This window comes from Marmota flaviventris, chromosome 16, assembly GCF_047511675.1.
Source record: "Marmota flaviventris isolate mMarFla1 chromosome 16, mMarFla1.hap1, whole genome shotgun sequence".
Taxonomy (NCBI): Eukaryota; Metazoa; Chordata; class Mammalia; order Rodentia; family Sciuridae; genus Marmota; species Marmota flaviventris.
Genome location: NC_092513.1, coordinates 59,572,161 through 59,708,561, shown reverse-complemented (window position 1 = coordinate 59,708,561; position 136,401 = coordinate 59,572,161). Strand labels below are relative to the sequence as shown.

Here is a 136,401-nt window from a genome sequence, read left to right as displayed (position 1 = left end):
TTTTCATCTGGTTTTTTTAAATTATGTAAGTTTTTTAAGTTAAAAAAACTGGTGACATATTTATACATTTTTGTGCAAAAAAAATGAATGGCAATAGATTTTTTTTAAAAATCTTATTATTTACTTCTGTGTGAAAAAGTCTGTATAATATTTCCCTTAAATATGCACTATTTTACTTTTGAGTTCTTTTTACTGAATTAATATAAAATGTATAAGCCCTGGATTTGCTACAGAGTGAAAAGTTATTTTATTTTTTAATTTTGGAAATTCTGTAGAAATCAGAACTCTTAACCATGTTTTGAACTAAAAAGGGGCAGTGGGAAAGGGAGAAGAGTGGGATTGTCCAGCATGCTTTTATATATATATATATATATATATATATATATATATATATATATATATATATATATATATTTCAGAAACTTTCTAAAATGTAAAAGCTGTACATTTATGGGAAGTTCAGAATTTCTTTTGTTTTCTTTTTTCCTTGAAGCATTTTGTCATGAGCTTCTTTCATATATAGCAAACAATTTGAAAGAATACAAAAATATGTGAATTCATTTAAAAAAAAAAAAACTATAGTATAGAGCTGGTACAGTGCACTAAAAGACTTTGATAAAAAAGAAACAATAATATAAGGCCTTCATTTTAAATGCCATTCATATATAACTTGTAGATTAGAGCTATATAATTTTACACACTTTTTTAGAGGAATAAATTTTTGAATTACTAAAAAAAGATTTAGGAGATAAATACATGGTTAGGTCAGAGATAGACATGCAAATTATGTTGGAGTATCATAAGCATAACAGAGAAATTAAGGTGCAAAACTAGGTAGAGTTATTAGGGAGATATAGTGACTGACTAATTTTAAATAAGCAAATGGAAAAATTGAGCTTTTTATAGTTAAAATAGGGATGACTCTGAGCGAAAAATTTGGAAATGGGGTAAGATCAAGATTGCAAATTTTGGTCTATTTGGTGGTAAGAAGGCAACTACAGAGGAAGTTTTATGTTAGAGACAAAATTTTGAAAATTGTGCTATGAAGGGGAATACAGAGGAAAGTGCTATAGTAGAGACAAAAATAGAATGTGGAGATATACAATTAATTCTTTTATATTTTTGGTACCAGGGATTGAACTCAGCAGACTCAACCACTGAGCCATATAACCAGCCCTATTTTGTATTTTATTTAGAGGCACTGAATTGTAATTTATCTAAAGGCACTAAGTTGCTTATGGCTTTGCCATTGCTGATGCTGGCTTTGAACTCACAATTCTCCTGCCTTAGTGTCCTGAGCCACTGGGATTACAGGCATAAGCCACCACACTTGGCAAGAATTAATTCTAAAGAAATAAATTCTACAATGAGAGGTTGGGGGAAAGCAAAGGAAACAGAAAAATAGATAAAGAACAATTAGTGCAGCCAGTAGACCAAGTGACCATGAGTGAGGATTCAGATTCATCATGTCCTCTACCAGAATGGCAAGGCCTCACACCAAAATAACAGTTCCACCTCTAGAAATAATACTAATGAAAACAGAGAAAAATCTGTGTCCCATTTTTTTTCATTTTCCAACTCTGTGCTCACCATAATTCCTAACACAGTCTAGAAGTTTTAAGTATAAGAATATTATATTGTGACTGCATAGAACATGGATTCTGGATTTTGCTTTTATTACTAAAGAGTCACAATGTGCCTTGAAAATAAATAAGAAGTAACACTATTTTTTTGCAGAAACACCTTTTGCTCAAACCTAGTTCATCTGCCAGTCTAACTCAAGTACCTACATTATCTACTAGCTAGGAAAGATCAAACCATAATATATCACCTAAAAAGAAAACTAAAATGTTTTCCCTCCTGTCCCATTGACTTGTTTCTCTTTTTACAAAGTTTCCATATTAAGAATACATTTCCCATTGAATCTCTCTATTGAGGATATCTACAGGCATGGGCAGTGGGGAAAGTGCTGGAAAAGGTACATTAAGATCCTTTTATGCAAAAGTATTTAAAAATACTAATACTCTGCCATGCCAGGGGTCTCATAGTTTGTGATGTAATTTCTGATAAGCATAATGAATAATTTTACTGTCATTAATGAGATACTGTGCTGGAAAAGATGTTAGAAGACTTGGATTGAAATTGCAGATATAATCCAACACTATTTAGGTGACCTTAATAATTTACTCAGATCCTTTGAACTTCAACTAAGACAAGATAAAACAGAATCTAACCCTATGACCTCTGATTTGAGAGTTGGCTTTGATACCTGACTCTCTCAACTGCAAGATCTTTGGGACTCAGTGTTCTCATCGATATATCCATGTACAAGTTTTTTAACTGCTCTTTATTTTTGTTGTTCAAGTAAGGCTTTAATTGTACCTAAAGGACTACAGGAACATGATCACTTTTATTTGGAAATGCCTTCACCTCACTGCTTAGCACTCCCCAGCTTGAGATCCTGGTACTGTGAACAGTCATACCTCACCCCCTAGGAAGAATTAGTGCCTACATCAGTCAAGAGTGAAGATAAAAAATGAGAACAATGTTTTTCTGGGCACAACAGCGGATGGCTTAGCAATGCCTTGAGTTACAATGGCAAAAAATAAGGGCCATGATAGTGTTTTAGTTGCTGGCATTCACAGGATGGTGCACATGTTCTCTTGGAGAAAGATACCACATTCATTCAGCACTGAGGGACTATTCCAGGGTCACTTTCATCCCTTTGCAGTGTTATGGAATTATTCATGGTCCTATGACTCCAACTTCTTCTTTTTCATGCTCCCATTTTATCTGCCATCTCAACCCTTACCTGGGACAGAGAGATCCTGATAAGACACCAGAGCCCTCATTATTGCCTCATAAATCTCACATAAAACACACTGAGCCCCTCCCCACTTATAAACCAGGTGAGAAGGAAGTTCAACATCATCATTGTTATATGATAGCAAGTGGGGAGGATCTAAGTGCCACCTGGAAGAATAAAGAGAAGGTGGTAGAGTCAAAGGTAGAGAAGGAAGTTTCAGGCCAAAGGAATAGCATGGGCAAAGGCCAAAAGGGACATTAGAGTTGGGTGGAGAGTGTCTCAGGCTGGTTCTGAGCAGGAGAGAGGTGGGGAGCTAGTGTGCTCTGATGCTGAAGAGAATTTGAAGCTCCTCCAGAGTAGATCTCTTCTGAACAAGACACCTCCAAGTATATGTGATAGCCCCATTGGTTGACCTAGTACCTCAAAACTTATGTCACTAAGGGCCAAGCAGGAGTGCCCAGAAAACATCTGAAGAAGCACCACCATCTTTAGTATATCTATGTCTTTGTGCAGAGTGCAGACTTGTGATGATTCTTGGTGGAGGTCTTTACTTTACTATTGGCATGACAGCTTCATGCAGTGCTGTGTGGGTTCAAAGCTGAGGATCTGAAGTCCTGGAGGCTAGAATCATGAGAAGCCAGTCCAGCCCAGTAATAAAGAAGGTCAGGAAGGGACAAGACACAAGGTTGGATTCTGTGTGGTGGAATTCTGGGCACTCCTTGGCTCTTGGGTCTCTCATCTGTTACAGGGACACATAAGACTAGGGTTTATCCTTAAATATTAACTATTAAAGGCAATTATATGAATAAATATCTGAACTAATAATCTGAATAAGTAGACCATAATAAAATAAGTAAGTGGGGAGGATCTAAGTGCCACCTGGAAGAATAAACAGAAGGGGGTAGAGTCAAAGGTAGAGAAGGAAGTTTCAGAACAGAGTATATATAGTACAATTAATGAAAAATTATTTTAAATCCCATAAGTTCAAATCTAGTTACAAGTAATAACTAGAATAAAAATATTCTAGGAGAAAGGTATCACTTAACATGAAACTACTGGAGCAGAAATACATTTAATGTATCAAATAACTGAAAGGACCTGTTTTATCAGAATGCCTCTAAAAGCCTTTACACTGTATAAGGAAAATTCATTTTTTAAGTGTACAAAGATGGATGAATTATTGAAAGTCCAGCAAAGCCTCTTCAACTTCTTTCCTATTGACACTCTTTTTCCTAAATAGAGTATGTTCTGTATAATATCAGAAGCTTAAAATCCATCTATTACCATCTATTAGATAATGAGATTAAGGGTTTTCCTTAAGACAAAAGATTATTCCAAAATATTAGATATATTTTTGGAAATGAGTTATTCCTCTCGTAATTTTTATGGGTATTGTACCTCTGTTTGACATGTTTTATTGGATATTTCCTGGAGTTGAGTCATCCTTGTGTATCCAGGAAGATTTCAAAAACAAGCTCTTCATAGTAAAGAAGCATAATAAGCAACTGCCTCCTATCAATTTGGAAGAATGGCAATAAAAACATGCTGAAGTCAAACTGATTGATGACTAGGGGAAAGAACATAGGGTTGCATCTTCAGGAAGTGGCTTCCATCATAGAGGGCCTCAAAATGTTTGACCATTAAACTTGTGTGAAGGGGATCTCTTGGCCAATTTGGTCTGGTTCATCCTGCAAGTGCTCAAATGTGGAAAATATGATGTAATTGAAGGAATGATTATGGTCAATGAAGATTGAGAGTCATGATGTGTTGTGATGAGCCATCTGAATCAAGTTCTCTATAAATAAAATAAATTGGGCATGAAAAAACTAAAATTCATCTTTTAGGAGAAATCATCTTGTTGTGTGATCATCAAATACCATGAAGGAAGGCTCAAATTTAAGCTAGAAAAACTCATAAAGACTAAGGAAACCCAGGCGGAAGCCCCAAGTGAAAGGCTGAATGAAGCTTCTATGGATGAATGGCTGAGAAGAAAATAAAATTTTGCAAGGTGGGAAGCCTAAATTTTGTTTACTTGTGGGAATCTGTGTACACCAACAATATGATTGGGGGAAAAAAAAAAAAAAAACTTCATATACTGCTTTAGACCTCAAAATAATGCTGCAGATTTTTTAAGTTTGGCAAAGGCCCTAGATTCAACTCATTCTTAATTATGAATGTATCAACATTTCAATAAAAACAAAGCTACTCTCAACACAAATTGGAATTTATGTATGTGTCAGTGCTAACACCAGACTATGTATACTTTTCTCTGCAACATAGCGCAACTTTACTTTCACCTTTTGCAACACATAAAAAATTAGAGCACAAATGACAACCAGACATTACAGTTAAGATAATTAATAGAATATTCTGACCAACTTACTTAACAAATTTTTCCCCTTATTTAGAGTGAGATGGTGCACTTAATGATTTTCTTGCATTGGGTCAGACACTAGTGGCATAGAGGATAGGGAACTTTCAGGGAACTACTCATGCTGAAATATTATGATTATTCAATAATCTGAATGCATGACTCTCTCTTCACTTGCCCTGGCCAGAACATGTTTTCTCTCTGCCAAACTGAAATATGCAATTGTAACCATATAGATGATGATAGTCAAGGCCCTCCTAGAGAATGTGGCCATTACAGAAACAGCTGCCCTCCTGACTATATATAGAAGCTGGACAAAGCTTAAATGGTTCAGCTTGGATTATTTTATTTTATTTATTTTTTTGTCCTTGGCTTAGGTGCCTCATGAGCCAAAGGGTGTGGGAGGGATTACTACATATGGACAGGAATCTATGGGAAGTTGTTATTTTCACCTAATGGAAAACTGGTGAATCTACTTGCCAACTTTATTAAAATTATCATAGTAGGAAGGCAATTCAAATAAAACAAGGCTTGTCCAAGTAGTGACTAAGGCATCCCAATTCCCTAATGTGATGAGCAGAAAGTGCATTTTACTGGGTGAAAGTGAGTAACATGAATCCTAACTCCAAATCAATTATTTATATAATGTTTAACAAACTGTTTTTACTCTATAAATCTCAGTATTTCACTCTGAAAATAGGGGGTAATTATAATTATTATTTATGCATAAATCATTTATAAGCACACTTAGTGGCTGGTGCAGAATATACATTTAGTTTAATTAGTACTGCCTTTTATTATTTTAACTCATATATATGTAGTTATTCCTTCCCTGGGTAATAAAGTAATGAGGACATTTTGAATGTGGTATGCATGCCAGAGGGCACACCTAATAAAAAAACCCTATAACATATAGATATCTGCATCTGATTTCCCATAACATTGTTTTGGTGGACACAATCAATTAGAAATTTGGTCGTGAATATTACAAACATTTTGCATATTAGATGAAACTTATCTACATTTTGTTTAACATAGTAAAATTATACACAATTTGGAATTTTTGTTTGTTTTTGTAGTGCTGAGCATTGGACCTAGGTCCTCATACATGTTAAGGTCTTGCTCTACCACTTTGCTAAGCCCCCAACAATAAATAGTTGATGAATCAGGAAATAGTAATGGGTGTTTTATATTCCTAGCACTTTTCTATATAAGTAAGAGTAGCTTTTCTACATAGTTGAGAGTCATTGTGGTTAAATAATATAAATGATAAAAAGTGTTTAGAAAAATTTATTTTGTATTCTACTAGCTTTTGAACAAATATTTATCTTCATGAGTTTGAAAAATAGATATGTTTGAACAATAAAGCACTTAATAAACAGGAAATAGTAGATAAGTGTTAGAAACATGCAAAATTACACAAGAATACTTTGAATAGTCTCTCATTTATCAACAATACACATCAATTTACATTATAATTTAATGCTGTTTCATTAAACACCATGCTTTTTAGAAAAATCACAAAGTTACAAGGGTAAACTCCCAGTGAGGAATAGGTCTGGTGATGTGCCCTAATTAACTATTTTTTAAAATCAGCACACTAAAAATAAGGAAATGGAAAAACATCCTGCCTGGTTTTCAATTAGTGTATTTTGCTCCTTGCCATTTGTACCAAATTTTCTTATTTTGCATAAACCTTGGATTTTCCCTTGCCAAGTATCTTTTTTTATATACTGTTTTAAATTAAATGTTTATCTTCTCTTGTTAGTGATACAACAAGTGTTCAGTAGCTGAATTTACTCATAGCTATTCTAAACAAAGTTGTAAATGATTGTGGAAATGCATTTTAATTCCTCTAGCATTTTCATTAGGTTGGGCATTTAATCAAATTGAAAATCAAAGAATAAACCTGCCTCAAGTGAGGAAAGATCATTTTTATTGCACAAGTATTACCCCTGTTTTAGTCAGGTTTTTTGCTGCTGACTTAAAGACTCATCCAGAACAACTGGAGGAAAAATTTATTTAAGGGCTCACAGTTTCAGAGGTCTTAGTCCACAGAAGCCTGGCTCTATTCCTCCAGGCTCAAGGTGAGGCAAAACATCATGGAAGAAGAGTATGGTAGAGAGAAGCAGCTCACATAATCAGGAAGCAGAGAGAGGTCTCTATTTGCCAGATAAAAATATATTCTCTAAACCTACACCCCAATTTCAGGCTCCTCCAACCACACCTTACCACTTCAGTTACCACTCAGCTAATTCCTATAAGGGGATTAATTCACTAATTTGGTTAAGACTCTTGTAACCCAATTATTTCTCCTCTGAACCTCCTTGCATTGTCTCACACATAAGCTTTTGGGGGAGACCTTACAGGCAAATTATAACAACCTCTTTTCCTGTCATCTTCTCTGGCTAATATAAAATCATGTACTGATATATGTAAATGAGGATTTATAATATTGCAATGCATGCTAATGGTAACTACTTTCTTAGTTTGGAGATCAACCAACATTTACTTCCTTTTCCCTGACTATACTTTTGACAGATATTTGTCATTTAGTAGGCAAACATTTAGATGGGAAACTCTCATTAATTGGCATCATATTTTATGTTTTACATTCTGTTTGACATAATAAACATTTTACCCTCTTGTTCTAAAATCAGCACAGGGAAATGTCAAATACAGCAACATCTTTTCATAGTTTAAAACTGCCCCTGTCATTATCATGTAGGTTACATACATGAGACCTTGAGTGTGTATGGCTATGGAATTCTTTCAAGATATTTTTAAGAAGCACTGTTGGATAACACTGCTTATAAAAACCTAAGAATTTTAATTATTAGAAAATACATGGATACCACAATTGTAACTGAATGATGGCCAGAAAGCACTGTGATTTTGTTTTCCAATCATGGCCACTCATGGAGAGTTTTGGAAGTGTGGTCATTCTATCTTTGGAAGGTATGAGACTCTAGAAACTGTGCCTTATCAGGCTATGGTTTCTAGACTTACCCAAGTCTGTAAAAAGATGTGCCTTAATAAATTACCTCAGTGCCAAATGATTTATTTCTTTCTCCATTATGTAGCAGTGTCTGTATCACCTTAAAATGTCCTGCCAATATAACTCTTTCCTTTGCTGGCTGATCTGTTGACAGGAAGATCTCAAGTAATTATATTTTAGTCAGAACATTGAGGTTTGAGAGTCTTCTAATGAAAGCATACCTACTCCAGGGACCTAGAAAATCTATACCTACAGAAATTAAAGTTGTCTGGAAGGAAAGCATTTTTCCTTAAATGAACTGGTAATAATGAAGCCAGAATTAGATAGGCAGTCAGTATAGATAGGTAAATCAAGTCAGGTTGGATCAAGGAAGCCAATTTTGAGTCCAGTAAGATGGAGAGTGGCCCCTGAGGGATTGAAATGTTAATTTCTTCAGAGCCTTTCCTCCACCCTTATCAAGAACCTGTCCCTGCTCCAACCTGTTGCTAAGGCAACCTGTTCCAGGAATTGCTGCTCCCTACAGGGTGCTAAAAAGTTGTTAATGTGTCCCAGGCTGTACCATACTGCCCTTCCCCCTTCTGCCCACCTTTTTCCCACATTTGGGCCATCCCACTGAGCATTCCTGGGCCTAGGCACTTATGCAGGAAGGAGAAAGATAAGGGGAAGAGGACAGAAGAACAAAGGAAGCCAAGGACACATAAAAAGGTCAGAACTCCTTGCTTTTTGCAATAACAGAATACCAGCTATGGCCCCCTTCTTCCTCCTGGGAGAAATTTATGTTACCCCTTATTCAAGTACTAGTTGCCTAATCAGAATGTCACAAATTTTTCTGGAACAACCCTATTGACAGATATGCTGGAGGTACAAAATCCATGGTGTCAGAAATATTGCCCCCTTGACATGAATCAAGGCAGTGGGCCCAAACCACACTAACAGAGATTATATTTGTCATAACCACCTAGCTCAATGAAAAATTACTGTTCAGTTAATAAATGTTCTAGATGAAGCAGTAGAGATGATAAATGTCCTTAAATTTTTAACATGAGAAATTTCAAATGTGGTAGGAATGTAGATTGGGGAATGACATTGATAGCTAAATGGTAAATGATAGCTTTTTTTTTAAGAGAGAGGGAGAGAGAATTTTTAATATTTATTTTTTAGTTTTTGGCAGACACAACATCTTTGTATGTGGTGCTGAGGATTGAACCCGGGCCGCACGCATGCCAGGCGAGCGTGCTACCGCTTGAGCCACATCCCCAGCCCTAAATGATAGCTTTTTGATCTGATGAAAGTGTTCTAAATTTTATTGAGATGAAGAAAATGTCCATGAATTTACTGCATAGACTGCAAAGTAAATAAAAACTTTAGAATTCTTATATTTGAGGGGTGAATGAGAATGTCTTTCTAAATTTTTTTGGTAATTACCTGAAGCCAAAATAGTAAGATGTTAGCAGGCCACACCTCACCTGCTTGGCACAGCCTGACCAAGATCCCAGGAAACAGGAAACTCTGAGCAATCCTGCCCAGTGCACACAGACCAGAGGATATTGCAATTCTGATTTTCAATAAAGGTCCAGCTACTGAATGGCATGCACAAGAAGCCAATTCCTGGGGTCACCATCAGAAATCACAGTATTTCATTAATGAGTGGAGTGGATCTTGCTGTGGTGTCAGATGAAGTTTCTTTCCCTGAATGACTAGCCTTGTCCTTTCATCAAGCTGCCTACTCGGGAAGGTCTTGGCCATTTGTAAACCTGTCCACTCTCAACATTTAGCATCTTTCACAGAATCAGAAAGAAGATTTAAGAAAAATACCATCCCCAGGCTTACTTCTACAAAACAGGTTAATGGTACAGAGGGTGAAAGACTCAAAAATAGCTCTCCTTCAAAATGAAAAAGAAAGGTCCAATGATCTTAAGAGTTACTTCATTAAAAATTATGCCCCTGTCTTCAATGGCCATGGCTGCCATAAAGACCTCACAGTCACTTGGAGACTTTTGTTTCCACAGCAGGTCTATCCAGGATGACTCCACCCTGCAGTCCCTCTGGATGACTCTATGCTTAAAGGACCTTCAGTAATTCTCAATCTAATGTGTGAGGAGCCCCTCCCCTGCCTGTGCCTAAGCAAAAATTCTCTGGGTATATGGAAGGACACTGTGCATGCTTGAGCCTACTTTTTGAATTCAAATAAACTTACTTCCCCAAATTCTGTTTTAAAATTTTCTTTACTTTTTATTAGTTTTATTGATTTTATTTTTTATAATACATGACAGCAGAATGCATTACAATTCTTATTACACATATAGAGTACAATTTTTCATATTTTTGTATATAGAGTATGTTCATGCCAATTCATGCCTTTATAAATGTACTTTTGTTTTATTTTGTTTGCATTGCAATTCTTATTACACCTATATACCACAATTTTTCATATCTCTATTTATATATAAAGTATGTTTACACCCAATTTGAGTCTTCATACATATACTTTGGATAATGATGTCCATCATATTCCAGTGCCCTTGCTAATACCCTGTCCCCTCCCTTTCCCTTCCACCCCTCTTCCCTGTCTAGAATTTATCTAATCCTCCCATGCTCCCCTTCCCTACCCCACAATGAGTCAGCCGCCTTATATCAGAGAAAACATTTGGCATTTGTTTTTTTCAAATTGACTAACTTCACTTAGCATTATCTTCTCCAATGCCGTCCATTTAACTTAACTCAAAATGGATCAAGGACCTTGGAATTAGAGACTCTGCATCTAATAGAATAAAAAGTAGGCCCTAATCTTTATCATGTGGGATTAGGTCCCAACTTCCTTGGTAAGACTCCTATAGCAAAATAATTAAAACCAAGAATCAATAAATGGGATGGAATCAAACTAAAAAAGTTTCTTCTCAGCAAAAGAAACAATCTGTGAGGTGAACAGAGAGCCTACAAACTAGGAGCAAATTTTTACACCTCACACATCAGGTCTAGAGCACTAATCTCTGGAATATATAAAGAACTTGAAAAGCTAAGCACCAAAAAAATAAAAAATAAAAAAAAAATAACCCAATCAACAAATGGGCCAAGGACCTGAACAGACACTTCTCAGAAAAGGATATACAATCATTCAACAAATATAGTAAAAAATGATCATCATCTCTAGATATCAGAGAAATGCAAATCAAAACTACTACTCTAAGATCTCATCTTACTCCAGTCAGAATGGCAGTTATAATGAAGACAAACAACAATAAGTGTTGGAGAGCATGTGGGAAAAAAGTTACACTCATACATTGCTGGTGGGATTGAAAATTGTTACAGCCAATATAGAAAGCAGTACGGAGATTCATTGGAAATCTGGGAATGGACCCACCATTTGACCTAGCTATCTCTCTCCTTGGACTATACCCAAAGGACTTAAAAACAGCATACTAGGGACACAGCCACATCAATATTTATAGCAGCACAATTCACAATAGCTAAACTTAGAGCTAGATGCCCTTCAGTGGGTGAATGGATAAAAAAATGTGGCATATATACACATGGAATTTTACTCTTTCCATACACCCCAAACCCTCCCCTTTCCTTCCTTTTTCTGAGAAACAGCAAGAACTATTCTGAGTGAGAAGGACCCTTTGGCCCTTAGGGTGCAATTTCACCAAGACCCCATATGAAGGGAAGCCAACCCAGAGGACACACAACCCACCAACCCTAGTGTCCTCAGTGTCTTCTGCTTCTTCTTGTTGTCTGATGACTTACACTTCCTTTTCTGAGGCTGTGGGGTCCCAAACAGCTCCAGAGCCAGATCTTGCACTCCATAGATCTGGAGGGTAGATACAGAATGGGGCATGTTTTCCACATGACTAAATATCCAGCTCACTCTTTGGATTGGCAACTGGAGGGGGGTGGAATTTGAGGAGTTCCATGCAAATTCCATGACTTTGGGATAGTCCCAGGGTGGTAGATGGTGCTGGAGTGAGATGGGGACTAAAGCCTCCTCTAGACACCAGGGCCTGGTGTGCTTGATGTCCTGAGAAGAGAGTTTCTGTGTGAGGTTTCTGGCCATGGGACAGTGCACAGGGAAGGAGGCAGTGCTGGGATGCTAGGAGCAAGTCAAGGCTTTGGAGGTCATTGTCTCCAATGCATGCACTGGATGTCTCACATGACCCCCCAGTAGGAGTAGGTGTTTTGGCTCCCACTACACATTAGTTCCCCAGATTTACAGAGGAGGATCTGATGTTCTGGGGAGGATAGGTAGACTGGATGGCTCCCAATGAGAGAGATCCATGACAATTCAGAAGGATACTAGTATCCTTTGGTCCCAGCAACTCTGTAGCCCTGCCCTGCTTCAAGTCCCAAGAAGCCTGATAAGTCACCTCTTTGGGCCAGATCTCCATGCTGATCACCTGATCAGTGCAATGGTTATGTTTGTGTTTACCTTGGCAGGCAGCTGCCTTGAAAGCTCTTGAGTTCTGATGTGACATACCATAACCTTGAGGTATATGCACCCCTCTTACTTCCCTCCAGGGCAGGAAGTGTTTCTTTACCAGCTGCAAGAGGAGATGAGCACTGGCTCACTCTTCGTTATGCATGACAAGGGCCACAGGGACTCAGGAAATGTATATTTGAATAGGATTTGGGAACTAGAGGTGTCACCCATCTTGGTCTCAGAGAGACAGACTGAGGCTATGTTGGCCACTCTCCTGGCCTTCTATTCAGCTTGATAACCTGAGCTCATCCCTGACTCTCTTGTCCCCTTCCTTTTTGTCATCACCTACATCTTCTATCCTGGAGCAGTCTCACTCAAGAAGCCAAGTATCACAGGCAGAATAGGGATAGATAATGACCCTTTCCTCATCTACTTATGATCTCTTGCCCCTTTGTTCACCCATGGCTACTCACTTTCCTGTCTACTTGTGTCCCTTTTTCTCCTACTCTATCAGATACTCCTCTCTGCCTTATCTACTTGATCTCCTTCCCCAAATCCTAGTAAAACTGGTGCTTCTACCTCTGTAGTTCTAGTTGGTGACCAACTCTCCCTTCTCTACCTTTTCTTTTTCCCCTGGTGTTCCTGGTGTCTCTGCACTTGTTTATCAGGTGTCTCTTCATCTTTTAAATGACTGGTGTACCTCTAGACCCTGGTGTACTGGGAGACCCCCTTTCTCATCTCTACTTGGTCAGGAGTGAGTCCTTTCTCCTGCTTTAGCACTTTTGTTAGGTCCAAGATATTCATGTATAGTTTGGAGGAAAGTAATTCTTCTAGGAATTGGGAGTGAATCGTGGTCTCCACCTGGGAAGACAAAGAAGAGAGTGTGAGTGACCTTGGGTGGAAAAGATCCCAAGTCAGCAAGTCTTCTAGGAGAACAGGAAGCTTTGTCCACAAAGTAGGGTTTTTAAATATTATCAACAGCTATACACACATACACATACATGTACACACACAAAAACACACACACACACAATATTGAGAATATAAAGTATGAAGCTTATTTCCGCAGGTCCTGAAAACTTGAAGACACCAAGATTCTAGGCCCAGCATATCTTAGAAACAAATTCCTCATCAATGTAACTCAGGAGATTGGATCTGTGTATAAATCATCCCCTTCTGCCTGTTGCTCCAGTTCTTCCTCTCTCAAGTTTCTAGCAGGCTCTCCTGGGACAGGTGGGAGAGCTTCAACAAGGCAAAATTACTACACCTGAATATCTTATTAATGATGTCCATGTATTCTTGTATGTCTTTAGGTGGGATTTCCTTGGACACCATTGTCTTGGGCACCTTGAGTTTGGTTGCTAATAAACCAGGACCCTTGGGCAGATCTTTCTGGAGAGGAACACTAAGACAAGGAGAACCAGAACAGTGCATGGATGGAGGATCCAGCTTCATCTTAAACACTTGGAAGAAGGCAGAGTTCAAAGGATCTAACCTATTCTGCAATGCACCAAGACAACCTGATCTGAGGAACCAAGGGAGGTGACAGTGCACCAGATGGAACATCTAGGATAGTCACATGGGAGGATATTTGGAGCAACTGATAATCCATCTCTCTGCCCAGGACTTAAATTACTGGCAGATGGTGCATTAGTATTCAGCCAAGCAATGAGAGAAAAGAGCTGTGTACAAGGCCCAGTTATTACAGAGTTCAAAACACAGGGTGGCTGGGACCTCAGATGCTAGGGGGCAGTTGTGCTTGCAAGACAAAATCCCATACTAAAGGAAAAGTTTTTATTTGGGACAAAAACCTTTTTTGACCCCCTTTGCTACCATCATGAGTTCCTGTGGGAATGAGAAAATTCTGCCTGAGTGTTGGACAGCCTCAGGGACCGGGGGCCTTGGAAGAACCAGCCTTGAAGGTACAGGAGGATGCAAGCACTGGAAAACTTCTGACATCTGCATCCTTGAATCCTTCATCTCCTCTGCAGTCTTAAACTCCACATACCTAGGTGGGGTTTGGGTAAGAAAGGCACAGGCCAAGCTGAGAAGCAGGTCAGGTATACCAGGCTGGTGCTAGTCCCATATCAGGCAGGATATGGTGACAGTGATGTGGACCTGTGTCCTGGAGTGAGCTGGGTCAGTCCCAGGAAAGAGCTGCTCCCAAGGGCAAACCACAATTCTGGGGACACAGTATTTCACCTAACATCTTAAGGGAATCAGATCTGAGGGACCCAGGCAGGGCCCCTAGCTCAAGCTTATTCCAGGTCTCTCCTGTCCCTTCCAAGAACCACATAGATTAGGTAAGTGCCAGAACCTGGTCAGAGATGTTATTTATATCAGGGAAAACCAGGGGTCCTGACCCAATTCAAGGATACTGAGGCTAGGACCATGAGCTTTGGAAGGATAATGTGGGAGACAAAGGCACAAGACGGGTCATGTGAAAGAGTAAGCTAATCTGAGAACACTGGGTTGCTTCCAATGAGGGCTGGTTCTTTATATTCTTGTTAGAATTGCAGAGATTACATAGAGAAAATTTTTTACAGTAAATACAGTAAAGACCAGGCACATGTCCTTGGGGCATCTGAGGTGCTAGATTCCCCTGACCAAGCACTCCCCACTGCCACCCTCTTCTGGAATATCATGTTGAAGTAGTGGCTATTTTCTTGATTTATGACCACTCTTTTCTGTAAAGAGGTGCCAGTTCCCAGGCAGGTGGCCTGAATGAGGCTAATGCAACTTTTCCTTTCTGCAGAGCCAAGAAAGCAGAGGGAGACCTTGTTACTGGGCTGGTTACTCCTCTCTATCCTGACCCTGAACCTCAAGGCAGAGTTGGAATCAGGAGTATGGAGGCTGTAGTGCTGGGATTATTGCAAAGAGAATGCCCTGTCAACCAGCTAGAGGGAACCGCTATTTAGAGAGCTAGATGCCTTGAAGCCAACACATAGGTGTGTGATAGACTGTACCAAACCCTGCTGTGCAAACCATGATCCTCCAACACTTGGGTCTGGGCCCTGAAACCTGACCCACTTCTGCAGTCTTGTAGAAGATCATCTGATCAAAGTTGCTTTTGTGCTGCCATTCCTGCAAACTCTTCCACATGGCCTCTTCCATGGTTGTAGTGGGCTTCAGTTATCCACTGCGCCATTATCAATCAGACCTATGTTTTAAGATGAAATGTCTAGAGTAGGAACCAACATATGGAGCAAGACAGCCAACTCCAAATCCTGACCCACATTAACCCATGAACCTGCTCTGACCTTGGGTCCTCTGTGTAATGGTGATGATGATTAAAAATAAAGATTGCTGCACATACAAGGCAGTGATGGCAACTGTCATTAGGCACATTTTATGCATGGGTGTGAGATAATATGGCGTTGAATGTAGCTCTCTCAGCTTGTCCCACATCCTTCAGAAACTTTCTAAGTTTCCTTACATTCTAGCCTCCTTTTTCATCCCACAGTTTTCCTCTTTTCAGAGCTCCAAGAAGAGTTCTGGGTCTTTGTGTTGAATACTCCCCCAAGGAAGCAGGAATGTGTTCACACATCCAAAGTCTCAGAAAGTTGCCGGTGAACTAGGATTTTGAAATGCTGCTAGTTCTGGAAGTTCTCACAAATACTCTGAGGTCTGCTAAAATGATCTGATAGGGATGAAGCCTGGAAGGTGAGCAGTCCACCCTCCCTAGACACTCCATGTAGCCACTGGTGGGCATTCATTGGGAAGATGATGGAGGCTATTTGGGCCAGTTGTGGTTGTGCTGGAGGGTGAAGACCCAGGGCCCAGCAGCTCCCATGGTACTGGGCCCACTCACTGGCTAAGGCAGGTGCAATGGATCTCAGGCCAGAAGGTGCCATGAGAAATGAAGTCGGATGCTCCACGTCCACTTCTGGGTTGAATTGGTGTGAGTAGAGGAGGCACAGCTGCTCTGCTCCAGGAGAAGAGTGCCTTTGCACCCTCCCTTCAGTCACTGTATTGTTTCATTTGAAAGAGGTGGTGACTTCCATTTTGCTGACTTCATTTCATGAGCAGCACTCTGCCCTGTCAGGACAAAACCTGCTCTCCCCTCCCCCCAGGACACACCTCTGGTTTTACTTTATTACACTTTCACTGCTGTCAGAGAAATCAGTTTGTAGTTTTCTGCTAGAAGCTCATGTTCTGTTGATGTTATTTAAAAATTAGCTTTGGATTTTGTTGACTTTTTTGATATTGATTTAAAAAAACTTCATTGATTTTTGTTCTAATTTTTATATCTTTTCCTGATTTATTTAGGCTCTTTCTCTATTTTCCTAAAATGGATCCTTAAATTATTGATGTTACAGCTTTCTTCTTTGAATATATTCATCCTGTGCTAAAATCTTTCTTCTAAGTACTGCTTTCTCTACATCCTTTGTTGGCTGGCTCCATTTCTTGGATCTGAGGTGAGGCAGAATAGCATGGTAGAGGGCTTAGTGAAGAAGGGCTGTTCAATTCAGGGCATCCAGGAAGCAAAGAAAGAGAGGGAGAGTATGGGCTGTGGAGAAGATAAATTTCAGGCCAAGTTTCAAGTGACCTCCCATTAGGTCTCACCTTCTAGAAGTCCATTCAGCTATCAATGGATTAATCCCTTGATGAGGTCAGAGCACTCATGATCCAGTTACTGCCTAAAAACTCCACCTCTGAACCTTGATGCACAGGGGACCATGCTCTCAGCACATGAGCCCTGTGGGGAGCATTCCAGATTCCAACCATAACACTAATACAATCCTTTCTCCTTTCAATGAATATTAACTGAACTTGTGTCTTAGATCTAATTTTTATTACATTATTAACATTGTTTTGAGAAGAGAACTTATATATATTTATGGGGTGCCATGTGATTTTATACACACACACATACACACACAAAATGTAGGTTGATTCAAAAGTCAAGCTTATTAATATTATCTATCTATTTCATTGCTCATCTATTATGTTTTTGTGGTGAAACATTTTAAACTTACATTTAGTTAATTTTAAATATATAATAAGGGGTCTCATTTTATTCTTCTGCATATGCTATCCATTTTCTCAACACCATTTGTTAAAAATGGCTGTCTTTTCTCCAATGTATGTTTTTGACATCTTGTCAAGGATTAGATGATTCTACATGTGTGGATTTATCTCAGTGTCTGTTTTGAGCTCAGTATCTGATACCAATCATTTTGCTCTTTACTTCTTTGAGTTAAATTTGTAAATCTAAATTTAAAAATGAAACTCTAAGACATTTATAAAATAACATGAGAAAATATCTAGGTAGCCTTGCATTTTACAGTAGCTTTTTAATTCAATATCAACTTATAATCTGTGTAAGAAAATACTGGTAAATTGAGACTTTGATAAAATTTAAAACTTTTAAGAACCCATGAGACTCAGGTAGTAGGAATGCATGAGTCCAGGAGTTTAAGAAAAGCCTGGCAACAAAATGAGATCCCATCATAAATAATGCATGAATCAATCAATGAATCAATAACTTATGGTCTGAAAAAGAAAAAAAGATAATGAAGAAACAAACCACAGACTGTGAGTAGATATTTGTAAAACAAATAGCTCATTTTTTGGTCATGTATAATTTTATTTCCTATGAATTGTTTGCAGTTTATTGTGATTTTGCATTTAAAACATAGTGAATCCTTCACTACCTGTCACCAAAGCAGTTCTTTTTCTCCTCCCAGATCCCCTGTGGAGTGTAGGCGAACTGCTTTTCAGCAGGCCCCTGTGGGCAGCAAATATTCCCAGAGGTGGAGAACCTTCAAGATACAGGGATAAGAACTGGGTTCTACACTTGATGGCTCCCACATTGTCTCATTGGCACCAGAGCACTGCCCTCAAGGGGGACAATAAGTCCATTTCAGAATGAGTAGAGACAGGAATCCTAAATAAGTCCACATAGACTAAACCCAGGCCTCAACTTCAACATGGCAAATCTCCACTTTTAACACTCCACCAATTGTACCATGCTGGGCTCAGTCCTGAGAAGGATCCCATCTGTATCAGGGCTGTCCTTCCCTGCTTGGTTCCTAAGGACAGGGGACTCAGTGCCTAAAAAAACAGCAGCCTCTACTGCCCATGCTGAGTTTCAGGTAAGCTGCCTTCCCCCAGGGACAGCCCTTATCCACATGATGCCCCAGCCTCTCATGGCAATGACCCACCTCTTGAGCCTTCCCATGACAAACCCCATTTCTTGCCTCTTTCTTTGGAAGGGGACTCTGGGTGCTCATCTCTTGGAGGGTTTCTGGCCTTTGGTCTCCAATCTACAATGTCATGGACATTGGGTCCTTGGATTTGGAGGCACCTAGGGAGGGTGACTATGAACAGACTGCTGGCCCTGGGGGTGACAGTCTGTCCAGGACCAGAGTCCAAGGATGCCTCATCCCAGCATCTAATTCTCAGCCACTTGGTGAGAGGAAGTCAAGGACACTCCTGGGCATGCATGGACTGAGGCTTGAGAGGAGGACCTGCCAGTGCTGCATAAGTCACCCTGCCAGGACTCAATGGTGAAGTCATACTTTGAAAAGTTAAAAAAAAGGCAAGAACCAGCAAACAGGAGGCTGAGTAACAGCTGGGCTGAGTCACAGCAGGCAGAGACCTCTGGCACATGGTCAGTGGCTGGGTATAGGTTACCGAAAGGTGGGAAAAGGGGAAATGGGTCCACCTGCCATGCTCCCTTGGACTTCTGGATGCAGCTGGCAGACCATCCAGAGAATGTAGGCTCTTCTGGTCTGGTGTTACAGGTCTACATACCTTGGGCTGCATGGAAGCTGATCAGAACCTAGATTCATAGTGCAGCTTGGCAATAAGTAGCCCTGAGTGACCTGGGCAAGTGCCTCAGGATTTCTTAGCACCAGTTTGCTGTCTGTTTAAGGCAATAGGGGCTGGTCCTACTGTGGTGTGCTGGTTACAGAAGGCTGAGAGCCCAGGACTCCAAGTCCAGCACATTAGGACTGAGTACATGCTATCCTGCCATGTTCTCTGTCACCAAGGAGAAGCCCTCATGGCCTGAGTGAGTATTACTCTAGAGCAGGGACTCTGGGGGTGCACATGGGGCCTTCTTTCCAGCCTCAGACCCTCCCAACCAAAACAAGGCTTTGGTGACTGGGCTGTTTCCTTGATGACACTCTACACCTCTCTTTCCTTGGGGCCCAATATCTCTGAGGGGTTCTGGGTCCAGTGGACTGGCTTTGCAGGCAGGCAAAGCAGGCAGGATCTCATATTTCAGTCAGCTTCCTGCCCAGCATCCTGGCCATACCTTTTACCATGTGGTTCTTGCTGCAACCTAGGAGACTGAGGAAAGCTGACAAAGGGTCTTTCTCTGCATGGGGACCTCAATGACCACCACTTCAAGCTCTGTAGGAGCCTCAGCCTCTGGGTGCAGGGTGGAGGCTCTTCCTGCACACCCTGAGGGGAGTCTAGTAGGGTTGCTGGGGTCCTGTCACTTCCTGGTCAGAGGACCCTGCAGACGGCAAGCATGTGTGTGCTGATGAAGCCCCTATCCTTCTGAGCTCAGGGATCAGGAAATTAAAGCACCTGAAGACACCAACACTTTCTTTCAGGTCCTGAAGAACTGAGAGGGAAGGGACATGCCTAAGACCACTGGACCAGGCATGACAGGGGCATGCCAGTCCTGTCCTGCAGGGTCCTGCACCCTCTCTGAGGCTGGGCCCAAGCTACCTGTGTCTAGGATCTGGCTTCTGGGCCCCACCCCAACCTTGGAGCCCATGTGATCCCAGCACTCTCCCTCAGATGTGGTCCCTGCTCCCCCAGCTAACAGGTGTCTGCCTCTTCAACCCCATTCTCCCTGCAAGAAAGGGTTCCTATGGCATCCCTTCCCTCTTACACACTTAGCTCACTGGCAGTCATCTGCCCCAAGATGGTAGCAGCAGATGCCTCGTTGTACAGCAGTGCCTGACATGCAGTTGGCCCAGCATCTGCAGTAGATGTGACTGTAAGCCAGGACAAGGGCCAGGGGCAGAGCCCCCCAAAACATTCTGTTGGGACAGAAGCACCTTGTCCAGGGTGAGGCTGGAAAAGTCATAACACCCAGATGGCCCAACAGGGCTGGAATAATGGTGCTGGTGGACCTGGAGTCAGAGCTGTCTTGGCAGTAGCCCTTCACTCCAGCTGCCTGGAGGGAGTTGATGGGGGCCCCTCTCTAGCAGGCTGTGCCCTTGAGGGATAAGACTCTGCCCCTGCTTGACTCCCTGGGAAAAGCCCACACTGCTGGGGTGCTAGTTCCAGGCCCCAGATCTACCCCTGCCAAGAAGGAGCAGGTGAATGCCTTAGTCATACCCCATGAGACTGCCACTTCACAGAGAGCAAGCTCAGGCGAATGGAAGGGCATCCTGAGCTTTCTAGTTTCCCAGAGGTTCAGAAGCTCAGCTGGAGCCAAGGGCAAGCCCCACCCCCAGCACTTCCCCTAGACAGCCTGAGCATCCTAGCCTTTCATGTCCTGGATCCCATTTCCATCTCCTCTGACTTCCTATCACTGCAGGGGCAGATGGTCATACTAGGTCAGGGGACCATGATCCTACACCTCCTGGGAGGTGGTGGCCATAAATCTCAAACCCACTGGTCACCTAGGATGTACGTGGCCAGTTGGTGAAGAAGCTGCTTTCCAGGCAGCAAGCTCCAGACCTGCATGGGGAGGAAAGGCTGCTTAGGACCCTGAGACCCTGAATTTTGTCTCAGCTCTGCCTTCTCCAGTCCCAGGAGTAGGGCTTTTTGGTGGTTAATCCTCAGCTGGGCACTGGGGAGGGACCACAGAATGGAGTGGGGGCCTGGTGGGGAAAGCACTGGTGAGTAGCAATACCATAATCACTGATATGGGGCCAGGCCACCCCCAATAAAAACAGAAGACTCTGGTCTAGAACTCTCAGGACTTTGGTTCAATATGACATAGAACATCTTTGTTGCAGAAAGAACTAGAACATTTTAGGGCCTTATTTTCTGGGCTGCTGAGCCTCTGGTGCATATATGGTCACTGGCTCAGCATTGCTTTGGTGTGAAATGAAGGGAGATGATGGGGCCTGCTGTCAGCTGAGCTCTTGCTACAAGTTAGGCTGCCTGGGCCAGGATGGCCAACCCAGTTCCTTAGGACTTCATCAACTGAGGCCCAGGAGTCTTCTGAGACCCAGAACCCACTGCCAAGCCTGCAGCCTGCCCATGTTCCCCTTCCTTCCTTCCTTACCCCTGCAATGCTGCATGCAGACACACACAGTACCCTCAGGCTGCCCTCTGCTCCCTAGCATCTTACATTTGTTCTGCTTCAGCAGGGATCTAATGAGGACATGCCTCACTCTCTCAATTAGCAGCTTCCTTGGACCAGTGGATCCATGTGGAGGTACCATATGTCAGTGTTATGAATAGACATAAGGCTGGGGGGCTGGGAATTGGTAGCTCTCAATCACTTGCTGAATAGACAAGGGTGGGGTTATCTACTGCACCAGAGGGGGTGCTGGAGCTCCACCACGGGCAAAGCCATGGATAGGGTATGTGAGGGTGGTCACTGGTCCTCATCTGGGGGACATGTCCCAGGCACCCAGAACACATGAGTGTTTCTGGCCAGAGAGGCAAGAGCTGAGTCTGGCACTTGATCTCTGCCCACCTGCCTGAACATCTGTCCTTCCTCAGCACTGCCATGTCCCCGATTATTCCCCTCTTTCAGCCACGACTCATTTGGGCAGGTGACAAAGAAATGAATGAGGTAGCAGATACCAGAGTGCATGCCCAGCATTCCTAGCTCCAGTAAAGGGAACAGTGAGGCCCTGCCCTCCTTCTTGGCCCTGTTTGAGGCTGAATCCAATTGTTGCTCTAATTGATTGGCTCTCTCTCCCTATGAGCATGATGGATCCTGCCTGGCATTTTCCCAAGTAACTTGTCCTGGAGATCTCATTATATGCCAAGTGGGTCACCTAAGCTTTTAGCATTTGTGTCCCAGAAATGAGATTGGCAAGTTAATAATGTGGCCCTAAACACACTTTTCCCTGCTGGCATTGGAAAAGAATTACCAGGAGATGGGACAGGGTGCTAGTGGGAGGAGACAGTGCCTTACTAGGCCTTCGGAATAAAGCTTCATGAGTCCCTGGAGCTTCTACACTTCTGTAAAAAGCCTCAGCCTCAATTTCCCCACCTGGTGTTTTTTTCTCTTGCAACAGAGCTTTGATTTTACACTGAGAAACCCCATCTCCATGGGTGGGTGGAGGCTGGCTCTGACCCTTGCTCGGGACACCCCAAGCCACAGTGACATGCTCAGGGAAAGGCCTGTGACAGGCTGGGCCAATCAAGGCTCACTACCTGTGGCTTCAGCTGGAGACATTCAGCTAGAGAATCCCCATGCATGGGGTCACTAGATGCAGGAAGGAGGAAATCTGGAGTTTCTGCTGAACCCCCATGGGTCAGGGATGGTGAAGAGCCAGGAGGCTGGTAAGCCCTGGAGTGACTCACCCTGGAGTCACCACACAGAACTCACTTTTGCTTCAGGTAGTTTCTGTCACACGTGACCTGGAGTTCTGATCATACACAAGATGACTTGGCTTGTACACCTGCACATTCTTGCTCCAGGATTCACCCACATGAGAGACTGTGAGGAATCTCCAGGGAGGATGACAACCTGGTCAAAAGATAGGCCTGGAGCAAGTGTGCTTGAGGATGGCTCCACTCTGTGCTCAGGGGTCTGCTGCTCATGCTGGGAGACATGGACAGGGGAAGCTAACAGAAGCTGATAAGCAGTGAAGGTGGAGGAGGTTGACCAGCACCTTGCAGTCCAGGCAGACAGCCCAGCCCAGTGGTGCCATTGTTTGGACTTTGAGTGTCACTGAGAGGCCCATGTGTTAGGCTTGGTCCCCAGCCCATGGCCCTATCCAGAGGTAGTGGAACCTGTAGAGAGTGGGCCTAGTAGGAGTCCTAGGTTGATAGGAGTGTGCTCTTTAGGGAAGCGTGGGCCCCTGGTCTCTTCCTGTTTTCTTCCTGCCTGCCGTGAGGTGAGCAGCTTCATTCCTGCCATGATGTGCTGCCCTGCCACAGGCCCAAAAGTAACAGGACCAGGTGACCATGAACTAAAACCTCTGGAAACATGAATGCCCTCTTTTTAAGGTAATTGTCTCACTTATTTTACCACAGTAACAGAAATCTTGGTAGCTCAGGTGGTCTCAAACCACCTAAAACTGTGGGCCCAGAGGAGGAGCCAGCAGGTGCTCTAGGCAGCTGGGTTTTCAACATGCAACCATGCAGTTCATATCCAGGCTGTTGACAGAAATCTGAATTAATGTGTCCATGTGCTTTAGGAACTCATTAAATTAACAAAAACAGCTCCACTTTCAGGCCTTTCTTCTGGAAGATCAGGGCTGGGATGCTGGCTGAGGCAGGGCAGGGTGGGCTGGTACTCCTGCCACTCAGGATAAAACCAGAGAGCTGTCCAAAATATAGGGCTGTGTGGGATGTGGGAAGGAGGGGATTCCACCCAGAAGCTGATGGGAGAACTTACCAGGCTGGAGCAGAAGGAAGTTCTTGCTGGTGCAGCAGGTGTGAAGGTGACCAAGACATGAGAGTGCCTAAAGACAAATGGCTCTGTTGTTACTTATCTTTTGCTGTGTAAAGAGTTATCCCAAAACAAAGGTTTACTATTGAACAGTTTTGGGGGGGACAGAAATCTGGAAGCAGAATGGTGGAGAACTCTTTCTCTGCATGTCATGGGGATTCTTGCAGCTAAGAGGATGGCTGGGGCAGAGTCCTCCCAAGTCTTGATGGGGGCTGAAAGACCACTTCCAAAACAGTATCCTAACATGGCTAATGGCAGGATGCTTACAATTCTAGCCAAGTGGACCCATTCACAGAGTGGCTCATGATGGGGCAGGGGACCTCCCTCAAAGCAAATGACAAGAGGAAGAGAAGAAGTCAGAGAGGAAGAGGGGAGAGACAGAAAAAGGGAGAGGTAGCTAAAGACAGGGAGAAAGAAAGAGGGAGAGAAAGAAAGGAATAAAATAAAAGAAGAGAGGGAGAGCAAAGCAGAGAGGAAGAGGAAAGGTGAAGAGAGAGAAAGAGAGAGGGAGAAATGGAGACAGAGAGAAAATGGGAGAGAGAGATACAGAGGAGAGAGACAGGAAGAGAAAAAGATGGAGAGAGATAGGAAGAGAGAGAGAGAAAGAGAGAGAGAGAGAGAGAGAGAGAGAGAGAGAGAGAGAGAGAGAGAGAATATGACTACCACCAAGACAAGAGATACAGTGTGCTGTGTAACCTAAACCTGGGACCAGGGAGAGAGCCATGGCTTCTGCCATCCTCTGTTGGTCATACAGATCCACCCTGTGCCATGCAGCAGGACAGGGGCAGAAGTTCCTGGAGGGCAAATCACTGGGCCATCTTGGAGGCTCCAGGAAAAAATAAGTGCATAGGTGGCCTGATATTTTCAGTACAAGAAGATTCATAATCCATGGCAGGGTTTGGGGATAAATAAGTAAAGAAAACATAGAGAATATCTCCCCAAACTGAGGCAATTATTAAGTAAAAAAGCCAAAGAAGTTGTACAGAGATTAATTACAACATATTACTCAGCAGTGACCAATGTATGCAAAGAAACATGCCCTACACACTGAATCCTGATTCATGAGGAGGGGAGGAATCAAGAAGACTGTGCTGTGTGTGTGCACACATGTGTGTGCATCTGGCCTCTGTGAGAGAACAAATTTTGACTCTTCACAGTGGGATGTTAATGGGTAATTTCTAAATCTGAAAATAAAAGGGAAAAGCAGAAGCAGCTTTGCTATTGAGAAGTAAATATTAAAAGAACCAGTCTAAATACCAGGAGAAGGATGGAGAATGTAGGGAGCTACAGAAGAGGAGATGGGTTCCATCCCAAGCACTACAGAACTATCTGATCATCCAAACTGTGCACATTTATGACTTTGTTTAGAACAAAATACAAATGAAATTTTAATCACCAAAAACAAAACCCAAAGCACCCAACTGCCTTCCATGCAGCTCCCTGCAGCCTGGGTAGGAGCCCAGACAGTTAGGTCTCTTCCTGGGTCTAGGCCCCACAATGTCCTCTTTCCCTTCCTGCAGGTGTCCTTGGTCTTTATGCTCTTTCCTGTCCCTCAGATTCTTCCCCAGGCCTGCCACTAACAAGGCTTCCCTCTTCAAGGTGTGCAGGAGTCTAAGAAAGGGAGGGAGCCAGCTAGGCAAGCAGGACGTCACTACCAGCCCACACTGGCCTCTGGTTTCATAAGCTGAGGGGCTTGGTCCCCTTGCTGGGAGGCAGGGAGCAGGCTGTGCCATCCTTCCACACTCCTCACCCACCACCCACCTGCCACTTACCCACATGCGAGTGCAGCCACCTCTGCTGTCATTAGTAATTAACAAAACTCCACCAGGTGCCTGGCCAGTGGAGTGCAGTGGGAACCACTGGGCTGCTTGGGTTGCTGCTGGGGCAGGTGGGCCACGCCAGTGAGCTCCCATCCCACACAGGCCCCTGGTGGTGCCCCAAGACCTTCATGAGGGATTAGAGACAGCTTTCTTGGGCAAGAGAGGTGTGTCTGCAGCTGGGGCACTGTGCCTGGAGGGGAAAGTGCAGACACCCCTTCTTGCCCCCCAAACACACAGCTTATTTTGGAGACACTGATCCTAGCATCCCTCTGATGGGGAAAGAGGCACACAGAGGTGAAGTAACTTATCCCAGCACACAGAGCAAAAATCTGAATTAGAACCTGCACACAGCTGTTCCCATCAGGACACAGAGCTCCAGGCAAAGCCCTTCAGACCCTCTTATGAGGAGGCAGGAGAGCAACTCCCTGGGGACCTGTGCTAGGGATCTAAGAGGCAGATTGGCTCCCCTGCAGCCTGAGCTGGCTCTGAGGCCCTGAAGGGTTGGCTCCAGGAGGCCCATGGCTCTAGTGAGATGTTGAGGAAGAGGCCAAGTGGCCCAGCTTGACCCCCTCAAGCAGCCCAGTGTCTGGGGGTGGGGGGTTGGACTGAAGCTGATCTTGGACAGAACATGCAGGTCATTCCAGCCCTGGCTGGAGTTCCTGAGGTCATAGGAGAGCCCTGAGGGGTTCTAGGTGAAATCCAGGAGCCAGCCAATCAACTGCTGGAAGCCACTCCCTCCCAGTTCCTAGGCAGGTTGGGGGCTCTGAAGAAGCACAGAGGCCAGCAGGTGAATTGGAAAGTCTGTTTGGATCTGACTTGAATTAATAAGAGGTTCAATAATAATCCTAGCCCCTACAACTCTGGTCCACTTAGCTCATGGTGGCCTATAAGGCTCTTTGTAGGAAAAAGTTAAGACCCTTGAGTGCTGCTTCCACAGTCCCAGGGGAAGGGTCTGCCCTACAGTCCCCACCTGTGGTCTGATAGCTAGACAGCCAACACCTTTGGCCTCCATGGGCCCTGCTTCTCCAAATAATCTTCCACACTGTTGGTCACCATGTATCAGACATGAGACAACCCTTAGATTCTTCCCCTTCTGGAGTCTTTTCAGTCCCAGGGAAGGTGGGACAGAAATTGTTCCCATCTGATGTCTGAGTTGTGCCCAGTTTATTAGAGAGAAGTGGTCACATCTCAGCCACTATTCTCAGCTTCAACCCTGTGCTTCTAATTTCCCTGACCCATGCTCCTGATAAAGGTCTGTCCAAATTTGGAAGAAGTTAGGAGGCCAGCTGTTGGAGCCAGCTGAAAGCTTTCCAGTCTGGGCTTCCACGGGAGTGCCAGGGAGTATAGTGTGTGTGTGTGTGTAAAGTTTGTGTGGGGTGTAGTGGGAAGCTGGCCAGGGCTGGGGCACTCTGGCAGGGGTCTTGGGCAAAAGCTCAGGCCCACCTCAGCAGGTGGGTGGAATGAGGTAGCAGCTTTCCCATGAGTACCTGGGGGAAGACAGACAGGAATCTGGACACTGCTAGTGTCTTTTGCAACTAGTTGCCCTCTGTTCAGGTCCCCTGGAGCCCCTATACCTCCCCACCTGGCTCTGCCCCCTCTGCTGTCAACTTAGGTTCCCTCTTTCCTTAAGGGACAGGCAAATGTTTCCCATCCTCAGTGGAAAGGGGTCCTCAAAGGTGTGTCTACCCCTGGACTTGGGTGAGAGTTCCACCTTTTTCTGGCTCTCTGTGTGTTCAGTGCCTACCCAAGCCTGTGGCAGTAATGTGTCCCCTGGAGATCCTTGCTCAGGTCTGCCTGGGGAAGTGACATTTTAGAAGGACAGTTCTGGGTGCTTCCACTATGGTCCTGTTCCCTTCACACCCTTGACAGCATTCCACTGGGTGGCTTGGCTAAAAGGCTGGCCCATGAACAGGTGCTCAGTGCACAGGTGCAAGCCCTCTGCCCACCTTCTTTTTCCTGGGCCCAGCCTGGGACTACACTCCTGCTCATCCGCACTTCACTTACTGGGGATTTTCTGCATGTCCAAGAAACTTCATATGTATTTGCACTGAGGATGCACTAATGTCTGCCAAACCTGATGAGGAAAACAGGTTCTAAGTGAGAACTGGTGGTCAGCTTTCTCAGAGGCTACTGTAGACCCACCCCAAGGGGGTCCTAAACACTCAATGAATACTGCCTTGCATGAGGGGCCTGGCAGCTGGGTTGCATCTAGTCAGGATATGTTGGGCTGTCCCTTGGGCTCAGCAGGAAGCCATCATGCCCAGCATGTGGCAGAGTCTCTTTCCCTGCTGCCTTTTTGTTTGGTCCACAGCCCAGCTGCACTAGGGTAATATGACAGATTGCTGAGAGACCCAAGGAATTATGCACATATGGCATGTAAGATATTGGTGTACTTTTTATTTTGGTACCAGGGATTGGACACAGGAGTTTTTCACCACTGAACCAGATCCCCAGACATTTCATATATTTTATTTAGAGATAGGGCCTCGCTAAGTTGCTGAGGCAGGCTTTAAACTCACAATTCTCCTGCTTCAGCCCCCTGAGCTGCTGGGATCACAGGTGTGAGCCACCATACCCAGTGACATTGGTGTATTTAAAACTGTTCATGGAGAAAGCCCAGGGTAGCAAGTTGGACAGGCAGTGCCCCCTCCCCCTGCCCCAGTATACCTCCTGCAAATCTTTCTTTTTTTATACCTTGTCCAATGGCAGCTGGAAAACAAGAGGAAATTTTCATCTCCATGGTGCCCCCAACACAGGCCAGTCATCCAGGGAGAGGGGTTTACTTGTCAGGCCACAGCAGTGACATCATTAGAGTCCTTCATCTGCTTTGATTCTTTCATGACCAGCATCCAAAAAAGCAGCTGTCCTAGGTTGTGTGCAAAAAAAAAAAAAAAAAAAAAAGCATCTCCTTCTGATAATTCTGGTCTGCCCTATATACCCTGTGTGAGAGTCAGTGTCCCTCAGGATGGCATTTACCTGGACATTCTTGTCTTGGATTAATGTGACTTGGGAATAGACTGGGGCACTTCAGGGACATGGTTTTTCACTGTCCTCCATTTCTTTAAAGATGAAACACCTCCGTCCTCTCTCCATTGTTGACTACCTTCTTCCATCTTGATCTGGAACTGAGAAAATGGGCCCCAGAGGATCTGCAGCCACCTACTCTCTGCCAACTCCACTCTGGGAGCCTGGAGTCTGGGGGGCAAACTGCTACATTAAGGACTGGGAATGAGGCAGGTCACAGGTGGGCCATCCATTGTGCCCTTCTTCTCAGTTTCCACTTCAAGCTCAGGCAATGAGAGGAAGTGGCCAGCTAGGCAGGGAACAAGTTGCCTTCCCACAGTGGAGATGGGGCTTGAGGCTGTTACTCTGGGTGAGGGTGGCAGGAGTGTCCCTAGCTCTCTGGCAGTGGGCACGGGGTCTCACTTGGCTTCCTGTTTGGCATCCTCTGAACCCCTGGCAGCCCATGCCTTGGCCTCATTCCAGGCTGAGGACAGACTCATGAGTACTGAAGCATGGCCACACCAGTGTGAACCCCCTCTGTGGCTCACTATGGCTGGTGGGGCACCAGTTAAAAATGAATCCTCAAAGAAAAGACAGAGCAGGTGGAGGCAGGTTTATATTCAAAGAATGGACTAAGCAGGAGAGCTGTGATATTCACACAGCTTTGGTTCCATTGTACACATGAACATAAATTCTCTTCACATTCTCTAGGAGGGCAATTGCAGACACTTTCTGGTCTGGAACTGGCCCTGGGAAGGTCTGTCCTATTGGGGCACTGTGGCCACATCCACAGTCAGTGCTGGATAGAATAGGCTGCCACTGGCCATACTAGGTGTTCCAATGGGCATGTCCAGGATCCTCCTCCATGTTCTGATGGGCCTCTACCTGTGGTTTGGTGGGTGAGGTCTTCATAGCTACTTTCCTGAGGGTGGAGTGGGAAGTCAGGAGACCAAGTGCTCACAGTACTCTGTTCTCTCCAAACTGCTTGGCTGTGCTTTTCCTGTGAACCTCCAAGCCTGTCCTGGGGCCTCTGCTGTGGTCCTTAGTGGTCTACAGGCTCTCCCAGGCCTCTTTTGGGTCATGCCTTAGGACTCTGTGCATTCTGGTTCCTGGTAATGACATGGAGAAAGGGCTACCATAAAATGCCAGAGCCAGCCCAGAAGACACCGTGTGGTCATTGGAAGGCCTGAGGATACGTCTGGCCAGAGCTTGTCAGGCCCACCCTGCACTTAGTTTGGCAGCTCCAACTGTGAAGCTGGGCAGTCCCAGTGGCCTGTCTCTCAGTTCTTAAAGCAGCTTAATAAGGCTTAGGGACAGTCACCAGGAAATGAAGACAGAAGGGAAATAATCACAGAGGATGCACAGCTCTTGAATGACTTGTGCTGTCCAGGCCTAAGTACCACACCAGCATGGACCCCCACTGTGGCCCACTATGGCTGGTGGGGCACAAGTTAAAAATGAACCCTGAAGGAAAAGACAGAGCAGGTGGAGGCAGGTTTATATTCAAAAGGGTGGAATGGGCAGAAAAGCTGTGGTGTTCACACAGCTTCTTTCAGGGAGTAAGAAGTGCCAGAAATAGGGCCTGGAAGCCAGGCTGTCACTGCAGCCTGTGCTGCTGTAGCCTGCACTGCTGCTTATTAACATACTGGGCCTGAATTTCTTTAACTATACAATCCAGTACCTGCCTGGTGGTGAGGCTGCCATTGGGCTTTGCTAGCCCATCTACAGTCCTTACAACAGGACTGTGTTGTGACACCTGGGACCAGAACTACTGTGCTGCCTCACGGATGAGGAAAAGAGGGCCAAGCTGCATGTGATATAGCTAGTTGTTAAGAGCTACCAGAGGCCATGTCATTTCTGTGAAACCCAAGGCAGAGTCCCTTGAACGTAAAGTGGACCATGAGGAGCTGGGATAACCCTGCAAGGAGACAAGCTTTGGATCAGTTATTTCAAGAGAGTTCCCAAAAAGCCAGGAGTCTGTCTCACTCTCCTCCCCCTTTAGAGACCTCTCCTGTGTTCCTGGCCAGTTCATAGCCACAACACTGCAGCAGAAATAGGCTGGCCACTGAAAGCATCTACCTGTGAGCAGCCTGAGCCTCCCCTAGTGCTCACCTCTCCTGCACTTGTGCAGATGGCCTGAAGTGACCCAGAGTCCTGCAAATGTGTTCTCAAGAGCAGATGTCACCCTGAAGGAGACAGAGCTTGGTAAGATGTGATGGCGATTCTGAGCCAGACTCTGGACACACCTTTCCTGACCAACAGTCTGCAATACACTTACACCTCAGGCCCAGCTTTCCAGATATTAGGAACAGCAGCCACTGGTGTGTGGGTGACAAAGATGCCAAGAACCTCAGTGTTGAGGCTCTGAAACAGATGAAGAGGGTCCTAGGGTTCTCCCTATATGAGCAGCTCCCCCCAGACTTCTTCAGACTTCACTCAAGTCTCTTTTGGGGACTCCCAGTAGAGCTAGTCTGTCATTCAAACTGTGACTCCTGCCATTTATAGAAAGTTCAGCAAGGATATAAGAGTGAAAGAGTGCTTGTGTGTCACAAGTGGAGACGGGGAAAGACCCTGGTGAGAAGGGATATGGAACAGGGCACAGTCCCAACTGGGACCCTGGCCTCAAGAAGCCCCCATGATCCTGGCTCTGATGGGTTTAGCTTAGCTTTGGGGCCACATGACTCATGGACAGCAGCAGCTAATCCTCAAATGGATTCTGCTTCACTGGGGAAGTAGGTGAGGTGGGCAGTGAATGTCTGACAGGTGGCAGCCCAGGGTGAGAGGAATACTTGCACCTGACACTGGCAATGAAGCATTATCTATGACCAGGTGTCCACTAAGCAGTAGGAGGGAGACTCAACTTCAAGACCATCTCTCACATTATCTAGGAGGGCTGAGAGGCCAATGGGCCCAGAAAGAAAATGCCAGGCCTGCAGGACCCATACCCATCCCAGCAAGTACAGGGACATGGGCTTCTGGATGCAAGGGGCTTTTCTCTGATTTGTGAGTTCAGGACTTGGTGGGCTCTTCTTCAGCTCAAGGCACATGACCCTGTCTATTTCTAGGTGGACAAAGTACTTTTCATGTGGCTGACACCTCAGCTGCAAGAACAGGGGCCACTCATTGGTAAGCTGAGAAGAGGACAGAGACCTGCCCAGCAGGTCTGGGATGGCAAAATCCAGAGTTCTGGGGCTGAGGGCCTCTGAGAGAATCTCCTGGATTTTTTCTCATTAGGCCACTGCAAAAGAATGGAAGAGAAAAGGCCTCTTGGGGATGGGGACGTACTCAGGTTAGACAGCCCATGAGCCTAAGACTTCAGCAACACCCTGGATGGGAGAGAGCGAGGCTTTTGCTGGTGGACACTCTCAAGCCCACTCATCCACCCCCTCTTTGCAAAGCTGCCCAGGAACACAGCCATTGTGGTATTCAGGCTGCTGTTGCCACCTAGAGGTCATTCTGCACACCTGCAATCAGGCCCAGGCAGGGCTGAAGCCCACTTTCAAAAGAATGTGCTTGGTGGTTGCCTCCATCCACTCAGTACAGGCAACAAGCCCAGAAGTTGTGAGATCAGAATTAGCAGAAAGAGAGGGGAGGCTTCTGGTCCCTCTGCCCCACCTCTCAGCAGTCTCCAAGGCTGTGCTGAGGAAGGCAGGTACAGACCATATCCCCAACTCCTGCCAAAGGCCCAAGGGCCTGGTAGTACACAGGGAGCTGCTGCCCAAAAAGACAGATCTGAAAGCCCTGAACACTGGCTTCTGAGTCCCTGCAGTGAGGTCTGCCATATGAAAGCTTAAGATACAAACTGGCTCCTGTTTGCTTTATACACCCCCCACCCCCCATCATCTGGCTGAGCTGCCTGATCAAACTCCTACCTGAGCCAGGGCTTTTGCAAATGCTATTCCTGAGCCAGATAACTTCTTGATCATGGCTTCCCTTAGATTTTCACCTTATGGCTTCTGTGGAAAACATACTGGCATGTGACTGGCATCCCCTCATCATAACTGAATGTGAAAGTGAGCTGTGGGCATCATGTGCTCAGCTGCAGGCTGAGTTCCTCTCAGCTAAGCCAACTGGCTCATTAGAGTGACCTCTGAGCACCAGTTTAGGTGCTGAGTACCTTGTATAGCCACACCCTGGAGTTCCTGATGCCATAAGTCTTCCTCAGTGCTCTCCCCCAGTGTTCCTGCATGGGTCCTCAGCAAAGACATGCTCCTTCTGAGCTCCTGATTGGGGACTGGTGGAGCACCCTGCCATCAGAGATAACATCAAATGATCCTCCAGAAAACCTGGTACCCGGTGCAGGAGGTTGAAGTAAAGGAGAAGCTGAGTGTCGGGCACAGTGGCTTCTGAAGTACAAGCAAGGAATTCTCAGTATAGAATTCCTGAGAACTCTGCATCCTCCTGTCTACCCTCCTGCCTCTAGGGACCAATATGTACACACCAGGTTCCCCAGCAAGGGGCCCATGGGCTTGTCCTCAGCCCAGGGCCATCTCGTCCTCAAACCACTGCTCTTTGACCCCAACTGAGCTGACGAATGGTGAGAAGTTTAGGAGAATGTGCCCACAGAGATGTAAAGAAGCTTGGTGCTAAGGCTGTGTCTCTTCAGGGCCTTTAGCATGAAAGGTAGGTCAGAGAAATATGGGACACATGGCCTTGGGTCCAGGCCAGCCACAGGGGCTAAAGGCTCTGATGAGGTCCTGAGTGTAAGAGGAAACTCTTGGACTCCTGGCCCTTAGGCTCCTTCCCAGTGCCTGTCCCCAGGCACAGTGGGCATGTGCTGACATCAGAGGGTCTGAAGTGCATGTGTACGAGTGCATGCACTGCCTCTGACCTCGCAGAGTAGGGTGAAGGTCCAAGCCAGTCACCATTCCCAAGATAGTGCTGGAGCCTCCTGAGAGAAAGAAAGCATCTCCTTCAGTCCACAGAAGCTGAATCTAGAAAATGGGTAGAAAACTTTAAAAAAAACTTCTTTCCTTGGTGAAGGGCTGATGTGAGCCTCTTTCTCTTAAAAACCTAGTTACAAGCCAGGAAAGGGAAGGGCTATATCTTGGATGGATACTGTACCCAAGCAAAGCCATCTGCTGAGACAGCCTTGAGTGTGTCTAAGGCCTGACCTTAAAACAGGATTTGAGATGGGCAGCAGCTCATCTGGGAACACAGCACTGGTAAGTAGAGGAGTGGGCTAGGGCACACGGGGCCACCCTGGCAACAGGCTATGGCCAGCACTGAGCTTTTACCTTCCTTCTGCTTCCTCTCCTACTAGGAAATTGGGCATGTGTGGGTCACCTCCATACTTTCCTTTGGAAGGGAGAAGGTGAGCCCAGAGTGTATCACATTGGCCTGGGTAGAGTCTGGACCTCTGCACCCTCCACTGATGTTAATGGAGTGAGTGCTCCACACAGGCTCCTGAGCTGGAGGAAAGGACAGATGGGGTCTCAGCTCTTGGAATTTGGTGTCCAATGGAAGAGCCAAAGTGTTAATGTCATCTTCCCAGTTCAGTTTGCAGGGCCAGAGAAGGGAGATGCAGGAGTGAGAAAGCATGTGGATGTAGTCACATAGGCAGGAGCAGCAGTCCAAAGCACAGGCAGCACCATGAGTAGGGTCTGGAGGCTGAGCTAGGCGAGTGCACAAGGGGGATAGGCAGCTGGGATGGCATGGGGGTGACTGGAGAACAAAATCTACAGTAACCTATGTGAGTGTGGCAGCAACACAGAGATGGAGATGGAAGAGCTAATCATAGCAGAGGGAGGAGTCCAGGAGCCCAAGGGGTTGTAAGCTACAGGCTGGGATGCACTACCCAGGGCCTCATGGAGGGAGGCACCCAGAGAACACCAGGTGTGCTTTACTCCAGGCCAGGATCTAGGCCCACAGAGGTATGCAGAAGGTAGCTGACCAATCCTTCCCATCCCCAGGGCCACCCCAAAGCTTGGCAGTTGGCAGAGGAGGGTGAACTGGTGAAGTGGGGTTGGCCAGCAGTAAGCCATGCAGCCTGCAGATGGGCACAATATGAGGGATTAACAGAATCTCACCATCTGCAGACCTTCAGAGCACTCAGGGCCCAGACTCCAAGACCCTCTGTGCCCTGACTTCATTGGTGAGGTTGGTGCAGAGGAAGCCTTCTTCCTTTATAGGCCCAGTAGCCTAATTAGCATGCTCACAACACTTCACCCTCTTCTTCCTTTCATTTTCTGGCAAGTTTCTTTTTCCTCTCCCCTTTGCTGCTGCCCTCAGGCCTATGTATATGTCCCCATGGCCTGGGTTTCCATGCCCAGGAGCAGCCTGCTGCTCTCAAGACTAGCATCCAGGTCAACATGAGTTAACCCTTTGGCTTTGGGGCCATGGGGTCCAAGGGCAGTGGCCATGATGACCATCAACCTCAGCACCCTCCTGGACCTAGGTCTATTCATCCACAGTCCTGATTATGGAAAGAGGCCATTCTGTCCACTTCATGGATGGTAGTGAGGGTAGGGCTCTCTGAGTTCAGGCCCTGTGACTTTTCACAGTGGCCAGGTTGGTACTGGACCATGGTCCTGGAGATGGGCCAGTGTAGGGTGTTGTGGAGAAGAGGAGGGTAGGCAGTGAAGGTGGGGTAAAAAGGGGTGCTCTTCTCTGGGTGGGGGATCTGTCCTGTGTCTCATGGCCTGATGGTGAAAATGAGTCCAGAATGGAGCCATCAACGTCCTGCTGGCAGCAGATGCTCTTGCCATGGGGTTGGAAGTGCCCTTTCTGGTCCTTCCCAGCACCCACCCTGACCTCTTTTGGGAGCAAGATTACCTTGATGGTAGAGCATCAAATTTCCACACACAAGGAGGACCTTCAGAGCCACATGGGGAGTCACAGTCAGCTAAGCTGATCCTCACTCCTCAGTATGGGCTGTCCTTGGGGCAGCACAAAGAGGAACTGCCACAGGGGTCCAGGTTTTTAGAAAATTATCTTCTTGGGTATTGGTATTGGCTATTGGTATTGGTCTTGGTATTGGCTCTGGGTATTGGTGGCTCACAGGAGCCTCCCCCTTTGACCAGGCTGAACAGAGGGGCCACTTTACTGCCCTGAGATGAGGCATCTGCCTGGGGCATGAGGCCTGGCTTCTATAGCCATTGCACCAAATCCAACAGGAAGGGCAACTCTTGGAAGGCCATGAGGCTAACCATTCATCTCTCTTCATACACCACCTGCCACCAGGCATGCAGGCCAGCAGGCACCTGAGGCCACCTGCTTCCTGCCTCCATTTTCTCTGCCCTGTTGCTCACTGCCAAAAACAAACCTCCCATCTCTACCCCACCCATGGCCTCCTTCTCTGCCTTACCCATGGGTAGGACATGCAAGGTAAAAGATTTGAAAGAAGTGACAAGATAACCTTCCCCAAAAACGGTGGTAGGGATTGAGTTCAAAGGTGAGTTCTCAGTTCAAAGGTGCCCACCTGGGACCTGGTGTGTGTGAGGATCCCCAACTCCTTTTCCCAGGAGCTGTTCTAAGGGTGGTGGTTAGCCTCACCCCTGCTTTCCCCTTCCCTCCTGGCCTTCTTGTAAGTCAATGCTGACTTCTCCACCACTTGCATGGGCTGCTGGAGGCTCAAAGACAAGGCACTGGAAGGCACTAGCATGAAGGCAGCATCATGTGGACATTGGGAGAGATGAGGAAAGCTGGGTCTCCTGGAGGCTGTGACAATGAGGTTACCACACTGACTTTATGAAAAGACCTCTAATCATCTAATAAGTTGGGCATGCCCTCAGAGCTAGGAAATCTGAGAGAATAGGGGTTTGCAGGGACAGGATAACTTAGAGACACAGAGGGAGGAGGGGAGTGCACCCTGGTGTGCAGCTGCAAGGACAGAAGATGAACTGACTCTGAAGACTTTTCACATGATGATAGGAGGTGTGGGTGTGGAGGACAGAGGGCTCAGATGGACCAGGCTTTCTGGAATGACTGGGAACAACCCAGAAAGCTTTTAAAGTTCAGCTCCTTTTCTTAGGCTTCTCTGGCAAAGAGACTGTTTCAAACCCAAAAGACCCTACCCCACAGTGGAAGAGGGTGGCTGGTTATAACCTGGTAGAACATATAGGTCAACCTCTGCTCTAGAGCATATAGGTAAACCTCTGCCTACAGCACATGAGTGCGGGGCTATTAACTCTCTTTTAATTCGTCTCCCTGGCCTGAGCTACTTTGCAGCCTGGTCTGTTCATTTCCCCCAGGGGGCACAGTGACATCTGTAATAGGCTCATCTTATGTCATGGGCATGGCAAATGAGAGGGGGCTTTCCTTTCTTGCTCTCTGGTTTTTGGAGCTTGTGTGAAGAAATTCTAATTAAGCAGCAACCATCATCCTATGGGGACACAGGATGCCCCTTGGGTCCCTGTGGAAAGTCATCTGTATGCTTCAGCAGTCCAGCCTGCTTGGCTTCACTAAGAATCAGTTTCTCTGGTCTACCATTAGAGTGGGCCCTCCCCACTTTGGATAATTTACAGCTAAGTTTCTTACCAATTTACTGATGAAAAGGCCAAGAGACAAGTAAGCCCTCCAGGCTAACAGAGGAATCAGTTCTTCTAGGTGTGTTCAGTTGACAATCCAGCCTCCAAAGGGTAGTAGAAATTGTGATTTAGGAGCGATCACCAAGAGATCTGGAGTATTCAATAATAAAAATGGGGGTGTTGGAGGTGGATGGTTCTAGAGAATGTGTATGTAGCAGGACTCTTGGACTTCCAGCCTCCAGAACTGAGAAAAATAATTTTTTGTTGTTTATAAGGCACTTGGTCTGAGAATTTCTGCTATAGCAGCTCAAATGGACCAAGACAAGGGTGCAGGGGGCCACTCCTGGACTTTTGGGGTGAGGGGGCTCACTGAAAGAAGCAAATCTACACTACGTCTTAAGAGAGAATTGGGAGCTAGCCAGGTGAAGACTAGTCCAGGAGTGGAAATGTGCCTGAAAAGGCCAGGTGGCCAGGCACAGCACTGTGTGTGAGGGAGGCAAAGCCAACCTGAGAGGGCTATGGGTGTGGGGAATAGGGTGTGGGAAGGATAGTAGTGGTGGGAGCCCAGCCTACAGGGTCATATCAAACAGAGGACAGATCACAAAGGGCTTCAAGCCACTGTCAATAAGTGTTTACTTGATTTACCTTGAGGTTACAGGAAGGACACTGAAGTCCAGTTAAGAGGACTTAAGGTGACGTGATCCCACTTTTTTTTTTAAGGAAATCACTCCTAGCCTTGGGTATCAAGGAGTAAGATTTGGGGTGGGGAGCCCATGGCCATTTGCCTTAGTAACCTACAGAGGCAGAGATGGCAGAACAGACAGGGAAGGGGGTAAGGGGAGGCAGACAGGAGGGCAGATTCCAGCAAGATTTAAGAAGCTGAGAATATGAAGATGACATCAGACAAGATGTGAGGGGAAGGGAGGAATTCAAGAAGGGACTGAGATTTGCAGCTTAGGCAGGTCTGAGTGTGTGCTGCCTGGCACTGAGGTGAGCACCCAAAGCTGACAACCATACTTGGAGGTAAAGACCATGAGTTGGTCATTAACAGTCACAGAATTCCCTTAATCTTTTATCTTTTCATTTTTTCCCCTTTCAAACACGTCTAACCTGTTAATGAAATTCTATGAAAGGTGGGCTGCAAATGTGGCTTAGTAGTAGAGTACTTGCCTGGCAATATGCCAGGTCCTGAGTTCGGACCCCAGTACCAAAAAGGAGAAAAGGAAACAAATAAATCTATATACCATTAAGCTCTGAGAAACCTCCACATTTTTTAAATATTGTCTTTAGGTCTTATTTTATTTATTTACTTATTTACTGCTGTGTTTTCTAAGCTGCTCTCACACTCCTGGACTCAAGCCATCTTCCTGCCTCAGTCTCCTGAGGAGCTGGGACTGTAGGTGTGTACTGCCACCCCTGGTTAGATCATATTTTAAAGCAACAGCACATATAAATCCAGCTGTGGCAACACAGGCTGCCCTTTCTGGTCAAGTTCCCCCTTGGCTCCCAGGTAATCACATTCCTAAGCTTCTCTGAGGTTTTCTGTGCCTGTGTAAACACCCTGCAGATCACTGGCATTAACCACTGTATGGCAGCACACATGAAAACTCAGATACCTGTTTCCAATAATGGGTATTTAATGTGTATTTGGGTTTTCACAATTCTGAAAGTGATTTTCAGTGCTGTACTAATATTCTAGCATATGTTTGCTTCAGTAAAAACAGGAAGTTGGGCTGGGGAATGCTGGCATGAATGAAGCTCTGAGTTCCACCTAAGCACCACAAAATAAATCAAAGTGTCTCCAGGACATTTATTTAGAAATGCACATCTCCAGCAATGCAGGATAGTGAATTTAATGATTTAATGGCTGTTTCTGAGAGTTTTTGGTCAGGTATAATATTGAAGCCAGAATTAGACACTCAGATAGGCAAGGGTCAATCCAGAGAATGGAGGTATTGAAATGTTAATTCCTTCAGAACACTTCCTCCACCCTTATCAACATAACCTTCCCTGTACCACCTGTTGCTAAGATAATCAGTCCTAGGGATGATCCCTCCCTATAGGGAGTTTTAATTAAGCCTTCTTCCTGCCTAAATCACTCTGCTTTGGCTCCTCCAGCCCATCTGCATCTCACCTTTTGGCCATCCATCTCCTGAGCCTTGTCACTTACACAGGAAGGAGAGAGATAAGGGAGAAGAGAGCTGGAGGAAGGAAGCCTAGGACATATAAAAAGGCAGAACACCCTCACTTCTTGTGATACCAGGATACTGGCTATGGCCCCCTTTGTCCCTCCTGGGAGAAGTCTATGTTATCCCTTTTTAAATAAACCCTGCTTTGTACACTTGCCTCTGCATGTTTCTCTAATGTTCAAACTTCAACATTTGAGGAAACAGAACTTGTCACTGGTAACCTGTGATATCAATGTTAGTACAGATGTTCCTATAGGAAGTAGTCCACTGGGCATTATATAAGTAAAGACTGTTCCCTATTTCTACTTTGCTGAGGTTATATTTTTTCTAAATCATACATTTTGTCAAATGTTCTCTATACCTATTGAAATTCTCATTTAGAGCTTATTGTTTAGCTTATATAACTGATGATATTTATAGATATTTTTGAGCTATCCTTGAATTCCCAGAATTTAGCATACTTAGAAATAATGTGTGTTAATTATCCTGATAAATTTGATTTGCTAATTAACAAACAAACTCAGCAATGGGCAAAAGACTTAGCCCTTTCTTCAAAGATACATAAATACCCAAAAAGCACAAGAAAAGGTGCTCAACATAACTAGCTATTATGGCAATGCACACTCTGAGGACCAGGTTAGTAGCTCAGTGGTAGATCACTTGCCTAGCATGTGTGAAGCACTGGGTTCTATCCTCAATACCACATTAAAATTAAGAAATAAATAAAAGTATTCTAAAAAAGCTAAATGTTCATTATTTAAAAAAACAAAACAAAACAAAATTCTGAATCAGGCAAGGTGGCACATACCCAGCAACAAAGAAGGCTGAGGCAGGAGAATCACATGTTCAAGGCCAGTCTCAGCAACTTAGCCAAATCCTGACTCAAAATTTAAAAAGGGTCCGAAATGTAGCTCAGTGGTGGAGCACCCCTGGATTCAATCTCCAGCACCTACACCCCCAAAAAAAGAGAGAGAGAGAAATTTAATAAATTGATACAGTGAGTCACCTTCTAGGTATATATCCAAAAGAATTAAAGCAGATCTCAAATGTTGATGAACACCAAAGTTCACAGCAATCATAACAGCCAGAAGATGCAGAAGGTGGAAGCAGCCTGAGTGTCCGTTAACAGATGAGTGGACAGACTCAGTATCCACCCATATAGTAGCATTCATTATTTAGCTATAGGAAAGTTGAATGGTGACACATGTCACCATATAGATGAACCTTGAAAACATCATGCTAGGTGACACAAGCCAGATAAATGCTGAGCTATTCCACTCATGTGAGGTACCTGAGGCAGTCAGAGTGACAGAAAGTAGAGCAGGGATCTCCAGGGGCTGGGGTGGAGCTGGGGAGTCCTTGTTGGGTGGGAAGGTGAGGACACTCTGGAGCAGGATCTGGTGGCTGTGTAACACCACTATGCTCGAAGCCACTGACCATACATTTAAAAGTGGTTACATGGTGCATTTGGTGTAATGTGTATTTTAGCACATTTTTTTAAAAAGCAGCAGTGGCCCAGTGGTGGGGTGGTAGTTGGGAACATTAGGGATAGGAGAGAAGGGAAAGCCAGTTCCCTGTGACTTGAAGAAAATATGAATGAGCCACAAGAATTGGTCTCCCCAGCATCGTTCTCTGCAGCTGGCCTACCTGCCTAACAGCTACCTCTGTGTGCAATGTCTAACCCTCCTGTCAGAGCTGACAAGAAGACTCAGATACCCATCACATGCTGGATATTTTCAGCTTTTACCAATACCCAAGGTGTATAGGCTAACTGTAGGAGGCAGCTGTGAAGTGGCCGCCTGCAGGAGGTTTGGCTGGCATTCCCAGGCATCCCTCAGCTTCCAGCCAGAGAAGAGAAACTTGTAGCAAAGATCAATGCACGACAGCACCCTTCCCAGGCATCAGGTAGCCAATGAATGGCCCTGGGGCTTCTCTGTAGCTGGAAGGGACACACAGAGCAGAGGCCAGTGTACAGCACAGACTTTAAGTTTGTAAACTAACTGGGTACCATCTGTGGCTGTGATTATTTGCACAGGGATCTGACTAGAAGAAAGTGATCCAGAAACCCATGAAGTTTTTGAAGTCATTTCATTGGGGAAAAAGTCTCACACCATCTATAAACATCCACATGCTGGCTCTCAGGACCAGAAGAGCCATCTGTCAGCTAGCAGGCTACGTGACCACCGGAGACCACACTGGACCTGGATGAGTGGCCAGTACATCCCCAGAGGTCTGAGGGTGCTGCATGGGACAGTAAAACTTGGAGAGAATTGTGTCCAGGCCATGTGGGAAGGTGGTCAAGGATGCCTCTGGGACAGGAGTCTCTTGTGTTTCTCCTTTGCTAGCAGAGTAATAAAACTTGTTTTTCCTTTTTCTCAAGGGAAAAATAAAACCCTCTATGATTCATGGTACATAAGCACACTCTGCAAACAGTTTCTCGCTGCCTTTCAACTAGATGAGGCCAAGGGACTTCGAGCCATGAAATATGAGCTGGTCTGTGTGTGTGTGTGTGTGTGTGTGTGTGTGTCATGTGTGTGTGCACAAAAGTGTGCTCGCTGGGCAGTGTTTAAAAGGCATTGTGTGCAGGAGCTGAGGTAAGGCTCAGTGGCAGGAAGCCAGCCTAGCATACATCAGGCCCTTGGTTCCATCCCTGGCATTGCCACTCCCTTCTTTTTCTCTCCAGTCTATGATAGCAAGAACAGTCTTCAAAGACCAGCAGCTGGAAGGTGGATGTCAAGCAGGACAGAGGGGCAAGTGGGAAGCAATATGGGCACCTGGCTCCTTGGAGCTGTGAGCAAGCCCTGGCCTGCACAGGCCATCCTGCACAAGGCCTCTGACATTTTGGTCAAGTTTTATGCCCATCTCTTTCTGTGTACCTGTCTGCATTTCAAAGGCTACATACTATAATTGCCTTTCTCAGACACCCGGACAGTGGGCATTTTGGAGGGCAATGGCATTCCACCCATGGGATGAGATCATGAAACAATTACACTAGCCCAGGTCATGGGGTGAAAGAGGTGGGAATCTTGTTGTGCTGAGTGACCATTGTTACTGGTTAGCCTGGCTACAGAGATGGTGGCTTTCTCTGAGGGGCACAGGTTGTGCTATCATTGGCTTTATCTGGTGTTGGGAGCAGAGGCTCAGTGGTTTTCTGTTTCCATGGTCCCATGGATAGCATGTATTTTGATGTCCCAGCTCCAGTGGCATTCTCTTGCACCACTGTCATCCTGTCGAGTATGGTGGTGACTTTGCCCCCAAGGGCTAGGCTACTGGCTTGCTCTAGGTCATCCTGGAGGTGGGTGGAGCCTAATCCTTCAGCTCTTGCAAAGCATCTGCAAGCAAGTTCCTGAAGAAGTCCCTTTCTGTACAGTCATTTCTATCCCTAAGTAATATGTCCTGACTCAGCTATCAGGGAGGGCAAATTCTTGAACTGAGCTTATCTATGCAATGGCCAGCTGATGAGCCACATTCCCCCATGGGACTGGATGAGGGCCCAGCACTGACCTGCAGGTGAGGGCAGAGTAGGCTCCCAAGCTCTGCATTCCACCAAGAGAAGTGCCCAGTGCTCACATTGTCTAGTGAAAGACGTACTTGGTCACCAGCTGACACAGCTCAGGAATCTGGCTCTAGGTCCCCAGAAGCATGTGCTCCACAAAGAGTGAAATGGAGAAAACCTGATTCCACTGGATTCTGTCAAAAGAGGGTGTTATACACTCAGCTCCAACAGAGGACTCTGAGGCAGGAGGAGGGGATGAGAAGGCGGGTGTGAGGCAGCACAGGAGGATAAGCTGACAGGAAAGGTTATCCACCAGCCCTGTCCTCAGCACTCCCCCAGCTCTCCATGCAGGAAGGACTTGGAGTCTCACTTTGCTACCTCAGCATGCGAGGTACTGCCACTGTGCCAACTCTCTCATAATCCTGCACACGGTGAGTTCCTCTTGATCCTCATGGCCCAGCACAGATTGGGACCCTCCCCAACCCTGAAGGCCTGCCCCTCTGCTTGTCCTCCTGCCCCTGTCTGTTATCATGGCTCCCTGCCACCAAAGTGATTCTCAAAGTGCAGCTTAATAATCTACCTGTCTTTCTGTGGCCCTGGGGCACCATGGCCTCCCTGCATGTGGTTTTTCTGTTTCTCCAGCACCTAACAAGATGCCTGGCACTTGACATGGTTCATCAAGGGCAGAGTGAGTGCACAAAAAGCCCCTCCCATGGCAGGAGCACCTGCTTACCCTCCTGCCAACTGTACCAGGACCTGGATTCCACTGATGAGCACAGGCCAAGCATGCCAGGGTGAGCCGGGCTCTGGGTCTCACCTGACCTTTTCTGGGACTGCTCTGGCTGTGCTCCTGCTGTCTTGAAAGTACCAATCTGAGCAGACAAGCTCCAGTGGTATGAACAGCTTCTTTCCCAGCTGCATCCAGGCCTGGGGACTTGGCTTTAGGGTGTCTCTTGTCTCTTGTCAGAATTTCAGCACAAGTCATTGCAGCAAACACATCTAGTGTCTGAGAAGAGCAGAGCAATCATGTGACCCCACAGGGCCCCTGCTTCTCCACCCACCTGCTTCATTGGCTGTGCTGCCCTTAGGCCAGAGCTACTGGCAGGGGCAGTGTGTCCTTGCATTCTAGGTTCTTAACCTGCTCCTTTGGGTCTTGGGATACAGGAAGCACTAGCCAGCTGTTCCCAAAATCTTTCAGCTATGCTGACTCACATGCCCCTGAAGGGTCTTTTCTTGTGCTCCTGCAGACAGACCAGGGCCTGGGCCTCCCTCCCAACTCACTGCCAACCATGTTATGCTTTTGTGCATCTTCAGTGAGGCTCTGCAGAACCTGCAGGTGGATGGTCACAATTCTGGAGAATTTGTGCAGCCAGGTCCTGAAATGCTGATAGGCAAGGTGCAGCCACAGCAAGCAGAACCCATCCTCAGGCCTCCCTGAGGCTGCTCATAGCTCACAGACAAAGGACCACAGGACCGTCTGCAGAAATTTGGGTTTTGAAAATTTTTCAATACGTATTTTTAAATCATAAAAATATGTTTTCCTATGGGAAATCAGAAGTATTCAAAAATAATGAGAAAGAAAATTACAAGCCAGACTTCCTATCTCCTGACTTGCTTTTCAGTACAGCCTCTAGCCATTTTCCTAGCTGTGTCTTTCCTCAGAATCATCCTCAAATCAGAATCACTCTGTTCCTGATTTTTTTCCACTCAGGATTAGATTATGAGAATACCTCTATCACTCATTTTCTGTGAAAATATTGTTTTCAATGGTTGCAAACAACTATTTTAAAATTGTCCTACTTTAATATGTCCCTCCTTCATTTATTTGGACACTTAAATTGTTTCTAATTCTTCTTGATCAGAAACAAAGCTGGAAAGCCTTGCTGTGAGCACCTGCCTGGACTTGGCTGATACTCACAGTGTGGTGAGCAGCTGCAGGAAGCAGGCTTTCCAACCACCATGCCATGTGACCACTGCTCAGTACCTGCCCAGGAAGACTGTAAGCCTGCCCTTCTTTTAGAAAACTCAGTTTTGCCAGATGAGCAGGCACAACTGGCATCTGAAGACTGTTTATCTTCTCTTAACTGACTGGTGGGGCTGAGCATGTGAGCAAAGCCTTCTAGAAGCCTGCACAACTATGCCCTGTACAGCTGACTAGTAACTTCTACCCATTTTCAAAATAAGATATATTCTGCTCAGTCCCTGAAACACCTTGCTAACATTTCATTATGCTGGCTAGAGTATGTTCTCTCACATTCTTTATCTTCTTTTTCTGTGCTGCATATGACTGCCAGGCAGCTGAGTTTCCACCTCAGGCTTGGCTGCAGCTCTTCAGTCAGCCTTGTCTAGCATGTCTGAGGCTTTTGGTTTCCTCCCCAGCTCCAGAAACAAAAAGTGTCCACCATTCCACTGAGTTTCACTTATTATTTTTACCTTAAGAGGTTAGCTACATATGTATCTTAATTTTGTCAAGAGAAACTCAACAATTTCAAGAGAGTGTTATAAGGAACCTGGAGAGCTTCTTAATGTACTAGTATGCCCCATTTCTGGAGGCCTTTGGGAGAGACAAGGACTGGTCATGTGTTCTGAGCTGCTCAGGGGACATTCTGAGCCTAGCATCCTGCATGCTGTTCTCCCACACAGCAGCATTAGCTCTCAGAAGCTGAGCTCCCATGTTTGCCCCCAGTTCATACCATGCAATTTCCACACATGATCTTGAGTAGGTACCTGCCTTTAGCTCCTCCCAGGTAGACACTCTCATAGTCAAGAGCAGGAAGTCCCTCAAATAGCACTGAACCAGCTCCTGCTGTAGATCCCTAGGGAGCTGTGCAAGAAACATGCCCAGGGTAGTCTGCAGGAAGATTTCTACTGACTTATCTGACTGTCCTTCAGGGAGAAAGTCAGAATCGATTGAGACAATTAAAGCCACAAGCTAAGAAAAGCTTGCTCCCTAGGAAGGAGCCACAAGCTAGTGTAGCACCTGGGGTGACTCAGAGACAAAGTGATATTGGCTGCCTTATGGGACTAGAGAGTGGTGGATGTATAAACTAGGGGACACAGAAAGGAAAGCAGGATCAACATTCAATTTAGGCCACACTATCCCCAACAGGAAAAAACATCTGAGGGAGTCTGAGTTTTGTGCTGTATGTCTGTTTGCTGTAATGGGGCCTCAATAACCCTGGGTTCCCAGGAAATCTGGACCAAGTTGGCTGCTCATCAGGGCTGGGGTCAAAGACTATACCAATCACAGAGATTTGCTTTCCAGCAGATGGGGAGTTTGCTCCCAGCTGCACACTCTGCTGGGCCAGCAGGGTTCTGTAAGGCATTGTTCCAGGTGAAGAAACACCCTCTCAACAGGAAACAGACTGCTACACATTGGTTTAGGACAAGCAGCAGAATACAGACCCAAGAAAGCAAGTTCACTTTGAATATATGGTTCTCTAAGTAAATTTTGAAAAGATGCTTTCACATGTATGTGAAAGATGACTTCCAAAAACACAGCACTGTCACTGGCTTTTCTGGAATGACCATGGTCAAACTCAGCCCCCAGCATGTGAGAGCAGCGCACACACTCACTAGCTTGTGTGACTCAGGAGAGACCAATGGCTTAGCATGGAAGAAGGGGACACACTCTTTTCATTGTTAGTATTTGCTGAGAAAGCTTAAAGGGGACTTTTCCTGGGTCTGAGCCTCAGGATTGGAATGCTCAACTTGCAGCAGGTAGCAAGCCCTGTCCCTGATGGAACATGCTCCAGTTGACCATACTGCTGGTCAGTGCACCATTAAATCACCTCACAGGCTCCCTTCATGGTGTGACTTAAAGGCTTCTGACCTCCTGGAGACTTTCACTCCTTCAGCAGAAATTTCCGAATGAAGGCAGGACATGAACTTGAGCCTATTCCACATGCAAAGTGTAAAAACTACAAGTCCCAGAATTTACTATGTGCTAGCTGCTGTCTGCCCGCTAATGGTCAGGCAGTGTCTTTGTGGGTAAAGTCTGCATCAGGCCAATCTTGAGCAATGCTCACTTTTTACATCTGTGATATACTGGGCCTTGACCCAGAGCTCTTCCAGAAGGGGACACTGAAGGGGACACTGTTACAAGCACCCTCAGGAAGGCTCATATGGTTCTGCACCATGATGGTAAACATCTCACTCTTGGATCTGCATTTAGGTGAAGTGAACAAGAGGTGAAGGTGCTGTGGGCCAGGGCTGGCACCATGGTAGAGTGCTTTCTTGGCATGTGCAAGGCCTGGGTTCCATCCCCTACAACACATAAAAATAAAACAAGACTGCACAGACAGTTGCTGTCTCCTTTTATGGCCAGGGCTCCTGCTGAAAAAGAACTGGAGGGCTACCTCATAACCCCTGTTTACAGACAGAATGAAAGCAGGCCGTCTATGCAGGGCCTAGAAGGGGCCCAAATCCTCAGGCAGAACCAGGTCTCTAGGGCCTGCACCTTTCTCTCTCCTGCATCTTATTGGCCTACCTTCCAGAATTGAAGTCCTTGCAATCTGAACAGAAAGCTTGGGGAGGCCCCACACAAAATAGGGAACAGTATAATGGAATATGAGCATGATCAAGGACATATTCTTTCCAAAGGGCAGTGTTCCCACTGCACACAGAATCCAACCTGACTTTCTGAACTATCACAGGTGCCCAGAGAGGAGAAAATGAGGAGAGAGGAGACAGGACAAAGACCTGTCAGGATGCCACAACCTCTAGGCTGCAGAAGGAGCTGGTGAAATGTTCCTTGGAAAGCAGCGTCTACGTTCTCAAGCCCAGGAGAGTAACTGAGGGTGCTGTGTGGATTTTCATTCACCTTATATTATTCATCACAAGCAGAATGTTCAACAATTTATTGTTACTAAAAATATACATCCACAGCTGCCCAGGCTGGTGAGTCTGGTCTGATCAGAAGCTCCAGGTTGCCATCTCTGTCAACAAGAGAGATCATGCTGGCCAGCAGAGGGGTGACTGAGCTTTGGACCCACTTCCAAAGGGTATGTATGCAGCAGGGGTGGGACAGGGGACAGGGGACAGTGGCTCAGCGTCACAGCCAGTGCTGTTCTTGACACCTTCTTCCTCTGTGACAACAAGCTTTCTAGCCTACAAGCCAGGGCTACAAATTGAAGTTTCCATCACTTTTAAGTATAAGAGACTCACAAATGCAATTGTCTTAACATCATAAGCAGGATGGATGGAACTTAATTTTACATCTAGTAATAGTAACTAGTGCCTTGAAAAGGTGAAGAAATATTTGCTGCATTTTATATTTTTTTTTTCAGAACAAGCCTATTAGGTTCTAAAAACAAATCGAATAAGGACAAACTTCACTAAAAAAAATAAATAAATATTTTAAGAAAAAAATGTAGCTATAGATAAAATATAATAAAGATGAAGAGACCAAACTAAATTTGATACAAAGTTAAATAAGAAAATATGTTTATCTAGAATTCGGCTTTTCTTAACAGTGTTTCTGTAACTAACCCTGAGTACTTTAGACTGACAGTCCTTAATTGATTGAATTAACTACATCTCACGTTCATGCTAAAATGATATATTTTTTACATAATGAAAAATGCCACAATTTCTTGTGGTAAAGGATAGAATTAATAAATATTTATGTTGAAAAAGAAAGTGAAGCCCTTTGTAGGAAAATTTTTTTCTGAGTATACAATACAAATGATTCTACAGTGAATTTAAAAATATCTACTGAGAAAACGAACATCCCATTAGTCAAGGACATCCCTTGTCTTAAGACCCCAGGCTAGAACATGCACAGAAGATGTAGGGGAGGCAGTGAAAAGGCCCTGGGTTGGAGCGGCTGAGAGCCATGAAAAGTGCTCCAGAGTAATGCAGTCACCACAGAGGGTCTCCAGGAGACCAAATTTGAAACAATTTGAGAATTAAAAAAAAAAAAAAAAATGAAGGCAACAGGCTATATAACATGATGAACTAAAAACCAGAAGACTTCTGTCAGAAAGGATTCCAAGGAGGCCAGCTATCTAGCCCCAAGGGTATGTGACATTAAGTCTGAGACACACAGTGCTGGTGAAGTGTCACAACATCCTGTGACAGAGCAGCAGTTTCCCAAGGGCCTGCCAGCCCCAGATATGGGCATTGAGGGTACAGTGCAAACAGGTCCAGTTGTTCTTGGGTGTTGCTGGTGACCACGGAGAAGAAACTGGTCCTAGGTGCTGTGGACCATGGGGCAGTGAAAAGGGAGGCTGGCAAACCCAGTAAGGCCAGAGCAACAGTGGCAAAGGGGCAATGGGAACATGGCTTGGACATGTGCTAGGAAAGGGAGACCATCCAGGGAGACAAAAACAAATTCAGTTTCTGGGCTCACAAACTTCCTTCAGAAGGTGTAACTAGGAAAGAAGTCAAGGAGCACTGAAGAGAGAATTCAAAATGGAAAAGCTCCTGTGTTGAGGAAGCCAGCACCCATGGGCCCTGGCCGCCCAGGACTCTGCCATCACCCACATTCCCCCTGTGAACCACGTGAGGCAGCAGACCTGGAGCCATGGGGTCAGAAGAGCAGAACTGGAGGGACCTTGGAGGACCTCATTGGCCTAATATCACCCTGCCAACAGGTAGTTTCAGACCCTTAGACTCTCCATCTGAGACCCTGAGCAAACCTCCTATCCCCATATCAAGGCTCTTTAAAGGTTGTCTCAAGTCTGAAGAAAAAGGTTATGGTTTTGTAGAAAAAGGATCACAGATAATAAATGACACTCCTGGGTCCTATTTTTGTACTTTCTGTTACTTCAGGCAGTAGGCCTGAGAAGATAATTTCTGTTACTTCTCTGCACATCACCATCTCAATTTTAATAACCTTGAATGGCAACCCTGGCTGCTATTTATGACATGCTGGCCAACATGCTATGAGAACAATATTTTTTAAGTTCTCTATAATGAAATAAAGTAAAGCACACAAAAGCAGAGAAAGGAAGCCAACAATCCCCATGACCACCATTCAGGTGGCCAACAATCTTCCATGACCAACTCCAGGTGGTCAATAAACACCCCAGGACCACAACCTGCATGGCCAACAACCACACATGACCACCATCCAGGTCTGTTTTGGGATCTTGAAGCAAAAACATAGCTCTGCCCTCCTCAGGTGGAGAAAAATACACCTGGTGTGCTCTTTCCCCTGAGACAGTATAGCAGGTCCCTGCACTGCCCACTGCTCATAGTACCTGAAGGTGCCAGCCTCCTGGAGCCCATTCTGGTTTGCAGCTTCTCTCCCCACCCACTCCTTCAGACTGCAGAGCTTGTTCTATTCTTGCTTCATGTTGCGTGTACAGCTACTTAAAGACAGTCACTCATCTTTTGTCCCTACCTCCATGGGATCCCACATTGGATGCTCTGCTCCTCATCCAGGAGAGTTTTGTTGCCGCAGTCTGGCTGGGCATGAATAACTGAGCCACCACACAGCCTAGTAGTTTCAAACAGCAACTACTTTATTTCAATTCTCACCGGCACTGCACATGCACTTTTCCGCCAATGCCACCAAATGCGGAGCTTCCAGAAAAACCCCACACCAGAAATACCTCCTCTGGCACTTCCCCAACCAATGGAAACTCTCCAGGAATCCCCGTGAGAACTCCAAAGTAGCACGAGAACTCCAAATAGTGGGAGCCTGAGGCAGCAAAAGCCGCCCCATTGCCCAACAGTAAAGGTCAAATATACAATACAATCAATCCAGCATCACACCAATTATATATAGCTTAACTCAAATCATCATCTCAATGGTTTGCTGGCATCACCTTTCAAACATTCCCTCTGGCAAATGCCAGGCATCATTCTGACCTGCTGTGGCTCTCAACATCTACCTCCTTCTGTTTAATTAAACAACAAGCAATGTGGCTTAGGGACCATGCCTGTTATGTTGTCCAATACTACATATGGTCCTTACCTGTAATTGGATGAGCTGACTTCAAGGCGTCAGTCTCCTGTCTTAGGTTTGTACCACTGCAATTGGATCTTACCCATCACTGACTACCGGTCCAGCATACAGCCATACTTGTGGATAGGCCTTTGCACCAGTGAGGGGGGTGAGGTTCTTTGCCTCACCTCTCTTGGCCCCCAAATTTGGCCTTTGTACCAGTGGGGGGTGAGGTTCTTTGCCTCACCTCTGTTGGCCCCCAAGTTTGGCCTTGGTGCCAGCAGAAGGGAGGAGGATTCAAAATGCCATGACACCAAGCCAAATGACAGCTCTTTTTGGAAAAATTGTACCACCGATGACACCATCAGCAAAGATGCCCCCCGTACTACCACAATTTGCTGCACCAATAGTTAGTTCAAAATGCATACAAGTGATACATAGTACAGGCAAGTTCTGCAAGCAGTTCAAAGCAGAGGAATCCATCAATATGTCCATTTCCTCCCAAGGAAATCGACCCCTTGATTGAGCATTACTTGCTGAGTTATTATTCATTGATACATCAGTTTATACAGTTTGTTGTGATAGCTATCACAGAAGCTGTAGTTTGGTTTTATCTTTGTCTTTACCTGCACTGGGATCTGGCAATAATGGCTAAAAAAAATTATGTAACATTCCAGCAGGCACTAAAAGAAAGCAATTTTCTAAACAATTTACATTATCCTGAACAGAATTATTGAATATAATGAAAAGGAAAGGTGAAAGTAAACAAACAGATCTGTTAACAACTTTAAAAACAATCCTCAACAGCTGTTTACCTAATTTAAATTAAACCATTTATATCATGTAAATAATATATATATATATTTGAATCCATTTTTTATGAGCACTCCTCATATATGATCTATGGATATACCCACATACAGACATACAACACAAAACAGAAGTGTGCACACATAACACAATACATACAACACATAACATAATAGTAAAGGCCTTGTAGCTTTTCACAGGTGAAATCTCCATTGCAATGTTTAAAAACTCCACAGTCAAAAAATAGAACTGATCAGAAAATCATTAACCTAGGTATGTATGAGCTCAAAAAATAAAATAGAACTTCATGATGTGGGAAAAGGCAATAATAAACTAGATATTGAAAAAAGCATCCTGATTACCACCTGGGTTTGACCCTTATTTGGATATCCCATCCTTTTTCCTGTAACTTGCATATTGGGTCTGAAGGTATTTCCACAAGTAAGCCCCAAGGTTTTTTTACATTTGAAATAGGCTTTAATGGTGTTCATTATTCATTAGCCTCCAGGTGTGGGGAACCACTGTTGCAGATGTAAGAATAGCCAAGTTGGAGCTCTGGATATCAGCTGTTATGGATTTGAGTCAAATCATAATCTTTTTGGTCTGTAGAAATTGCTTTGGTTAGTCTCTCTAGAATGCAAATCGGCTGCTGTTCTAACTGTGGAAACACACAAACAGAACCCTGACTCCAGACAATCACTGGGTCAGGACCTTTCCATTGTCCTGTTAGAATATCCTTCAAAAGTACCTTGGGCTTATGTACATTTTTTGGACATATATGACTTTCCGCAGCACTAAGCCCTGATAAATCCAAATTTTAAAAGTTTAGAGTAAAAAGGGTTATTTTAAGTTTATCTTTGGGGGATATATACCCCTTCCCAATTCCCTCTTTTTGCTTTAATAAGTACATTTAAATAGTTTGATGAGCTCTTTCCACTATGCCTTGTCCCTGTGGATTGTATGGGATTCCTGTTATATGAGTAATGCCAAATGATGAGCAAAATTGTTTAAAACAGGTAGTTATATCCAGGGACATTATCTGTTCTTAACTGTTTTGGAATGCCCACAGTGGCAAAATTTTGTAAGGAATGAGCTATAATATCTTTAGTTTTTTCTCCGGCATGAAGGGAGCCCATCAAAAATCTGGAAGAAGTATCAACTGTAACATGCAAATATTTTAATTTTCCAAATTCTGGCAAGTGTGTGATGTTCATCTGCCAAATATGGATAGGTATCAATCCTCTAGGATTGACTCCAAGATTAACTTGTGGTAAAAAGGTCATACAATTTTAACATTGTTTTATTATATGTCTGGCTTGTTCATTAGTTATTTTACAGTGCTTTTGTAAACTATAAGCATTGACATGGAACCTTTTATGAAAATTTGTAGCTTCTTCTAGTGTAGAGAAAATATGTATGTCATGTGTAGTTTTATCTGCTAAATCATTGCACAAACTAAGGGCTCCAGGCAATCCTGTATGTGCCCTGATAAGTCCTATAAAGAATGGATCTTTTCTGTCCCAGATTAGACATTGTATATTGGAAAACAAAGAGAAAACAATAGAGGAAGGAGAAATCCTACCAGCATCTTCAAGGGATGCTATAGCATTAACTATATACTGACTATCAGAAAATAAATTAAATACAGAATCTCTAAAAATCACAAAAGCTTGTAAAACTGCATTAAGCTCTACCTTTTGAGCTGATTGTTTGGGTACTAAAAATGTAAAAGTTTGATCAGGGGTAACTACTGCTGCTGTACCATTATTTGACCCATCAGTGAATATATTTGGAGAATTCATGATAGGTGTTTTTCTTGTCATTTTTGGACAAACTACAGGATGTGAGGACCAAAAAGACAACAAAGGATTAGATGGTAAGTGATTATCAAATGAAACATTAGATTTACACATGATTATTGCCCAAGTATTTAACTCATTAGCTAACTCATCAATTTGATTCATGGTATATGGAGTAATAATTTTATTGGGAGAAATTCCAAACACTCTCTTTGCTGCTTTTATTCCTTTGAGTATTAATTGTCCTACAGCCTCAGGATATCTAGTAAGAATAGTGTTAGGAGAATAAGATAAATGTATCCACAATAATGGACCTTCTTTCCAAAATAGTCCTGTAGGAATATTTTTGTTGGTAGTACAATAAATAATAAAGACAAACTTATATCAATTCTATCCAAATTCTTATTTTCCATATACATTTGAATAACTTTTAATGCCTTTCTTGCTTCAGGAATTAACATGCAGGGTGAATTTGGATCTGATGGACCTTTTAAGATATCAAATAAAAGTCCCAATTCTCCTGTTGGTGCCGCAGTCTGGCTGGGCACAAATGCCGCAGTCTGGCTGGGCACACAATCACGAGCCACCACACAGCTTGTAGATTCAAACAGCAACTCTTTATTCCCGAACTCACACCAGCCGTCTACAATCACGTTCTGGGGAAATCCACGTTCTCTGCCCAAATCCACCTTCTCTGCCCAAATCCACCTCCACTGGGCTTCTATCTCCAAAATATACTGTCTGAATCCCGTGAGAACTCAAGGGGAACTCAGGCAGCAGGATACGCCCTATTCCCGGGAGGAATAATCTTAAACCTTAAACCTGGAACCTAAACTGGGAACGCCCTAAACAGGATTATCTTAAAACCGGGAACACCCTAATCTGCCTTGGTCCTTGAGCAAGGTCACCTACATTCAATGTCGCTGCAACATGTCAGCAACATGGGGTACGCTGGCAAGGAAATTGTCATACCTACTTGGCTAATGGCTCCCAGCATCTCCCCCCTTCTGATTAATTAAACAACAAGCAATGTGGCTTAAGGACCGTGCCTGGTAGGTTGTCCAATTCAACATATGGTTCTTACCCGTCATCGGAAAACTGACCTTTAGGCGTCAGCCTCCTGTCTTAGGTTGATACCACTGCAATTGAATCATACCCGTCACTGACTACCGGTCCAGCATACAGCCATACTTGTGGATAGGTCTATGCACCAGTGGGGGGGTGAGGTTCTTTGCCTCACCTCTGTTGGCCCCCAAATTTGGCCTTGGTGCCAGTGGGGGAGTGAGGTTAATGTGGCTTATGGACCGTGCCTGGTAGGTTGTCCAATTCAACATATGGTTCTTACCCGTCATCGGAAAACTGACCTTTAGGCGTCAGCCTCCTGTCTTAGGTTGATACCACTGCAATTGGATCATACCCGTCACTGACTACCGGTCCAGCATAAGCCATTGGCCCCCAAATTTTAGACCATCACTAGCAGAAGGGAGGAGGATACAGAAATGCCACGACACCAAGCCAATTGACGGCTCCTTGGGAAAAAATTGCATCACTGGTGACACCATCAGCAAAGATATGTCAGCACTACCACAATTAACATGGGGTGCGCTGGCAAGGAAATAAAAATTGCATCACTAGTGACACCATCAGCAAAGATATGCCAGCATTACCACAATTCGCTGCACCAAACGATAGTTACATAGTCCAGGCAAGTTCTGCAAGCAGTTCAAAGCGGAGGAATCTATCAATATGTCCATTTCCTCCCAAAGTAAGTTTCCTCCCAAAGTAAGTTGACTCTTTGATTGAGCATTACTTGTTGAGTTCTTCACCGGCACTGGGATGGAGATAGGAATTCTGGCAATGATGCTAAAGAGACATTATCCTGAAAAGAATTATTAAATATAATGAAAAGGAAAGGTGAAAGTAAACAAACAGATCTGTTAACCTACTTTAAAAACAATCCTTAACAGCCTTTTACCTAATTTAAACTAGTAAACAAACAGATCTGTTAACCACCTTTAAAAACAATCCTTAACAGCTGTTTACCTAATTTAAATTAAACCATTTAAATCACGTGAATAAAAAAATAATAATAATTCGGATCCATTTTTTCATGAGCGCTCCTCATATAAGAAATATGGACATACGCACATACAGACATACAACACAAAACACAAGAGTGTACACAAACGTACAACACATAAGAAAATAGTAAAGGCCTTGTAGCTTTACCTAGGTGAAATCTCCATTGCAATGTTTAAAAACTCCACAGTCAAAAAATAAAACTGATCAGAAAAACATTAACCTAGGTTTGTATGAGCTCAAAAAATAAAAATAGAACCTTATGATGTGGAAAAATGCAATAATAAAATAGCTATTGAAAAAAGCATCCTGGTTAATCACTGTCGCAGATGTAAGAATGGCCAAGCTGGAGTTCTGGATATCAGCTGTTATGGATTTGAGTCAAATCATCTTCTTTTCGATCTGTAGAGACTGTTTTAGTTAATCTCTCTGGAATCCAAATGGGCTGCTGTTCTCCCTGTGGAAAAACACAAACAGACCCCCGACTCCAGACAATCACTGGGTCAGGACCTTTCCATTGTCCTGTTAGAATATCTTTCCAAAGTACTTTAGGCTTATGTACATTTTTTGGATACATGTGTCTTTCCGCAGCACTAAGTCCTTATGAATCCAAATTTAAAAAGTTTAGGGTAAAAAGGGTTATTTTAAGTTTATCTATGGGGGATATATACCCCTTTCCAATTCCCTCTTTTTGCTTTAATAAGTATGTCTGTATCTAATAGTTGTCTTAGCTTTTTGCATTTTCTATCTGTGTAATACCTTACTTGACATTTTCAACCATTTTCTATCTTATTTCTATCTTCTAGTTTTTTGTTTTTTTTTTTCCTAAGGTTTGTATTTTTACCCTTAGTTGCTTATTTTCCTCCTAGTTTTTTTTTTTTTCCCTATTTTGTGGGTTTAAAATTCTTGTCTTCATACATCCTTTCTATCTTTTTACATCTTCTATATCTTTTTTCTTTTTAACTTTCTATACTTCTGTCTTTAAAGTTTTTCACTTTAAATTTTTAATCTTCTTTATCTAAATATCTTTTATCCTATTATCTTCCCATTTTTTTAAGCAATGCCTTTAAGATTAACTAAGCTTCTTTCCTCCATCATGAAGGCATTTTAACCACCTTCAATTTAACCTTTTAAAGCCTTCCAATTATCATCTATACTGTACTTATAAATGTACTTTTTCACCACCTACAGCTTCACTCTTTTAAACAAGGCTTAGATTCTGTTTAAATCGCTTTAATGTTAGTTTACATGGCTGCCCTTCAACCAAAGGCTTTTTTTTAAACTCCATTGAGAAGCTTTGTCTCAATCTGCCATGTACAAATACCTTTTTCTTCTTTCTTCCTTTCTCAAGCTTTTAAAGTAAGTCTAGTTTCCTCAAAATCTTTTTAAACGGCATTTTACAACTTTTTACTTTACCACACAGAGATTATCTCATCTAGAAACATTTCTTTTTCCTTTAACCTTTTATATTAAAATATATTTTCACATCTTGAATCTTTTTCTATCTCTTTTTTAACCGTTAACCCTTTTTATAAATTCACATTTTGAAACAACTCTTATAAAATTTCTGATTTAGACAAATTACTCCACTTTAATAAGATGAAAGACTTTCATGTTTTTTATGATACTATAATACTATAATTGAAACCCAACTGAAAATTTTTCTACTCTTTGTATATAAATTACACATGATAGAATCTTAACACTTAGTAACCTTGTTTTAGCAAAGACACAGACCAAAGCAATATTAAACATTTTTCCATTCACCAATTTATGAAAACACACATAATGTTTAAATATATTACCTTATGGAACTTAATAAGTAAAGAGTACTTGATTTCATATTTAGTGGTTGATATTTTAACACTTTAGCTTTGTAAATTAATCAGATGTCTGTAAAAACCAAATCTTAGACAAATGTAGTAAACAGAACTAGCCATCTCTTTCTTGAAGAAAAATCCTTCTATAGGATACCATGATGGTCCCATTGATATACTTAATAACTCGTCTTTAAAAAGCCATGGGATACATTTTTGTACTGTATCAACATATGCCCTAATTGTTCTTGGTCTTACTGGGGTGCCTCCTTCCTCTAACAATTTATCTTGCTCGGAGGCGAACAACTTCAAACCTTGAGTCAACCATTTTCCCCAGTTTGCCTGAGAAAGTTCTAGGAACAGGCAAATTGAAATAAAAACAAAATAAATCAAAACAATAACACATTGTTTTTTGAATTGGTCACCCATTCTTTCGCTCTTCCTCAGGGGCCAGCAATTTCACTTACCTCCAAGCTTTAGAAGTTCCCCGTACGGGCCACCAAATGCCGCAGTCTGGCTGGGCACAAATGCCGCAGTCTGGCTGGGCACACAATCACGAGCCACCACACAGCTTGTAGATTCAAACAGCAACTCTTTATTCCCGAACTCACACCAGCCGTCTACAATCACGTTCTGGGGAAATCCACGTTCTCTGCCCAAATCCACGTTCTCTGCCCAAATCCACCTCCACTGGGCTTCTATCTCCAAAATATACTGTCTGAATCCCGTGAGAACTCAAGGGGAACTCAGGCAGCAGGATACGCCCTATTCCCAGCAGGAATAATCTTAAACCTTAAACCTGGAACCTAAACTGGGAACGCCCTAAACAGGATTATCTTAAAACCGGGAACACCCTAATCTGCCTTGGTCCTTGAGCAAGGTCACCTACATTCAATGTCGCTGCAACATGTCAGCAACATGGGGTACGCTGGCAAGGAAATTGTCATACCTACTTGGCTAATGGCTCCCAGCATGTTGGTATGCCTAGGTGAGGCCTTATCCAATTTATGTCTCCCAATAACTTTTGGAAGTCGTTAAGTGATTTGAATTGATCTACTCATATTTGAATTTTTGGTGGATGGACCATGGTTGAGGATAATAGAACTCCTAAATAATTAATTTGAAAATTTTATTGTACTTTATCTATTGCTATCTCTAGATTATAATTTTTTAATAAGTTTGTAAGTGTGGCATAGCATTCTAGCAATGTGTTTTATCTTTATGTGCTAACAATACATCATCCATATAGTGAAATATATGTAGTTCAGGATTTTGACTTCTAAGTGGCTGGATTGCTTTGTTAACATAAATTTGACAGATAGTTGGGCTGTTAGTCATCCCTTGAGGGAGAACTTTCCATTCATATCTCTGATTGGGACCTTCATGATTCAGTGCAGGGATAGTAAATGCAAAACGTGGACTATCCTCAGGATGAATTGGAATTGAAAAAAAAAAAAACAATATTTAATATCTATAGCTAAAACATACCAGGTTTTTGGCAAAGCAGACAATTGGGGAATCCCCGATTGAGCAGGTCCCATAATAAACATTTCATTATTAATGGCTCTTAAATCTTGCATTAATCTCCATTTTCCAGATTTCTTTTTGAGGACAAAAATGGGAGTATTATGGGGAGATATGGAAGGTTGTATATGTCCCTCTGCTAATTGTTATTTGACCAGGTCATGGGCTACTTGTATCTTTTCTTTAGTCAGGGGCCACTGAGGAACCCATACTGGTCTTTCTGATTTCCACATAATTTTTATTGTCTCAGTGACCCCTTCTGAAAACCCAATCCATGTCTATTTATCACTTGATCTATTTGAATTGGTGCTGCTATACCTTGTTCTAGTTCTCCTAATATTTTTTTTCTTTCCTAAAACCTTGTCTAGACCTAATAGTGGGTGCATTTGGATTTATTTTATTTGTTAATGTCAAACCTAATTGATCTAGGACATCTCGTCCCCATAAATTTATAGGAAGATGATCCAATACATATGGCTGTATAGTTCCTTCATATCCTTCAGGATCCTTCCAATCTAATACCATTGCACTTCTATGGGGATTAGTCGCCACTCCTAGGCCTCGAAGCATTTGAGTGGCCTCTTGTAATGGCCAATGTTTTGGGCATTCTTGACAAGATATGATGCTAAAGTCTGCAGCTGTATCCAGTAGCCCATTAAATTCATGTTCTTTAACATTTAGTTTTAGCATGGGGTGAGAATCTAAATTTAAAGACAGTATAGCCCAATGTACACTTGTGGAGCCTAATCCCCTGGGACCTCTTTCTACAGTATGACTGGAAAATTTATCATACAGGGTGGGTATTATTAATAACTGTGCTATTCTCTCTCCTGGTGAAATTAGTGATATACCTCTAGGAGAACTAGCTATAATTTTTATTTCACCTTCATATTTGGGATCAATTACCCCAGGATTTATCATAAGTTCTTTTAGAGTGGAAGAACTATGTCCCAATAATAAGCCTACTGTTCCTTGGGGAAGAGGTCATTTTACTCCTGTGGGAATGATTTGAACTCCCATCTCTGGAGTTTGTACTGCTCTGGCGGAGGTGCAGATGTCCAACCCTGTGCTCCCTCTGGTTTTTCTGGTGAGGGATCTATTGGAAAATGTGTCCTGGGCACTACCCTGATGGTGTTGCTGGGTTCCTCCATTGCCCCGTATATTTGTGGTTGTGGGCCCCAGAGCATTGCCCCCCCCCCATCCATTTTTTGGCAATGAAGCCTGATGCTTTTCTCCATGATACCATGGGTAAGCCCTGGTTCTTGTCCGTTTTTTGATAATGGAGTACCATCTATGGTGGTTTGAGAATGGCATTCATTAGCCTAATATCTCCCTTTACGGCATCATGGGCAAATACCCGGTATTCTACTCCTTTGATACCTAGCTTGTTTAAACCCTCTTCCTATGGGGAAACTCCTTTTAAAATGTCCTGTTTGTTCACAATTGTAGCATGTTTTCAGCCTGGCATCTAAAGCCTGTTGTACTGCAGCTGCCAGGACTTGCCCTTGTTCATTAATGTCTCTATATAATTTAATATATGTGTTTAAATCTCCATGTTTCCATGGTCCAATGGCCTCCTTGAACCATCTGTTTGCTTGCTCAAAGGCTAGCTGTTTAATTAATGGCATTGCTTGCTCTCTATCCCCAAAAACTCTGATAGCTGTTTAAATAAGCCTATCTACAAATTCAGCATAAGGTTCATTAGCTCCTTGTATTATCTTAAATAATTCACCTTGTAAATTTCCATGTCCTTGTAAAGTCTTCCATGCCATAACTTTATCTGCAGCAATTTGTGAGTATATAGCAGGATCATATGCAATTTGTTGCAGCTGACCCACATAAGGTCCTTTTCCTAACAACATATCTAGATTTCTCTGAGGATAACCAGGTGCTTCATTTCACCTAGCCGTCACCATGCAAAATTCCTCATTGGCAACCTTCCATAACAGGTATTGTCCTCCATTTAGCACAGCTTTACACATACTAGTCCAATCTGCTGGCGTCATCTTCGAGTTGGTAATGGATTCGACCAAGCTAATAGTGAAGGGTGCTTGAGTACCATAGGTTGTTACAGCCTCTTTTAGCTGCTTCACTGTTTTGAAATTTGAAACATGGTGATTTCGCTGTCCTCCTGCAGCCTCAAATACAGGGCATGCTAATCTTTGAGGTCCTGTCTCAGGATCCCATCTATCAACTATGGGGGTTGAGGGCCACTCAGCATATGTTGTCTCCATAGGCGGAGCTATTGGTTGGACACTTATGCCCTCTGGTGAAAGAAAGGTGCTAGTAGCAGCCTCCTGTTGTAACTTTTCCCCTGATAGATTTTTCTGCTCTAAACTTTCTTTCCCTTTCTGACTATCTCGAGAAGCCTCCTCTTTTTCCTGATCTAACATGTCTTCTACCATAATCTGAACTGAAATCTTTGGACTAGGAAAGAAAAATCGTATCATCATCCACAATGGCAATGTGCCAACTGGCAGAGTTCCTGGGTTTTTCTTTTCCCTGTACCTTAAATCTTCAACATGATGGTCCCATTGTGATATATTCAACAGCTCCTCCTTAAAAAGCCATGGGCTACATTTTTGTATTGTATCAACATATGCCCTGACTGTTTTTGGTTTTACTGGGGTGCCTCCTTCCTCTAAAAATTTACTTACCATTATTTCAGTTTGTTTTTTGCTAATTTCTAACCCCATATTTCTGCTACAAGGATAACGCAACTTAAACAGATGCTCAGAACAAATCCGAAGCAAAACAAAACAAAAACTGAACAAAAAATTGTTGTATCAATTTTCCTATTTTTTTTTTTTTTTTTGAAATGTATATTCATGGTCTATCTCTTTCTCTTCCTCAGGGCCGAACAACTTCAAACCTTGAGCCAACCATTTTTCCCAGTTTGCCTGAGAAATTTCTAGGGATAGGCAGCTTGAAACAAAAACAAAACAAATCAAAACAAGAACACATTGTTTTTTGACATGGTCACCCATTCTCTCACCATCCCTTAGGGGCGAGAAATTTCATTTACCTCCGAGCTTCAGGTGTTCCCCACACAGACCACCAAATGCCGAAGTCTTGCTGGGCACGAATAACCGAGCTGCCACAAAGCCTTGTAGGATCAAACAGCAATTACTTTATTTCAACACTCCCCGGCACTGCATGTGTGCTTTTCCACCAATGCCACCCAAGAGGTGCTTCTAGAAATCCCTCCTCTGGCACTTCCCCAAACAATGGAAACTCTCTGGGAATCCCCGCAAGAACTCCAAAGTAGCATGAGAACTCCAAAGTAGCAGGCATCAGAGGCAGCAAGAGCTGCCCCATTGCCCAACAGTAAAGGTAAAATATACAATACAATCAATCCAGCATCACAGCAATTATATATAGCTTAACTCAAATCATCATCTCAATGGTTCACTGGCATCACCTTTCAAACATTCCCTCTGGCAAATACCAGGTGTCCTTCTGACCCGCTGTGGCTCTCAACATTTTGTGATGAAATAGACAAAGACACAGCCCTGAGTTCCTTGTATTTTGTTGATTTCATTAATAGTAGAATACCTATTGAGAAAACAAAAATCAAAACAAAGCAAGCAATGGAGCAAAATCTAAGGTGTTGATGGCTGATGGGTGTCCCAGGAGCTGTTGGGACTTTACCACATTCCACACAATGCCAGGGGCCACCACATCTCTCATGAGAGGAGGGTGTCTTCCAATTCATAGGATTACTTCTTCTCACTGCTGATCAGAACCCCCATTCACCCTGAATGTCTCAGGGCACCCATATGCCAGAGGATGGGGTTTACTGGTCTTCCCATTTTGAGATAGTACGTTTTGAGATAGAACACCCAGAGGCACAGACCACCTCCCTAAAGTATCTGGCTGGGCCATAACTTATAACAGGTTCACCATGATTTAAAGGGGCAGAAATCACTCTGACATCATGTGAGGTAACAGAACACAGCAATTATGAAAGCAACAGATTTATGGATAACATAAAAATATCCAATAAATATTAATTTATTTATATAGTCTTACTGCCCTTAAACTTATGATAAGTTCTTTTCTTTCTTTTTATGCAGTGCTGGGGATCAAATCTAGGGCCTCAGACATATAAGACAAGTGCTGTACCAACAAGCTACATCTCAGACTGAACTTTAATTTGAATTATATGATTCAAAATAAAAATGATCCAAAAAAAGACTGCAAATGACTGAAAACGCAGCTTTAACACATTCTCCTACACACTACAAATATTTCATTATTGATGCATCTTCCATTCCACAAATTCTGTGCTATTAATGGACTTTTTCTTCATCCTTTTCTCTCTAGGTTTTCTAGCCCATGTCAAGAGCTGGGAGGGAGAGTCATTCATATTTCCACACGGTTTTCATGGAAAAAATTCTTCAGGATGTCCTGGGGACATTTTGGCTTCCTATGTATTTCCAAGAAAACTACTAGCTGACACAATGAGCTGAGCACTATAAGTGCCATTATCAAAATCCATCTGGACAATGAGGATTTTACATCTGACTGTCTTCATTAAGCTGCTTCTGAAAGAAAAAGGGAATCACCCAAGTGAGTCCTCTGTCCTAAAACATGGGCAGCCACAGCTCAGGAAGCTAAAGTAGGAGGGTCACAAATTCCAGGCCAGCATCAGCAACTCAGAAAGACCCTATCTCAAAATTAATAATAATAAAAATTAGGGCTGGGGATGTGGCTCAGTGGTAGGGCAGCCCTGGGTTCAATCCCCAGCACAAGTGAAACAAAACAAAACAAAAACATGGATCACAACACTCTACAAAATGAAGGGAATCACAGGCCATGCAGAACCCAGCATTCAGGTGGTGTCTCCCTCCACAAGGTGAGGATGCAATTCACTGGAGAAGGAAAGGGCCACACAATGCTCAGGAGACAGATGGACATGACTGTCTTACAACTGGGGCCAGAGGGGCATACCAGGAGGCTGAGCAATGGCCCTCTCATAGTACTCAGAGTTCCTTACTGGTGGTTACCACACTCTGGCATGCAACACCACATTCCCAGGGTAGGGGCCAAGGGTAATGGGCAAGTATGACACCTCACCAAACTTCCTTGAGGAATGAGTACTCAGTGTCAAAATGCTGCAGGGACAAGATCACAAGTTTCAGGGACAAGCCCTTCACTTCTACCCATAGGGCCTCACAGTCATGGCTCATCAGCAGTCTGGAGAAGGCCAGCCTAGGATGTGTCTTTTAAGGAGAACCAACTATGATCCATGCCCCAACCTGGCTGCGCAGCTTTCACCTATGACACTAAGGGCATCTGGACATGGGCATGCAACATGGGCACACAAGTCATCAGCTGGAATTCAAGCAAGGGCACAGAGCACCGGGTCAGAACCAAGGGCCAGTGGGCTCTCAGACAGAAAGAAGCCCAACCCAGAGCAGTTTTTATATACAAGGAGTGGCTGAGGCAAGCAGGACCTCCAGGGTCAACAGATGGCAGAAAGAAGACTTGCCCTGACTAAAAGAAGCCTTTATCTCCTTCTGAGATTCCAATGTCTCTCTTCCAGCTTTGGACCCTACCTGAGAGCCTTCTGACCCTTTAGGGCTCAGCACAATGCCATTACATTTTGTAATCTGACTTCATGCTATCAAATGGAGTTAGCCACTGGCAACTCTCCTTCCCCTCAGTAGTTTTCCATTCTTTGCCATGGACCCGTGGTGAAAACCCAGACATTCCCAGGCAAATAGGACCTCAGCTATCCAGACCCCATTTTTTTGGTACCAGGCAACAATGCAGGGGTTTAACCACTGAGCAATAACCCAGCCCTTCCTTTTAATTTTTATTTTGAGACAGGGTCTTGCTAAGTTACTTAGGGCCTCCATAAGTTCTGAGGATGGATTTGAACTCTCAATCCTCTTGCATCAACCTCCCAAGCCACGGGATTACAGGTATGTGCCACTCCACCTGGCTCCAGACCCCTTCTCTAGACCTGTCCTTACTGACAAGCTTCATATTCCTACATCCAACCACACAGCAGACATCCAAACCTATCCAAAACAGATGTTACCACTGGCTCCCAAACCCATTGATCCTTCTTGGGGTCTCCATGATGATTGAACAAAGCTGCAATGAGCTCAGGAAGACTGTCCTCCACCTCCTGCCACCCCTCCATGGAATTGATGATTAGCCCAGCCACACTGCCTGCTAACCATTTGCAGTTTGCACCATGCCAGAAGCTTCCTGACAGATCCCTCCTCTCAATGTCACTCTCTTACTCCACTGCCTTTCCATCACCCAGCCATTAGGGCATGTCTACATACACTTTCCTTCATAGCTCCTCTCTGTGCAGTCAAGACCAAGCCCAAGGCTGTCCACAAGCCCCTCCACATGTCTCTCCACGTATCCCATCTCCACAACCCGGCACTCACAGCCTGAATTTCAAGCTCTGTCAGCGGTCCCTTCCTAGACTCCTGCACAGATGCAGATTCAGGCTCAACACCTGTGCCTCAAGGAGGCCTCTGCCTCTGACATCTACCCAGCCAGCCCTCATGGCCAGCCCAGGAGATGTCTTTTAAGGAGAAGCAAGTATGATTCATTCCCCCACCTGGCTGCACAACTTTCACCTATGACACTAAGGGCATCTGATTGGGAGGCATCCTCGTCCATTACTCTTAGTCTGTCCAAAAATGAGAAACAGGCCAATCACTTATATCCCAGGTGTGCCCAGTATTCTGGGAACTGAACGTTGTGCTCAGTGCTGCTCTCAGAATAGAGCTCTGCTCACAAACGTGAGAGAGGCCAAAATGGACTTATCCTCATTGTGCCTAACATGGAGGGACATACGGGTTTCCCAGACTGAACAGTGCCTTAAACAGAGTTGAGACCTTCTGGCACTGGAGATAGAGGGCTCATGGATGAAAGAGAAAAAGGAAAGGCTGTGGGGGCAGTCACCTCTGTGAAGATGGCATGGCGCTCCAGGTCCACATTGTAAAGATGGGCCTGGAGGAAATCTGCAAAGGAGTGGTGCTGCTGCTTGTTCCAGTATTTGTGTGGCAGCACCTGTGCCACAAATGAGCCCAGAATGGAGGTGCTCAGCTGCACCATAGCATCTGGTGTGGCACAGTACAGTAGGATCAGCTTGGCCTCCTCAGACACCCTGTGGTACATCTCCTCCATCAGGTCCCCAGGGCCCTGCCTCTTCACAGCCTGCAGCACCACGGAGGCACAGGCATCGGAATGGAAGCTGATAAAGACATCAGCAGGGCTGTACTTGTGCCCAGCAAGGAATTGATGGGCCTTCACATCAGCAAATTGCTCTGCCTACTGCATGAGCTCCTACATGACGTTCTTCTGCCACCCCTGCAGCACTGAGCTGAGGTCCAGGTAGTGCTTCTCTAGCCAGATAATGAGGGGCATGGGGAACTGATCGTACACCACATTTTTCTCCTCGATGACAAGTAGGTAGAAGTCAAGGTGGACCCGACACTTGACATGATGGGTGCCAAGCCCGAGGTCCACATACATCTGATCCCCAAGGTAGATGTAGTACTAGTTGAGCGCATCATACAGGCTGTCATAGAGGTGCTGCAGGTTCAGCAGCACCACCATCTTTCCTGTCTTCCTGCAGATCTTCACCTGGTTAATGTTTCTTCAGATCTGGGTGTACTCCTGGTCCCAGGGAAAACTGGAACCAAAGATGATCTCAGGCTACTGGTCCTCACTGAAGAGTGACTACTGCAGGATCTGCAGGGCCATGTAGTTTTTGGTCAGTATGAGCAAGTAGCGGGATTCAGCTTCTTTCAGTTCCCCAACTCTGCTTGATGAGTTCCAGGGTGCTGTCTGACCTCTCCCACACACCCGGCCTCAGGTAAACTGGCCATGAAGATGTCCAAAGCAGGGATGTCATCTTTACCTCCGAAGTTCTGAAGGACTGCCTGTGCAATATCCTGTGGAGAAGGCTTCTTGTTAGATGCTCTGGCAGTGGCAAAGACCATCTTGATGAGGCTATAGTAGTTGTGAAGCCTGAAGAATTCCTTGTTATGCTTGCTGGACACTGTTTCATAGGCTTTGGCAAAAGGAGCGAAGTACCCTCAGACCCTGTCCTGCACCAGGCTGTCTGAAGAACAGATCCCTCTGGCACTCTCTATGAGCTCCTTCTCACTGGGGCTGCCGTGGGACACAAAGATGCCCCGGTTCATCTTGGCAGGGTCGAGGGCCCAGTTGGAAATACCTATGAAGCCAACTTTTTGGTGGGGGGCAGGATCACCTTCAATGCACCCATATTCCAGCAGTGGGTGCAGAGCCTTCAGGGACATTTTTGGGGAATCTTCTGCCAAGCCGACCTCATCCAACACCACCACAGACACGTACTGCTGCAGGTCCTTCCCCTGCTGGAAGCGAGCGCACTGCTTGAAGGTGTTCATGATGCCCTGTGGGGTGCAGTGGGGGCTACACTGGAATAACCCCAGGTGGACCTCCTTCAGGCTGTGGAATAGAGTGGAATGTGAGGCCTGGCCCTGTATGGCATCTGCCATGATGGTCTTGGCAAGAGATTTGGAGCTGTCAGGCTTTCCCACCAGGAAGAGGGTTATCTTTAGCTCACTGCAGTTGATCATCCTGAAGAAGTTCTCCTTCAGAGCCACGTTCCTGGCTATGGTTTCTCTCAGAGGCATCTCACTCAGGAACAGTTCCTGTGCATGTGTGATATCATCCAGGATGACCCTGCTGTCATCATATGGTTCTGGAAAATACCTGCAAATGGCTCTGCAGTAGGATTCCTTCTCCTTTAGGGATTCATGGTAACAGACCCCCACATTCAGCACCAGAGACCAGAAGATGGGGTCTCTCCTGAAGTTATTTTTGCTGACACTGATCTCACAGAGAAAGGTGTTCAGCTTCACCAATAGTACTTTGCTGTGGCCATTAAACCAAGTGAACACCTTCACACAACACTCCATATCCCAGAGGCTGACAAAACTGCACTTACTTTCAGTGTTGCTGATGAACCTCTGAGAGGCAGAGAACACTTCTGTGATCACATGAGTCTCATCCTCACTGATCCTGATGTAGTCCAGTAGTCTCTGCACCATCTGCTGGATGTAGAGCTTTTCAGCAGTGTTATTCAGCTGCCTGAAATTCCACACTAGAGGAATCAGCCTCAGGGGCAGGGCGTGGACATGGTACACCAGCTGCCTGAGGGGAATAGAGCACAGCCTGTCTGCTGTCTCCTCTGCACTGACCCTGTATCCCAAACCACCTGACTCCAAATTGCAGATGGTCTACTGAGAGTGCTTCCTGTAAGAATTTCAGGCAGTTATGATGTATGTGCAAGCCTGAGTCCTCCTCCAGGGACTGGCCATCCACAGTCCGGTCACATAAGACTTCATTAATACAGCTTATGGCTTCTGTTGTGTTGGCTTTGTCAGAAAACAAGATGGTGTCTAACTGGTGTTGGTTCTTATTGGATAAGGCAGTTTTCTCAGCCTCTAAGACTTTGGAGTGAATCATGGCTGAAGTTGTTCCTCCATGGACCTTGACCTGTTTTATGGTCTTATCCCAGGCATCAGTGTGCTGCAGATCATTACGGAGTTTAATGAACCTGGTTTTCCCACAGCCTGTTTCTCCCATGATGATAACTGGGATCCCACACCAGAACTGCATTTAAATGGCCAGAATCTTGAGCATCTTGTCCATTGTAAGATCATATGCTTCATCAGGGACAAGTGCCTGAGGAATTCCTAGTAGCTGGCAGGAGTCTCAAGAGTTTCTCATGTCTGAGCAGGTTATCAAAGTCAACATTGAAGGAAACCCCCTGAAGCAACAACCCCCTGTACAGTTCTTCTGTCATGACATCTTTCCTGATTATCTCCCCATTGAGATGGTTGATGGCATCAATGCTGCCATTCTCATTGGGCCCAAGATGGTACCTATGAATGTCATGGTCTCATGGTCGCCATTGAAGAACACATATGGGTGAGGCTCTGACTCCCACCTCCTCCAGAGAGTGAATGGGGCAAGTTCTTCTTCATCAACCCCATCCATGGTGACTGCGTGCTTCCCTTGGCTTTGGTCAGAAGTATGAAGTGTTGGTGTAGCAAAGTCTCTTGCCATGAAAATCATAAAGGTAAGCAAAAAGTTCTTGAAGCCCTGTAGTATATCTCCAGTAAAGTCTGCATTGCAGAACACAGAGGCCTCACAGTCCTTGAGCTGAGAGTTGAGGAACCAAACAAAGTTCTGGAGCTCAGACCAGGAGGGGTTTATGACTCCACAATATATTAAAAGGTGCTGGATACACTCCCCTGAGTCTTCTTGATATTGAAATGTGTCTAGGTTTTGTTTTGATGGAATCTTTTTAAATATTGGAAAGGTCTTTGGAAAGTAGCACTGCAGAACTCTCTCTCATCTATTCCAGGTTCTATGAAGCTCCCCTCAGGGATCAGCTCCATAGCTGTCACTTCTTTGGGAGGTTTGCAGGTGACTCTGATGTCAAAAAAACTGAACTGAGGGACATGTGGATTCTGCAAAGAAGAGACATAAATAGAAGTTAGAATTTGTTTTCCTGAAAGACGCCCATATGTGTTAACCCTCCATGTGGTCTCCTGTGCATAGGCCTGTATGAAAACTGTCACTTGAATACATGTGGCTTTCTGAAGCCTCTTGTTCACAGAGACTGGCATCTGCATGTTAGAGCATTACAGAAGCTCAACTATGGCAGCCGCATTATGAACCAGAAAGCTATTTCCAATCCTGTGGCTTGATCTCTCCACCATGCATGAACACATGTGCAACAAAAGGCACCTTTTCACTGTTAAACATTTTTTTTCACGTTTTCATGCAGTCTCAGCTAACAGGTTTCTATGACTGAAGTCTCAATGCCATCTTCACTAGCAGTAAGGGAGACAGTGGCCATCAACCGAGGAATTTCCCACACTCAGAACGCCTGGGATTCAACCCAGACATAGGACCAATCTGACATATCCAGACAAATCCAAGATGCTACCAATCAACAGGAGAGTATCATCATTATATATATCATTAAGATTTAAGTCCAAGCATGCATTTTCCCTTACATGTACTCATAGATCCCCTAAGGTGAAAGTGGAAAACAATCAAGGTGTGTCAACACAGGCTTACAGGCCACAGAATCAAAGGTGTGCCATGACCACCTGCAAATGCCCTGTGTAAATACCAGCTTTGTAGACATTTTTGGCAGTACTGAGTTTCCTTCTGGAATTTCAATGATATATAAATGTCATGGGTTCTGAATCCAAATTTTCCCACTTATATCCATTAGGTATTGCAAAATGAGGATTTTGAAAAGAAAGACCCAAGTTCCAGTCTGTTCCTAAAGACAGAGAAGCATGGGTTTGAAAATACACAATTTTCAACCATTCCTCCCAAACCCCAGCACCCTCCTGTCTTCCTCCTTGAGAGAAGGATACTGACAACAGGCAAGTGAATAAGGAAGGGACTCTTCATAAAAGGAGAAGGAGATGGGGCCCTGGGAATGTGAGACTTCTGATGTAGCCATTCAGTTGCCATGTGGGCACTTACTGAAGCAGTCACATCAAAGTGGAATATCATGAGCATTTTCCAAAACTGAGCATCCCAGAAAAACAGGAGGGAGCCCAGGACCTGGCCCTCATCCACCTGAGCGTCAGTCAACTGAACAATCTTTAAAGGCATCTTTTCTTTTTTCAGTTTTTCATGCAGTCTCTTCACATAGAGAGATTTCCCTATAATGTTAAAACAAGGAATTAGATCCTAAGCCTATGGACCCAAGAAGAACAGATTCAGATAGATTAGAAGTTACTTCTCTGTCAAGAGCAGTGGCACATGCCTATAATCCCAGGAGCTTGGGAAGCCAAAATAGGATGATTATAAGTTCAAGGCCAGCCTCAGTAACCTAGTAAGGCCCCAAACAACTTAGTGAGACCATATCTCAAAATATAAAATGAAAAAGGCTGGGGTAGGGCACCCCTGGGGTAAATTCCCAGTTAAAAAAAAATAAAAATTTACTTCTCTGTATAAAATTCAAAACTGATGCAACAGAACATCATATTAGAGAACAACTCCACCATGAAGCCAGAGTTCCGAGCTGTCACACACCCAGCATCCTCACATTCTCCATGATGACAGCAATGGAAGTGTAATAAAGTAAAAGCAGAGGCATGTTCCTTGGGGGAGGAGAGAGCAGGTTGTGTCTGGAAAGGGCACAGTGATGCTCACAGGTTGAAGTCAACAGAATGGAAGTCACCACCTCTTTCCAAAGAAACATAACAGTGACTAAAGGGAAGGTACAAAGATACTCTTCTCCTGGACTAGAGAAGCTGTGCCTCTTCTGCTCACACCAACACTGTTGTGCTTGAATTCAGGACCCCCAAAAGACCACCAGAGACCAAAATCGATGTAAACAGCAAAGAGGTGTTTATTGCGAGCTAGCTCGGTCCTCCGCACGCACACAGCAACTGGTGACACTGAGAGGCCCTGAGCCCAGGGTTTGCAGCAGTTTTATACATTCTTTGGAGAAGGCAGGGACCCCCACATACATCATAGCATCTCTTAGCAAATCATCACACACTGCGGGAAAAACAAGTAACAACTCTAAAACATAATTAGCACATTCACTGGCAGGAACAATTTGGGTAGGGGTGATTGGTTACTACAAAAGGGGGATTCATTTGAACTGATTGGTTTAAGCCAAAAGGGGTGTTCATGCTGAATTACATGGTTTCCCAACACCATAAACTACTGGGAGGGTCATCTGGCACCCCAGGTATTTCCCTGTCTCATGCTGATTGGTGGCTGCTAGGAGGTTACTATGGGTCTCCACCTAGCCTGACTGAGTCAGGGACACCTGGCACAGCAGATCTCTCCTGTTATTTGTAAATAAACCACTTAGCAGTGTGGGAATGTGCCTAGGAGCGCTCTGTGGGTCTTTCCAAGGACAAAGGTCATGTCCCTTCCTTGGACAGGCTTTGCTCTGAGATAGAGGCTGGTTTTTCAACACAACCTGGAAGAGGTCAAAGGAAGTTATGCAGGAAAAAATGTAGAGAAGTCCACACAAGGAGAGGAGCAGGTCTCCCAGGAATTGCTACCTGGGTGGAAAAAAAAATCTAGGGGATGCACTGATTGCAGGGAGTCAGACCCTCCTGAGACTCACTTTCCCACCTGCAGAGGGGTGTCATCTGAGGTGCCCACTGCTACAGAAGCAGGGGTCACTGGGAAACCCTGAGAAACTGCCTGCCCACCCCAGGGCTCTCATTACCAACTCCTGCTCTCTCCAAGGCCACGATTGCCACACACATCTGGTCTCTGAACACAGCTGCTGCTGACAAGGTCTGTACTGGGACCTGGTAGTGATGTGCCAAGTAGGCCTGGATGGCATGGAGGGATGCTTGGGGGATGATGTGGACTTTGTGCTGGCTGAAAGCTGAGGGCAGGGAACAGCACTCCTGTGATGTCACATACCATCACCAGCTGGTAGTCCTCCCAGGGACACTGTGTGCACAGGTTATGGAAGAGGGCCTTTGCCTGGCGGGCCACCTATTAGCTCAACTAGTCTGTGAACAGCAGGCTGTAGACCTTTTGCCACTGGGAAACTGGGGCCAGGCCATGGTGCAAGAGCAGGGCCACCTCCTCAAACATGGTCCCTGGGGTACAGAGTAGTACCTCATTTAAGGTGGGCAGGGGATGGCCTGGGGCCTGCATGTAGATGGCCAGGGCAGCCAACAACACCTCAGAGTGGCCACACATGACCAGGTTGTGCTGGCCAGCCTGCAGGCCCAGGGGGAGAGACCACTCCACAGGAGGCCCACCCATCCTGGCCAGGTGAGCCAAGCAATGGCCCAGGGCCTCCAGGTCCATGTAGCCATGCAGAAAGACACGCATGCTTTCCAGGGACTGTTCCATGATAGACCTCAGCTTGGTCACCAGGCTGATCTTAGAGGATTGCAATTAAAGGTGGTAATTCTTCCATCACTGTCCTCACACAGTGTCTGGTGGCCTCATTGAACCCCTCAATGGCCCTTATGATGTCAGCTGGGTGCAGTTGTCTTTGATGAAGGACAGCATCATGAGGGCAGCTTTGCTTCCTGAGCTCAGTGCTTAGGTGGATCAGCTGCTCAGCCATGTAGAAGTTGAGGTAGAATTGCTCCCTGTAATTCCTGCTCACCAGATCCTTCCAGTCATCTAGGAAGTGCTCCATCTGCCTACAGAGGGCTTCCAGCAGCTGGGTGACATCCCCACTCTCTGTCAGCTGGCTTACCAACTCCAAGTGGAAGTTCATACAGATGGAGACACCATTCCTTGGGCAGCAATAGACCTTGGCAGTCCAGGTTTGGAACAGCATGTTTCTCACAGAATATAGGTTCAGGAAGGCTTGCACAAGCCACTGCACATGGCAGAATAACTGGGTGAAACAGGGGCATGAGGCAGATGTCACAGTGAGCTACTGCAGGGGGACATACCAATCTAGACACACACGAGTTCTAATTCAAGTGGCTGGGGTTCACTCCTCCCATAGGGTCACTGGGAAACATGATCAGCCTAGGGAGAGGGCAGCCACCTTCAGGAAGAGATCAGGTGGCAGATAAGAATGCAGACTGTGGGCTGGGCTGTGCTCAGTGCTAGAGCACTTACTTAGTATGTGCTAGACCCTGGCTTTCTATCTAGCACAGGGGAAAAATATCAATTGTAAAGTGCAAATAAACTGTAAGAAAAGAACCTTTACATGAGAGAGAGACTATTATATAAATCAATAACCTGTGTCAACAATAACTTCAGTTTTTTTTTCAGTACTGGAGATTGAATCCAGGGTAGTCTACCACTGAGCTATGTCTCCAGCCCTTTTTATTTTGAGACAAGATCTCACTAAGTTGCTGAGGCTGGCCTTTAACTTGCAATCCTCCTGTGTCAACCTCCTGAGTTGCTGGAGTTACAGGCATGTGCCACCACACCTGGCTTGGTTACTTTAGTTTTGATGAAGAGTGCCCATTAGAATATTGAGATGTTTTATTTTACCAATTTACAGAGTAAATGAAGCCATTCATACTTCTTCTTAAGGACTATCTACCTGATCACCTCCTGTTAAATGCAGTGGATTGACCAACAGTAGTGACAGATCTTTCTGATGCTGTTAAGGAGGAGCTGATGCCTCCAGGGGCTGTCCCACCTCAGATGTGGCTCCAGGCAAGGTGCATCCTGCAGACCCACCAGCTCCACTCTCTGGAGCCACTCTGTTCACCAGAGGCCAACCCCTGCCTGTTTCCTTTTGCAGGCAGCAGAGCAGTGAGCATGCCAAGCCTGACGCAACAGGGGCACCTGCTCACCTCAGAAAACCTCTTCACTTCCATACTTTTGTCGTCTTTCTTGACAGACATCAGCATCAGCTTGTTTAAAAAATCCTTCAGCTCTTCCAATGTATAGGAGCAATCTGGCACCAGGCCACTGTGACCCCCAGGGAGGATCAGGTGCAGGATGGCATCTGGGGAGATCTAGGATGCAGAACATGTTTAGAAGCAATTTTCTGGTGGCTGAAACCATGACTCTGCAGCAGGCCAGTGCGTGCCACCAACACCATACCTAGAATCTGGAAGGGCTCACCTTCTGGTTGCCTGTGGATGCCCTGATCTCATAGATGCCTCTGCTGTTGATTGCTGTGGCCAGGGACAGGGAAGAGAGCTTGATGGACCCATGGCTTTCCTTCACTGTCTTCAGCCAATCCAAGTTTCTGGCAGAATCTCACTGTTGGGACAAAAGCAGAGAACATGGACCAAAGTTTTTTTTTTTTTTTTTTTTTTTTTTTATTTATTTATTTATTTTTTTTTTATTGTTGGCTGTTCAAAACATTACATAGTTCTTGATATATCATATTTCACAATTTGATTCAAGTGGGTTATGAGCTCCCATTTTTACCCCATATACAGATTGCAGAATCACATCAGTTATGCATCCATTGATTTACATATTGCCATACTAGTGTCTGTTGTATTCTGCTGTCTTTCCTATCCTCTACTATCCCCCCTCCCCTCCCCTCCCCTCCCCTCCCCTCCCCTCCCCTCTTCTCTCTCTGCCCCCTTTACTGACATTCGTTTGTCCCCCTTGTATTATTTTTCCCCTTCCCCTCACTTCCTCTTGTATGTACTTTTGTATACCTCTGAGGGTCTCCTTCCATTTCCATGCATTTTCCCTTCTCTCTCCCTTTCCCTCCCACCTCTCATCCCTGTTTAATGTTAATCTTCTTCTCATGCTCTTCGACCCTACTCTGTTCTTAGCTACTCTCCTTATATCAAAGAAGACATTTGACATTTGTTTTTTAGGGATTGGCTAGCTTCACTTAGCATAATCTGCTCTAATGCCATCCATTTCCCTGTAAATTCTATGATTTTGTCATTTTTTAATGCAGAGTAATACTCCATTGTGTATAAATGCCACATTTTTTTTATCCATTCATCCATTGAAGGGCATCTAGGTTGGTTCCACAGTCTAGCTATTGTGAATTGTGCTGCTATGAACATCGATGTAGCAGTGTCCCTGTAGCATGCTCTTTTTAGGTCTTTAGGGAATAGACCGAGAAGGGGAATAGCTGGGTCAAATGGTGGCTCCATTCCCAGCTTTCCAAGAAATCTCCATACTGCTTTCCAAATTGGCTGCACCAATTTGCAGTCCCACCAGCAATGTACAAGTGTACCCTTTTCCCCACATCCTCGCCAGCACTTGTTGTTGTTTGACTTCATAATGGCTGCCAATCTAACTGGAGTGAGATGGTATCTTAGGGTGGTTTTGATTTGCATTTCTCTGACTGCTAGAGATGGTGAGCATTTTTTCATGTACTTGTTGATTGACTGTATGTCCTCCTCTGAGAAGTGTCTGTTCAGGTCCTTGGCCCATTTGTTGATTGGGTTGTTTGTTCTCTTATTGTCTAATTTTTTGAGCTCTTTGTATACTCTGGATATTAGGGCTCTATCTGAAGTGTGAGGAGTAAAGATTTGTTCCCAGGTTGTAGGCTCTCTATTTACCTCTCTTATTGTATCTTTTGCTGAGAAAAAACTTTTTAGTTTGAGTAAGTCCCATTTGTTGATTCTAGTTATTAACTTTTGTGCTATGGGTGTCCTATTGAGGAATTTGGAGCCCGACCCCACCGACTGTAGATCGTAGCCAACTTTTTCTTCTATCAGACGGCGCGTCTCTGATTTGATATCAAGCTCCTTGATCCATTTTGAATTAACTTTTGTGCATGGCGAGAGAAAGGGATTCAGTTTCATTTTGTTGCATATGGATTTCCAGTTTTCCCAGCACCATTTGTTGAAGATGCTATCCTTCCTCCATTGCATGCTTTTAGACCCTTTATCAAATATAAGATAGTTGTAGTTTTGTGGATTGGTTTCTGTGTCCTCTATTCTGTACCATTGGTCCACCCGCCTGTTTTGGTACCAGTACCATGCTGTTTTTGTTACTATTGCTCTGTAATATAGTTTGAAGTCTGGTATCGCTATACCGCCTGATTCACACTTCCTGCTTAGCATTGTTTTTGCTATTCTGGGTCTTTTATTTTTCCATATGAATTTCATGATTGCTTTCTCTATTTCTACAAGAAATGCCGTTGGGATTTTGATTGGCATTGCATTAAACCTATAGAGAACTTTTGGTAATATCGCCATTTTGATGATGTTAGTTCTGCCTATCCATGAACAGGGTATATTTTTCCATCTTCTAAGATCTTCTTCTATTTCTCTCTTTAGGGTTCTGTAGTTTTCATTGTATAAGTCTTTCACCTCTTTTGTTAGGTTGATTCCTAAGTATTTTATTTTTTTTGAAGATATTGTGAATGGAGTGGTTGTCCTCATTTCCATTTCAGAGGATTTGTCGCTGATATACAGGAATGCCTTTGATTTATGCGTGTTGATTTTATATCCTGCCACTTTGCTGAATTCATTTATTAGCTCTAATAGTTTCTTTGTAGACCCTTTTGGGTCTGCTAGGTATAGAATCATGTCATCTGCAAATAGTGATAATTTAAGTTCTTCTTTTCCTATTTTGATGCCTTTAATTTCTTTCGTCTGTCTAATTGCTCTGGCCAGTGTTTCGAGAACTATGTTGAACAGAAGTGGTGAGAGAGGGCATCCCTGTCTTGTTCCAGATTTTAGAGGGAATGCCTTCAATTTTTCTCCATTCAGAATGATGCTAGCCTGAGGCTTAGCATAGATTGCTTTTACAATATTGAGGTATGTTCCTGTTATCCCTAGTTTTTCTAGAGTTTTGAACATAAAGGGATGCTGTACTTTGTCGAATGCTTTTTCCGCATCTATCGAGATGATCATATGGTTCTTATTTTTAAGTCTATTGATGTGGTGAATAACATTTATTGATTTCCTTATATTGAACCAGCCTTGCATCCCAGGGATGAATCCTACTTGATCATGGTGCACAATTTTTTTGATGTGCCTTTGTATCCGAGTGGCCAGAATTTTATTGAGGATTTTTGCATCCAAGTTCATTAGAGATATTGGTCTGTAGTTTTCTTTCTTTGAAGTGTCTTTGTCTGGTTTAGGTATCAGGGTGATGTTGGCCTCGTAGAATGAATTTGGAAGTTCTCCCTCTTTTTCTATTTCCCGAAGTAGCTTGAAAAGTATTGGTATTAGTTCCTCTTTAAAGGTTTTGTAAAACTCTGCTGTATACCCATCCGGTCCTGGGCTTTTCTTAGTTGGTAGTCTTTTGATGGTTTCTTCTATTTCCTCAATTGATATTGGTCTGTTTAGGTTGTCTATATCCTCCTGACTCAATCTGGGCAGATCATATGACTTAAGAAATTTATCTATGCCTTCACTATCTTCTAATTTATTGGAGTATAAGGATTCAAAATAATTTTTGATTATCTTCTGTATTTCTGAAGTGTCTGTTGTGATATTACCTCTTTCATCCCGTATGTTAGTGATTTGAGTTCTCTCTCTTCTTCTCTTCGCTAGCATGGCTAAGGGTCTGTCGATTTTGTTTATTTTTTCAAAGAACCAACTTTTAGTTTTGTCAATTTTTTCAATTGTTTCTTTTGTTTCGATTTCATTGATTTCAGCTCTGATTTTAATTATTTCTTGCCTTCTACTTCTTTTGCTGTTGTTTTGCTCTTCTTTTTCTAGGATTTTGAGATGAAGTATGAGATCATTTATTTGTTGGTTTTTTCTTTTTTTAAGGAATGAACTCCAAGCAATGAATTTTCCTCTTAGAACTGCTTTCAATGTGTCCCATAGATTCCGATATGTTGTGTCTGTGTTTTCATTAATCTCTAAGAATTTTTTAATTTCCTCCTTGATGTCTTCTATAACCCATTGATCATTCAGTAACCTATTGTTCATTCTCCAAGTGATATATTCTTTTTCCTTCCTTCTTTTATCGTTGATTTTCAGTTCCATTCCATTATGATCAGATAGGATGCATGGTATTATCTCTACTCCTTTGTATTGTCTAAGAGTTTCCCTGTGACATAATATATGATCTATTTTTGAGAAGGATCCATGTGCTGCTGAGAAAAAAGTGTAACTGTTTGATGTTGGGTGGTATATTCTATATATGTCAATTAAGTCTAGGTTATTAATTGTGTTATTGAGTTCTATAGTTTCCTTATTCAACTTTTGTTTGGAAGATCTGTCCAGTGGTGAGAGAGGTGTGTTGAAGTCTCCCATGATTATTGTATGGTGGTCTATTAGACTCTTGAACTTGAGAAGAGTTTGTTTGATGAACATAGCTGCACCATTGTTTGGGGCATATATATTTATGATTGTTATGTCTTGTTGGTGTATGGTTCCCTTGAGCAGTATGTAGTGTCCCTCTTTATCCCTTTTGATTAACTTTGGCTTAAAATCTATTTTATTTGATATGAGTATGGATACTCCTGCTTGTTTCCGAAGTCCATATGAGTGATATGATTTTTCCCAACCTTTCACCTTCAGCCTATGTATGTCTTTTCCTATCAAATGCGTCTCCTGTAGGCAGCATATTGTTGGGTCTTGTTTTGTGATCCATTCTACTAGCCTGTGTCTCTTGATTGGTGAGTTTAAGCCATTAACATTTAGGGTTATTATTGAGATATGGGTTGTTCTTCCAGCCATATTTGTTTATTTATGTTACTAAACATGGTTTGTTTTCCACTTTGATTATTTTCCCCCCTTTAGTGTCCTACCTCCCACTGTTGGTTTTCATTGTTATTTTCCATTTCCTCTTCCTGTAATGTTTTGCCAAGGATGTTTTGAAGAAATGGTTTTCTAGCTGCAAATTCTTTTAACTTTTGTTTATCGTGGAAGGTTTTAATTTCATCTTCCATCCTGAAGCTTAATTTCGCTGGAAACACAATTCTTGGTTGGAACCCATTTTCTTTCAGTGTTTGAAATATGTTATTCCAGGATCTTCTAGCTTTCAGAGTCTGTGTTGAAAGATCAGCTGTTATCCTGATTGGCTTACCCCTAAATGTGATCTGCTTCCTTTCTCTTGTAGCTTTTAAAATTCTCTCCTTGTTCTGTATGTTGGGCATCTTCATTATAATGTGTCTAGGTGTGGGTCTCTTATGATTTTGCACATTCGGCGTCCTGTAGGCTTCTAGGATTTGGGGTTCTGTCTCATTCTTCAAGTCTGGGAAGTTTTCTCGAATTATTTCATTGAATAGATTGCTCATTCCTTTGGTTTGAAACTCTGTTCCTTCCTGTATCCCAATGACTCTTAAATTTGGTCTCTTGATGTTATCCCATATTTCTTGGATGTTCTGCTCATGGTTTCTTAACAGTCTTGCTGAGCTGTCTATGTTCTTTTCAAGTTGAAATACTTTATCTTCATTGTCTGATGTTCTGTCTTCTAAGTGTTCTACTCTGCTGGTAGTATTCTCAATTGAGTTTTTAAGTTGGCTTATTGCTTCCTGCATTTCTAGGATTTCTGTTTGTTTGTTTTTTATAACCTCTATTTCCCTGTATAGTTGATCTTTTGCTTCTTGGATTTGTTTATGTAATTCATTGTTGAAGTGATCTTTCATTGTCTGATTTTGCTGTCTGATGTCTTCCTTGAGACTCCAGATCATCTGAAGCATGTATATCCTGAATTCTTTATCTGACATTCCATCAGCTGCAGCTATTACCTCTTCTAAAGTTGAGTTGACCTGCAATGCTTGTGGTCCTTTCTTTCCTTGTCTCTTCATACTGTTCGCGTTCCTTTCTTCTTGGTGAAACTGTTGTGCTATTGAATTTTCCCCCTATATATTTATATTGGTCTTGTATAGTTGCAAAGTCTCCCTCGCAGGCACGGGCGGTGGCTCTGCCCCTCCGCCAATTGGGGCAATGTGCCTACCACGCCGGCAGGCCGCTGGGCCTGCTCTGCCAGTCGGTAGCAGGTCCGCCGTCCTTGCAGGCGCGGGCGGCGGCTCTGTCCCTCTGCGGGCCGCTAGGCTTGTTCTGTCGGTGGTCGCCGTTCTGCCTACTTTGCAGGCGCAGGCAGCGGCACTGCCCCTCTGCAGGCCTCTGGGGCTGTACTGCCAGTGGGTCGCAAGTCCGCCTACTTTGCAGGCGTGGGGGGGGGGCGGCTCTACCCTTCCTCAGGCCACTGGGCCTGTTCTGTCTCTCGGTTGCAGGTCTGACCTGTTCTGATGGTGGTCTCAGTTCCGATTACCTTGCAGGCGCGGGGGGGAGGGGGCGGCTCTGCCTCTCAGCAGGCCGCTGCTCCTCTTCTGCCGGTGGGTCGCAGGCCCGCCTACCTTGCAGGAGTGATTGGAAGCTCTGTCCCGCCGCGGGCCACTGGGCCTTTTCTGTCTGTGGTCACCCTTCCCCTACCTGGCAGGCGAGGGGTGTGGGGGGCGGCTCTGCCCCTCAGCAGGCCGCTGGGCCTGCTCTGTCTTTGGTCCCAGTTCCCTCTACTATGCCGGCGCAGGGGGAGGGGGCGGCTCAGCCTCTCAGCAGGCGGCTGCTCCTCTTCTGCCGGTGGGTTGCAGGCCCGCCTACCTTGCAGGAGTGATTGGAAGCTCTGTCCCGCCGCGGGCCACTGGGCCTTTTCTGTCTGTGGTCACCCTTCCCCTACCTGGCAGGCGAGGGGGGTGGGGGGCGGCCCTGCCCCTCAGCAGGCCGCTGGGCCCGCTCTGTGTTTGGTCCCAGTTCCCTCTACTATGCCGGCGCAGGGGGAGGGGGCGGCTCAGCCTCTCAGCAGGCGGCTGCTCCTCTTCTGCCGGTGGGTCGCAGGCCCGCCTACCTTGCAGGAGTGATTGGAAGCTCTGTCCCGCCGCGGGCCACTGGGCCTTTTCTGTCGGTGGTCACCCTTCCCCTACCTGGCAGGCGAGGGGGGTGGGGGGCGGCTCTGCCCCTCAGCAGGCCGCTGGGCCTGCTCTGTGATTGGTCCCTGTTCCGTCTACTATGTCAGCACAGGGGGAGGGGGCGGCCCAGCCTCTCAGCAGGCGGCTGCTCCTCTTCTGCCAGTGGGTCGCAGGCCCGCCTACCTTGCAGGAGTGATTGGAAGCTCTGTCCCGCCCTGGGCCACTGGGCCTTTTCTGTCGGTGGTCACCCTTCCCCTACCTGGCAGGCGAGGGGGGTGGGGGGCGGCTCTGCCCCTCAGCAGGCCGCTGGGCCTGCTCTGTGTTTGGTCCCAGTTCTCTCTACTATGCCGGCGCAGGGGGAGGGGGCGGCTCAGCCTCTCAGCAGGCCGCTGCTCCTCTTCTGCCGGTGGGTCGCAGGCCCGCCTACCTTGCAGGAGTGATTGGAAGCTCTGTCCCGCCCTGGGCCACTGGGCCTTTTCTGTCGGTGGTCACCCTTCCCCTACCTGGCAGGCGAGGGGGGTGGGGGGCGGCTCTGCCCCTCAGCAGGCCGCTGGGCCTGCTCTGTCTTTGGTCCCAGTTCCCTCTACTATGCCGGCGCAGGGGGAGGGGGCGGCTCAGCCTCTCAGCAGGCGACTGCTCCTCTTCTGCCGGTGGGTCGCAGGCCCGCCTACCTTGCAGGAGTGATTGGAAGCTCTGTCCCGCCCTGGGCCACTGGGCCTTTTCTGTCGGTGGTCACCCTTCCCCTACCTGGCAGGCGAGGGGAGTGGGGGGCGGCTCTGCCCCTCAGCAGGCCTCTGGGCCTGCTCTGTCTTTGGTCCCAGTTCCCTCTACTATGCTGGCGCAGGGGGAGGGGGCGGCTCAGCCTCTCAGCAGGCGACTGCTCCTCTTCTGCCGGTGGGTCCATGGACCAAAGTTTGAATGACTGTCTTCCTTCCTGTCCTCCTTATGCCTCTGCTCTTGCTGGGCAAACTCCAGCCACCCTCCTCCAGGGCTCCAGGCATAACTTCTTGCCCATTTCCTGAGGTTGCCACAGGTACCCCTTCCTGGTACCCCAGGACACTGACCACTCATTGTGGCTGCAATGGTTCCAGGTTCCTAGCTGACACTTAGAGTGCACATGGCCTGCACTTATGGATGATTGGTTAGATAACTACAGGCTGTGCCCTCTGGTGGGTTCCCAGAACAAAGGCCCTCTGAAGAGAGATGCCTGACTGAACAGGAGCCCTAAGTTCTTAATGTCCTGCCATGGACCCTGAGTATGACCAGAAAAACTTAGAAAAATTTTAAGAGAATGTGAGCTTCTAGCAGACAAACTGCAAACTGCTCTCTCTGTCCATCTCCCTACCCTTCAACCAAATGCAGGACCAGCTGTCCCAAGGCTGGTGCAGGCCTCTGGACATCTCTGCTCATTGGGTGAGTTATGTAATGAAGGTTAACTCAGACTCTGGTACAGACAATTTACTTAAATGTTTATTTTTTCTCATAAAAAATTAATCAATATCAATTGTTAAAAATACCCAAATTAATAAAATAAAAGACAATTACTACCATTCAGAGAAAACTACTGTACACCCTCTTTTAAACTTCCTATTGTGCTCTTTTCACACTTGTCTTGTAGGGTGGAGACTGCTCTTGATATGCAGTTCCATAGGTCTCTTCCAAACCAAGACAAAGAAAGCATTTCCATTCATGAAGAAAAGCTGGTTTTCAACATCAGTTTAAATGGCTGCCTGTGTGGCCTCAAAGCACAGAAGTTCCCCAGGGTTGCATGATCACCATGTCTTGGAACAAGGAACAAGGCTCACCAGCTTACTGGGAAGGTGAGGGTCATTTTGCAAAGCCTTCCAGAGTTCTTTCAGTAGTTCCATGAACTCGCTGAAGCTTGCCTTCTTGTCCAGCTTATACAGCAGGGACACATAGCCCTGCACAGCATCATGGAAGCAGGCCACCCGGTCCACATCAATGTCATTTTCTTCAGTCAAGATGAAGGCGAGGTCCACAAACACCTGGAGCTCAATGATGCCTGGGACAGAAAGGGGATTTGCAGAGGACCACTCCACGATGTTGCACAACTCATACTTGGGGCATGATCCTTACTGAGGCCATCAATAGACATTAAGTAAACATCTAGGGCCTGCTCCACTTCCTGCCTTCACTTAGGACTCCAGGATACCTTTTTTTGCAGGATATGATGACACCACTGACCAACATCTAACCTTTACCAAATAATTTCCAGGCACTGTACTAGGCTTGTGTGCACCTTATTTCCTTTAATTCACAAACATCATCACTTAAACAAAAACAGGTTCAGTTGGTAAATAACATGTGTATAATTAATTATTTTTTTAAAAGTTGAGATAACTCTTCTGAGTTAATTACCAAAAAAAGATTATATATCAAAGCAGACTCAGGAGTACAAGCAGTACAGATCTGGATGACAGCTGGAGCCAGCTCATCCCCAGTTCTAGCAGGAGGTGTCCTGCCAGGCCTCTGTGGTGCATCAGTGCTGCTCCTGCTCCATCTGTTTGGCCTTTCTTACCTCTCCTCCCCCACCCTCTATCTAATCTACACAACCACATAGGCTGTCCAGCCCAAGACTGGGAGAGAAATACATAGCTTCTGCAAGCTTGCTGCAGCAACATTCTCCTGTATGCAAGAGCTTGCCTAGTCCTCTAGAAGAATGAGTTGGAAGGCACAAAAGGAGTCAAGATACTGAAGAAAATGATGCCAGCATCCAAAGATGGAGAGAGCAGCAAAAAAAAGAGTTTTAACCAGAACTCTGAAAAGCTGTCCTGATGCAAACTACTGGAAGCAGACACTGCCCTCCACCTAACACACACACGTGATTGAGGTGGGATGTACTCAAGTTCAGGAAAAAAACTTGGCAAACACCTGAAGCTGAGCTACCCCGTGCCTCCCAGAACCTCATGCAGCCAGCTGACCAGCTCCTTCTGCAGGGCCAGCTTCTCCAGACACTGGCAGTGGGGCTCACCGATGTCTTGTAGCAGCTTCTTGGCCTGGATGAGTGGCAAGCTGATCTGATCCAGTCTCTCATGGCAGGTGGCCTCAAAGTCATCCGTTTGCAAGATGAAGCTCTGCTGAGGGCTATACCAGAGACCACCCATGCCTGCCTTCCCACATGCCTGGACAAGAAGACGCTACAGCAAGAGTGTGACACACTCTTGCACCAAAAATAGTATGACCTCCATGGCCCTCTTTGCTATGCTGCAGAAGCTACTGTCCACAGTACCTAGGTGCCATGACAAAGCCTTCAAGGACTTTGAAACCTGTTCTGCACAGCAGCTCTGCCAGATCTGGGCTTCTCTGTTTGTGAGAGTTACAGACTTGCTGAAAGTTTCAAGATTAGGTATGGACAATCCCACACTCTGCTAAATTTTAAGCACTATCATGCCTGTGTCTATTAAACTTAGGCCACACACACCTTAAAAATGTGAGGCTAAGAAACAGGAGGGAGAAACTCAGGCCTGACCTACGAAGGGAGCAATGTACCATTTGGTACTTCCTGTTGGAACTAGGAAAGGTACCTGGACAATTGACAAAATATTTCCTTTTGTGCTTTTATAACCTAATGAAATAAGATTCCTCTGGAAAGAGGATGGTTTCTCTCTCCTGAATTTTTGGTTCTCATATCGACCCAAGAAAACTCACTAGTTAAGGAACAGTCACACTATCTCAAGCAAAGGTAAAAATGCAGGCCATGGAATGTTCCAGCCTCAGTGCAGCCCAAACAGAGCCTTTAAAGGGGTTGCCACACTGCCGATCCCAGAATCCCTGGGGCTTCCAAGGAATCTGAGGTAGGCCCCCACCTCAGAGGAGTCCTCAGCAAATAACTAATAAAGTTTATTAAAGTGTAAAGAACACTGAAGTCACCAGTCAAACCAAAATCCTTTTTGACCTTGCAGATAACCTTGGCCAAGCTGATTGCCTGGTGAAGGCTATGGTACTCCTTGATCTGCTCAACATGCTCTGATATCCAGCCCCTCGGGGCCTGAGGGTGTACTTCACACATGATCTGGAGATCCAAAGTCAGGTCATTGTATTCATCTACAAAGTCTTTGAAGATGACATCAATTTCTGCCAAGGTGACATCTCTTAACTTCAGATACTGATATAGTTTCATGAACCTTTGATATAACAAGGTGAGTATAAGTACTCATAGGCCTCTGTAAGTGCAAGAGGTCACCTTTCATATTCCCCTATGGGGTCATTCAATGACTCTGCAGCTTCTTCCTGGAAGATCTGGAAGATGTGGCTGTCAGTGAGTCTATCCTTTCAGCCATTTCCTGGACCTCAGGGCCTAGGTTGTAGTGTGTCATCTGTTTACAGGCCAAGGACTCCAGCTGGCTCACACTCATGGTTTCACTCAGTCTTTTGCAATTCAGGTCTTCCAGGTGTCTTGCTTAAATCTCTCCAAAATCCACTTTGGAAACCACAAGGAAGCATGGAATTTAAACTGCTAGTCATGATAGCTTCTTATTTTACTTTCCCAATACTTCTAATCACTGCCTTAAGAAAACTAAGTGAACACCATTGCTGGGATTTTTATCACAGGAAGAATTCATCCCTTCTCCCCTCCACCCTACTGTGGGCTCATTCATCAGCTTTCATTATAAATAACAGACTGTAATCTCTTGTGTGAAAAGGACAGTTGGAAACACATATCCATCTCCTTTCCTCCCAAACCCAACTCCAGTGACATATTAGAAATTGCTTTTTCAAAGATCATAACTAGCAGGAAAGAGGAGACTAGAAAAGGAGCCCAATAGCAACACACACTGGGAAGTAGAAAGATGACCACGCCAGTGGCAAATGATACTCCAGGGGCCTGAAAACACAGACCCTGAGGCCACAGTACACATAAGCTCAGCCAGGCCAAGCACAAGTGCCTGGTAATAAAGGACACTAGTTTCTAAGGTCACCCTAGACTGGGGGAGGCAGAGAGGGAACAGGAAGTGTGTTCAAAGTCTGTTAAAGAAGCAGTTGTTGAGAGTTCACCCCACCATGGAGGCTGCCCTCTGCCTGGCAAGGGACAGGAAGGCCTGGAGGCCACTTCTAGACATATACCTGTCTTGAGTAGTTACAAAGGACAGGGTGTATTCAATTTAAGGATGAAGAGGACCACACAGCCACCAGGGCAGGAAACTGGAGTAGAGGAGCTCACCCTCCTACTCTCCCTCTTAGATCCAGAAACCTGGCAGCAGGCAGGGGGCTGCAAAAGTGACCAGCCCGAAAGAGAAGCCCTCAAGGACCAGGTCAATTCAAAGGCAGCCACAGAGCTTCAGGGCCCATGGCCCAGAAGCCCTTAGCCTATCAATCCACTTGTGGTGACTGTCTTTATAGACACAAACAAAAATCTCCAACCAGAATAGAAAAATCTTTTGCATGGGGAACATACAAAAACCCCAAATAGGGCTTATGTAGCTCAGTGGTAGAATGTTTGCCTACCATGTGTAAGTCATGGGGTTTGATGCTCAGTGCCTCATAAAAAAAGGAAAAGCCTAGATTTCATCCTCAGCATGCAATAAAGAAAAGAAAGGAGGAAAAGCCAATGGAGAGAAGCAAATTGGATGAAGTGGAAAACTATGCAAGGAAAAGAAAAATCTTTAAAAAAAAAAACAATAATCTCCAAAATATAAGATACTTCAACCATGATCCATGACAACAACATAGTATATAAATGGATTTTTAAAGAAAAAAGGGAGGGGTTGCAGTTGTGGCTCAGTGGTGGAAAGCTCACCTAGCATGTGAGGCACTTGATTTGAAGCTCAGAAATACATAAAGATAAATAAATAAAGGTATTGTGTTCATTTACAACTAAAAAAAATAGAAAAAAAAAAAAGGTGCTGGTGTGGTGGCATATGCCTGTAATTCCAGTAGCTTGAGAGGCTGAGGCAGGAGGATCACAAGTTCAAACTCAGCTTCAACAAAAGCGAGATGCTAAGCAACTCAGTGAGACTCTGTCTCTAAATAAAATACAAGGAAAAGATGACAGTGACTTCAGCCTTCCTGCCACACAGAAGGAGGTGGAGCAGACAACAGCGATCCCAGCCCACTCCACGGTAGGAGGAGAGTGACCATGCTATGGCCCCATCTACCAATGCATGGGGTGGCTTTCCCCTGGCTTCCATTTAGTGACAACAGGAAGGACCAACAAGACCATCTTCCAGGTTCCTACAGGCAAGGCATTGGTAATATGTAGGGTCACTACATGATTATAAGTTAGAAACTATAATACCTCAAATCCACACTGCCAGAGAGGAAGACACATGGATGACATGAAGGAACAAGGGAGGAAAGTGCTTGAGACACACCAAGCTGATACAATAATAGATTCCATTGACATTCCATTTCAAACGTACCTAATTAAAATGATCTGCAGAGCAAAGAATGAATTAAAAGAGCAAATACAGACAACAATTGACTGTTCCACCAAAGAGATATGAGAGGAAATACAGGTAACAAAAGGTTGCTTCAAGAAAAACATAGAGACTGTGGGAAAAAAACAAACAAACAAACAGAAATCCTTGAAATGAAGGAAACAATAAACCAAATTAAAAAAAAAAATAATAGAAAGCACCAACAGTAGACTTGAAAATAAAGTTGACCACAAAGTGAAGATGGTGAGAAACTGTAAACATAACTTTCAAGTATTATGGGAAAACATGAAAAGACCAAATATAAGAATTACTGGGATAGGGGAAAGCACTGAGATACAAACCAAACGAATGCACAATCTCTTCAATGAAGTAATAATAGGAAATCTCCCAAGTATGAAGAATGAATTGGAAAATTAAAAACAAAAGGCTTTTAGGAAAGCAAATATACAAAATTACAACAAATCCACAACAAGGCACATTATAATGAAAAAGCCTAGCATATAGAAAAAGGGTAGAATTTTTAAAACTGCAATATTAAATTTTCAGATTACATATAGGGAGAGACCAATTCAGATCTTAGAAGATTTCTCAGCTGAGACCTTCAAAGCTAGGAGATCCTGGAACAACATATATCAAGCTCTGAAAGAAAATGGATGCCAACCAAGAATCTTGTACCCAGCAAAATTAAGCCTCAGATTTGATGACAGAATAAAAATCTTCCATGATAAAAATTAAAAGAATTTACAATGAAAAAGCCTGCACTACAGAATGTTCTTGACAAAATGTTCCATGAGGAGGAAATAAAAAATAACAATGAAAATCAGTAAAAGGAGGAACTACACTAAAGGAAAATCCACTCAAAGGAGAAACCAAGTCAAGTTAAAAACCAAAAATAAACCAAAATGACCGAGAATACAAACAATGTCTCAATAATTATCCTGAGTGTGAATGGTCTAAACTCATCATTCAAAAGATATAGATTTACAGATTGGATTTTTAAAAAATCCAAAAACATGCTGCTTTCAAGAGACTCATCTCATGGGAAAAGACATTCACATACTGAAGGTGAAAGTGAAAGGATGGGGGAAAAATCACATAGGCCAGGTAAACAAGCAGGAGTTTCCATCTACTAATGGATAAAATGGACATCAAACCAAAGTTACTAAGAAGAGGTAAAGAAGGACATTTGATACAGCTTAAGGGAACCATACATCAACAAAACATAACAATCATAAATATCTATGCCCCAAACAATGGAGGTCCTATGTATATCAAAAAAAAATCTTCTCAATTTAAAGAATAAATTGATCACAGCACAATCATACTGCATGACTTTAGCACACCTGTCTCACCAACAAAAACTAAACAAATAAACTACGGAACTCAATAATATAATTAATGATTTATACTTAACAGACATATATAGAGTATTTCATCTATCATTGAGTAAATACATCTTCTTCTCAGGAACACATGGATCCTTCTCTAAAATATACCATATATTAGGCCACAAAGCAACTCTCAGCAAATACAAAAACATAGAGATACTACCCTGTATTCTATCATAGCATAATGAAATGAAAGTAGAAATCGATGATAAAATTTAAAAAAAGCTTCTCCAATAGCTGGAGACTAAATAATATGATATTAGAAGAGAAATGGGCAGCAGAAGACATCAAGGAGCATTTAAAAGAATTCTTAGAGGTAAATGAGAATATCAACACATCATATAAAAATCTCTGGGGCACTATGAAGGCAGTGCTAAGAGGAAAGTTGATTGCAGTAAGCTCATTCATTTAAAGAATAAAAAGTCAACAAATAAATGACCTCACATTACATCTCAAGCCATTAAAAAAGAAGAACAAATTAACACCAAAAGTAGTAGAATACATGACATAATTAAAATCAGAGCTGAAAACAATAAAATTAAAACAAAAGAGACAATTCAGATAGTTGACAAAATAAAATGTTATTTTTTTGAAAATATAAATAAAATTAATAAACCCTTAGCCAGGCTAACAGAGAGAAGGAGAAAGAAAATTCAAATTACTAAAATTCATGATGAAAAAGGAAATATCATGATGGACATTACTAAAATACAGAAGATTATTAGAAAGTGTTTTGAAATGTATACTCCAATAAAATAGAAGATCTCGATGACATCAACAAATATCTAGAAACATATGATCTATTCTCTCTGAATCAGGAGGACTTACACAATTTAAATCAATTTCAATCAAGGAAATAGAAGACACCATTAAAAGCCTACCAACAAAGAAAAGCCCAGGACCAGATGAATTTTCAGTCGAGTTCTACAATACTGTCTAAGAAGAACTAATATTAGTACTCCTCAAATTATTCCATGAAACAGAAAGGGAGGAAACCCTTCCAAACTCATTATATGAGGCTAACATCACCCTAATACCAAAACCAGACAAAGATACATCAAGGAAAGAAAACTTCAGACCAATATCCCTAATGAACAGACACAAAAATTCTCAATAAAATCCTGGCCAATCACATACAAAAATATATTAAAAAGAGTACACCACGATCAAATGGGGTTCACCCCAGGGATGTAAGGTTGGTTCAACATTATGGAATCAGTAAATGTAATATATCACATCAATAGACTTAAAGACAAGAATCATATGATCATCTCAATAGATGCAGAAAAAGCATTTGACAAAATACAGCATACCTTCATGTTCAAAACACTAGAAAAAACTGGGAATATTAGGATCAGACCTCAACATTGTAAAAGCTATGTATGTTAATTCCAAGGCCAGCATCATTTTAAATGAAAAAAAATCAAATCATTACCTCTAAAAATTGGAACAGGACAGGGATGCCCACTTTTACCACTTCTATTCAACATAGTCCTCGAAATTCTAGCCAGAACAATCAGAAAAACAGAGGAAATTAAAGGGATATGCACAACAAAAGAAGAATGTAAACTATCACTATTTGCTGACAACATGATTCTATATATAGAATATCCAAAAAATTCCACCAGAAAACTTCTAGAGCTAATAAATTAATTCAGCAAAATATCAGGATATAAAATCAATACCCATAAATCAAATGCATTTCTATACATAAGTGATTAATCCACTTAAAGATAAATTTGAAAAACTACCCCATTCAAAATGGCCTCAAAAATATAAAATACTTGGGAATTGACCTAACAAAAGAGGTGAAAGACCTGAAAACTACAGAACACTAAGGAAGGAAATTGGAAAAGACCTTAGAAGATGAATAGATCTCCCATGCTCTTGGATAGGCAGAGTTAATATTATCAAAATGGCATACTACTCAAATTGTTACACAGTTTTAATGCACTTTCTATTAAAATCCCAATAAAATTCTTCATAGAACTAAAAAAATATCATAAAATTCATTTGAAAAAAACAAGAGACCCAGAATAGCCAAAGTAATCCTTAGCAAGAAAAGTAAAGCAGGGGGCATCACTATACCAGACCTTAAACTATACTGCAGAACAATAATAACAAAAACAGTTTAGTATTGGCACCAAAATAGACATGTAGACCAATGGTATAGAATAGAAGATACAGAGACCAACCCACATAAATACAGGTTTTTCATACTAGACAAAGTTGCCAAAAACATACACTGGAGAAAGGATAGCCTCTTCAACAAATGGTGTTGGGAAAGCTGGAAATCCTCTGTAGCAAAATGAAATTAAACTTCTATTTCTTACCATGCACAAAACTCAACTCATAGTGGATAAAGGACCTAGAAATTATACCAGAGACACTGTACCTAACAGAATAAAAAGTAGGTCCAAATCTTCATCATGTCAGATTAGGCCCCGACTTTCTTAACAAGACCCTTAAGGTATGAGAAATAAAATCAAGAATCAATGAATGAAATGGATTCAAACTCAAAAGCTTGTTCTCAGCAAAAGAAACAATCAGTGAGGTATGGGAGCAAAATTTTACCATCACACGTCAGATAGAGTGCTAATTTCCAGGATATTGAAAGAATTTTAAAAAAAACCCAATACCAAAAAAAGAAAAAAAAAAACTAAACAACCCAGTCAACAAATGGGATAAGGAACTGAACAGACACTTCTCAGAAGAAGATATACAATAAATCTATCTATATATATATATATATATATATATATATATATATATATATATATATATTCAACATCTTTAGTAATTAGAAAAATGCAAATCGAAACTACTCTAAGATTTCATCTTACCCCAATCAGAATGACAGTTATCAAGAATACAAGCAATAATGAGTATTGGTGAGGATGTGGGGAAAAAGGTACACTCATACATTGCTGGTGGGACTGCAAATTGGTGTGTCCACTTGGAAAGCAGTAAGGAGATTTCTTTGAAAATTTGGAATGTAACCACCATTTGACCCAGCTATTCTATTCCTCAGTCTATACCCAAAGGACTTAGAATAAGCATAGTATAGTGACATAGCCACACAAATGTTTATAGCAGCTGAAGTCACAATAGCTAAACTGTGGAACCAACCTAGAGGTCCATCAAAGATGAGTGAATAAAGAAGCTGTGGTATACATGTATACACAAACACACACACACAAACACACACACATACACACACACAATGGAATATTACTCAGCATTAAAAGAGAATAAAATTGTAACATTTGTAGGTAAATGGATAGAGTTTAAGAATATAATGCTAAGCAAAGTAAGCCAATCACAAAAAACTAAAGGTGGAATGTTTTCTCCCTTTAATGGATTCTGATCTATGATGGGGGGAGGATGGGAAGAATGAAGGATTTTTGGATTGGGCAAAGGGGAGGTTTGGGTAGGGGTTATGAGAGTGGAAAAGATGGTGGAATGAGATGGACATCATTACCCTGGTACATATATGATTGCACAAATGATGCATCTCTACACAATGTACAACCAGAGAATTGAAATGTTGTGCTCCAGTTGTGTATCATAATTTGAAATGCATTCTGCTATCATGTACTACTAAGTAGAACAAATAAAAAATAAATATAATAATAAAAAGAAATTACTCAGTCCACCAACAAAAGATATAATCCATGCTTATACAATTACATCAAAGTGAATTCTACTGTCATTTGTAACTAAAAAGAACCAACAAAATGCAATCTCAAAAAAATTCAGCATCCTACAGTGATTCAACCACATCATTGTTTATAGCAGCTCAATTCACAATAGATAAGCAATGGAGCCAACCTCAGTGCCCTTGGACAAAGGAATAAAGAAAATATGTAAATGTACACAAGTCACTGTTACAATTACTCAGTTATAATGAAAAATTATTTTATGTTTTTTTTGGTTAATGGATGGAAATGGAGACTATCATAAGTTAAATAAGCCACAGCCCAAAAGTTAAAGGTTGAATATTATGTCTGACATGTGGAAACTAATTCAAAATAAGGGGGGCATTAAAAATAATTAAAGTAAGATCAGAAGAGCAGATGAAAGTGAATGAATATAAGGGGGGGAGGGAAGGGATAGGAAAAGTCAGTGTAATGAATGCAACTTAACTTTCCTATATACCTGTGTGAATATACCATGAATGTACCACACTGACTCTCACCATTCTGTATATCCACAAGATACTAATTTTAAAAAACTCTTAAGTAAATACCAAAATGATCAGTAGAGTAGAGGGAAAGAAACAGGGAGTGGGAGGAAATTAAGGTAAAGAAAAATACTGGGGACTGAATTAGAACAAATTATATTCCATGCTTTTATAATTATGCCAGCATATTCTATTTCTATGTATAACTAAAAAGAACCAATAAAAAAGAAATATTTTATTTCTTTTATTTTTTATTTCTTTATTTCTAAATAAATAAAATATAAAATAGGGCTGGGGATGTGGCTTGGTGTTTAAGTGCACTTGAGTTCAGAGTTCAGAGGGTTTTGGTATCAATACCTGTTACAAAAAAGAAGGAGAAGGAGAAGGAAAAAATAAAAAAGGAGTGACTTCAAATTAAATATATGTGAGAGCTGAAATGAAGAGTTCAATGCCCAGGCTGCACAAGAAGTTTGAAGAGAAGGCTCAGAAAGCAGAGCCTAAACAGGAGAGATGTCATGAGAATCAGACAAACGTTCCAGGAGGCCCAGCAGCTGCTGATGTGAACCCAGCAAGAAGGAAACCACAATAATCCAATTCATGAGAACTCCCTAGAGCTCTAAGACTAGATCTCCAGCTGACAGAGATCTGCCAGTGCCCAGTCCTGGAGATGGAAAACAGATCAACAGTCAAGTACAGTTGAGAAGAATGGACCCATGAGCAGAGACCTTCCAGAGAACCCTGAGCCAGGGTGCCATGCAAACTCCTGGCACCCTCTCCTTAGGGATGTGGCCTGAAGGCCATCCAGTCCTCTTCCCTTGGCAACTCTGTGCAGACAGCCACTTTCTCTCCTCCTCCCCTCCACCACCACACCAACGAACCACCCCCTTTGGGGGCTCAAGGCCTCTGGTGACCTGACCATCTCTCAGCCCCTCTTTGCACTCCAGAGGTATCTGCCAGGGACCACATGTAACTCCAGTTCAGGCCCCTCTTTAGAGAGGCCTCTCCTGAGCCTCTGAGGGCTGCACAACTTGTGCTTTTACAGAACCCACAAAACCTGGGTCTGCCAATTCCTGCCCCCCTCAAGGCTCACAGAACCACCCTGGGGCCTCCCTCTGGACAAAGTGATGAGGTGACCAAGCAGATGCCATTCCTGCAGTAAGGAACCAACCAGAGTGGAAGAGATGACCCATTCAAACAGCAGGAAGAGCATGGTCCTCAGCCACAGTAAGTGCCAAGATGGAGAAACACAAGGAGCTGGGGAGACATACCAAAAACAAGGCTCCAGGCAGGGTAACCAGAGCACAGGGCACAGAGGCAGGGCAGAAGAGCACTGAGGGGTCTCAAGAGAAACTGAAACAAGGGCCCTTGCACAATGTCATTGAACAGCACAGCACCTTCCAGGACAATCTGGATGCCTCAGTGGGGCATGCATTCCCCTTGTGCTAGGCCTCAGGCATTCCACCAACTCCCAAAGTGGCCCCAGTCCCATACTGACCCATCCTGGTGTCATCCAGGGCTGTACAGAGGTGGTCAATAAATGAACTGCAGGAACAACCCTGAGGCTGAACAAGCAGCAGGGCCCTGAACTGTGCTCTGACCCTCATGGCAGCCGCCCAGATAACCACCCAACAAGAGGCTCCCACTTGCCCCAGCATGTTTCTGTTTTGGTCAATTTTAGTACTGCAAATTTTGTTTTTATAGCCCAAGGAGAGCATTTGAGACCACAGATCTGGGACCCCAAACAACGAATGAGGACATTTCTTTCTGCAGAAAAGTAAATCTTAAATAATTGACAAACTTCCAAAGCACCATCTATTGGAAACTGGCACCAACCTGGGATGGATAAAATAGTACCACCTGGAGAAAGCAGACACCTTATCAACAATCATTCTTAGTGCCTATAATCCCAGTGCCTCAGAAAGCCAAGGCAGGAGGATCCTAAGTTCAAAGCCAGCCTCAGAAACTTAGTACAGCTCTAAGCAACTCAGTAAGACCTTGTCTCTAAATCAAATACAAAAAAAAAGCTGGGAATGTGGCCAGTCATTAAGCACCCCAGGGTTCAACCCTGGCATAAAAAAATAGAGTTTATGGGTGGTATTTTAAAGAATAAAGGCTGAAAGGAATAAGGTGAAAACATAGACTTAACCATCTCTATTCCTGATGTCACAGTTCTGAAGTGGAAAAAGTTTAAAAAGACAGTTGCCCCAAGATGCCACTCTGCATCACCCACAGCAGAAACTCATTACCCACAGTGGAGAAGCTGCAGAGCAACATGGAGCTCCCCACTCAGCAGCAGGAATGCTGCCCTAGACACAGCTGAGAGAAATGAGTGTGAAGGCCAAGGGCAATGCATCTTCAGAGGCAGAAATCAAGTCAGGTTCCCTCTGGGGCATGAGAGCGAGGATGACTGCAGGCTGAGGAGCACAGGGGCCTGAGCAGGGCGGCAGGACGCGGGCTTTGCTGCCATGTTGTGTTGCAACATGAAGAGAAAGGTTCTGTTGGGAAGATGAGGCATAGATATGTGCTTTTTTAGGGGGAAACAGGCCCTAGTTTTCTGTGAACAATAGAATTAAGGGCAAGGAATGGGTCGTATTTTTCATGAGGCTAAGAGCGAAGTGTGTAGTCTGCACAAAACAGAACCCAGCATCTAGGAGGTGCCAAATAAATATATGACAGCTGACTTGACCACTCTGTCTCATCCAGGCTTCCCCAAATACCCAAAGATCCCTTCCAAATCAGGCTGCTTGGAATCTCAGACCTCTCCTGAGTATAACATTTGGTCCATAAATCCCATTCACCACTGGAGGTCTAAGTCCAATGATTCTGCAAATGACCTCAGCAGATGAGGCAGGGATCTCATAAAGTCTCAGGTGTTTGGTGATCCTGCAGACAGCTTCATGGAGCTTCAAGCCCACAGTCAAGAGGATTCTCATGAGGTCTTCTCAAGAATCTTACTGCCATCAGGAGTCCAAAGAGATCATTGAAGTCATTGGGAAATGAGAAAACAACACCAATTACCAATTACCAGTCCCTTCTCCTTTGTAAGATGTACAAATATACCTGTACTCACATGCTGAGGATGCTGAGGCAGGAGAATGGCCCAATTCAAGGTTAGCCTCAGCAAATTAGCAAGACCTTATCTCAAAATAAGAAACAAAAAGGGCTGGAGTGTGGCTCAGTGATAGAGAGCCTCTGGGTTCAATCCCCAGTGCTGCAAATAAATTAATTATTTAAAATAAAATAAATGACCACAAGTAAGGCATTTACTTGATCTCCTCTAGGCTATCATTACAATAAGCCTTAAAGCTGTAACTGTGATAAGAAGGGAACACAGTCCTTTTGACTTAGCTCAGCAGTTGGAACTCTATAAAAACCAAGTTAAAATATTTTCAAATACATTCCCTTATTCAAAAAAAATAGCAAAGAGTGACTCTTTCTAATAATTTAAACATAACTTAAGAAAAAAAAAAATCAGAGAGATACAGGAGGGAAGGAGGGAGGGTGCTAGAAGAAGAGTGAGCACTGTGTATGGAATTCCTTCCACCTGGTGTGAACAGGTATTACATTTACTAACTGACAGCCTGGTGATACAAGAAAGAACCCTGCAAAGTCACAAAGACTTGTCATGCAGGGAGACCCTGTGCTGTGCCCCACGTCCAGACATCCCAGTGGCTCAGAGGAGGGAGACCAGCAGTGCTGAGAGGCTCCAGAAACACCTGGGCCCCTGGTGCACATTCCTGTTCTGTGTTTCCTGTGCTGTTCCTCCAGGTGGCAAAGGTCATGCACAGGTGCGGGAGTAAATGATTCTGCAAGGCAACCTTTGATTTTTGTTTTAAACTCACCCAACTTACAAAAACCATAGAAGCAAACATTTGCAGGACACATACATTTTCACTCTGAAAATTATCATTTAAAAATAAACGAAAACACAAAGGCCAAAAGGTTGGGTGGGAATTAAGCAAAATCTCAGCACCCAGGAGCTTTTTTGTTTGTTTTTAGTCCTGGAGACTGCACCCAGGCCTTGCACATGCTAGGCAAGTGCTCAACCCCTGAGCTACATCCAAAGCCCGATTCATTTCCTTTAAGAAAAAGAAGAAATTAAAACCTGGATGGCTGGATTCACAACTGCAGAGTACACTGGGGCACTTGCTGGTGTTCCACCTTCCCCCTTTGACAGGAGGTGTCTCACACAACATAGGAGCCTTGTAGCAATTGGCTGCTCTATTTACATGTCCTTATAGATGTTCACGAGGTACATGAGCATTTTGAAAACATTCCCGACATGCTAAGGCAGGGAAGAGAAAAGGAAATATGAAAGTATCAACCAGGAAACAGGTGTTCATGCTGAGAAGAGAGAAGGGCACGGGGACTTGTCTTGTTCTCCCTGCACATGAGACTTCAAGGGCTCAAGGGCCAATCTTCATTTTCCACTGGTAAGATGCAGGCTGTAAATTTGTACCATTTTCATTTTTTTTTTTTGGTTGGCATTCTTTTTATTGTCTTTTGTTTTTTTGGAGCTGGGGCTCAATCCCAGGGCTTTGCCACTGAGCTGCATCCCAGCCCTTATACCATTTTCTTTACCCCCAAAAGCACAAAGGGAAAGACAGCAACTATGACACATGTGATGCTCACAGAGCCTTCTAACAGTCATAATTCATAAGCCCAATGTTCCTTTGTGCTCTATATACTAAAAAAGAATCAACTCTGGGAAGTCAAACTTTAACCCTAAGAAATAATGACTTCTTATTTCAGCAATTCTGAGCACTTCCCCCAACCTGCCCTTCAGGACAGAAGACCCACAAGCATTCAATGTTCAGTGTGTGACCTGCTTTTACTAAGCAAGGACCTGACAATCTACTTCCAACCACAAACCTCCAAGACATCTTCTGAATCTTAGAGATCTTCTTAAGCCATTGCAGCCTGTTGTGAGCCCCTAGAAAACAGTCCAGGACCCGAGCAGGCATGAGACTCAAATATTCTGTGGAGTTTTCCATATAGGGAAAGAGGCTTCCCAGAGGCAGCAAACTGAACCAGGATCGAAAGAGATAATCATCCACACATAGCAACTGCTTCCTGCTCTCCATGAAGTAAAGAAACTGGTTCCTGAAGGAAGAAATTGGGACAGAGACCAGGGCAGCATTGAGAGCACTGAACAGACTCAAGACAAGGAAAAGCAAGGCTGGGAAGGTCCAGAATTCTAAGATTTTAAAGTAAATATCAATGCATCCTGGAAACAGACATACAGAGTGAATCAAATGAAAACTGAACAAAATAGCCAAATGCATGTCACACCTGTGATCCCAGCAACTCAGAAGGCTGAGACAGGGGGGATCAAAAGTTTAAGGCCACCCTCAGCAATTTAGTTAGGCCCTGTCTTAAAAAAAAAAAAAAAAAAAAAACATTAAAAATGGACTAAGGATATGGCTCCATGTTTGAGCACCCCTGGTTTCAATGCCTGACACTAAAAAAAATAAATTTTAAAAAAAATTTCCATTTGGCTTTCATTTCAAAAGGTTCCAAAACTAGATGAGAGATGGGAACAATTGAGCTCACTACCTTTATCCCTAATGATGGCACTGACTCCCAGTGGATGGGGTGGGCAACGGGACAGGTTATTCCACACATGGAAGTTATCTGTGTGTGAATACAGTGATGTTTTCATGTTTAATTCAGGTTTATTTTAAGTTTTGTACTTAAATTGGATTTAAAAACTTTTTTATGGTGTTGGGGAGACAACCCAGGGCCTCGCCCATGCCAGGCAGACCTCTGTCACTGAGCACAGCCCAGCTCCCTTCAATTTTTCTTATGTAGTTGTGCTTTCCAAGTCTTCTCTGAATAATCTTTTCTCACTCCAAGATGACCTTATTTAGAAGCATGCTGTTAACACATCCAGGCATGTAAGGATTTTTCAGAGAGCCAACTACTCAGCTGTGGTTAGGAACCTGCACTCTTGGACAGCAGCACCTTCAGGGTACTGAGAGTGGTTCAGCTCAGAATGCAGCCTGTCTTGTTGCATGTGCTCATGGGCACACCTGAGAAGGGTATGTGTCCTGCCATGCAGGGTGCCGGAGCCCCTGGGTGCCATCTGGGCCTCCAGCTTTCTCCCCAACATCTGTACCATATTCATTCTCCTGCCAATTGTTTTACCAGTCACTGAAGAGGAGGCACACAGCTCCACAGAGCTATAGATCTGGATCTGCTGGCTCCTCCTCTCAGGCTCTTGTGTAGGATTGGATTGGATTCTCCACCCTGGGGTTTAGTCCTACTTGGTCCCTTTGTTCTATAGTCCTCTGTGACTCTTCCTCTGACTTTTTTTTTTCTTTTTGGTGGTGCTGGGGATGGAACCCATTGCCTCAGCCAAGCTAGATAAGTGCTCTATCACTAAGCCCCAGCCCCAGCCCTGGCCTTATTCTGGCTTTTTAAATTGGTGGAATGCATATTGCTTAGTATTTAGTTTGGAGTTTTGCAACTGGGAGTCCCATTTCTCCTGCTGAAGCACAGTTCTCATTGGGGGCAGTGGTGTTCAAGCCCACCCCCATCCCACCCAGGGGCCCTGGCAATACCTGGATACACTTGTGCCTTTAAGCCCTGGGGTGGGGGCAAGACATTATCTCTGTACCCTTGCCCATCAAAGACATCCATTCCAGGAGGCCTGAGCTTCCCACCCATGGGACACTGTAATGCCTTCACAATCAGAAAGCAGAGAATGTGGAAGTCCTCTGCTTTTCCTGGCCAGTTCTATGGCCTGAGCTTTATGGCTAGCAGAAGGAGAAGCTTGCTCCAGCCCTACCAAATGCACTCATCACCCACCACTTCAGCTAAAAGGCAAGGTTCAGAGATCAGAAACTGAGATTTGTGATACTCAGGGCTGAGCCCTGGGATATACAGAGTTGCTAAGTGTCTGTCACACAAATGAGTAAACACACATTAGTAGAGTCATAAGAGGAAGACTGCATAGCACATTTGCCATGCCAGTGATCCCAGTTGTTTCAGAGACTGGAAGATCATGAGTTCAGCCCAGGCCAGGCAACTTAGCAAGACCCATCTCAAAAATTAAATATTTTTTCTTGGTGGGGAGTGGTTCTGGGGATTGAACTCAGGGGCACTCATCTACTGAGCCACATCCCCAGCCCTTTTTTTATTATATTATAGACAAGGTCTCACTGAGTTTCCTAGTGCCTTATTTTTGCGAGGCTGGCTTTGAACTCTGGCCTCAACTTCTGAATACCTGGGACTACAGGCATGTGAAACCATGCCCAGCTTCAAATTAAAAATATAAAGAACTGGGGATGTAGCTCCGTGGCAAAGTGCTGACATATCATTCCAATATGCATTTATATTAATGCAGCTTTACAACTTACTCATTTAGCAATTCTTCCTGAAACTGAGAGAAGGAGGTTCCCTTGAGGGCAGCTCAGATGTCCTCAGAATGGCTCACAGAATCCTTTCTTGGAGGGGCCAGCTGCATATAGTAGTTCAGGACAGGAGAATGCCAAGCCTGTCGAAGACCCTTGCAGCAATGCATCTTTGGCACAGTTTGACAAGTACACTTGCCATCTGGAAGGGAATCGCCTACAGTGAGCTGTGGATTGCTGTGTCCAAACTGCACTTTGGTCTGATGTCCCAGGAGGGAAGGGACAGCCACTTGCACCCAGCAGAAGGAGCATAATACACACCTGGACTGAGTCCCAGACCAGGAGGCACAAGGTGGCAAGGGGAACAAGTTCCTGGCCCCCAACCCAGTGCACCAGGATACCACAAATGCCAACAGACACCCACTAGAGTCATTTCTGCTGGGAGCCATTAGCCAAGTAGGTATGACAATTTCCTTGCCAGCATACCCCATGTTGCTTAGAGGAAGGACTCGTGGAAATGGACTTGCCTTGGACATTTGCAGTGACATTGCATGTATGTTTGAGAAAGGTGACCTTGCTCAAGGACCAGGGCAGATCCGGGTTTAAGGCGGATCAGGGTTTAGGGCTCTCCTTGGGTTTAGGGCGGTTCCAGGTTTAAGGTTATTCCTGCTGGGAATAGGGCGTATCCTGCTGCCTGAGTTCCCCTTGAGTTCTCACGGGATTCAGACAGTATTTTTTGGGAGACAGAAGCCCAGTGGGGGTGGATTTGGGCAGAGAACGTGGATTTCCCCAGAACGTGTTTGTAGAGTGCCGGTGTGAGTTCGGGAATAAAGAGTTGCTGTTTGAATCTACAAGCTGTGTGGTGGCTCGTGATTTTGTGCCCAGCCAGACTGCCACACATTTCCACCCACACCATACAGCTGAGGTATTGAGGTGCTTGGTTTCTGACCAAGGAATTCACATAGGGCCTAGGGTTTGAACCAGATAGTCTGGTAATAGTGGACAAATGTTTTTGTTTTTAAACTGGAATTAAACCCAGAAACATTCTACCACTAAGCTATATCTCCAACTGTTTTTATTTTGAGATAGGGCCTCCCTAAGTTGCTGAAGCTCTAACTTATAATCCTCCTGCCTCAGTCTCCTGAATCGCTGGAATTATAGGCATGTGTCACCATGCCCAGCTACAAAGCCACTTTTTAAAAGGAATGGCACATGATGTGTGTTCCATGGGCACAGAAATTGATGCTTCTTCATTCTCTCACACCCATACACAGTTGTTGGTAGATATCCTTACCACTGTCTCTCTTTCATACAGGGCACAGCAACTGCCTGGGTCTTTAAAACGTAGGAAACCCACAGGTGCTAAGAGTTCAGGAGAGGCCACCTGAAGTTACCCAAGCTCAAACCAAACAGAAGCAGAAGAGACCATGATCCTCCAAGCACAGCAGCACAGAAAAGGACTCCCCTACCACATAAAAGGCCATGGCTGACACAGCAGGGGCAGTGTGCTTCCACCAGCACAGGTGGGCCAGCAAGAACAGCATCCCTGTGGGTTCTGCAGCTCACCTAGGTGACACCTGCAGGCTGGCCTGGGCCCCAGTGCTAAGACATGCTGAGTGTGAAGAGGAAGGTCCTCCCAGGAGCACTTCTATCATGTACTTTATATTATTCATTTATTTTTCCAGATGGGGTTCCACTAAGTTGCCCAGGCTGGCCTTAAGCTCTTGGGCTCAAGCAACTCTCCTGCCTCAACCTTTCAAGTAGCTGAGATGACAGTGCTGCCACGGTGCCTGGCCCTGTGAAGCTTTTTGTAGTCAGGGTATTCAGGAGAACACAGAATTCAATAAGACTAGCAATGACATACATGCCATCAAAGTGACAGGAACAAGTGGTGACATGACTGTGGTTTTATTTTTCCCCAGTGTGCACTCAGCCTTTCTCTGACTAGCACTTATCTCTATAATCAGATAAAAATCATGATAAATGCCTACAAAATCTCTGACAAAACAAAACAAAACCAAAAAACATGGGATACCTCTCAGATGTGACCAGGATGTGGTGGAGGTCGCTGTGCAGGGCATCTGGTGAGCAGGGACTGGGGCAGACAATGGAGCAACGTGAGGTCAGGTCACACTCCGATAAGCAGAGTTTGGTATCTTCCCCCAAGGAAGAGACTGATCAGACCCATTCTCAGTCTGCTCCTCACAGGGCAGCCTTCAGGCAGGACATCCCCACTTTTTTCTTCTAGAAATGGTCTTATCTGCTTTTTTTAATTTTTTTTTTTTTAAAGAGAGAGTGAGAGAGGTAGAGAGAGAGAATTTTAATCTTTATTTTTTAGTATTTGGCGGACACAACATCTTTGTTTGTATGTGGTGCTGAGGATCGAACCTGGGCCACACGCATGCCAGGCGAGCTCACTACCGCTTGAGCCACATCCCCAGCCCCCTTATCTGCTTTTTCAAATACTTCCACAGGTGTTTCTTCACCTGAGGCAGGGGGAAAAGAAAAGGCATGACCATGGAGTGCATGCCCTGGAGGCTGGAAGGCCCCTTGGGCAGGGGATAAAGATCCTGAGGACAGAGAGCTCTGGGGAGGGTCCCATCTGCCCCACCTCCCCACCTTCCCAGCACATGGGCTTTTGGAGCAGCAGGAGCACATCGATACTCAGTCCCAAACCGTGTAGTGAGGGGGTCTGGGAGGCCCCAGGATGCTCATGATAGCTCAATGTCAAACTGAAAGAGGGTGCCAGCTCTGTCTCCAAGTCACAATGTGGCTGAAGGGGGAAAGGATGGGCTCCACCTTTTCTTTCAACTATGTTTAAGCCCAGAAAGAATGCAAGATTGGTGCTGGGAATGAGGCTCATGGGTGCAATCAGGAGGAGAGATAAGGAGAGCATTCCCAAGAGGTGGTGCAGAAACAAAGGGATGGGAAGGCCCTACTGACACCTCTACACCTGCCCTACTTAGTCACAGGGTCTCTATATGCCTCTAGTAGGTCAGGGGACCCTGACCACCCACACCAGAGCTACTGGTGATTGGGGGAAGACTGATACCTCTTCCTCTCTGAGGCCCAGGATATGCCAGGGCTGTGCTTTCCCTTCATAAATCATAGGCACTTGGACAACAGAGTAAAACTGCCGGAACTGGGTAAAGAAGTTCCTCAGGTTGATGGGGTTCCAGTTCTGGGGATGTTGAAGATGTGGCTCAGCATGATGTTGGCTTCCATCTTCTTCCCCTTTACCACCTCCTTCTTTATCTTATTAGTGAAGAGGTTCTAGAATTTTTCCAGTGTTACAGGAGGCCTAATGCAAATTATGTCATCATATTGATGCCAGTCTATGGGTGATAGCAAGAAAAATGTCACACTTAAGATTTCAAAACCCACCAGTCCAAGGCACCACTCCAGAAGACAGAAATACAGCGGAGCAGCAGCCAGGCACAGTGGCACATGTCTATAATGCCAGTGATGCTGAGGCAGGAGAGTCACAGGATGGAGGTCAGCCTTAGCAACTTAGAGACCCCTTCTAAAAATAAAGAGAAACAGAGGAGTACAATCAGGATGAAATGAAGGAAGGAAAACAAGAGGACTGAGGTGACCAGAACTCACTGCATCAGCTACCATGGGCAGGTCATGCCTCTACTGAGAAAAATCCTAGACAATCCACAGTGATGAGCTTCAAACCAAGTCTCTGCTTAGCCATGCAGTTCAGCAAGCCTGGTAAAAGCTTTAAACATTACCACATGTAGATTAAACATTTTATACCAAAAGTCCATCCCTCACTAGCAATTGAGTCCTGGTCTGATAAATGAGCAGGGTGCATAGTGGAACACCCACCTCAAAGAGAATGGTGAAGATTACCCAGCAGACACAGAGCCACTAGCAGGTGCCCAGCATAGGGCAAGGGCTGAATTTATGGCTACTCTGAGGGCCAACTGCAAGAGACACAATTATAGACTAAGAAAACCCAGCAACATTAACTGTAAAATAATTAGAAAAAAAAAAGTGGTTAGCCAAGCACCATGGTTGAATGCCTGTACTCCAGGCAATTTAGGAGGCTGAACAAGGGGGATCCAAAATTTGCAGGCAGACTGGGTAACTTAAGAAAACATGACTCAAAATTTAAAAAATGAATAAAAGAGCTAGTGATCTAACTCAGAGGTAGATGAGAGGTAGAGCACTTGTCTAGCATGAACAAGGCCCTAGGTTCCATCTCCAGCACTGTCAAAAAAAAGAAAGAAAGAAAATTAAAAAAGAGAGAAAACCTATACAAGGGCTGAGAGCTGGGCATGATGGTACATGCCTGTAATCCTGGAACTCCAGAGGTTGAAGCAGGAAAACTACAAGTTGGAGATTAGACTTAGCAACTTAGGAGGCTCTAAGCTACTGCACACTACTGCCATATTGGTAGGCCCTTCCATCCCAGCTCTACCCTGTCCCTGCCAGGTGACAATTGGCCAGGGTTCATGTGCTGATTGGAATGTGGCCTCCTCAGAGCTTCTCCCTCACCCCACTGTAGCCCCTCCCTTTGTGGGAATTTTCAGAGCAGAAGTTTCATCTCTCCTTGTGGAATCATCTGATTAAGTCCAGTTTCACCTCAAAGCTGAAGTCCTCGAAGTACACTATTGTTATTAAAAATTACGTGTACATGGGCTGGGGTTGTGGCTCGGCAGTAGAGTGCTCACCTAGTATGTGTAAGGCCATGGATTCGATCCTCAGTACCACATAAAAATAAATAAATAAAATAAAGATGATATTGTGTCCAACCAAAAAAACAATATATATATATATATATATATATATATATATATATATATATATATATATATATATTTTTTTTTTTTTTTTAATTTTGTGTACAGCCATGTATCATGGTGTACATACAGCCACTCCAGAGGATGAGGCAGGAGGGCTTCTTTTCTAGTTGGAGCCCAGATGCTTTAGGTCAGCCCAGAAAACATATTTTTAAAATCATGGGTCCTGGAGGTTGCTCAGGACAGGGCTGGGTGCTCAGGCAGGCCAGGATTGCCAATATCTTCAGAGAGGGTCACCGAGGAAGAGCTGCTGAGGGACTGAAGAGGTGCAGAGGGTTCTTTCCAAAGATTCAACAGGTTGAATATGGAAGCCACCCAAGTGCCACCAGCAAAATGTGATGAGGACAAATAACAGAGGCCCATAGGGAGGCAGGCTGTCCACACATTATCCTGCTTCTGGTCACCACCTGGCCGCCTCCAGGAAGGGCCAGCCAGCAGCTCCCTGTTCCCTGCTTTGTCCCAGAGTCTGCCCGGTACTCGGGCCCACCCTGCCCACATCCTCAGCCTTTCCTGTGGCTCTGTCCTCACTCCTTCCCTTTTCCTCTCGCATGAGTTAAACCACAGCAGGGAAAGCACACAGGAGAGAACCCATGCAGACCAGGCAGTCTGCTCCGCACAGCAGCACCAAGGCCAGGACACAGGCGCCATGGGAGAGGCCCTTTACCTCTGGAGCACAGGAGTGAGGACTTGACACACAGGCAGTGGTTCACGTGCCCCCCTGCCTTCTGTGGCTGCTTGTAGATGTACTCAAACTCCACAGTGCAGTTGGAGCCTCGTCTGCAGGGAAGGACGGACTTGTAAGGAATGGCTCTATCCAGGCTCTGTCTGGGAATGACAATGCTGTCCTCAGTGAGAGACCCGTACTCATGTAAATCCCTGCAAACCAACAGATACTGGCCAGTGATCTAGAAGTCTTATTTCAGAAGATTTTGTTCTCAAACACACCAGGAACATAGACCCAAATAATGGACACTGACCAAGATGGCATGTCTAGAACAGGGCAGGGCTTCCTTTCTAGTTAGAACAGAAAAAAAGAGCCATGGTGAAGGAGACAAAGAATGCATGCTGGGAGTGTCAAACACACTCACCCAGGGAACAAGGTCACCCCAAGAACTCACTGATCACCTCTAACAAACACCAGAGGGACTGGGGGCCCCAGGACTCACTCAGTGTAGTACATCTCGCAAGCGTCACTCCACTCGGGCTGTCCAAGCTCTTCTCCTCCCCTGATGAACACAGTGTGGAGCTTGGGGTACAAGGTGATGTGCGTGGGGATGAAGGTGTGGAAGTACACGGTGATCCCCTCATAGGGGTTCAGCCAGCTGGAAGAGGGAAGGAAGCACTTTGGTGACTAACTGCTCCTGGCCCAGCCCCCCTCCTCTTTTTCCACTGGTCATTTTCACCCCTAGCCACTGCCCACCATAAGTGGCCAAGAAGAGGAAAAGAGAGTGTGAAGCCCCAGCCTGGCCAGCCCACCTCCCCTGCTGACCCCACAGCTGGACTGTCCCAGGGGCCCTCAACAGGTGCGGATGGCATCCCTGGGCCCTGGGCCTGGGTGGGGCAGCCTGGTACCTTGAGGCGAAGGCCTGACTGCTGGCCTTCTGGTACTTCTGCTCCTTCTCCTTTGTCATAGCAGCTGTGTCATTTTTGTGACTCCCTTCTGGATTTCTCAGGTCTTTGGGCTCTGAGCTGTTTTCATCTGGTTTTTCTCCAGGAGCAGCCAACCCGTCCTTGGTCTCACCCTCCTGAAACAAGAAACCAAGCCCCAGCCTGAAAGGCTGCCCCTCAGCTATGCATCTCACAGCAGCCCAGGTGGACTGTCCAGTCCTTCCAGTTCACTCCCATGGCCTCTGAGGACCCTTCCCCAACCTTGCCTGGGCCCTCCTCCCTCTCTCACTACTGGGCACACTAGTTCCTTCCACTGAGAACAGGCTGCCACAAGATACCCCCAGGCCTTAGCATGCCAATCCTTTCATCTGAATGTGTCCCCAGAGACCCCAATGCTTAACCCTCACTCCATCTAGCTTCTGCTCCCCCAGAACCTCCCTGGAAGCCTCACCCAGCCTCCTTGGCTGAGGAACCATCTTCCCTCATGGCACCAACCATCTCATTCCTGGGGATCCTCCTGGTACCAACCATGCTCTTTTTCCCAGATCACTTCCTGTTGCCTGGCTTCACCTCAGTCTTCCCCCATCAAGAATGAGAGCTCCTTAAAGGAAGGCTTTGTTTCCTGTGCACTGTCCCTAGCTCTCCACAAACATTCCACACAATCAGACTGAAGATGGGCTAGTGTCTGGCTGCAGGAGAAGGGGCTGGGAAGGCCAAGCAGTGTCCCCCAGCCCAGCCTGGAGAGAAACTTGTACCTGGCACTGTTCCTTGGAAGCAGGGAGACTTGCTGGCAGCCTGTTTGCTGACTGAACCTTATCTTTCATTTGTTCCCAGCCCTGTTAACTGGAATATCTGACTGAGCTGTAGCATAAACTCCCTAGACTCATGGGGTCTGAGCCACAGAGACAAATGGAAGCGCTGCTCTGCCCCAATGGCTTAAGATCAGCATTGGCCTTAATTCTGAGTGTGGGCTTAACTGTCCATCCCCACCTCCACAGCTGCCCTCCCAGAAAGGGAAGCAACCTCTCATACACATGGCACACCAACGGTGTTAGGGCCAGTCCCATGCCCCTGACCACCACTCACTACACTTACCCAAGAGGCTGGGACCTCCAGGTGCTGCCTGGCCCTCTGTGCTTCTTTCTGAGGCTCAGAATCCCCTTTGGACTCAGGCAGTGGGAGCCCCTGGGCAGCATCTTTGCAGGTAGATGTTGGTGGCACAGACACCTCCTGAGAGAGGCCCCTGTCCCCAGAGGGTGTGGAGGTGTGAAGATCCTTTTCTTCCATGTGTTCCTGTTGTGCTGGCCTGCTCTGAGCAATATCTCCTGTGGCTGCACCCCTGCACTGGCCAGCTGGACCAGCCTGCTGGGCTTGGCTTTGGGCCAGGGCTATATCCTGGGACCAGGGCTGTGAAGGTGAATTTGTACTCTGGGGAATGGAAGGCAATGGGGCCAATATACCCTGCTCTGAGGAAGCAGTAGTGTCCTGATTCTTCCTCCTTTTCTTCCTTTTGTTCTAAACAGGAGAGACATACCAATTTTACTTCTTAGGTTTACTAAAACTTGCTCCACATTTTCCTCCCATTTTTTTTGTCCCAATTTCTCTGGTACAGCAGGCTTAGCTCTGGTGAACCACTTATATTGGTCACTCTGCCACTTCTTTATCATGGGTGGAACTGAATTAAGCAACCAAGGTTGGGGTTGGGGGAACCAAGGAGCAAGAGGCCAATCAGAGCATTGCAAAAAGGGGCTGGGGGTGTCACTGAAAGATTGGTCTTGGACACTACAACACTCATGGACTGTCCTTGTGACACTCTTTGTTGTATGTGTCACAAGCAGGAAAACCAGAATAAAGAAGAGGAGGAGACTGCAGAGTGTGGAGGAGCAGTTAGGCTGCTCCTGGGCTCTGGAAGTCTTGGGCAGCTCCCAGGCAAAGCTCCCACCTTGGAAACCAGGAACACAGCTTGTGAGGAGCAGGCTTCTGGGATCCTGGCCCCAATGGCTATGATGCTCTAGAGGAGGTGACCATGGGCCACTGAAAGCAAGTGGTTTGTACATCCTGAGTCCTGGCTGTATGTGGGGAGACCCTGCCATGCCCTAGACCCCCACTACTTGAGTTAAACCATCAAGAAAAGGGAAGAACTTGGGTACATCTGTGCCTAGAGGATGCAGCCTTCTTGTGAGTCAGTATGCAGCTTCCCCAAGAATCTTAGCTGACCTTCTGGCAGAAATTCCAAAATGCCCACAAAATCAATCCCTCCAGGCACCCTGAGCACTTCTAGCCTGAGTCATGCTCATGACTGGGCTCATGAGAGTCAGCGCCCAGTGTGTGCAGTAGAAAGACAGGGCTTAAGAGACTTTTTTCTTTTTATGGTGCTGAGGATGGGACCCAGGACTTTTCACAAGAAAAAAGATTTAAGACAGAAACTTCTCCGTCTTCCAAGGGCAACCAAATCACCCAAGACTCTGTTAACATGTGCAGTGACTCAACAGTCTGGGTGGGTCCCAGGGTACGCATTTCCACAGGCTCCCTGGAGACCTGTGCTGCCCACTCAGGCCCAGTCATGAGCATGAGATAGTGCAGCAACTGGTGGTCCTCTCCATGACACCCCAGGGTCACCAGGAACCCTTTGAGACTGCTGGATAGGTCTGGGATCTCCTGACCTTAATGGTGTCCATAAGCATTCTGATGGTTCCAAGAAATTGCTTAAAACTACCATGTCAAAGCAGTGTAGGCTCTGGGAGGGACACACTCCCTAAGCCCTTCCCAGAGACCCTGAAATGTCAGTGCTTAATCCAAGTGGTGCTGCCTTCACACTGAGGCACTGAGTGACGTGAGCCTCTGTGAGGCACAAGGACCATGAGGGCATGAGGGCAAAACAGGGTCCTGTCCCACGATGCTGGACACTTTATGAGACATGCCAAGGACAAATCCAGCCAGGAGGGCATGGTGGGAGGTCAGAGGCCACCCTGACTCATAGGCTTTCTAGAGAAGTTGGCAAGTGGCTGAGTCTGAAAGATGCAGAAGCTCTAACCAAGCCTGCTCTCCTTGGCAAGGACTCACAGGTCTTTGGGCACAAAGATGAGCCCTGCCTCCCAAGGCCTCCTGCTCATCCACAATGAAAGCCAAAATTTAGCATACACAGACCCCCCGTGAGGCTCAGGCTGCACTCTGCCCTCACCCATTGTAAGCAGCAGCTCTGGAGTGAGTGAGGCCTGGACACAGGCAGTGAATTCAGAAGCACCTGGGGGCAGCACTGAGTGCAGAACAACTGATGTGTGTGTGTGTGTGTGTGTGTGTGTGTGTGTGTGTGTGTGTATATATATATATATATATATATATATATATATAATGTAAAAAGGGCTGGGGATGTGATTTAGAATTAAAAACACCTCTGGGTTCAATTCCTGGTACAAAAAATAAATAAAATAAAAATCAAATTTTTAAAAGGCAATGAGAGGAGCTACCCCTAAGTATAGATGGGCCAACTGCCAAAGGAGTTTGTCAGGAGCCAAGGGATGGGATGCTGCACCAACTTTTTGCAGGTATTATGGCTGCTGTGTTGCACTGAGCCCTGGAGAGCATCCTACTGCCCTGGATCTTCAACTGCCTCCACCCACAGACTGTAGCACAGCCACACCCAGCCTCACCACACTCCACTCTAGCCAGGTGACCCTGGGGACTTACTAAGCCACCATGTGCCCTAGTTTCCTCATATGTTAAATGGAGCAGATGTCCCTAAATCACAGGATCACAATGAGGATGACCTGCAGTGAAAAAGCATGTCTAAAGTCCTGGAAAGCTCTCTAGCTCAGCAGGGGACTGAGGCTACGTCATCATGCACAAAGGGCCACCTGCTGACAATGCAGGGTAGCACCAGGTGGGTGTGGGACCCATGTGGTCAGAGCCTCACCTCTCCATTGTACTGGGAAAGGTCCCTGAAGCTCACTGTTCTCACCATGCACCCTGCAAGGCTAGTGGAATCAGCTCTGCTTCAGCCTCAGGGTCAGGTCTTGTGGGCTCCTTCAACCACTGATTTCCACCTTACGGCCACAGCAGGTGGAGGGCCAGGCTGGAGAGTCTGTTAGAACCAATGGGGCTTTGGGGGAAAGCTTTCCCTCTATTTTTCTTCTTTTTGTTCTGATTAGTTATACATGATAGCAGAATGCATTTCAATTCATTATACACAAAAGGAGCACAACTTTTCCTTTCTCCAGTTGCACAAGATGCAGCGTCACACCACATGCACAGTCATACATGTACCTAAAGTAATGATGTTCTTCTCATTCCAGCATCATTCCTTCCCCTATTGACCTCTTCTCCCCTCCCTCCTCTTTGCCCACACAAAGTTCCTCCATTCTCCCCCTGCATCCCCACTCTTATTATAGATCAGCATCCACTTATCAGAGAGAAAATTTAGACTTTGTTTTTTTTGGGGATTGGCTGACTTAGCTTACATGATATTCTCCAACTCCATCCATTTTCCTGCAAATACCATAATTTTATTCTCTTTTAATGCTGAGTAATATTCTAGTGTGTATATGTACCACCATTTCTTTTTCCATTTATATGTTGAAGGGCATCAAGTTTGCTTCCACAGTTTAGCTATTGTGAATTGAGCTGCTATGATAATTGATGTAGCTGTGTCACTATCGTATGCTGATTTTAAGCCTTTGGATATAGACCAAGGAGTGGGATAACTGGGTAATTTTCCTCTGTTCTGAAGGAGCATCCTTTGTTCCCTGGATGAAGCAATGAGGCAGGGAGTTGGGGATGCCATGTGACCAAGGGGTGGGATGGTCTGTAGCACAAGAGACAGTGGCCAGGAGGGAAAGGAGGCAGTGCAGACAGGCAGAGCCACACCTGCCCTTCAGGGCTACCAGCCAGGTGCCTAGAATGATCTCGCCTACAGCCATAGGATTGATCAGTGATATGAGCAATAAATTCCCCTTAACCAATCTGAGTTGCATTTTTGGTAATTTGCAAACAAAAGTTTTCTGTTGGTTCGAATAATCAAACCTCAGATTCAGTTATTTTCTCCTTACAGAAGTGAAAACTAAGTACAGGTAACCAATGTCCCAACTGCCAGGATGAAATGGATGCCAGGGTCTTGTAGATACCTGCAGGTCACCACATGGCACAGAGTATCCTCCAGGCCCATCAAAGCACACAGCCTGCTTCAACCTTATAACAGCTGCTAGCTGCCCTCTAGGAGGGGTGTAGTCAGCAGGGAGGCACTCAGCAGCAGGATTTTAAGAGGGCAGGCACCTGGGGTGGAGCTTGCAGGTGCCCTCCATGACACAGTTGTGTGGAGACTGCAGGAAATGCAGGAGTGGCCCAGGGAAGACCCTTGGAAGGACCCCAGTCAGTTCCTTGAGGACAACTGCCAGGGAAGGGTTAGTGACAGGTCAGTGACAGCCCCCTGTTGACCCATACCCTTTTGGCTATACCTGGGCAGCAGCAGGCCACTCATTTCCAATGTAAGCACAGCCCAAATCCCTGATGGACAGAAATGGAGTAGCTCAGGTGGACCGCAAAAGTTGCCCCTGGAGGAAAATCCATACCGGGCTTCCAAACTCATCAGGGCACAGCCCAACTTATATGGGAAACAATGTGTGACCATGGTACTCAGGATGAGCCACAGCCCTCTGTGAGTGACAACTTCCCCTGCAGGGGTGAAGCAGCTCGGCTTTCCTCCTGTGCATAGCACTTTCATTACATGATTACACAATTATATTTTCATTACATAATTAAACTATATTAAAATATATTTTTCATTACACAATTATATTTTCTTTGGAGAAAAGCTTTTACAAGCCAGTTGTGGCAGTGCATAACTGTTGTTGCAGCTGCTCCAGAGACTGAGGCAAGAGGATCTCAAGTTCAAGGCCAGCCTGGGTGATTTAGTGAGACCATCTCCAAATAAAATAAGAAGGGCTGGGATGCTGTTCAGAGGTATTGTTGGTCTAGCATGCAGGAGGTCCTGAGTTCAATTCCCAGTATGAAGAAAGAAGGGAGGGGAAGGAAGGCTGCTTCAGGAAATTTTTTTGTCCAGAATTAAGTTGGATTGTCTTTTTATTGTTGAGTCATGTAAGTTATTTATATATCATGGATACTAATCTCTTACCTGATACATGATTGAAAAACACTTCTCCATGCCATTGGCTGCATTTTCAGTTTTTCTTGTCCTGCTCTAAATGAAAAAAGTTTTCATTTTGCTGAAGTCCAAGTTTTCTACATTTTACTTTTGTTTCTAGTGCTTTTGATGCCACAATTAAGCAAGTTTTGTTAAACATTTGGTGACCAAGTGCTAACTCTATGATATTCCCTCAATTTGAGTTTTATTTCTATAGTCATCAGTAATGTCTCCACTTTCATTTCTACTTTAGTTTCTTTCACACCTATTAAAAATATATACCTTTATTTGTTTGCTTGTTTGTTTGTTTGTTTGTTTTCATGTGGTGCTGAGGATGAAGGAACCCATGTGCTAGGCAAGGGCTCTACCACTGAGCTACAACCCCAGTCTGGCACCTTTACTCATTGGTGTTTTGTGATTGCACACATTGATGGTGTTTGTTGTTGCATGTTGGTGCATGCAATACACAATGTAACAATACCATTTGGCCAGGATTCCTCCCCAGCAGTTCCCCTCCCTCCCCACCTCCCACCTGCACCTTCTTTTCTCCCACTGTTCTCCCTTTCCTTGTCATGGTGTCTGTCCCCACCTTCCTTTCCCTTTTTTCTCTAAAGTTTCCACATAAGAGATAAAATATGGGACCCTTGACCTTCTGAGTTCTTTACATATTATCTCCTTTTTTTATTAGTCTACAAGTTTAAGGATCTTGTTGGTCTTTTGAAAGACTCAACCTTTTTATTCATTGGTTTCTCTTTACTGCTCTTCTATTCTCTCCTTTTTTAAAATCTCTGTTATAAAATTTAGTATTTCCTTCCTCCTTTGTCTTTGGGTTTAGTTTTCTCACATTTTCCTAGTTTCTTAAGGTGTGAAGTTGAGATTGAACATAGAGCTCTTGTCCTCAATCATTTTCTTTTTTCTTCTCTTTCTTTTTTTCTTTTCATTCTTTAATTCTTTCTTTCTTTTTTTTTTTTTTTTTTTTTTTGAGACAGGGTCTCACTAAGCTGCTGAGGCTGGCCTTGAACTTTGGATCATCCTGCCTGGACCTCCTGGTCACTGAGATTACAGGAATGTACCATTGAGCACAGCTATGGTTTCCTGAATATTGCTCATTTTTTTCTTCCACAAAGATTCTTCAGTTTACTCTATGAATGTTTAAAAAGAACCTTGTCCTGCTGTGCAATGCAACATTTTTAATTGCCATGCCCTAAGTGTCTCTGTGGTGACTCACACTTGAAGTTTCACCAAAGCCTTCAGTATCCCCCAAGATCCAGGTTTGGGTGGCCTTCCCTACTGAGGAAGAGGTGATTCCAGCGAAAGTTCACAACCATACACCACACACACACACCTCATTCCTCACACAGGCCTTGCACCATGACACACATGCACAAATCAACACTCACCTCACACACACCACATACACCAGACAATACACACATACACCTTCCCTTGTGGGCACCACGTATAGTGCACCCCAATGTGTCACTGCCACACTCCGAACCACAGAGCACCCTCTGCAAGGAACCTCACAAACCAGACCCAGCCCAGGAACAGAAAGCCCCAATCCCCTCCATGCCCAGGAGGAAGCCTGGGAGCAGGTGCCGCACTCTGAGTGTCTGTGAGCTGGAGCTGAGCCAGGTAGCATCCCCCCAACCAGTGCTCCTGAACACTTGCAGGGAGATCCCTCTCAGAAGCTTCCTGGGGCTCCAGTGGGTTCCCTGACCAAACAATAATTCCCCAGTGCCTGACAACTCCCAGAGGCCAATGGGGTCTCACCTCTAAGGAAGAGCACCTGCCAACCAGGGAGCACCCACACACAGGCCCTGCAGCACAGTAGAGGTGCACCCAGCCCCATACCTCGACACATAGACCCAGAAGAGAGTGGGACCCACACTTGGCCCAGCCAAAGCTCCTGAGACACCCATATTTGGTCTAGGGCTGGGAAAGAAAGGTGGAGACCCAGGGCCTGAAGCCCATAGACTCCTGTGGTGATGGACCAGACACTGGGGGCAGCCAGGCCACTGCCCATGTGGTAGAACTTCTTGGGCCAGCTGGACTGCAGTGCAGTAAGTTTGCAGGGAACAAGTTGGGCAGCAGGGGACACATGGCAGCAGTGAGGGTGACTCAGACAGCCCAGCTCAGCCACCAGGGAAACAGAGCAGGGGCAGGGATAGATAGAGGCAGCATGGCTCACTCACTCTTTGGATGTTACAGGACCCTTCATCAGAATTGGGCTCAGCTGCATTTTTCTGCCAATCACTGGAGCCTGGGGGCAAGCACAGGTCCCCGTCTTCCTTCAGCACTTCCCTACACTCCATCTCTTCCTTCAGGGATTGGGCCACCAACAGTTATTCTTCTCAGAATCAGCACAAGGAGATGAAGGACAGGTCAAATCATGAAAAAGGCAGGGAGCACCAGAAGGCCACACTGGGATGACCCTTGCAGAGATCAACCCTGCCTTCCCCAAGGCCCTGATGTGGTTTCTGCTACCAGCCAGGCAGGATGTGGCCAAGGACTCAGCCCCAGCTACAAAGAGCAAATCAGACAGAAAGAGCCTGGGCTGCCAGGTGCATGTAATCCCAGAAACTGGGGAGGCTGAGGAAGTAAGATTCCAACTATGAGGCCAGCCTCAGCAACGTAGTGAAACCCTGTCTTAACATAAAAATCAAAAGGGCTGGGGATGTGGCTCAGTAGTAGAACACCTCTGGGTTCAATCACTAGTACCAAGGAAGAAATAGAAAAGGGTAGTGCAGGAGAAATGGAGAGGAAAATAAAAGAAATGGGCAGGGCAGGGACAATGTCCACAACATTCCTAACTCTGCAGCTCTAAAACAGAATCTGTCCTTTCCTTCCTACAAGATATGGCCTCCTCCTTCCTCAGGGGCAGAAAGCCTCAGTCCAGGTACCTCCCAGTTGAGGCCTGCCTCCCTTAGCCTAGCACTACCCCATCCATCTACCCTCCTGTCTATGGGGATCCTCACCTGACCAGATATGTCAGCCACGCAATGCACACACAGCCACTCAAGATTGCATACCTGAGCCCAAATTTGATCCTTCGAAGAATCTCTATTGTCAAACCTAGATCTTGATGACATGGTGCCATTTCAAGCCTGTGCCTGGAACCTTCTCTGAGCTGACTTCCCAAGGCCTAGGTCTGCTGGGCTCCAGGTGTTCCCTCCCCTAACCCCTACTCTCTTTCCTCTCCCAGCTCTTTTACCACTGCATCTCCTCCCTACACATTCTATGAAGACCTTAGGCCCAGAGTGCTGGAGGAAGAAGACCCTCAGGCACATACACTAAAGAAGGCCAAGATGCAGGTTTCAGACCATATACCAAGTCCTTGTGCAGGACTCAGATCCTATGCCAAGTCCCTGTGGAGAACTCAAATTCAACACCAAGACCACATGCAGGACTCAGACCCTATACCAAATCTTCTAACTGCCCACACACAACACATCACCAGAAAGTTGAAAAATTTTCTGCCACATACCCCACTCCCAGACCACTTCCCTTTCACAGCTGACATTTTACAATAAACCCAGGATTCTGACGGGCCTCCCTCCCATTATACCAGCTGGACAGACAGCTCTAGTGAACCTCATCCAGTCAAAACCTGGCATCTTCTCTGGCCCCAGGGACAGACTCAAGAGCTCCAGGGCTCCTACTGGAGTTGGAAACACCCACTCCCTCCTAGTGGTTCCACGAGGGTGAGCTGGATGTTGGACCTTGGCCAACATCATTTTCACCTGCAGCCTGAAGACATAGCTGAAATGCTCCACTTCAAGAGATCAAATGCCAAATGTATGTGATGATAATTCTGTTATAACTCAAAAGCAAACACACCTGGGCACAGCACAGCAGGCTTTACCAGCCCACTCTCTGGCAGGTGCTGGGGGCAGAGGAGAGCAGAACTGAGACACCCGATGCCATGGCACAGGCCTCTTTCCCACCTGGTGCACATCCACTCCCTCCCTGGGCTGGGCCTCCAGTGGAGTCCCCTGGGATCCCTTAAGGGGAGGGGACCTTGCTATTTGGACATCATTCTTGTTAGATGGGGTCTCACCCACTCATGCCAGGGACTGGACTGAACCCCACCCACCCTGGGCCCCAGAGTCAAGGATGCTTCCCTCCCAAGTGGTGTCCACCATCCTGGCTCCAAGCAGCACACTCCCCACCTCCCAGGAGCCTGGATGCTCTGGCGACTCTGAACTTACTTCCTCCATCATAGAAACATACATCCTCCAGGAAAATACAGAATTAAATAGAAACATGGTTCCTGGACCTTCTTCCAGGAACCTCCCAGCATTGGGGAAAGAGTTCCAATTGGGTCCCTGGGGACCTGGGCAGGAAAGGGTGGCCACACCTCTCAAAGCCCTCACCCCACCCCCAACCCCTGCCTGTGCAGAGACCCCAGGTTTCCCCCCATGCCTTCATCCAAGGGACTTCTAGACCTGAGTACCTGGCAGAACACATTGGGCCCAGGATTCCTACCAGCAGGATAAACCACCTGGAAACCCTTCAAGTGACTGAGAGGAGTGGCCTCCTGCTGCTGCAGAGCCAAGTTCCCAGTTCCTGTTTCAGTTTCAATTCCTGTAAACAGTTACCCCCAGGTGTGAGGAAGCCAGGGCTGGCACCCCTGCCAGGCTTTGGCTCAGGTGAGGTGCCAGACAACTCTGCCCTCTCTCCCTACCTGCAGAGATGGGCACCCCCTGGAAGGCAGCCCCTGGTAGTGTAAGGGATGACAAACGCAGGCCTGGATAAAAAATGAATTATCAGAACACTGTGATGAGAAGTAGTGCCTAGAAAAGGTAGGGTTCCTGCCCCGGGAGGGTCCCTGCCCCTTTCTACTCAGATATTTCCAGGAAACCCGATTACCTTTTGCCTTTTGAATTGTAAATAACTACCCTAGGAATCCAATGACTCCCCTTTGAAGTGTAAACTCCTCTGTGGAGGCTCAAGGTCAGGGCTAGAGACTTGTCCTTTGCTGTTTCTTTTCTGATTCCTGCCACAGTAGGACTCCAGTATGAGAAGAATCAGGGGAATTTGATAAAAAAGGCCACATGGCCCTGTTCTCAGGAACATCCCCCTTTTGTTTTGGTTCTGCTGGAAAGTGGTTCTGGGCCCAGCCCAGGCCCTCGCCAAAAATGATGAGGGGCAGAGGGCAGTGGCTTTCAGGGAGGCTCTGCAGCAGGACGAAGGTGGATTTCTACTTCCCAAAGGGATGGGGACTAAATGAAGCCCCTCTGGGTGCTGTGTCTGCCTCATTGGCCCTTTTCTGGCCACTGTCATGGACCACCCTGTCTTGTCACATCATTGATTTTAATGCCAACCCCACAGCAAGCCTATGAAGACAGGCTGGCACTGCTTATCACTCAGACCAACACCCCTTTTCTCCCTCAAACCAGGACCAGCAAGACCTCAACCACATTTCAACCTGCATGTGAGCTCCAGAGAGTTCAAGTCCTATCTCTTCCTGTTGCTAGCTGTGTGGCTGTGACAAGTTCCTTAACCTCTTTGTGTTTCATCTCAAGATCTATAGCACAGGGTTTTATGATAATGTTGTGTTTAGCACAGTGCTGGGAACATTGCAGGTTAGCAGCTTGGCTTTTTTAATATCTCTGGGACTGCAAACCCTCCTCTCCCAAGGCCAAGCTGGCAAATGTTCTTTCTGATACCCAGGGGTGGAGAACCCTGGTGGCTCCACCATTTCACAGCTCTATCTTCACAAGGCAAAAAATCTACAGCCACTCAGATCACCAAGTGCATCTGCACAAGGCCCAAGGCCCAGGCCCAGCCAGGTTCCAGAAGAAAAGATGGACTTCAAATCTCACAGTAATTCAAAGCCCCTCCCCCAAAGAGCCATAGCCAAAGCACCAAGGAAACCAAAATCAACCAAAGAAAGCAGCTGCATCCTCACACCTCCTGTGGCCCAAAGAAAACACCTGAAAATGAGAATATGCCCAGGTAGAGCAGGGGGAGAACCACACACACCCACTCACACCCATGACACCTGCTCACACTCGGACCAAGGGTCAGCTGTGGGTGAGCAGCAAGCTGAAGTAAGGACTTTGTTCCCACTCAAGCACAGGTGTGAGTGGCACATCTTCAGAGCACATGTGTGGTCCTCTCCCAGGCCCTCCATGCTATGCACAGGTTGCAGATTCAAAGGGTGCTCTGGGTGTCCTTGAAACTATGGAGAGCAGTGCTGCCCTCTGGGAGTGCTGTGCCCCTTGGGCTCTGGGGCAGTGGGACAGGAGCAGGGGAGGTACTTTCTCTAACCCTGTGTTCAGCAAAGAAGACCCATCTGACAGCTGGTGCCCTCCTGTCCCTCCACTGACAGCCTGGGCAGGCTGCGGGGACCCCTCCAAGGGCACTGCAAACCCACAGAGCCCCCCCCCGCAAGCAGCCTCAGACACTTCCTCCCAAGATATCCTCTGGAATATCCAGGGCCCTTCAGCTCATCCAGAGGCTTTTAATCCCCCAAGAGGGACTAAACCCTAGTCTCCTCAAAGAAAAGAGACTGGAAACTTTAAGCAGGACAGATTACTCAAGCAAAGAACCTCACAAAACTACTTGAGGAAAGTGCCCCCTGGGAAGAGTTGGGGGCGAGGGGTCAGGATCCCCTGAGGCTGCAAGCTGGCCCTGCTCCCATATACCTGAAAGGCACAGATGCCCCCACTCCCCATTTACCCCAGTGCCCCTTGGGTTTTGTCTGGTCCTGGGGCTGCAGGAGGCAGCCTCTCCACATTGGCCAATGTGGAGGCCTTCTCACAGGAGACATGCTGTCTCTGGCTGGGGGTTCCTCCAGCCCAGTGTCCCTTTTCCTGCAGGTCTGAAAGAGAAGCAAGAGTTCCCAAGGCAGCAGCTACAAACTGTGCCTCCTGTCATGTGGCCACAGTCCCATTTAAGTTTTATTTTGTGGGAAAGTGAGATTGCTGTAGCCAGAAAGTCCCCCTGGCCAATGGAAACCCAGCAGCAGTTTGTCTCCTGTGGCTGCTCATGGTCATTGCCCAATCCCAAGTCCCACTCTGCCCTGGATCCCCTTCCATCCAGAAGCCCCCCCTCTGTCTCTGCCATCACCCAGGGAGGCTAAGACTGCAGCTCAGACTGCAGGCCAAGCCAGCTTTCCAGACAACCACCGATAACTTGGGGCAGGTGGGCAAGGAACTCAGGTGGATCTGCAGCTATATCAGAACCTTGGCCTAATACATGTGACCCCTGGCAGCCTGCAGGGCTGCTTGGAAAGCAAGCCTCCAGCCGGATGCCCCTGCCTGCCCTCAGTGCCTTAGTATCTCAACCTGCTCCCTGAGAAAGGGGACAAGACAGCTGCCCCACAAATAGCCCTGAGCACAGGTGAGGGTTAGGTGAGTCTTACAGTGACAGCTTTACAGCATTAGAGAGGTGCTAGTGGCCATGGTCACCTCTGGCTGAGCAGTGCTTCCTGCAGATATCAGTCTGTGGTGGGCAGCCCAGGGATTTCAGTCTGGGAGCCAGGTTTCCAATACCTGAGGGGACACTGCCAGCTAAGGAGGCCCACTCCTCTCCTTGACCAGTGGCATCCAACTAGGGAGAGGGTCACGGCCACTCCAGGTTGAGGTTAAGACGGCAGGCCTTGGTTGTTTTCTAACCTGTGAATCCTCAGCACACCCACCCATGCACCATCCCCTTCTTCTGGTCCTGCACCATAGAGCTGCGAAGCAGTGACCACAGCAGTGGCCCCTCACCAGCTGGAGACCACAGCTGCATGCCGACTTCCCCTGCTGCAGCCCCTGCCCTTCTTCCAAGGTCTGCACTGGAGGGCCAGCTCTTCCAGGTGGTTCACCTGCCACAGCCCAGCCCCAGTTCCCATTGTGCCCCCTCCCCTCCACACAGCCCTTGAACCAAATACCACCAGGATCTGGGCACTCAAACACCTTCAATGACTCCCCCCTTTCCCCAGGCTCTTTTCCACTATGGAGAAGGGAAAAATGTCTCCCCTCTACCTGCCTAGGTTCTTTAGCTGAGCTATGAATTAAATCAATATCAGATGACTAACAGGAGGATAATTTTGCACATTTAATTTCATACCTAGACACAAAATATGAGTTGAAGAAGGGTCTGTTGGCTGGGATCCTGGAGAAGACAGTTAAGAGAGGGTGAGGGTGGAACCATGAGATGAATGGAGGTTGTGTCATTATACAGTTTCCCAGGTAACCAAAGCTGTCTGGGAGCAGACTTTTACCAATGCAGATTTCCTTCATTGGGCATAATTTCTTTTACAGAAGTCCAGTTGCTCCTGGACTCCAGGTTTTTAAGAATAACCAGCCAGCCAGAGATGCCTAAGTGTATTGGGGGTCAGGGAGATGTTCTATCTCCCAGGTCACATTTTGGGGCAGTGTGTCTTGGCCTGTTACCATCTGTGGTTGCCTTATGGAGTGCTCCACTAGCCTATTGACCAGGACTTCCAGAGTAGGGCTCGGGACACCTCTCCAGAGCACTCTATTGCTTTAAGTCTGCACCAAGGGCCAAAAGGCAGAGTGAGTGCCCCAGACAGTCAACCCTTCCCTGTTCAGCTTACATGTCCGTTCCCACCATTCCTTTAAGTCTTTTTATCAATCCCTGGCTGCAACAAAACTCAAGGCCCAGCCCAGTCCCCAGCTACCACCAAGGAAAAGCTGGTCTGGGTAGGTGGCTGGCCCGCATGTCTGTGCTGCTCACAGATGCTACCTGTCCTGGACTCCTGCTCTGGAACCTGGGAGGCTTTGGCTGCACTGCAGGCGCTGATGTTCTGGGGCCGCTGAGTCTTCCTCCTAAAAGTCACCACAGCGATTAGAGTGGCGTCCCAGATCCACTTCCCAATTCACCCAGTGATCCAGCTGCAGCCTGTTCGGCCCAGCTGTGCTGGCTGGGCAGCTCCTGCGTCCCTGGGCTGTGGCGGGACATGAGTTGGGGGCTGTCCTCCAGGGATGTCGCACTGGACCTAGGAAAGGCCTGAGCCTTGCCGCCCAGCAGCCAGAGAGCTGGGGTCCGGACAGCGCTGAACCCGCAGGAAGAGGTGCCTGCGCTTAAGGATGCAGCACCGCCCTGGCCTCGTCACCCCACTGCCCAGCACCCAGACCCGTGGGACCTTAAGTACCCACTGGCCAGCACCAGCCCAGCGAGACTCATGTCCCGCACCTGCACCCACTTCACCTTTCCTAGAGGTCTCTGGGCCCAGGAGACCTGGATCCGCATCCCCGCACCCCGCACAATGGAATCCGGTACCCATGGAGTGAGTCCTTGCCACAGGGACCCTTGGCACCCACAAGACCCGCAGCCTCCATGTCTGAATCCGCCACCTTCCTGCTGGCACCTACAGCTCAAGAACCTAGCCAACTTCCTGCTTTCTTTTCATCCCAGGTCAAGTGCCCGGCGGGCCTCCTCTCAGCAGCCTCCTAGCCACTGCTGGGCATGTAAGGATGTGGTCCCCAGAGGACCAGACACCCTCACAAATCACCGCTCCTTCACCCGGGAGGCAGTCCCTGCCGCTTTGCGCCTGGTACAGGTCACGGAGGAGGCCTTGATTTCTGTGGGCTCTGGATCCCCTGAATCTGCCCCACATCCACAGAGGGCCAGGAGATCCTTGGGAGGACCCAGACACATGGGGGTTCCCAGCCCCAGCCACCCAGCACCTCGGACAGTGTCCACCACAACCGCAGAAGTAGCGGCCAGCTGCCCAGAAGCCTGAAACCAGGACTTGCTCCTCCAAACTTCAGGACACCAGTGATAGTCTGGGCATAGTGACACATGTCTGTGATCCCCAGAGACTTGAGAGGCTGAGGAGGCAATAGAATCAGAAGTCTGAGGCCAGACCCTGCCTCAAAATAAAAAGTACTGTGGATGTGGCTCAGGTCAAGTGCTTCTGGGTTCAACTCCTAATAGGTTATCAATCGATTTATATAAAGTTTTAGAAAGAAAATTGGGTGTCACCATTCTACCTATAATGTAACTCTGAATTCCCAATTTAGTTTGTGGTTCAAGATAAATGAAGCCTCAGCCTGGATTATCAGGTTACGTCCTCTACACCAGCCTTCTTTCATCCCTTAGGGTCCTGTCTGACCAGGCTCACGGCATTTGCAAGGATTTTCAGGCAATTTCTGGGAAGAAGTAGCAAAGATGTTGTTCCCTGCTTTCCAGCAAATGGATACCTATGCATGGTTGTCATGGATGTCCTGTTTCAGAAGGTGCAGACACCAGCCTCAAGGTGCTCCAAACAGATAAGGGTGTTGCAGCATGTCTGCCTCTTGGAGCTGGTGCATGACAGTAAGGAGCTCTGACAGCAGGGTACTCACACTGTCAAGATGGTCTACAACCCAGAGAACCAAGTCTGAAGCCCTCAGAGCTTGCGGACAAATGCAAGACCAAAGGTGATGCAATGGCCTGCATCTGACCCACGTGAAAATGATGTTTAAAGGGACAAAACATGTACATGATGTATACATGTATGATGAAAATTGTAATGTATGGCCTAATAGAATTAGGAAACAACATGGAAAAGAGCAGAACTATGCGGATGGTGGCAGGAACAGTTTCTTTTGCAGGGCTGAACCTGGAACAGAGGTGAATGTAGAGCAGGAGGATGATGGGAGCTTGAGGACATGACCAGTGGCTTCAGGTGGCTTCACCTATAGCTTTGTCCTAAACAGGTGGTGATACAAACCAGGTGCAGAAGCCTAGGCTAGTTATCCCAGCAACTTGAGAGTATGAAGCAGGAGGATTGCAAGATCCAGGCCAGACTCAGCAACTTAACAAAGCCCTAAGCTACTTAGTGAAACAGTGTCTCCAAATAAATAAATAATAAATAGCCTGGGATATTACTCAGTGTTAAAGTGCCCCTGGGTTTAGTCTCCAGTAACAATAACAACAAAAAAAAACTATGGTGACTTGGGTGGTGTGGCCTGCCTAAATATCTCCTCCTCTCAGGATGAAAAACAACATGTTCACAAAGGGTCTTAGAAAATCTTTTTGAGGAGAAGCCTGTAGAAGAACAGAGGGGAATCCATCCATCATGGCCACCCCTGCCACACCACTGGCCTTGTTCCCCAACCCAGGCCTGGAAGCTCATCCCACACAAAAAAAGCTATGTCCAAGAGGTGTGTTTTTGGGGGGGAAATAAAGGCTTCATTCAGTGTACAAAGAATGGAGAAGAGGGAGCTTTGATCCCAAATCAGCTTCTTAGCTCCAAGGGTTACAGATACAGGATAGGATTCAAAAACATTAAAGACCAGGAATGATCTTGACCTTTCTGGAAACATGTGGAGATATTCCAGGAACTCGGGTAACACTTCTTTTTCCCCTTTTGTGGTGTTTCTGGTTGTGGTGGCTGGTAGGTGTATTTAGCTTTGAAGGGGAAGAAGAGAGGTCAGGAAAGTCTAGATCAAGTTAGCACTGTATTATAATCCTGGACAAAACATCTTTCCACCATCAACATGTCTATGTGCAGTGCTGAGTAGAATCTGACCCAAAGACTAAGGCAGCAAAGGGGACAGATGCAGTACGAAGGCAGAGGTGCATTTTCATCTTATTCCCATCACTCCTAAGATACCTACAGGCCCAAGGGTCAGTGTTTTCTGCAAAAGTGTCCTTTTAGTCCCTGAAGGGAAGCCTAGGCAACTGATATCATGAGCATGTCACAGTGTCATCTACAGCAGGGCTGATGGGAGAATAATGATATATCCCCCAGCCTCAGGATCTCCAAATGCAGATTTTGAGGTCACTAAGGAGAAAGTAAGGCAGAGGGGTTTAGGTTTTTCCTCAGTGGAGGTCATGGCGCATTTCTCTGCAGCTCTCAATGTACTGAAAGAGGTCCTTCCTGACTTGGACCTCTAAGGAAAGAACCAAAAGAAAGAAATAAAAAGGGCAAGAGGAGAGGCGGCTCAAGAGTGAGACAGGTTTATTCAGGACAAACCTGTGTGGGGAGGTGCGGTCCCCAGCAGTGGCTGGAACCCAACTTCTGCTTATATCCCAGGAAAATTATAGTGGGACAGGAGAGTGGGAAAATTTCTGTAGTTAGGCCATTGATAGGAGTTATCAGGGAAGTGACTTCTGGTGTCACCTTGGTGGTGACTGATGTAGTCATTTCCCCTTGTTGAATCAGTTATTTCTCAGAATTCCAGTCCCAGATTATGATCCCCTTCCCTATGTGATGATAGGCTATTGCCTTGGTTTAGATCAACTTTAGATCAGGCTGAGTAACAGTGACCTGGGATGACTCTTGTTCTAATGTGGAGGATTTGTTAAAAAATGGAGCAGTCAAGTTCTTCCTAACACAACCAGATTGCAGTCTCCAGTCCAACCTGCTTCACTTCCTGGCCCTCAGGACATGTCATGGGAAGCCATGGTCTTCTCCTTGCCCTCTCCAATGGATCTAACCCCAACCACACATGAGATGTGACTTTCCTTCTCTTCTGCATGTTTTGAAGTTCCTGGCATCACCTCCAGGTTGCTTAGCCACAGAGCAGTTGCAGGGCACAAAAGGGTACTCTCCTGCTGGGAGAGGGCAGGCACAAGCACTCTGCTGTATGTGTGAGCATGTGGGTATCTGTGTGTGTGTATGTATATTGAGGATTGGATGGGGCTACTGGAGGTACAAGTGCTTCAAGCTGGGCTGCTGTGAACAAAGGTCTTGGGTGTGAAAGCTCAGGAGGCAGGGCTGTCCAGGTTTAAGGCTCACTGCTCCATGCCTGTTCTGCCTTGGGATTATGGGCTCTCCACCTCTCAGACCCATATATCTGGATACAGGGTGTGTGTGCCAACATGGGACAAATAAAACACTTGCATCTCCTTCTGAATTGCTTACAAGAACACTGCCAAATAAGGCGGACCTATAGCTCCCAGTTTCTGTAGCATCTATTTTCCAACTGTCTTCAGATATTTGGGTAAAAATTGTTTAGAGTTAAGTTCTGGGGATGGGGTCAGTTATTCTTATTGGTTATGGAAAATGAAAAACCCCAAGATAGTGTGGCCTGGGAAAAAGGATCAAAAAGCCATACATTGATAGCTTTCACGTCTCCCAAGATAATCACTTCCCAGATGCTGGCTGAAGATGGAGAGAAAGTGTTTCATCAAACCTAAAGTGATAGCCTCTAAGAAACACCAAGCTCTTCAAATATAACCCATTTTCAGGTGCTAGCCACTGACCCCCAACCCCAAAATTCAAATTCCTGAGTGCCCAGACTGACATGCTCACTAAATCTCCCACAATGCATATAACCTAGTCCCCTCCATTGTTCAGTGGCTCATTTTCCACCAAGAAAGTTAGTCCAATACTGTAGGTATAGTCTGTTCCTTAATAAAAGTGGAAAGGATCTATGAAGTTTGTTTCTGGCCCAGTTTCTTTGTTCTAACATTTTTCTGGGCCTGAATATTCTTGCATGAGGATTCTGCTCCCCTTGGATTAACAAATGTCCCAGTGTCAATCTTTGCCTGGGTTAAAACAGGACAGGCTGAAAAGTCCTGCATCAGCCCTAAATGTGTTGTTCACTGTAGGCTCAGACTAACCAACCATGAGGTCACCAGCTAGTGGCAACCTCTCGTAGCACAATAAGAACCCAAGGTGGTGCTCAGTCATGAATGGCATGCAGGTAAAAAACAGAGAGGTTGACTAAAAGCCACAGGGAGCATTCTGTGAGATATGAGCACCTAGGAGATGGAGGCTTGGTATTTTAGAACCTCCCCCAGCCTTCATTAAGAAAAGCTACTCTCAGGATCACATCTTCATTGCCTCTTATAACCAAGTCTCCAGCACTGCCCCATATCACCCAGACTATGCCACAACCCCCAATCATCCTGACGGCCAAATCCCTCACAAAATGTGATGGGGGCTTTTCAAAAGGTAGTGAACTGATTAAGGGAGAGGAAAATTAAGACAAAAACAGGGGTATTCATTTCCTTAAAACCTCTTACCTTGAGTACCACGCCATCCTGTTGGGAGGCAGTCATGCAGCCCCCATGCTGTCAATCAAATGTCAAGAGGAGGGAGACTTGGGCAGGACTCTGGTTGCTTCCTGTAATAAGAGTACATTATGGTCTGGCAGTGGTCCACAATTAATGACTTCTTCAGAAGCAGAGACCACACAGCAAATTGACCCCTAGAAATATTAATGCGCACCACCTTTATCCTTCCCTCCCTCCCTCCTCCTCCTCCTCCTCCTCCTCCTCTTCCTCTCCTCCTCCTCCTCTTCCTCTTCCTCCTCCGTCTCCTCTTCCTCCTCCTTCCTTCCTCTCTTCCTCCTCCTCCTTCTCTTCTTCTTCTCCTTCTTCTCTTCCTCTTCCTCCTCCTTCTCTTCCTCCTCCTTCCTCCTCCTCTTCCTCCTGCTGTTGTTGTTGTTCTTCTTCTTCTTCTTCTTCTTCTTCTTCTTCTTCTTCTTCTTCTTCTTTTCTCTCTCTCTCTCTCTCTCTCTCTCTCTCTCTCTCTCTCTGTATGGGGGATTGAACCCATGGGTGCTTCATCCACCAAGGCACATCCCCACATCCCAGACTGTTTTTTAATTTTTAAACTTTCATGACAGGGTCTTGCTAAATTGCATAGTGCCTCAGTATGTTGATTAGGCTGGCTTTGAACTGGTGATTAATCTCTCTCAGCCACCCATGTATTTGGAGTTATAGCTGTGTACCACCATGCTTGGCTTGTCCCTGAATTTTATTCTTCCAATTTGCAAGACAATAACCCAGAAGAAAGTTGGCAAGATGTGGAATCTAGTCTCATCAAAAAACTCCACTTTCATTGTGACCCCAATAAAACTGGTGGACAGGAAAAGTGCACCATCCCTCTTCTCTCTGAGAGGACCCACTCTCTTCCTATGAGAAATAGAAAGGCTCATGGTTGTCCATTTTGAAAAGTAGCCTTAATTGGATCCAATGATAGCCATTTTGAGTATGATTCTTTATTTTGCCCCCACCCCCAATTTTAAAAACAGCCAGTCTTGTAGATTGTAATCTGAGCTCCTACAATCAGAATAAAGATCAGTGCTGCCTTAGATTAGAGATATCAGCAGGCCGAGTGGCCACACTTGCTGGCCAGGTTCTGTAATATGGCCTCTGCAAGAAGGAAAATTTGGCTTCACCCACACACTCTGGAGCTCATGTTTTATTTCTTCCAGCATCCTAAAGATAGGTAGTAGCTAGCAATGAGCAGTGAATGCAGGCAAGGTCACAAGTGTTTCTAAATTACTTTAGGGTCTTCTTTAAACTACTTCCAAAGTATATGATAAAGCAATAGGGTGGTAGTTAATTTGCAGAAAATTAAAAAAAAATGGAGATAGTTGGAAATCACATCAAGAGAAAAGGATTAATGGAACTAACTACTAACTCTTGAGAGGGTTCATTGATGTTGATGTAAAGCCAGGAATTATGGCCAGAGATGCCTCCATTTTTCTAGGAAAAAAGATTGCTTCAGGTAGCACAGGTGCACTAAGGTAACTTCTCACTAGCTATTTACCCCAGTGCCCACATTGACATGGGATTATCTTGTAGATGAAGGTCCCATAAAAACGATGGCCATCATGACAGTTCTGGAGAGGACAAACTAAAGTCAAACACTCCACCACTTGAAGTGAAGGAGAAGTTGAACACATGACTCAAAGAGTACAGAGGTGAGCTCCAGTTCTCTTGGTAAACATCAAACAGTAATAAGGTTGGGGAAAGCATTGTCTCCTTTGTTGTTCTCTGCTAAGAGATGGCCCACTCTCTCTGGAGAGTGCTTTCTACTTAATCTTCATTTCCTTTTAACTTTATTTTCATCTCATTTTCACTTATAATATCATTCTTTTGCATGCTTTTGGTTTCTGACTTTAAATTTTCTTTTGTCAGAACACAAGAACTAAGGTTTGGTGTTTTAGCTCCCTGCTTCCCTGTGACACTGGTATTTCTAACATCCTTTGAGATTGTTTCATTTCCCCCTTTCCTGTACTTTCTGATAAACTCAAACCTTTAACTCTGAGAGCCATGTCTGAAGTTTTCCTGACCTGATCCCAAGAACCCTTCACAGAGTCTCAGTTTCTAGGGAGGCCCTAGTCCCAATATTTCCTTTCATCCTTAACACACATTTCACTGATGTCTCTGCAGTTCACATTTAAGAAATGAATGACATGGGGGTTATTTCTAGTTTTTATTTGTTGATCGGTTGTTGTTTTTTTTTTTGCAGTGATGGGGATGGAACCAGGGTCTCATGTGTTAGGCAAGCACTCCACCGCTGAGCTGCATCCCAGTCCTTTTCGACACAGGGACTCACTAAGATGAACAGGCTGTCCTTGAGCTTGTGATCCTCCCACCTCAGCCTCCAGAGTGGCTGAGATTATAGGTGTTGCCCCTGTGCACAGGATGAGTCATATTCTTTTAGTGTTGGTTGCCACCCCCTAACAGAATTGCATGGCCAGCTAGTGGGTCACTGTCCTCCTTCACAAAGGATTTATGATGCTAATTCATTCATTCCTTAAATGTGAACTGCAGAGACATCAGAGAAATTCAAGTGGGGACTGCTGAGAATTCTCACCTCAAAAAAACCAGTTAGAAAACTTGCAAAAAAAGGCCCAATCAGCTTTTTAAGAATTCTGGAAATTAGAAAAAAACACTACATTTTATTTATGTGCATTAATTATACAGGATGGTGAGTTTCATAGGGGTGTATTTGTACCTACAGGGAAACATAATTTGGCCAATCTCATCTCTAGTATCTTCCCACTCCTTCCCATGCTCCTTCCTCCTGATTCCTCCTCTATCCTAAAAGTTTTCCTTCAACTTTCCCTCTTAAAATCTTAGCTTGCTTATATCTACAGAGTCCTTCAGGGCCACATAGAGGAACACATAAAGTTTCATAAGAATTCTGTAAATTAACATGTGGTCACAGCAATCTGGGAGCATTTATTTAAGAAAAATGGTGAGGCTTTGTACAGTGACTTCTGTAGCATTTTGACTTGGCTCATCCCTGCTATCCACTACAATTCTGTGGCAGCCTTGGAAACAACAGGGAGGTTATTGAGTCCCTGGAAGGCATCCCTCCTTAGCAAGGCTTGCTTTCTTTGACCTGTGTTTGAGCCCTGGAAAAAGAGGACAGTTAAGTACCATGTCCCTTAAATCCCCCTCTATGTTCACAAGAACCTAGCCATGTCAAGGCACTAATTAGATAGCTCAGCTGGACCAGAATGTCCACAGTACACATTATCTCAAATCCTAATTAGTGTAATACATATGTCATGTTTGTATAAATATGTTAAATAAATGCTATTGTCATGTATAAGTAAAAAGAAAAAAATATCCTAAGTAAGTGTGGCTAAGTTTGTGCAATGGAATTAAAGGCTGCCTTTCAGGGTCCAGTGCCAGGAATGGGTCAGCCACCTGGGTCAGCATCCACTAGCTCTGGAGGTCTCTGCCTGAGTCTCTGAGCAGGTCATCTTCCTGTGTGGTCCATCTCTCTGCTGGATACTGCTGGCTTCCTGTAAGTGTGCCAGGTTCGCTTAGCCTTTTATCCTCTGCATTTGAGCTGCTTCTTCTAGTAACAACCCAGAGAAATCTCACAGAGGATGCACTGAGCCTAGAAAGTCAGACCCAAAAACAATCTTTATTTTTCTTTTTTGCAGTGCTGGAACCCAGGGTGTTCAGCACACTAGTCAATTGCTCTACCCCTGACACATGTTCCCGGCCCTTTTTCACATTTTACTTTGAAACAAGATCTATAAGTTGCTAAGGCTGGCCTTGACCTTAAATCTTCCTGTGTCAGCCTTCTAAGTTGCTGGGATTATAAGTGTGTGCCACAATGCTGGCTAGAACAGTGGTTCTTTCTAAGGGTGAAGGCCTGAGGAGACTTTCCAGAATGAGTGATATGTTATCTTAATTGGTAGATTCACAATCAAGGGGGGACATTTAAGCTATTTCTTTGTATTTAAACATTATCTCAAACACACACAAATATTTAAAGCATCTGCAGAGAAGGAGGGTCTAGGTTTCCACCCATGCCCCTAGGGCCCTCCACTTTCTCAGAGTTTTGGGCTGTTCAGATCATGTCCTGTCCTGTCTTGATCCCTAAGAGTGTGGACATGCTGGACTGTCCAGCTCACTAGAGAATGTACCCTGTACCCACCTGCCTCCCCCAGGATGGAGAAGTACTGGAATCCCTTTAGGTCAGCAGCCATTAGAGCATGGAGTACTGGCACCCGTGGACAGATGTGCTCCAGTCCAGAGCACAGGCCCTCCTACCCAACCCACAGGGTGGACAGCTGGGATGGATAAGCCCTAGTGTCTGGAGAGGGCCATTTCATCTCCACATAGGTAGGTGGAGGGAGGACAGCCTGCCCAGGAATCTGCTGCCAGGGGAGAGATCTCTATGTGAGTATTCTCTAAAGACTAACAGGAGGAGTTTTGTGCACATACCATCAAGACCATGACAACCATGAGCCACAAGCATGTCTCTGGAGCCAGATGTCCCCAGTGCTGAATACAGTCTGACTACAGACATGGATTGGTACTGACAACAGGGGAGTGGCCCCTGGAGGACAGGCAGAAGGTAAAGGTTAGGCTGTCAGAAACCCAGGTCAGAGGCAGGGGGTAAGGCCATGCGTACCCACAAAGACCAGGGCAGCACTCTGCCTATGGAAGTCCTCCAGGAGGTTGTTGAGCCCCAGCACCATGGTGTAGTTAATGCTGTAGATGCGTGCACTCCAGGACAGCTCAGCGCCTGGGGGTCAGGCCACTCTGTCCCACCTAGTTAGAACATCAGGGTGGCAGGACCCACATGACAAGGGGAGCCACACTTGGGGGCACTATGGTCCTTGCTGAAAGAGACAGCAGGGTGATCTGGGGTCCAGTGCCCACTGCAGATCTGTGTGTCACCCTCATGATTGTGCAAGCAGGTGAGCATCTCCCTAATGGCTGGGGCTGGTCCTTGGGTCCTGAAAGCCAGGGCCAAGGAACAGAGAGCAGTGGAACAGAGGACAGTGGGAGCTCACAGTGACCTCAGCCCAGCCACATACCTTTCAAGACCTGGTTCAGTATTACCTCTCACAGGGCCTCAATGGCAGGGAAGTGCAGTCCACTAACCGGCTGCACTCTTCCAGGGGCCACTCCCCTGTTGTCAGTACCAATCTGAGTTCTGGAGGCAGTTGGACATAGTCACTGCCAGGACTTGCCTGTCCCAAGCAGGAAGCCCATGTTGATCCCAGTGTGCTAGAGGAAGAGAAGGGGGCACTGGGAGGAGGCCAGGCATTGTGGAGACTGCTATAGTGCATGACCAAAGGAATCATGTTCAGCAGGGACTGAAATCACCTCATAAACTCAGACACCAGGACAGCCGGGCCAAAGAGTCCCACTATTGAGTGCCCACCCCTGGTCCTCACCTGGGTCTTGGGCCTGGCTATGGAGTGCAGGAGGATGAGCAAGGACACCAGAATCCCATCCAGCCTGCTGTACTGGTCCTCCCAGAAACACAGGAGGAACTTGATGCAGAGAGGTAGCAGGTCCAGCCCTGGGAGAAAAGTCTGCTGAGCAGTGCCTCTCCTCCCTGGTTTCCCAATGCACCCTACAATCAGCAGGACAGCCTTCTGGTCTTCACACATGGAGCAATGGTGGTCATGGACCCAAAGCAGACACAGGGGCCTCTGTTTCTGGAGCCTCAGGGGCAGCAGCCACAGGCCACACTTGGTACATTTGCCTTGGAGAGAGGAAGACCTTCTTGTGCCTGAGGTTCAGGCAGGACATGCCTGGGCCTTCCCTCAAGGGACCTCAGAGGGAGGAGAGCATTGGAGCTATCAAAGGGCTCAGGAGAGAGGTTTGTGGGGACCACAAACCCCAGACTCACAGGTCCTTTGCTGAGGAGGTGTTCTGAGGGAAAAGTGCAGCCACAAAGTATCCCCAACATATGTGACTCGGAAATGTTTCACCACCACAACCTCAGTTTCCCTCAGGAGAGCCTTATATTGCACATAGGCATGACAATGTGTTCCAAGGCTATTCTAAAGATGAATTGTTCATGAAAGCCCATGGATAAAATAACCACTCCTTTCATTTGGTGACTCACTGTGGCCATGGGAAGGAAGCCACACAAACTGCATAAATTCTTACACTTCAGTAAGCAAAGCAGAATGGATTTGTGAGGATGAGTGTGATTAAGCATGGCCTCATGGTTCGAAGACACAGTGCTACAATGTTCTCTGATTTGGGACCAGTATATATATATATATATATATATATATATATATAAGCACTGGAGATTGCATTCCACAACCTCATACAGGCTAGGCAAGGGCTCTCACACTAAGCCACACCCCAGCCCTTTGTATTTTAAGAGAGGATCCTGCTAAAGTTGCCCAGCTACTCTCCTACTAACCATCTTCCTGTCTGAGCCTCCCAGGATGACAGGTGTGGACACTATTGCCTAGTCCATATTTATACTCTTAACATAACCAGAGTGTCCCAAAGACCTTGGTGTCATACAGTGTGGCCGCGGCAATGATGATAATGATAGCCAGCACGGCTTTGGGGATACAGTAGAAGAGCGAGGTCAGTTAGTCCAGTGACAACAGCACCAGCACACCTTGGGGGGGGGTGGCATACATCACTCAGAGGCCAGGTTCCTGCCTAGAAGGCTACACAGCTTCCTCCAGGAGAATGGGGAACAAGCTCTGACACCCTGCATCTGCGAGGCCCCAGGGAGACACAGCCATGCACAACAGTAGACTCTGTGGCCTGTTAAACAGGACACCCCTTAAACTGTGAGCTGCCTCCCCCCCACACACACTTCAGGGACATAAGAAAATATGGGGGGCTCACTAGTTACCAGCCCCCCTGCTGGGGTGCACACCACCAACTGGGCATTCATGGCTGTCCAGCAAGTCAACAGAGAGACCTGTTAATCTCTGGAAGCCCTGGAGGTGAAAGGGAGACCTCTGACTGCAGGCTGAAGCTGATTTTCCTGGGGTGCCTGGGCTGGGGGAGGAGGTGAGAACACTGAGGTTCATGGAGAGCTGTGTTCAAACCACTTGCTTCCTTTATGAAGGACGTGTCAGAAAGTCCAGGTGCTCTTGGAGGCCCCCTGCTTTGTCTTCCACCACAACCAGGCACTGGTTGGGCACCGCTTCCCTCCACTTGGCCACTACTCAAGAACAGCCTGTGGGGTCTGGGCTTGGCCCCAAGGCCAACTTGTCAGGGCAGATCCTCATTCCTCCTACCTCCACTATGGTGAATTAATTTAGGTACCACCATGCTCGGAGCACCTGCATGTTCTGGGAACGTTCTAGTACTAAGCACAGTGCAGGGAGCTCAGATGCCACTCTAAGGGGCAGGCATGAGCCCCCACCCCCACTATGCTGCAGATGCAGTCATAACTGACTTGGGGGTAGTCAGGAGGCCAGGTGGACTGTGACAGGGAGAATGAGAAAGGGTCCTATGTGGGCAAAGCACCCAGCTGGGGGAAAGAGGTCCTTGGGCTGGGCCCGCCCAGAAGGAGCAGAGAAGGAAGGAATGGTCACTCACCATTCAAAGCTGGAGGTGACTCCTCTGGATGAAAGGAGATGAGGGAGCCCTGCAGATCTGGTGGGGAGAAAAGGAGGCTTTCAGGACTGGGAGATGGAAGACAAGAGCAAGGCCAGGGAGATGCAGGGAGTGACCTGGGCCTGCATCTGACCTCTTGCCTTGGGAAAGAAAATGCAAGCCATAGTCTTCCTTCCCAGGATGATTCCAGCTTTTTGCAGGGAGAGGAACTAGGGATAGAACCCAGGGCCTCATGCATGCCAGGTGAGCACCTACCTCTGAGCCAGCCCCTGTCCCAGTTATAGCTTTATAATATAATTCTGGCCCCAGCTTGCCATGGGGCTCAATCACCTCCAGCAGAAGTGTGGCTAAGGGAGGCAGTGCCTGTAGGATACAGCTGCCACCATCCACATGGCTCCACTAAGGTCCTCTCAACCCCTCCTCTGCTCTGCTGCTATGGTCCACCAAAGTGAGAAACAAGCTGTCTCTCCCAGGTGGCACTGGCTGACCACTTGGGGGCAGACCAGGCCCACAGCCTCACTGGGACCAAGAACCAAGCATCACCCTATGCTAATCCCAAGCTGCCCTGCCAACATCCAACTCTCCAGAGCCTTCATAACCACCGCAGTCTCCTCAACTCTAAAACCCATGATGCAAGGCAAATTCAAGTCTTGCTTGCAATCAGCTCTGGCCCAGCTATTTAGCATCAGGCCCTCCAAGTCACATGGCCTGGTGCAGATCCTTGAGAAGGAGAGGCTTGGATGTCAGGGGCCTTAGTGGTTTCCAGTCCAGAATAGAACTCTTCTGTCACTGACAGGACAGTTTCTCCCAGCTCTGGCTTCTGTGGAACCTGTGCCAGCCTTTCCCTGTGTTCCAGTTGGGAACTGTTGGCCTACTTCAGATCAAGAAGCACACCCCCCTCCCCTTAACAACCTGAGCTTTGTGACCTCCCCTTGCCAGCACTGTCTGGGCTGCAGCCAGAAACTCTTGTCCTATTGGGAAGGTTCTGGGCTACTAGTTCTTTGCTGCTGCTACTGGTGCTGCTTCTGGGGATTGGATGTGCTGTTCTTGGGTGACAGGTGTGAGCAGCTTAAAAACCAGTTAGGAGGTCTGCTAGCTGGTGGCTGGGGTAAGGGTTGCTGTGGGTTTCCTCTGCCTCAGTCCAACGCTTTTGTTTTACTAATGAACATCAAGAAGAAGCAAGTAGCATGTAGAAGAAGACCCACAGACCCAGTTTGAATGATCACAGTGCTTTTGCTGGAACCCAAGTTGCTTTAGTCAGTACAGCAGGGAGATATCAGCACAGTGTTTTAAAACTGAATGTCACAGTTGAATCCTGAACTACTGGGAATGGAGACATGTTCTATAGTCACTCCCACCTCTACCAAAGCCTTCCTCCAGCCTCCAGAGCACAAGGCAGTGATAGAATTTATTTTCTTTTTTTGCTCCCCTTTTATGCTGTCTATGAGACAGCACTCACTATTGGCTTTTATTTTGTGTACATTTTGTAATAAACCCCAATTATAATATGCTTTGAAATAGCACAAGAGAAAAAATATTTAATATTAATTTGATAGTTTTTAAGATGATTATATTCAGCAAGTATCCAAAGTTAATTCCTTTCCTTTTTAAAAACAGCAATTGTCATTTTCTTTGACTTCCCTTTTCTGCCCTACCCCCAGACATTTTAATAATGATCTTTTCTATTACACAAGCTAGCTGCCTACAGATCAAATAGTATTTCATAA

The 136,401-nt window shown here is 45.4% G+C and overlaps 1 pseudogene; it reads right to left on the bottom strand.

Moving 5' to 3' along the window:
- Positions 1–43,198: 43,198 nt before the first annotated feature.
- On the bottom strand, positions 43,199–108,330 carry LOC114082151 (E3 ubiquitin-protein ligase RNF213-like; annotated as a pseudogene).
- Positions 108,331–136,401: the final 28,071 nt, after the last annotated feature.